The sequence below is a fragment of the Hirundo rustica genome, chromosome 4 (genome assembly GCF_015227805.2).
Source record: "Hirundo rustica isolate bHirRus1 chromosome 4, bHirRus1.pri.v3, whole genome shotgun sequence".
NCBI lineage: Eukaryota > Metazoa > Chordata > Aves > Passeriformes > Hirundinidae > Hirundo > Hirundo rustica.
Genome location: NC_053453.1, coordinates 14,739,204 through 14,883,382, shown reverse-complemented (window position 1 = coordinate 14,883,382; position 144,179 = coordinate 14,739,204). Strand labels below are relative to the sequence as shown.

The window sequence follows — 144,179 nt, the reverse complement described above, 5'->3', positions numbered from 1 at the left end:
CCCACTTCTTTAGTGTGCTTTAGAAGCAGCTAGAGATTTAGAAACACTTCCTCCCTGCTGTCTTTTTCTATATTCTTTACATCCAAAAAAACCCAAACAAACCAAGTCACAAAAAAAACCCAGAAAATAAATTACCAAAAAGTGAGATAAGGTATTAAGTTTATTCAGGAACTCAGAATTATTTCGGAGAGCTGCTTTTCACTCCTATCAAATGCATATGTATAAGTTTTAAGTCAATATGTTTTGCTAGCACTGTTGAACTAGAAATCTGCCTGCTATCCCTAGTAGCTAAATGCCAGGTAAATAAACAACCAACTGGCTTAAGCAAATTAAGTAAATAGTGTTTGTGGGCAGGTAGTTTTGTTCAGCATGTGGCATATAAATGTTTATTAATGCTGTTAACCTGGAGAAATGCTGAGGTAAAGGAAGAGATTACAGCAAATGTTCAGATTAAAACAGAAACATTTGTCAAAAACAATGTTCGTAGAAGCAAACAGTAAACAACCACATGAGTTCGCTGAAGCCAAATGCTCCCATTTAATAAATGAAATGCTTCATTAATCCTCCCTGACAGAAGTCATGCTTGGAATGGAAAATAAATCCAAGAGAAAATATTTTTTGAAGTCACATCCCACGAGCCCCTGGCAGCCCAGGCAGGAACCACAGCTGCTCCCAGGCAAGGAGGAGTGTAATGAAGGCAGCTCCTCACAGCTCTCGCTCTTGCAACTCCTGCCAAAATGTTCGGGGCTGATAACAGCGCAACTGGAGGAGCTATCAGTTGTGTGGGTTGCTGTGATCAATAGCTGCCTTAGAGATGCTCCTGGTCCCTGGGTGCTGTGTACCAGCTGTGATCCAGATGCCAAAAACATGTTGTGACAGAGTTGTCCACATGCTGTGTGTGGACTAAGACTCCCACTTACCACTGTGGCACTTGCTTTGAGGATTGCCCAGAAGGAAAGCACATGGTGGTGGCAAATCCCCATACTTCAAGTGAGCTCTCCAGCATTGGGTGCCTTTCTGCAGGAGCACTCAGAGCTCTGTGATCAGCTGCATGTCTCATCTTGACCCTAAAAAACATCTTTCCATTTGTTAGGATAAGGTCTTGAGACTCCAATGGCCTATGCAGCTGGATTAATCTCTAACATCCAAGCATGATGGAAGTGCCAGGTGAAGGACAATGTTTTGATATCCAGTTTTTGAATCCATCCATACACGGCACCATTGTCTGAAGGTCCATCTGATCACCTGAGCCTCAGATGCAGCTAGTGTTTGCTGACCACGTCCAGCTCTGCAGCAGGGCCTAGGAGCAACACCCTCCTTTTTCTTTACCAAACAGCTTTACACAGCATTGACTTGACCTCTATAACTTGGACCTCTCAGGTTGCCTAGAGCACCACAACATCCCTGGTATGAAGGCTAAGGCCCTCCCTGCACATCAGCTGACACAGAAGGCTAAGGCTTGGCTTGTCACCATCATCACTGTAATGTCTTCCCATGGAGCTGCTCATCAGCTTCCCAGTCGCTGTGCCTCAAGCTGCTTCATGTCCCCTCATATGAACTAGAGGACCAGGACAAAGAGTAGACAGTGACTGCTCAACTGGGGCAGTCCATGGCACCTATGAAAGAACTCATGGTGTGGCAAACTCTCTCTCCTCTCTTTTGCCTCGCCTTTGTCAGGGCATCTTGTCTTCAGGGCTTTGTCCCTTTGTGAAGTTAGATCGAAAGAGAGCAGATGGTCTGCTAGTGACTGGAGTGGGGAAATGACATACATAAACCCTGCATTAGAAAAATCAAGCTTAAAATAGATGGGCTCAAAGCCAAGATACTCCTTTGCACACACTTCTTCCCTAGGGCAGAGGAGGAAAGTACTGAGATGTGACAGGTGCCAGTCACTTTGCTTCATGTATTTCTGGAAGCAGATTAGATACTGCAATGAGAACAACAAAGTAAGATCTTGAACTAAATATTTAAGTCCTCTGCCTTCCTGGGAGATGGGCCAGGAGAGCACCAAAAGGAGAGATCTGGGATGAGAACAGGCCACACACCTTCCCTTCTATCAGCATGGAAAGCATGGGGTGTTTCTGTACTGAAGATGCAAGATCAGCAATGAGTCGTTCTCCTAGCACAGGAAGCTTTAGGTGAAAAAATGGCTAAAAATGTGCAGACGAAGGTGTGCCAGACTGTTGGCTGAAAAACGGATCAGAGTAAGGTGTTTCAAGGAGACAGCTCAACTGAGGATCCCAGGAAAAAGAAATTTTAAAAGTGAAGTGGGGAAAGAGTGTGTGAAAGACAGCTGTGATCCAGATACTGTATCACTGGGAGAAGCTGGGGAGAGGAACTGTGGACCCCATCCTTACCCAGCAGCCAGCAGAGCTCCTGCCCACACTATGGTGTGTGTTATAGTATCCCAAAGCAAATATGGAAATGTCGGGGGAACACTCTTCTTTTTGGTTGAAGGGAGTTTTGGTAGATTCACTGACTTCTTGCATGTTTTGTACAGGGGAGTGAAAAGTAATACAGATCCCACCAGAAACCTTCATGCCAGCGCTGAATTTGCAGCACATGAGAGCTAATGCCATAAGGCAGCTGAGGTTCAGCTTGAGCTTGCAGTATTTTTGTGGTGAAGAGAACATTGAGATGGTCAGTGCTGCAGAAACTGAGCTGCACTGAGTCCCTCTGAGTCTGGCAGCTACATCTTTTACTTTGTGCTGCAACATGAAAAGAGAATTTGCTTTGCCTTCTGATGTTTATTTTATTTTTACATGTGTTCACAACTCACAGGAGAAAATGACATATTGAGAAAATATTTGTTTTCACAAAAGCCAAGAGACTGTTGCAGCAGACAGCCAGACAAACACTGTTTAAGTGCCAAAGTCTGAGCTTTTCTATCCCGTGTGCTGTGCACATGATCAGTTTTACCTGCCTAAAGGGCAATAGTAAAGTCAGTCTATATGCTGCCATAATCACTGCAGTGTCTGCACAAGAATTACTTGTTGCATCCCACTGCAGGTTTTTGGAACACCACCCAAAAGGGAGGCTGAAATAATCAGCCGTGTTTCATTTGGCCACGCCAACTGAATCTAAACAAATTGAAAAATGACCTGCCTGCAACACTTTGAGGCATACAGCAGAAAATAACTCTGAAATAGCTGGTTATGTTCACTGCAGAAAGATTTATTTCTGATCTCTGAGCTTGAGTAGCAGAGGTAAATAGAACCACCTGTAAACCATTACCTGTCATGCCCCACTGCCCTCATGGGAAAAAAAAAAGAACAGGCATTGCTTGGAGTGGAGTTGGTCTAGTAAATGATGAGGAAAATGGAATGTTTTCTCTCAAAAAGCAGCAAATGAAGAGGAGCTGCTACATCTGAAATGATGTTTGCCTGAAAGGTCCCAGCTTTTGACAAAAGGCCCATGAGTCTAGCATTTGCTTTCTCTCCTGTGGTGCAACATGAGCCACTTTGCCCTTTACTTCATACTTCAAGAGGAATTTTGGTGGTGAAACAAACTGACCTATTTTACAAATGGCTTAAAAGGCTCTGCATTGATGTATAGCCAAAATGGAGAAGAGCTCTGTAGAGTAGTGTGGCTATCTGTCTTTTTACTTAATTGCTATCTATTTATTTAAGTTTGGGGGGGGTGATGTTTGTTTTGTATTTAATATTTTGGTGACATATTAATACAGTCCATGTAAATCCCTGAAAAAGCAGACCTTAAAAATATTTGCTTGTAATACCAATTCATTTAGGTCCATGGTTTGCTACCAGGAACCAGCAGCATGATTTCCAAACATGGACAATGCCAAGGTTCCCTGGTCCATGGCATCCTAGCTCTCCTAGACAAACACAGCACAGTACATCTCTCCTGAAGCATTTCTCTAGTTCCTCTGTGACTTTAGCCCAGTTTCCTAAGGAAAGAAAACCTGACCTCTATCTTTCCCTCTCCTCTTTTCTCAAAACTCCTGAACCCACTGGTTTGGCCTCCATGAGACAGAGGGCTGGAAGCCTCAAAGGTAAATTTTCCCTGTGGATTCTGTGAAAACTTGTGGGAAGGTGTTTACAGAGCCTTTTAAAAAGACAGCTTTTAGTACTTCCACCAAGGAAGGAGCTCAGAAAACTTTGGTATTTCCCAATGCTTGTCAGCCCCTAGATAATCAAGCAGTAAGTGCAAGGCCCCAGATTTAGTCTGGACTAAGCACAGCCCATGTTCTGTCCTGCCAAGTGGGAATGCCATAGGTGACAAGAGGAATGGCTGTTACTTAAGAGAAGAGGATGTTCAGGGATAAAGGAACTGTATTAGTAGGACAATACGTCCTACTGGCTTGGCTGCCCACAAATCTGCTTTTCAGGATATTTTTTAATTTTCTGTTCCTTCGTTCTCTAAGTCCCTGCAGGCAGCAGTTGGTCCTTGGAAGATGTAATGACAAGGAGAAAGATCTTCAGTGCCCATAGAGAATGCAGAAGTGAAAATACACCTCTCAGGATCTCACTCCAAGCTGAAAGGAATTGTAAGAGTCCTGTTCCTACATCCACAGTGGTTACTGGAAATAGAGTACAAGTATAGGATCCTGCCCTGGCAGTCTATAAAAGTAGAAGGAAAAGAATAAACCCTGAGAGGGAAAGACAGGAGCGTCCATTGCCTGAGAGCTCTGTGGTTATCCACGAGGGAATGGTCTGCACAGTCAGAGATCTCCTCCTGAGGTATTGCTAGGATGCTGGCTAGGAAAGACAAGGAGTTGTTGTTGGCATATTGGTGTACCTTGGTGCTGTCTCCAGTAGCTCTCCATCACTCAATAGCTCTTCTGCTCCCCGCCAGGCCACTCGAGTCCATTAGCAGAGTGTCTGGCATTTGCTGCCACATGCCTTCCCTTTTCTCCTGGCTTATATATAAGCTCTCTTGACCTCAACACTGGTGTGACACAACAAGTTATATAAAAACTCACCAAGTGCATTTTTGCAGATCACAGGTTCCCTATATTTAATAGTCCAATATTTGAAGAGAGTGGCTGGGTTCAATATAGGGTCAGTTCTCCTCTGAGGAGATTACATTTATGCCCTTCTGCTGCCTTCCTAAACAAGAATTCACATATTTCTTGTTTGAACACTTTGGTTTTGTTAAGAGATGTAGAAAAAAGCAAGATCCAAAGTGGTCTCAGCACATAAAAACTGGGTATGTGATGCTTCCATCATGTTGTGCCACCAGATCATAGAGGGGAAATTCAGGCACTGCAGTTGTGTGACTCTGTTAACTGCTAATTTCACTGCCAACTTTAAATTTGGTTCTTGAATGTGGTATACAGTGACATAGTCTTTGTACTGTGTGCATTATTTGAAATATCTTTAGATATTTTAGATGTATTCCACAATAAACTTGTATTTAGGTGGGACAGTCTGAGTATGCTGAAGACGAGGCTGATCTTGTCCCTTTTCAGTGCTGTTCAGACTGCGTGACTGAGCACAGGGGAAAAAAAATCAAGAAGACTACCAAAATGGGGTTGGGAACTGTTGGTACTTTTTAGCATCTCAGATGGACCCTCAGACTCCCTAAAACTGCCTCTGAGGTCCCAAGGCTGTTTTTGGACCACAGCCCAAAAGAACCACCAAAAAAAGGCTCGTTATCAAGATGTCTTTATTTACTCAGGTATCTCTATGAAACATTGGAACAAAAAGCATGTATATAATTCATTCCCAGGTGCATTTGGGATGTCTAGTCCCGTCAAAACAATATCACGAACACGTGGACTAAACCACCTCCCTGTCTGCTCCTGCAGGAGCAGATTTGATCCCTGGCACTGGCAAGCCAGTATGTGAATTTTACAGATCCCTGAGAATAAATTGATCTTAGTCACTTCTCACCAGTTTTCCACCAAACCAAAAGTATTTTAATTATTTGAGTGTCAAGCAGTCAAATGTTATATCTCAGACACAGCTATTCCAGGAGAAAATTAGAAGCTCAGAGGAGCAAACAGTATGCCAGAGAAACTATGGTCGCAGTGTGATCCAAAGGATAACTTTAGTAATGCAAGTGTTTTTTGCTGGATGACTCATGGAAGGAAGCAGGGGCTGGAGCTGCTGAAAAAAGAGCCTGCTCCTTGGGAACATCAGCGAAGGTCAAGGATCAACTGTGTAAAACCAACTTTTTGTTTGACATTAATAATCTTTAGGAAATGGATGAAGTGAGAGCAAATGTCAGCTCCAGTAATGACTATGTAACTTTGGGACTGTATAGAAAAGTGATAGCCCAGCTCACACATTGCTGGTGGAACTAATGGGGAGAGGTGAGCTGAGGACTCAGGCCTTGCTTTAATGTTTTCTTTTGAGTTTCTCAGAGAAATCCAATTTATCAAAGGGACAGGCAGCAATCTTCAATATTTAACTTTCTGTATATATAGCATATAGGCATTTATATACATATATACTGTATAAATGCAATATATATATACCATACATATACTATAGGCATTTTTTACCATTGTGTTTTGTCCGTGAAACAGCTTTCCAAAGCTTCACAAGGATCATCATCTCACTGACTGTCACATTGAGTTTTAAAAAGTATAAATATCTAATAGTTTTTTATGTTATGATCCAACTAGCATGTTATAAAACAAATATAATAATATACATATTATATAAGAATATGTGTTCAATTGTTGAATTTTACACATACCACTCAGACCCACCTTACACATATTTTTTTCAGTGGTTATTTTCAGAGTACCTTCTTACAATAACAGCTTGTTGAAGCCTCATTCCTTCTGTCTCTTGCCAATATACCAGCAAGTTTAATTTTGTTTCTCTCCCAAATTGTGGCACAACTGGCTGTGTGTAAACCCAACAGACTGCTCTACATTTGTGACTGTGCTCCTTCCTTCCAGATGAGGGGTGCCAGCTCTGTTAATTCAGAGGCCAGATCACGTTCTGGCAGAAGGTCAGAGTATTAGGGGAGAAGAATGTAACATGTAATTCTGCTATCTGATAATTTGAATTTGGTGCCATTTGTTTAAAATGGAGACTTGTTGGCTTTTTTTTTGCAGGGCCACCAGCTATGGTTTGCATTGATGAAAGGAATATTGGTTCCACAGCCAGCCCGCTCATGGTTTGCTCTCCTGTGTTAGAAAGATCTCCTTATATGAGCCTCAAATGCCTTTTCCTCTGGCAGGTCTGTGGCCATTTGTCCCACTAATGGCAAATGTGAATGTCTCAATTGGGAAGTCTCCAAGCTGAAACAGCTGGGAGCTGGAATGCTTGGGGAAAGTATTTTTCATATACTTGCCCTATTTTCTTACTTCCCCAGACATTCACTTTGGCACTGTCAGAGATATGAGCCTGGCAGGCAAAATTTTAGTCTGATGCAGTACAGATATTTTTAGGACACAAAATCCAGTTTATTGCATTCTTCACAACAGCCCTTTCTGTCCTCGAGGAGTGTTACTGATTCTCCTCTCCTCGTGGCTATACAATTCCAGTTTTTTCAATTTTCCTTCAAAGGTCAGAACCTCAGACCTCTCATCTTCATCCTCTTAACTCCTCCTTGCCTGCACCACATCTTCCACGTTACTCACAGCTGAGCAGTGCCGGCAGCCATGGAAGGGTTAATCCTTTTGTCTTTCAGGGCAAGTTGTCTGTTCACCCCAGGGTGTGTGCCCTTCTCCACAGCGGGTCAGCACCACTGACTCATGCTGCTCTCTGATTCCCCCTGGACCCTCCTCTGCAGAGCTGCCACCCAGACACTTGTTCCCTGTGCAGCTGGCTGTCCCCACCCCAGTGAAGGGAAATGTCTGTACCAGGGTGTACAGGGGTGCAGCTGGTGTGACTGCCTGAACTCTCAATCTCCTGTACAGCCCAGGGGGACTCACAGAAGAAGGGGTGAGGGACGGGAGGCACAAAGATAATGTGAACGTGTTTGATGCCTAAGAAGGCTGACCTGAAACAGAGACTGGACAGAGCTAGAGAATAAAGTAGGTGTTTATTGAAAGGCCTCCAGGATCCACCTTGGGCAGGACCGGAGCCAGACCAAGGCTACACCCAGGGTGGACCAAGAATGGTCACAGAATGGCTGACTGGTTTTGAGATCTTACATTTTTGTAAGTTTTGGTCCATTTGCATATTGGGGTTTAATTGTCCAATTACCGCTCCAGGCTGTGAGGTCTCATCTTCTTGTTTTCTCTCTTCAATCCACCATTGTTTATGCTGTTGGGCTGAAAGTTGTCCTTGGTCTTCAGCAGGAAAAGAATTTGTTTTGTCTATCTACTCTGTGAAGAGAGCTTACTGGCACTTAATATGAGGCTCAGAACTATGCCTCTAGGCAGCACAGAATCTGAAAAACATGAAAGCTAAAACTTAAGGTATCATTTTCCTCAAATTCAAAATTTCTTTGCAGGTCTCCCAGCATGCAATAAAGGCTTTGTTTATAGTTTTGGAATTTGTTCATTCTTTTGTTTTTACACTTTGTTATTCTGCATTTTTTAATTTGACCCCACCTTGTAAATCCAGTTACTCTCACACCAGTTGTGAATGCCGCAAATCAAGCTCTGAATTAATATAACTCCTGGATTCAAATAGAGAAGCCATAGTACTGGCTTCTAAGACAAGTACAAAAAAAAGGGGGGACATCAGCTTTGATTTCAGCTGGAATACTTTTAAATGAAAGGGCAGAAAAACACACATCCTTTCTATCAAAAACTGTAAAACAGGTCTACTTTTTGTCAGTGGTCAAGGATATAGAAGCAAAGTGTTCTTGTGACTCTAGGGAGGACACTTTTATGCTAGTAGTAACGCATGTAATTAAAGTGACAGGTTTGGGTGTTGGGAGAAAAGGAGTCTCAAAATGCTCAAATAGTTTGGCTTGAGCCAGCCTTGGAAAGACTGGAACAGTGGTCCTGTGTCTGGCTTGAACTGTGTGCATTATTTGAGTTGCCTGATTCTGTGTGAGTATTTTTGTGCTTTGTACCACACAACATTGTCTCTCGATATCTTTACAACATGATCCGCTTGACTCTTGCCAAACAGATTAGTGGAGGGATAGGACTGGATTAAAAAAAAAAAAAAAAAAAAAAAAAAAAAAAAAAAAAAAAATAGATTAAGTAGACTCTGAGCTGCTGGGGTAGAAGTGATTTTTATCATCCAAAAGACGTTTTACAGTTGTGGTCTTTCCATTGAATTGAATTGATTTTTTTATTTAATTACATGGTATCAATTTTCTCCTAAAATCTGCCTTCTTGCCTTCTTGAAAGTTTTATAATTTTTTCAATAACTATTGGACTAATATGAACTGTAGAACTGCTCCCTTTGGCTCCCTTATTCTAAGGTACATGGAACACTATAAATTCCAGGGATAAACACAATTCTGCCTAGGACAATAATGTCCCAGACTAAAGAAGCTGATCTCCTAGAGATGGCTCCTAGACTGTGGAGATGGCAGTCTTGTGTTCCAGACATGTGGGACAATGCTAGGCTGGGTTCTGGTCATTTGAATTTTGGATCTGTGAGATAAAAACTTTGCCTTAGTAGGAGGCAATAGCCTAAAAACTAGTGCAAGGAAGAAGGGGATACATGCCAATTTAATATGTGAATGCAGAGAAACTTGACCACCAGATGGTTTATACCCAACTGGCAATGGGGCCAGAGGAATCCGTTTGATCTGTTGATTTGACAGAAAATATGTATATTATGTATTAGATGATATATTTCCCATAATTTTTTCAACAGTTTTAGAGAGTTTCAAAGATGTTTACAAAGATGCCGTTTGGTTTCTACTATGTATTCTGTAAGCTTTGAAGCAAACTTCCTTACAAGTCTTTTCTCTTGCCATATAGTCTCTGAGTTGTATTACCTCCATCATGATTCTTGAAATAAATATGGCATGAAAATGAATTTAAATTTTAACCTTCATTCTTGTTCCTACACTTCTGAGAGGTTCTAAAAAGATTTGAAGATAATTTTAAATGTTCTTCAAAAAAGCAGAGCATTTATTATCTCTATCTACTGCTAGATGCCGTGGAAAATCCTTAGAAATATAATGAAACATCACACATAAAACCCACTGAGCCACCATCTAATCAAATGAGTAGATTCATAAGGACAGAATACCATTAAAATGCAGGCAGAAAACTTCTCAGTACTCTTATTCTGCATTTCTTTTTGTTACTTTAAGTCTTCACTTAGGGAGTAATGGAAGCGAGCTGAATAATAAATACAGTTAATACAGTCTCAAGGAGTCTCAATTTCTTTTTCTTGAGCTTAGCTGAAGGTCAAATAACTTCAGCATAGTAAAAGCACCAAGATGGTCCTTTTTAGACTCTTTTAATGACTACAATTTAATGGTGACAAAGAATAATAATGGATAAGGAGATGAGATATTTTAAAGCTTTAGTTTGCTTACAGCAAAATAGGAGAATAATGCATTTCAGTTCCTTGGGCAAATGACAATAAAATAATCACTTTGCTAGTTTTAGGTGGTGTAGTGAATAGCTCAAATCAGAAGTATAGACAACTGCTTTTTCCTTAATGAGTTTATCCCACTGATGAATGAAGACAAGTCAAATGATGCAGTTATTTCTCCATTAACTGAGTAATCCTGGCTTGTTACTGAATTTAATCAATGGATATTTCCATATATATAGATGCTGCTGTGGAACCCTGTCCTGGGCCGAGCACCTTGTTGCCCTGCACAGTACCTGGGGAATGATTTTGCAGAGTATGAGAGCAAGGCAGCAAGAAGACTGCCCAAAGAGATCTGCAATGGCAATGTGCACCCAGAAAATAGAGGCACTTCTCTATTTTTTAATGTATGTACTCATAAATGTTTTGTTGTGTATGCATATAACAGTTACAACTAATGACTATAACTAGCAGCTAGATCTACGGGGAAAGAGCTAAAGAAAATTACTTTGTTCACAGAATCACAGAATGGGTAGGATTGGAAGGAACCACAGTGGATCATCTGGTCCAAACTCCCTGCTCAAGCAGGGTCATTCTAGAGCATGTTGCACAGGATTGCATCCAGAAAGGTCTTGAATATCTCCAGTGAGGGAGACTCCACAACTTCTCTGGGCAGCCTGTTCCAGTGCACAGTCACCTGCACAGTAAAGTCCTTCCTCACATTCAGTTGCAACTTCCTGTGCATCAGCTTGTGCCTGTTGCCTCTTGTTACTTCACACCACCAAGAAGAGCCTGGCTTCACCCTCTTGGCACCTTCCCTTCCAATTTCCTTACATATATTGATTATTCCTTCTTCATATTTTCCTCTGTGCCTTCAGCTGGACAGAGAGATGTTCTGCTGTGAGTGTGAACAAGCATGGCCAAGGAAGGATTCATAAACTGGGACACATGGGCTTGGTTGTGCTAAGTTCATGAAAGGAGGGAGCAGGAGGGGGCTTGTTGCTGGCAACCACTGAGGTAGGACTGTGAGGAATGTACAGGAAGCATGGAAGGCAGCTTAATTTGCAGCCAGGATGAACAGAAATCTGAAGGGAGATAATTCAATATGATGGATGTGAAGCTGTTTCTGTATCTCCAAATCTTACTGCAATACGAGTAGCCTTCTATGTGATCAAGAACCAAGGGAATACCATGTAGCATCACTCACCTGGATATCATTATGTCAAAAAAAAAGTGGTTTAATGGTTAATACAAATTTGTGAAGTTTTTCACTTCCTTTTTACATGTTGACTAAAGCAAGTAATGTGTTCGATTTCTCTCTCAAATTGTCTTGTCCTTCGTGCCTGATTTGCCCTCATATGGATATGTTCACATTCCACCCTTATCGTATGAGCACTGTGCAAGCCTTGGAAAGCTTTTCTCCATTACTCACTCCTTCAGCAGATGCTCATGTTTACCACCCTGTTGACCTTGTTAGCATATTTACCACTGTGTAAACAGTTTGTGCTCTGCTCAGACTGTGAAGTCTATTTTGGCCAATATTTTAACAGAGGCTTAGTGTGAGTATGTGCTTACTAATCAGTATGCCAGAGAAATCTGCATATTAAAAAAAAAAAAGGATGAGAAATTGAAAGCATCATAAAGACAATGAGATTAAATAGTGCACTTTTCAGTGATCTCATATAGATGGCATATTGAAAGTATACAGGGCAAGACACCAGACCACATGTCTAGGGAGCTGCATATGAGAATAGTGCAGGCATATAATGAGAAAATTAGAAAGTCCAGGCATAAAATGTCATACACGAAAGGTAACAAGAAAATACAGTAAGTTTAGATTATTAGTGAGAGGATTATGAAAGGAACAGCTGGTCTTCTATTCAGAGGGAGACAAAGTTATTTATAAATGATATTGAGAAGACTGAAGTGTTCTGTTTCTTTTTTGCCTCAGCATTCCCTGGAAGAACAGTGAAAAAGGGTATGAATTCAGGTAGAAATAGAAAATCTGCTGAGAGCACAAATCGGTAAATTGATTTTTCCCAAAAAATTTCTCTGGAGCTAATGAAATTTCACAGGTAATTTTGAAAACCAGGTGAAACACATCTGACAGCAATTAGAGGCTAATCACTGGAAACCAGAGGATGGGTACAGCTGGGAGCCTACTTATCTTTATGATGGGGAATAGGATGAACTGGGGAATTGCAGTCTTGCCACTTTATCTTCTCCTCCTAAAATGGGAAGAAATAATCCAGCCGTCAGTAAACATCCAGAAGATAATGAAGAATAAGTAACAGCTATCAGGGATTTGTCAGGAGCATAAGATCTTTAACAAAGGTCATTTCCATTTACAGCAGCATGAGAGGCCTGACGGGCTGTGGGAAGGAGGGCAGCACCACATTTCAGAAAGGCTGTGACACAGAGCTCCTGTTTCTGTGCTGGGATGAGCCGCCTGCAGGGCTGTGATCCACGCTCCATGGCCAGCATGGACACACCAGCCATGGTTTCCATGGGCACCTCTCCTGGGCCCCCTGAAACCCAGTAGTTTTGCCAATGACTTGGTGATAAACTAAGAACAACGTTTCTTCAATTTTTAAATAGCAGAATTCTAGAAAGGCTTGTGAGTGTACTGAGGGATGGGGTGAGGTGTGAGAAGGCTTCTGCCCGATCCTGCCAAAATCAGATGTGTTTTCTGTAATGCTTTGCAGCTGACTGGGGTGGCCTTTCTGAAAGCTCAAGTTCCGAGCTGGCAAAGGTCTCCTTGCTGGGTCCTGCCAAACCCCTTGTGGCCTCAGCACAGGGCTCATGGACAAGGTGGTCTCAGCACCTTGTCTTCCCCACTCCTGTCTCAGGGGTACCTCCACCTCCAGCCTGGCTGACCTGGGGGCATGGAGATTTTCACCTCCTGCAGCACAGCAGGCATGGAACGAGGAATGAGCACAGCCAAGACCGAACATGATCTTCGTGATCCACTGCTCAAAGCTCAGGAGGTCCTGTGGATGGAGTACTTCCAGGAAGTCTCAGGAGGGGCTATTAGCCCCACATGTTCCCCAGCCAGCCTGCTGCCATGGGGACAGCCTCAGCATTGGGACTCAGAGCCTAAAAATCATCTTAACACGCAGATTTAAATAGCTTTAATAATGATTTTCGGTTGGGCTTGGAGTTGCATGTGATCTGTCTGTTTTACAGGCACATTTAGTGCTGTCTCCTCTGCTGAGAGGCAGCTTTGTGTGTGGACAAGCAAGTGCCCTGGCTCATAAAGGGAGGGTGTACTCCCACAGCTCATAATCCTGCTGCAAACTGCTGCTGTCAAGACCTAGAGGGAGGCAATCTGGGCTCTGGTCCACCTGCCAGGCTGCTTCCTGCTCTCACAAAGCCCTTACAATAATGAAATCAGTCAAAACTTTGCAAGCTGCCCTAAAATAAACTTTCTAAATGTGATTCAAACTTTGAAAGATTTCAATCTTGAGTTGTCTTGAAGTAATTTTTTTTAAATGTTAATTTTCTACTATTGACCTAAAAAAATCAGTCATTTAGACAACCCTCCTCTGTGCAAAAAGGATAAAGCTTATCACAGAACCAAACACAATTTTTCAGGACCTGTTGGGAAGAGCAAAATACCATACTGCTTTCCATTACAGATTCAGAGCACATTTCTTTGACCTGTCCTCCTCTCAAGATAAACATAGCTCATATGCAAATAACGGTAATAAATGCCATCAACAGGCAAGTGGAAAATAAGCAACTCAACCAACTAAACTAACAACTTAAACTGAAGCATCCCTTTCTTCCTGGGAAAAGATAAAAAAAACAAGTGCCTGACAGCATGTTGGGCACCTCACCTTGCCTTTTGAAGGGTAAGTCATGGTTAAAGCCTGGGATTAATGGCACTTTTGTTGTCCCCCATTAGCCGTGGTGCTCCCCGAGGTGGCATCTCATAGCATCCCTGGTCACAAAGCACAGCATTGCCAGCACATCCACATCCTCTTTGGGGCCATGGATGAGGAGAAGACCAGTTCTTCTCTGCTTAGCTGTGAACCCAGAGAGCCCAGCACCATGGAGTGCCAGGAAGGGGCTCCAGCATCATCACGTATGCAGTGCCCAGCTCTGGAAATGTCTGTAAGGGTGAACAAACCCCTTGTCCAGAAGACATTCTCCAATAATTTGTCAATATTTCTGTCCAGATTAAGATTTATTCCCTTCTTCCTTCTGTCGACAAAACACAGTTAAAGGTAATTTTGAGCACTCAATTAAAAATCCATGCCTGTGCTTAGTCTGTGTTCGGAGGTGGCTGCTGGTGGTAGCCATCCTTACTGAAAACACAGCCCAGTAGCGTCCAGCCAGGGCTGCAGGCCTCAAGGGCCTCTTGTACCTCATCCTGTAAAACACTCAGATTTCCCTTGTGTAAAAATGCTATTAAGAGGTTATCTAAAATCTCAGAGTTACATTGTAATCTCCCCATCTTTTTCATCCCAAATTCCCTAGGCTGGAATTTGCTACCAAGGGACCATTGCCTATTCCTGCTATTCCCAAAAATAAATCAGTGGGCTAAATATATCCCACAATCTGAAGGAAACTTGTCAAGATACATTTAAAATGAAAATCTGATATTGAAAAACTAAGGGAATGGCCTGCAGTATCTGACCCACAACTAGACACGGTAGTAAACACTTGATATATGTTAAAATGAGAATGTACAGTTTGCTATTAGCTTTTACTGAGCCAGGAGGGACTATTGCTTATGGGTATTTCTGCATGGGGGACTCCAGTTCTGTCAGAAATTTGCCTCTGTCACCATCTGATCTCTTGAAAAAAATTTTTTTTTTCTTCCAGTCATTTAAAAATGTAATTACAAAAATGAAAATGCTAACAGATTTCAAATCACTTCAGGACATTTTGCCAGCTAGAAACAGTTCATTTTTTAAACAAATGGCTTGCTTTCCCTATAATTAATTTTAAAACATTCTTTTTTGCACTGACAGACATCAAGCAACTATTCTGCAGCTGTCTCAGGATTTCTGAGCTTGACCTTAATAAATAATACAAGGTTTACCTAATTTGAAGAGTAACATATGCTTTTCTTCTTCCCTGCTGAAGTGGATCCATATATGTTTCCTGCAGCCAATGTGTTTGCTGGGGCAGCATATGCCTTTTGCACAGTGTGATTACGTTTATATGGGCAAGTAGGCCACACCATTAACAATTGAATATTTCCAGAACTTTACATTTAACAAGAAAGAATTATTGTCTGTGACCTTTGCCCTTCTGTAGTGGGGGATGCGGACTGTGGCTTGGAGTCCACGTTTCTCTTTGGCCATGGAGGTTCTGCCATTAGCTGCTGATGGCTTTCCCCCAGCACGGGCACATCCTCATGGGCAGTGCTGGGAGATGCAGCTGGGACACCAACCCAGCTGTGTCCTCAGGAGCACAGGGTCACTGAGAGGTGCTGCCTGCTCCTGGGCTGCTTTTGGTGGATCCCCTCGGGGATCCTTTTCCTCACCAGGGGTATATGCTGTGGGTTATGTCCACGTTAAGCTCCTGCCAGCCTCCTGCAGGCCAAGGAACACAGACCACTGGTGAGGCCAGCATGTGCTGGTGACTTTGTGTGGATGCTGAGAGTCCTGAATTAACTGGGTCTGTGAATTCATCAGGTTTGCTAAGTCTCCAGAGCCCAGCAGTTTTTGGGAGCACTCCACATGGAGAGTGCTCCATATGAGGTAGACTCGCTGATCTGAAGATGCAGTATGGGATGCATCACAGTCTACAAGGGTCCTGTTGTGAAAAGGTTTTTAATAACATGGCAAAAAAAAAAGGCCTCCCTCAGGGTCAACAAACAGCAGCTCAGGATGCCAGATGCGTGAGATTTGCCTCGTGCACTGGGGCTGAGTTAGAGGTTTCTCAGCGGGACATACTTGCTGCCACAATTGGCAGTCAAACATCAGTTCATTGGCCATACAGGTGTGGAATACTTTGAAGACCTCTCAGCACTGGGTTTTTTATGTTTCTACTCTCAAGGAGTGTTTGCTTCGCTCTCAGGAACTCTGCACTTTAAAACATTTTCAAAAGTCTCTGTGACAACATCCTCCAATATTCCAAAGAGCCACACCACATTTAATGGTCCATCCCTCCTTGTGATGGCAAAGATAAGGGACACCAGGAGGAGCACAGTAACCCACACCAACATTTCATCACACAAAACTGCATTCAGATGGCTCCTCACTTCCCTTTCCAGGAAAAAGGTTATGACACCAATGGAAGACATTAACTGGTTGGTGAAATGAAAGATCTGCTTTCATTTCTGTCCCCAGTCACCTGTACTGGGCACATTGTGCTATCTGGTGCCTTCTCTGGGAAACACCCACTTAAGGTATGTAGAGAAAGAGCTATAATTTTTCACGATTAACTTTATATTCTATTTTTCATTCAAAGCAGGATCAGACCCTCCAGAGTTTATTGATCTTCCGCTGACAAATTTTCTTGGAAAATATTGCTAGGGAAGACTCTGGATTTATTGTAAGCAAAATATTAATCAGCAACAAATACGGAGTAAATAGCTTGCTGAAAAAATCCTATATATCTTTACAGATAATAAAATTGCCGGTAAAATGTCAACTACATAAAAATGTACAAAGGACCTAATGGAAAAGAGTGAACACTTTAATAAAGCAAAGGTTTACTGTGTTGAGGAAGTATTTCTATTATTAAATATTAGTAAAGATGGGCTGCATTGCTTGGTTTAATTCTTCTTCAGTCACCTAAGAGAAGTTAGCGTTTGCAATCTAGTGCTTTGGCCAGCTAACCTGCAACATAAACCAAATATTTCGCATGGGGTAATTATTCTGTGCCTACAGGTACCTCCTGGGGTTGGCAGCAGCACAGTCCCTCCAGGAAGGCAGGCTGGGAACAGGCAGTCACTACTGCTTGCACTTATCTGTACTTTTCTTGCAACTGAGCTCTTGCCAGCAATTAAGGACTGGTCAATGCAAACCAGTGAGTTAGTACATTTTCTCCTACACTGTCACTACTTCTTTTCTCCCTGACCTGCAATATAACTCTGGGATCCTCCCTTGGCTCTCTCCGGGACTCCTCTCCACTCCCCTCAGGAAGTGGAACCCACAGCTGTGGGACAGAGATGCCTGTACATAGGTAGTGCCCACTCAAAAGGGTATTCCATGGGATACAGAGGGCCTGTGGTACCTGTGAAAACCTGAAGCCAAACTGAAGGTTACTAGGGAGGACATAGCTCCAACCTTCCCTCTGCCTTCTTTCAGCATCAGAAATCTTATTCTCCTTCCCAGCCCTGCAGCTCCTACAGTGGGTAAATTCCACATGATGCTGAGGGATCTTGACCACTAATAGTAATGGTGAGGAAAACAACAATCTGTATAATAATAATAACATGCTAGAGAGTCATTGGAGATAAATTCAGGACCTGAGCCAGAAAAGGACGATCATGTCTTAGCTGTCAGATACTTTTTCCTTTATGTTATGCACCAATGTTCTCAATATTAAAAAATCCTATTACAATAAATAAACCCATAAGCATTCTAGGCCTTCAAAAGTCTGTTTATAAATCTTTTCTGTGTCTGCAATAACACCAGACTCCAAAGAGTTGTACCAGGTAAAGCAATTTCCAATGTGTGAGAACAGCCACCAGCATATAAGGTGTGATTCCAGCACCAGATAAATATTTTCTCATGCTCATTATACCCATCAGGCTTGCAAGAAAGTTAGCCATAAGGAAAAATAAGCTGATGTTGTTGTTATTACAAACTAGGAACAGGAGGAACTGAAAGCAAGAGAGCAAAAGGACTGGGGAATCAGATCCAAACTGGTTTTGTGTGCCATGTGAGCAGGGTAGGTGCTGCCCCACATAGCTCTCAGGCTGCTTCCAAATTCCTATTTCTTCTGTTCTCACATTTCCCCTCCCAACCCAGCTGTGTGACTGTGACCAGAGCCTGACCTCCTCACCAGCTCCTCATTTGTGTATTTGTCAAAGGGTTTGCAAACAGCCCTGCTAGCCGTTCCTCACTCATCTCCTGTGGTAAGAGAGATCTCATGGCCATCATAGACTCTCATTCAAGTGGGTTAAAAATCAGCAGATGACCATGGGATTTGCAGGACAAAGAAGTATTTTGGCAGCACTGGGAGTGTTGCCCAGGGAACAGCTGACTGCTGTGAGGTGGGGGAGGCAGTATTGTCACCTGAATGTCAACTTTCACATCTCAGGCGGTTTGGTACTTCCCTTAAACCAGCATGCTCTGGGCTTGAAGGAAGGATCAGGAAGCATCACTTTTGATTAAAACAGCAAACTATTTTTGAAAAAGATCTTCTGTAAAGAGTAAATGCCGCAAATGACCTCAGTGGGAGCCAGGAAATATTGACAGGCATAGCTCCGGCGATGAGGATGGAAATATTCAAACAGCAAATAATTTCCTAGAAAGCTCTTGTATCCCATTTAGTGCTTTAGCAACAGTTATGCACATCTGATTCATGATCTGACTTTAAACCCAGTGATGGCTTAGAGGCCATATGGATTTCTTTGTTACTGGTGGCTGCTATCACAGGAGATGTAATTGTGACGCTGTTCATTATCTATACAATGGTGATGGTGTAACGCTGCATCTCGGTTGCAGAATTTTGGCAGGGACCACCTTGATCATGGTTTATATGAGCTCTGTGGAGACTTGAAGAGCCACTGTGGATGCTCTTCTCCCATTTTCTCACTTCCACCGAGCTGGAGCATTCATGTTTCTGTCTCATTACCTGCTCTGTTTAATGAATTTCGGTTGCCACTGATAGAAGTGCTTTGGAGGGAAATTGCAGGATGTTGTGGCTACTCAAGCTTTCCTTTCTTTTCTGTCACTCATGCCCCTCAATTTCCCTCTTCTTATACTGTTCTCTGGATAAGGTGGAGATGACAGTGCTAAGAAAAAGGTATTTGTGGTAATGGAGAGGGTTAGAGATTACATTTTATCCCTTGTAGGTGTACCTATATCCAGATTTAAGAAACAATGGAGGAATGAAATCCTGAAGTGCATTCATAAGGAATTTCCAGTAGAATGAAAATCTAGAAAATTTATTCGTGCTTTAAATTAAATTTGGACATTTTGTCCACCCCTGCTTTTACTTAATCCCAAGATAAGCATTATGCAGTACAACTGAGCTATTGCTGGAATCCAGTTTTTAGTCACCATTGACAAGATAATAATTTTCCCAATTTTTAGGCTCATGCACAGTGTGCCTCCCTTTCACGGCAGCCTCCTCTCCAAGCCTCTGCTGCTGTGTCTCTGTTGGGAGGAGGCACTGCTGCCCGTGAGTCAGCGCACAGCACACACTCCTCCTTTCTCAGGGAGCTGCTCGCCCCCAGTCTTCCTCTTCTCAGTGAAATAAAATGTCTTTGGTGGCAGACTGAAATAAGACATTTTCTTATCCTAATGAAAAAGCAGGTGCTGGAGTCCCTGGGTGTGCGTCCCTGAGGTGGCACCACTGCTGGAAAGCAGACAGGAGGGGAGCTCTGGACACAGCTGGTGAAGAACTGGAAAAGCAGAGGCAGGAGGAAAGAGTCTCAGCCACAGAGGGAGGATGAGGAGCCAAGAGACAGACCTTGCCAAGGGTTCTGCATGAGCCACCTAAATGCGAACCAGGGCCAAGAAATCACAGCAGATATTTTCTCCTGCGTGTCGTGGTTTAACTCCAGCCAGCAACCAAGCGCTATGCGGGCACTCCTTTACACCCCAAACACAGGTTTTATCAATGTGCACCTTGGGGAGCCGAGGTGTGAGTTGTTTACCACGAATGATGGAAATGACCATTTGGCAATCTAAAACCTCCAAAGGAAATCAAAGAAAATCAATCCTCATGGATTATTAACCACAAGGAGTCTGCCCACAACTTAAAGGAATCCTCCAGGCCTCCAAGGTATGAGTATGCTCAAGGAAACAAATGAGAGCATCTCACCAGCCCCAGCCAAATGCAGCAGGTGAAGAGGTGGCTAGAGCCTTGTAAAAAAGGGCACTGAGCAGCGAGTTCGGCACGGCTCCCTTTCTGCTCACGCTTTTGGGGAACTTTTAAGATTGTGGAGGAAAATTACTGAGAGAACTGACTTCAGAGAGTTTTGCAGCACTATCATTTTAGGTCAAGAAAAAACAGGAAACTAACATTGTCTCTTAAATCTTTAAGATGTCAGTAAATAAATGATGTGGTTTTCAGAACTGTAAAGCATCTCATTTCTTCTGCTGACTTCAGCTGGTGCCATTGGGTGCTCAGCACTTCTGGAAATAAAATCATTTGTTTGCCAAGCCTCGGAAGGAAAAGCTGAGCACGCTGACTTAAAGTTCTTGTTCTTGCAAATATGAATATGAAGCAGGAAGTAAAAATATGAACAGAATATGAATTGAACCAGAATATGAAACTTATATCAGTAGTGTTCCCTCAGGAAAATCATTATTTGGAAGAAGAGAAAAAGTGCATGAAAATACAAATTGGTAAACACCATAGGAAAGGAGGAAGGATGGGACTTGTTTGGCATTATTGTGATTATTGTTTGCTGTTTTGGAGCTGGTCTGCCTCTGCCTTTACTTTGCAGTATTTGTTGTAGTTCTGCATTGAAATAATTGCTTCCAGCCCTGGGGGCTCTCATGAAAATGTAGGCAGTGCTAATGCCTTGACTGTTAATTAACATGATGGCAAAGCAATTGAGGAAGGGACTAAAATGAACATGAAAAATGAATATGAAAAATGCCAGATTCCTGTGCAATGAGAGAGGCAGGGGCAGGCTGGCACTGCTGCCAGTGGGGATGGGCTCCTCCATGGAGTTCTCCCTGTCCTGGCCCACTGCAGCCATGTGGGAGCCTCCACCAGCCTGCTCTGCACGGGAGGGGTTACAAAAGTATTTCACAGAAAATCAACATTTCCCACCTTTTTTTTTTTTTTTTTTTTTTTCCTTCTGTAATATTCCACTGGGAAACAAAATCCCTTGGTTAGTTAATCTGAAATATTCTTGCTCAAGTTCCCTTTCACTGTAGTGTTCCAGCAATGAGGAAAATCTTGAAATGGGACATGAGAGAGGTAACCCCACTGTATGCTGGTGCCAAAAGGAAGCAAAAAGAGTATGAGATGCCAAAATATGATATATCTATTATGATGCCCACTGGGAAAGCCAAATATTAGTGTCTGATGAAGTGGAAACGTTTTGTCCTGGCCAACATAAAATTAAGTTTAGGAATGTTTGATGCATTGATTACTCAGTTATAGTTTGAATAGAATGAAAAAAAGGGTCAAAATGACAGACAATACAAAAATATAATTTTTTGTCATTTTTTCAAAAGATCAGTGTTTAATTTCTTTTCTGAGCAGTAACTCACATATTTTAATTCAAATATCCTCACAGCAAAATGTTTATATAGATATTAATTTTAGTAAGGGACTTCAGAATACTAATCTACTACTACAAGCACTACACAGAATCCCTTTATTATATAGTTTGCTTAGCAAAACATTTCATCACACAGGAGGGAGAAATGCCTTAATACACTGTTGTGATGAAAAGAGAGAAAAATAAGATTCAGAGGCTGGACAAGTTGTCAAGACTATAGGGGAAAAAAGGGTTCTGAAGAAGAATCACAGACAATGCAGTTGAGATTATCTTTGATTGTATGTAGTTTCCTCATTAATGCATTGAAAAAACCTTCACGAAGGGAGGCTGATAGCAGTGCTACAGGCAGGAGAGGTGAAGTGGAGGATGATGAGTGACTGTGTCCAGCTCACCCTGCGAGCCGAGTGCAGAGCCCAGGTTTGTCAGACACAGCTGAATGTACCTTTTACAAGACTGGGTCCTTTTCTTCTGTGACATGATATGAAGCCCAGAATGGCTTTTCTCTCTGGATCCTGACACAAGACATGAGTCAGAATAATGAAATACAATGAACCGTCACATGGACTTCTCTAAATCAAGCTATGCATTGTGTTAATATTTCTGCAATATGTCTGTTTGGCAGTGCCTTGTGAAGCCTTGACGTGTGCCTAAGAGATAAGTGACACAGGCCGTGGGCTCTGTGTTCCTTGTCCTGGAGCACTGTCTGCACTGTTGTATTGTGTGCTGCTGAGTTACCTGTGGGATCACCGGGCTCTAAATTCCAAAACGCCGACATATCCTGCCTCTTCTAGCCATTGTCAAGGGAAGAGGGATTTAATGAATTTGAGAATTGGGTGCGATAAAACTGCATTTAGGGACAGGAGGGACCACTGTGATGTTAGTTGATGTAATTTTTAATAGACACAATTCCACTCAGTATAAGCGATGCATAAAAATATTCCTCTTGCTCTAACTGATCACCATCACACCACTGACTTGCAGCTGAATCAAAGGGCGTCTTTGGGGGTAGGGTTGCCCAAAAATGCCATACTAATCTATTTCCAGCACTCATTGAACTTTCAGTTTTTTGAAAACTTAATATTCTGTCTTATTCAAACTGTGATTTCTTCTTACCAAACTCCAGATGAAGATGAGCCTATGAAATACACTTTGATTTCCATTCTCTGTAATACAGCATAAGGTGCCAGCCCAGAATTACATTATGTGAAACACCACAATAATTTCTAAAAAAATTATATTTGTGTGTATCTGTTTATTTTCTCTTTGGGTTATATATGCAAAATTATGCTTCTAGGCTGAAAGTGCTTTCCTGCAATGTGCCAATGTTTCTCCAGTATGTATATCAGCAGATCAGCTCCTGACTCACACTTTTCCTCTAGGACTTCTTAGATGGCAGCTGTGGCAGCCAGGCTGACTGCTGGGGCAGTTCCAGACACCTGCCTTGTAAGCAGGGATTTGAAGATGCTCCACTTTGCATAACCTTTGCCTTAGGGTCAGAGTTACTCTTTTTTTTTTTTTTTTTTTTTTTTTTTTTTTTTTTTTTTTTTTTTTTTTAATGCTAGCCATGATTGTCCTTCTGGGACACTGCTCATACCTCCCACTTAGGAATGTATTCGGTTTTATTTTGGTGAGCATAGAGTTTGGCAAAAGTTGCTCATTAACAACTAACTTTCCCATACACCTGTGCTTCCTTTTGTTCTCAATGCTATTCGATTTCCCATTATGTGTTTTTTCATGGGATTAATATCAATATGATGTTCTATATCCCTAGTGTATCTGAGCTCATTAGGTACTTTTGTACTTCATTTTGTAAGAATGTCTTTTGTCCTCTATTCAGAAGATGTACCTATTTGTATCACAATTTGTAGGCTGTTCTTGACCCCCGAGCATGGAAGAATTCTCTTGCTATTTAAAAACTCACACAAAAGTAACACATACCTCCATGCTAATATCTTTCTGTTAGATCAGCTTGTGGTGTGCCCAATGTAAAAAGCAAGCTGAATTCTCTGCCATTAATTGTTTTTATATGTGTTTGCCATGATTGCATTGCCCTTATTTCCAGTATCTGTTTTGAAACACAATATTAGTTCATTTATTTCCTGTGTCACAAACCAATCTCATGGTGAACATTGCTTTGCTTTGTATTGACATAATGCTTCTCTTGAGAGCTTTGTCCTGCTGTTTTCTTTGTGCTATTTTTTTAATGTTAGAAGTGTCACCCTCTCATAAAGTAAACTGCTTTGGTTGCAAATAGAAGAATTTTCCCCTTGTGCCGAATACATTTGGATCTTATTCTGACTGTTGTTACCTTGTTTATGGCTTCTGAACCAAGCTGTATGTTCACCCTTGACTCTGTTTCTCCTTAGATGCACATCAGCACTGCTGCTGTCTGCTGTCCTTTGTGTTTGGGAATCACATCACAATTTTTCTCCTACAATGATTCAAGAAAAGTACCTTTCTGATAGTACCTTGCTGATTTGTACTACCCACAGTTCTCTCAATTCTGATCAGTCCATATGGTAACATTGCTCCAACTTTGTGCACCCTTTAGTATCAAGCTCAGCCAAAGTACTTTTCTTGCTTTGGCTCTCCAAGATCATGTGTACTGGGGAAACTATGGGAATGTAGGGACATAAATGGGGTTGTTAAAAATTAACATGAAGAACCTCACTGCATCTTCAGATGCTTAAATAACTTTTGAAATCTGTCCTCTGATATTAGTTCTTCTCGTTGGATGGTTTTGAGAACGTAGTTACTGTACACACAAGGATTTTAATCTGCAGTTTCTCTCTCGTCTCTCTCAGAAGTTTTGAAAGCTCACGGTCACCTCATCTGCTCTGCCTGTGGCTTTGGACTGAGCAGTTCAGAGCACTCCATTGCTCTTTTTCATCTGAAGACCAATCTGACTCCAGAGTACAGAGGGGAAGTGACTCACAACAAGCTTGGACACTGAACTTCATTCCTTCCCTCTAGTACTATCCGTGTTGCTCTGCTCAATTTTTTTGCACTTGGTCTCAGGAAAATCTCATCCTCCAAGGCCACAAGGGACCTTCTTTACCACATGTAATGCTCTTCACACACAGCTATGGGGTTTCAATAAGGAGTTCCTGCACCTGCTCTGTGTCCTTCACTGCACTAAAAATATCTAGACAGATACTCACCTTTGATTTAATGCTCTCTGCTGCCAAGGATATTCCTGTGTTTCTAGGTCCACACTTCCAATGGCTAATTATTTTCACCTGAAGATTTACACAAGGCACCTTGCCTGAGGACATGGCAATGTTTTAAGAGGAAAGTTTTGGGGCTGAGGCCAAGAACAAGGCACTGAGAGAGGTGACTGATCACATCGCTATAGGGGTGTCATGGGTCCTCGGCCCTTTTACTCTGATAATTGTTGAGCTTGGGAAAGTTCCTCTAGTGTCCCAACACCCTCTGTTGGAAGGTCCTCCCTGGGAGCAGGTGACTGTGTCATCCCCTCAGAGGGTGCCGTGTCTCCTCCAGGGATTTGACCAAAGCCAATCGTCCCTCTCTCTGCAGACTACAACTATAGGCATAAGATTTTTCCTTCCATCACTTTCAGCAGCTGCTCCTGTAGATTTTGCTCAAGGGAAATATAAAGCAGCCAAGGAAAATAGACTCCAAGCCTCTGTAGACAAAGAGCATGTTCTTCTTTAACCTTACAGCACAAAATTTTAAAACTGAACTTCTTTAATCTCTCATTAATATAGTTCGGAGGTTTGGGGTTTTTTTAGGTTTTTAGGGGGTTTTGTTTTTGTTGTTGTTGTTGTTTTTTAGTTATCCTCAGAAACATATTTGTGATTTTCCAGTAGCTTTAAAAAACTCTGAACCTGAGATTTGACTAAACATATGTGATGGTAATCGACCAAGCGAATTTGCGCTGTCAGAAGGTGCAATGAGCTCTGAATGGCTCCCCTGTGTCTCACCCACCTGGGGCTAACTACACACTTTCCCAGGAGCACATATTGTGCATATTTTTCCATTTTCCAAGTTTTTGATGTAGATATCGAATCACACTGGCCTAGGCAGTATTCACCTGGGAGCCGTGAACAGTGTGTGATTCAAGCTGCAGAGAGGAACTGGTGGCTTTGGGGGGTCTGTACGGTCAGGGTTATATTTCAGATACCGAGTGAGAATCAGTGACAGAGCAGGTGCTGTATCTGCATGTGCTCATCTCCCTCTGTGCTGGGGAAGTTGCTGTGCCTGTCTCAGGGTAGAGAGCAGAAACAGATGCAGAACATGCATGCTCCAAAGCTGCCAAGTCCATGGAAGAAATATGGGCAGAGTGTGGCCCTCCTTCTTCAAATTGTAGAGCACTTGGGCAGGTGAAAATGAAAGTGCCCCATGGCAGAGTCTGACCTGTGTGGTCCCTGCTATAAAACTCAGTGTGGGATTGTCCTGACAGGTGGCTCAGCTGAGCATCCACGTAGACCTGGTAGCTGCTGGCTCCAACACTGCCTGTACCTCTCTGCTTCTGCCTGGGCTTTCTGACACCAGTGGTCACCTGGCCCGTCCCTCCAGACCTCAGCAAGAGGTGGTGAAATCACCACATGACGTATCCCCAGGCATGGATTTGGGATGGAGGCAGTTTCAGCGTCACGCGAATGAGTCAGCCTCTAATGTCAGAGAGTGTTTCTTAATTTAAATGTACCAGGCCACCATTCCTCCAGACATTCATCCCTGAGCTCCTGTGCTCACATTTGCTTTATTGTTGGCTCTTTGATGGTCCCCTGTGATTTCTGAGGGTGACTGACAGCACGGCAGAGGCACCAGCAGGGAAGGAGGAGCTGTGCCACAAAGGGAAATACTTTCACAACTTGGCCAGGCAAACAACATCAATTGCTTTAGAAACATCATTGCCGGTACTAAGCTCCAGAACTTGGTTCCTGTGTCATGCTTGTATTACAGAGGTATTGCCTTAATGATTGTGAAATCAAGGTCTTTGAATGTGTCCCACCTCAATTAGTGCACATGAAAGACTAAGAATTCACTCATATTATTATTAAATTTTGTTAATCTAAGTAACCTCTTGTATTGAGGTACCTTTTAGTCATTGAGGCAAGAGGTGATGATTTTTCTTTTCAAAGTGAAATATTAATAGTGTCCCACAAAGGGTGTGGTGGAACTCCTAAAATAAACTTCCTTGATCGCTCCTTGCAGTGGGAGCATGACAGTGGTCAGATGTCCACCCTGTTTGGTTCACCTTGTCTCCGGCTGTTGTTATCTTGCTCAGTTTCAGACAGGTTAATAGTGAACCCACAGAGCAAATAATGGAGACAAAGAAATGACATTTTATTATTGTTATTAATTATAGTTGTTATAATTTCACTACGCTGGCTTCTGGCAATGGAGGCACAGAGCATGTCTCTGCTGGGGAAAGCACTCTGCAGATGCAATGGAAAGGCAATCCCTGCCCCAAGCAGCACAAACATTAAAGAAAAAGATTATGAGAGAGGAGACTAGGTCTCAGGGTCATAATGCTCTAATTTCCTTCTGCAACCATCAAAACATGAAAATCAAAGATTATTGCCTGACAGATGTTTCCATAAAGCAATAAAACAAGCAGGGAGAAGAGCAGTCTTCCATTAAGACAATAATTTCTCTTTGGATGCTTGACTGCTGCTTCACTGGGAAGTTTTCCATGTCCTGCTCCATCCCCCTGACTGGCAGCCGTTCTCCTATGTGAGCAATTCCTTGAAGCCAATGAGGGAAAGCCTTGGGACAAGAAAACCTCTGGAGCGGGAAACCTCCACAACACACCTCTTCAATGCTGTGCATTCTCTGCAACCTCCTGCAGGGAAACTTCTCCCAGGGGCTGTTTCAATACTCAACAAAAATAACTTTCCTGTGTTCTCTGCAAAGTCAGGTGTCAGAATTACTCCAAATATTTTATTAATGGGACAATGCACACATGCAGTGTAATGAATCCAGCTCTTAGCCTCTCCATACCTGCAGAAATACCTTTACCACCTATAAAAGGGTGAGTAGGTAATGCCCTAAGCAGTTAAAGCTCTCGGGTGCTATTTTCTGCTCAATACCAGTATATATGAGCTAGGGTCTAGTTTTGGAGCTGAAACTGCTTATTGCATCCCCAGCATTTCTGTGGCCAGTGGGGAAAAGGCAGTAATGCAAATTTCTGTTTTGTGGTATAATCTGAAGAAAGCTTCATTTGGTAATACTCATGTATTATTTAAACATTTATCACTTTGCTCCTTCTCAGAACTACTTCTCATCAATTTATCATGTGCCTTACATTTTGCTACTGACATTTTCTTACTTTTGGTAAATCTTTTAAAGGCAACCTGAAAAGTTACAGCACTAACCATGAGCCACTTTGCATGTTGATGGCTGGGTATCTGAATTACTCTGCTGTTTAAGGTTCAGAAAATTGTTTCTGAAAACCCCAATCCCTCTTTCTGATGGTAACATCCCACTGCTAGCACTTTACCTCTCCACCAAGACACCCAGCCACAGACAAGGCACCAAAATAAGACCATAGGGATGTGGAGGAAAACAGCTTTTGGTATCTCTCTCTGCCTCCTCTGCCCACCTTGGCAGCCAGGCGCAGGGCAATGCTGGCTGGAGCACAGAACTGTGCCCCTAAAGGTTGGGGCCAGCCAGTGTCTGGCTGCAGGGCTGTGGTGAACAACTGCAGCAGTGGTACCTCCTGCCTCAACAGGGGATCTTTGGTAAGTGCTGTGAGCTGTTCCTCTGGGTCTGGGCTCAGAGTCTGGGAGGGTCTGAAAAACCTGACTGAAACCTGGCCAGAAGAAGCTCCTCAGCCACCCTACTTCACCCATTAAGGTCAAACATCTTCCAGATACCGTGGGGGCATTGACCACCCAGAAAGCCGATGAGGAAAGGTGGAATCTGCCCCTGATGGAACAGCGGTATGGGGCAGCGGAGCCCTCTCCCCCCCTGGCATGGGGCGGCCTGGGATGTGGCTCGCTGCTTGTGCTCATCACCTCAAAATATTTCACAGCACACCAAATTCCAGCTTTGAGCATTTAAGAGCAGGCTGGCTGCTACCCCCCATCACGAAGGAGTTGTTTCTTTACAATGCATGTTTTATTTATAGAGGAACATTAGCATTTGCAAGAGGAATGGCTTGGGCTCTGAGTTATCACTTCCTATTAACCTGAAATTATTGAGTGTCTGAAATTTGTGAGGAAACCCAGTGAGCAGAAAGTAAGAGGAAAATGTTCCTCTCCTTTCTTTGAAGCACAGAGAATAAACAGCCTCCTCTCTTTGGAGGGCTGCACACAGAAATGTCAAACAAAAGTGACAGCAATTGCCTTTTTAAAGAATTACAAACACTATCCATTTTCCATCTCATATGTGTACAGCTCTTAATATATATTGCATAAGATGTACATTATCAGATTCCTATTTGCCATTAATAATTTATTTTAGATTGCACAGAAGGGCAGGTCCTGCAGCCTTCTGTTGTGCTTTACAACCCTTGCTTCTATGAAAATGTTTTTCTCTAGCAGCCTTGGAGGTTTTTTTGAACAGGGTCTGAGGGGCCTGGGGAAAAAAAAGTGCCCTTTCAGCTACACAGGGCTGGGCATGGGGACGGAGAAGGGCTGAATGGCTCCTTTTGCCCCACTGCTGTGGGGCCAGACCCATTTCCATACCCAACAGTGGATTTCTGTGTTAGCTTGCGGGTAGCTTGGGATATAGGGCAAGGCTCATCTTGGCAAGTTTAGATATCTACAGTTTGGGCATCTTCTTAATACGATTGCCTAGATGCCTCCTTCATCCTGCCTGGGGGCCAGCTGCCCCACACAGAGGTGGCTGAACGGGCAATGACAGATGGCTGAGCTGCTCTCCCATCTTCCCCAGTGACAGCAGGGAGAACTTCACCAATAGCGCGGGAGAGATGTTCGACTTCTTTTTAGGTTTATAAATGATCCAGCACGAAGCTTAGGCTGTGAGGAGGGGGACATTCCTCATACCCCTAGAGTAGACCCTGCAATTTTACAGAAGGTAAAATTGGTGTCCCTGAGCCCAGATACCAGGTCAAGGCTAAGAAATGAAGCTTACTCTCATCTTTCAACCTCCACATCTGAAAGGCAATATTTTTAGTGCCTCATTTTCAAGCATTCTTCCTCTTCATTCAGCCAAATCACGAATAATCACTTGCATTTATGTAGCAACTTTTAGGCAGAACTCTAAAATGCTTTACAGATCCAAGATGGCTCTTTAAATTACTTTTTTTTTTTTTTTTTTTTTTTAATCCTCCTTATGCTCTGGATAGGGACAAGCTGGTATCAATCAATTTTTTCCGTGCTTATGAACTTCCATGATCTGTGACTGACAACTTTAATAATCATCTTTATGAAGCCTAGGCAGCATCCAGAGTAGCACCTAAATGGTCCCCAGGAGCTGTAATTAAAATTAAGCCGCCCATGGGTTGCTTTGATTACAACGGGGCAGGCCAGCTTAACCTTCAATTTATGCTGACTTAAAAGATGGCTCATACAGAGAACCTGTTTGCCAGACACAGATTTGAATTAATTATGCTGATTCTCTGGTTTTATTTCGCTATCTGATTAGGCTTACAAATGAAATCACAGTCCCATCTTTTGCAGAGGCTTTGGTGCGAATCCCACATCCCAGCAGCCTGCTGTGGGGTACCTGTGGGCTTTCTATCCATTCCCCAGCACAAGGGATGTGTTTGGGCATCTGTAGGAGGTGGTGGCGTGTCACGCACCCACTGCTGAACTATTCCTGGCCGCAGACACAAAGCTTCTAATTTGATCTCGGAACTGATGGGCTGGAAATGTGTACTGAGCATAAGCAACCCTGGCAAACCCCAGCTCAGCCAGATGCACTTCTTCCTCCTGCTTCTCAAAAATGGAACAGGTTTTCAAGCATTCTTTGTCTTCCAGCTGCAAGGAATAGACTTTTAATTAGCAGCAACAGATTCTGAAAAGCTAATCAGAAAATACGATTTCTTTGGTAAGGTTATTTTCTAACTTCTGTGTACCAAAATACAGCTTCACATAGGGCATTTTGCATAAATTAAGCTAGGTGTCTCTCATGTGTAGTTTGGAAAGCCAGAACTGAAAGGTGGTGGATGCATTGCAACAAGGGTGTAATTTTGTTAGTCACTTTTTGAAAATGGCAAAATACAGATATGAAACCTCCCCCTCAGCAAATTTACCAAGCCCATTGCTAACAGTTGAGCAGCATGTAGCATTCCTTCTTATCAAATGTTTTGTGTTAACTTAATAATTATATCTTTTTTTCCTTTTCTTTTCTAAAAGCCTGTATCATATCACCAGCTGAGCTACAGTCTCCCTCTGACAGTATTGCTTTCCCATAACTTGACAAAGTACATGGAGTTAGGGAATTTCTTTAAATGCCTGTTTTCCTCTGTGTCATGGTTTAACACCAGCCAATACCTCAGCCCCACAAAGCCACTCACTCACTCATCCATGGTGGGTTAGAAGAGAAAATCAGAAGGGTAAAAGCAAGAAAATTTTTGTGTTGAGATAAAGACTGTTTAATAGGTAAAGGAAAAGCTGTACACACAAGCAGAGCAAACCAAAAAATTGATTCATCCCTTCCCATGGGCAGGCAGGTGTTTGGCCATGCCCAGGAAGGCAGGGCTCCATCATATATAACAGTGACTTGGGAAGATTAACACTCTCATTCTGCTGCCTCGGTCTCTTCATTCTTCTTCCCCAAGATCTATATGCTGAGCACAATGCCACATGGACTGGAAAATCCCCAGGGTCAGTTGGGGTGACCTGTCCTGGCTGTGTCCCCTCAACCCCGTGTGCACCCCCAGCCTGCTGCTGGTGGGGTGGAGTGATGGGCAGAAAAGGCTTTGACTCTGTGTAAGCTCAGCAGTGACTAAAACATCCCTGAATTGTCAGCACTGTTTCCAGCACAAACGCACAACACAGCCCCATACCGGCTACTATGAAGAAAATTAGCTCTACCCTAGCCAAAACCAGCACACTGACAAAATGTTATTCTTTTCCAGCAGCAAAGACATTCCATGTACTTTCCCTGCACCTGTGGTAGGTCCAGACTGCATTTTTCATTGGTATCTTTTAATGCAGTACAGATAAAATAAAGCTACTCCATGCCTTTATTGGTAAGTATGGCACAAAACAGGCTTGAACTCCCGTGCTGCCTCTTACTAGTCCATGAACATATGAGTAGGTTGAGATAAGAAAATACTAGAATGGAGTGACTGCCAGTGCCTAAGAACAGGATTATGCCATTCCTATCACTGGTGATCTCACGGATGCCACTGCCCAACCCCAGAGACCAGCTGTCCAGGGCAAAGCTGGCACCCACACCTCTTGTGAGGCAGCATCAGGTGTCCTGAGTTGGCTAAATGAGGGAGAAATCTCTCTCCCTTCCTCCTCGTATCTGCAGGTGGAGATGGATCCCACCTGAGGATAAGGGCACCCCATGAGCAGACCACAGCACCAGCCTGGGCTCTGTGGCGCACAGGACTCCTGTATAGGACAGGAAATATTGGCCAGACACAGCTTATTTCTCACATGTGATTTTTGAAGTTTCTCCTCAAACTAAAGGCTTTTCAAGATACCGCTTTTGCAAGTTTGGGTGGTTGATGTGATAATTTCTGCTGCTCATATGTTGAGGATGTCCTTATAGAGAATTACTTCCCATCTTCTGTAAGGTGATTGGCTCAGCACACAAGCAGCTTCTTCCAACACTGTCCTAAAATGTCCACTGCAAAGACAGCAGAATATTGAGTGCTTTGGTAGAAAGGCTTTGGAGAGTTTAAGCCTAAAATTCTTTTGGAGAGTTTAAGCCTAAAAATTAGCTTCAGGCACTCAACTCTTGCAATGAGAGCCACAGTGCTGCAGTTGGAGTAGGTCTCACTCTGAAAAGAGGATCAGGAATTCATTAGTGAATTTGCAGATGACACTAAGCTGGGAGCGTGTGTCAACCTGTTGGAAGGATGAAGGGCTTTGCAGAAAGACCTGGAACAGTTGGACAGATGGGCAGAGTCTAACAAGATGAAGTTTAGTAAGTCCAAGTGCCCAGTCCTGCACTTTGGCAGCAATAACCCCCTGCAGTGTTATAGGCTGGGGAAGATGTGGCTGGACAGTGCCCAGGCAGAAAGGGACCTGGGGGTACTGGTGACAGCAGCTGAACAGGATCCAGCAGTGTGCCCAGGTGGCCAAGAGGGCCAATGGCATCCTGGCCTGTATCAGGAATGGTGTGGCCAGCAGGAGCAGGGAGGTCATTCTTCCCCTGTACTCGGCACTGGTGAGGCCACACCTCGAGTGCTGTGTCCAGTTCTGGGCCCCTCAGTTTAGGAGGGGTGTTGAGATGCTTGAGCGTGTCCAGAGGAGGCAACAAGGCTGGTGAGGGGCTTGGAACACAAACCCTGTGAGGAATGACTGAGGGAGCTGGGGTTGTTTAGCCTGGAGAAAAGCAGACTCAGAGGTGACCTTATCACTCTCTACAGCTTCCTGAAGGGTGGCTGTGATCAGCTGGGGGTTGGTCTCTTTCTCCAGGCAGCAACTGACAGAACGAGAGGACACAGTCTCAAGCTGTGACAAGGGAGATATAGGCTGGATATTAGGAACAAGTTTTTCACTGAAAGAGTGATAAAGTACTGGAATGGCTTGCCTGGGGAGGTGGTAGAGTCACCATCCCTAGAAGTGTTTAAAAAAAGACTGGATGTGGCACTTGGTGTCATGGTCTAGTTGAGGTATTAGAGATGGGTTGGACTGGATGATCTTGAAGGTCTCTTCCAACCTAAAAAATTCTGTGATTCTGTGAATTTGCCAGATATTTGGCTTATCCTGCACTGTGTTCTGGTTGTTTTAGGAAGGCTTTAAATACGGGGCCTGAGATTACTTCTTAATTTTCACAAATTATTAAACTGCCAATCTTCATAATGCTGGTGAAACCCTATTAAAATTTTTCAAATTACCATTACAAATTGAATCTTCCCCCGTGTGTCTCATGTACTATGAATCCTATTTTCTTAGCACAGCGATATTTCAAGTCTAGAATTAAAGCCAGAAGGACTGGTATAGTAATCAGCCTTTGAAATAACTTTATCTTCAGTACTTTGATGTCTTTTAATGTTAATGGCAGAGCTCTTTCCCAGCAGCATTTCTGTCTCAGCATTTTTGTAATGCCATTTGACATGGGAATCAGTTTAACTGGGAAAGGGCTGGGTCCAATCATCTGCAGTAGCTGAGAAATATCTTTGGATGGTGACTATAAAGACAAGGAAAGGAGAAGGACCAGGCTTTGCCTTGCTTTCAGAGACTCTGGGGGACACAGCCTGGCAGGGATGTATCTCCCGTGCCCTGCACCAGCAAGGGGGGAGCCCAGAGCCTGCCTTTGCCTTACCTGCATGTGACCTCCCAAAGATGAGTCTCAGTGAATGGGTACAGTCCTGCACCTTCTGGGACCACCTTACCTGCATATGTCACCTTCTGCTAAATCCTGGTCTATGGCAGCCTGGACAATGTCCCATTTCCAAGGCAGCTTCTCAAAAATGTGCTGCTGACTTGACCTATGTAAACCTCAGCCACAAAATCACATGTAACTGGCAAACAATAAATTTCAAAGAAAGTTTTAAACAAGGAGGACAGTGCAGGGAGGAGAAAGAAGAACCACAGCCACACACAAATTTTGCCCCGTGGCAAACCCATCACTAGCAGTTAGCTGCTGGTGTTTCAGGACTTTGCAGATTCTAGCCCATCTCTCTGCTTTAATCCCAGCCTTGTGATGGCTCAGGGGGATGGGAAACTGGTTTACAAGCTTCACAGGCATGGTGGTTGGAAAGCCCTTGTAGAGGCATCCAGCCCATCCTTGAGAAAAAGTGGGGCAAAACACAGTCAGGCCTGGCAACTCTTACATCTACCTGAATCTTGAGGTTCACAGTATCAGTGCACCCCCACACCCTAGCAGGTGTTCCCATATTAGGAAAGGATTTGGGTTTTGTCCTAGGTTACAATGTAAGATTCTATCTATCTATTCTATCTATTCTATCACCATCCACATGAGCTGTTGAAACTAGGTTGGGCAGTGTTTCCCTTGCCCCTCCCTCCAGACTATCTTCTGTTAATGGCCCATCAATGCCCTGCTGCATGACTCACAGGTAACTCCCTCCAGGAGCTATCTCTGTTTAATGGGCAATCAAGGACCCATTGCAAGGCTCTTAGAATGGTATCAGCCCATTGTGAGATGCTCTGCCCAGGGGGAGGAGCCAAGCATTCCCACCTGGATATAATCTGGGATTTGGGACAGCACAGGCAGCCTTACCCACTGGATTCCCTGAGGACAAGAGCTACCAGACCTTTTCTGCGGGAACACTGCTTCAACAAGAGCACTTCATCTGGACTGCTACCACCACGACAGGGTATCAGGTTATATTCTGACTCTGTCAGTGATCTTTTGTACTATTGCATTTGTTTTATTTTACCTTTTTTCCTCCTATTAAATTGTTTTTTCTGACTTGGAGGGTCTCACTAGTTTTGCTTTCAAACCATCACAGTTTCATTCTTTGTTTCACTTATAAGACAAAGAACCAGAAACTTCAATGCTCTTCGCACCATAATTGGTCTTGTGCCAGCACAAAGGTACCCATTGAATCCTTCAAATGTAATTCAAGACCTGTAGCTATTTCTGTTGGGCAGCATGCCAGAAACCCCTCCTAGATCATTAAATACTTAAAGGAGAGCACAGAGACTCTGGGTGCATTTTTGTGGTATGATAGCAGGTGTGAGGATTCTCCCTGCACCGTGCACAGTTAATTTCACTTTTGTATAGTTTGTTATCTTCGTCTTTAATAAAATCTTTTGCTTTTCAGATACCTCCCATCATGCCATCTTGCTATTTTTATAAGCAATTTCTGGGGCTGCAGGCAGCCCTCAGGTGGTGATGTGCCTTTGTGGAGCTAACAACATTCTGGCTCCATGCAGATGCCATCAGATCTCCAAGCAGAGCAGGCTTCCAGAACCTCTCTGGGCAGCCTCTCTCACTGCTCTGATGAAGGGAGCGAAGCCTTACCATGGCTGATGTGCCAGGCAGCAAGGTTTGGCATGTCCCCTCCCAGCAGCCAGGAGTTTGTGCCACTGCCAGGGTAGAGGCAGGGGTTACTCCATGGAGGGATCTTGCTCCTCTGCTTTGAATACAAACAGTTTGGTTGGGCTGGTAAAGCTGCTCTGTATCACTACAGGGAGGCAACACTCTTGGAGACACTACTCTTTGAGGTTATGAAAAGATAACTGCTTTTTTTCCCTCTGGGTGTCTGTGGAAAGTAAAGCTGCAGTTGTGACCAACAAGGACATGAATATATCTCTAGCACAGGTCGGTGAAGTTTTAATTTGCCTCCTGCTGTGTCAGTCAAATGTCAAGAAGAGAACACGCGTCATAAAGTACCACAAACAGCCAAGGCAGATATGGGAGGTCAGTTAATAGTTCAGGTCCTTTTGAAATCTTTTAGGTTTCCTTTTCACAAATCAAATTAATATTGCCATTTTCATGGCTGCTTTGATTATGCTTTGATTATGTTGTTGTTTCCTTCCTAGAGCTCTTTAAGCATCATTAGTGTGCAGCTGATAGGCCAATATTAACTGCTAAGGGATAGATTATTAAGTGTAACAGCTCTTAGACAAAGAATGTGGGAGAACCAAACCAAACAGAATTAAGTCAATTGGGTTCAAGAAAGAGATTTCAGCAACCAAATAATTTGTAGAAAAAGCAATATAAAAGTAAATAGTTCAGGAGAACTATCAGTTTCTTGTACAAAATGATTTTAAGATACAATTCTACGAGCATGTAGTCACACTGGAAATTGCAGCAGGAGACCAGTTTGGACAACTTCAGCTCTTCTGTAAACTCATACAAGAAAGAAGTACAGAAAAATGGGCATGAGGTCAAGTGAGCAAGGATGGTTATCAAAGAACTGCATGTGCTGGAAGGGAGAAAATCAAATTCAAGAGAAAAAGAAATTAAAAACAACAAACCCCACTATAAGTGGAGGCATTGGAAAGCTAATGACAAGAAATACCAACGAGACAGAATGCATCTTTTGAGTCAGTTGTTACAAGATGCTTTGGTAGTGATTAAACAGCTACTCTAACAGAGGGGAAATGGTTCAAACTCAGATTAAAAGAACAGAAACATGAAAGATGTCAGAAAGCCCAGCAATACATAAAATATTTTCAAATTGTTGGAGCCTCATGGAATTTGAAAGCTGGATGCTCCCCAAGTCAGAGCTCAGAGTCCAAGCTCTGAGAAGTCCATGTAAAATTTCAGACTAGAAGTGAAAAACCAAGAAATTCCATAAAAGAAAACTGTATCTCTTGCTAAGAAGAGGCAAAAGAAGGCTCTGATAAATGCACATAATCCAGTTTATTTCTGAATCTCAGAAGAGGTACTGAAACAAAAGCCATCCTTCTTTTAAGTGCTTCAAATATATCACATATACAAGAAAAAGCCACTGTAGATTTGCCATACACTAATACTGTGATCTTCTTGGCATCTCACAGATGTCGTGGGATAGCTCCTGAGGCTGGACTCTTGGAATGGAAGGATACAGGCTCTTCAGGAAAACAGGCAGGAGAGATGAGAAGGGAGTGTTACCCTCTAGGTCAGTAGGCTGTGGGGATGTGCAGCCATCGCCTGGGAAAGGATCGGCAGCTCTTTGATTTCTTCAGCAGTTGATGCGAGAGTGGCTTTGGGGGGCCAGGGCCATTCCCCTGCCTCAGCATGTGCATCCATGGGTACTGCAGGGCGGTTCCCCTGCCCCAATCCCAGCTGTGGCAGGCACGGGAGGAGCTGCTTCCCCTCTCTGGTGTGGGGACGAGCAGGATCACGGTTGCAGGTGACCTGACCAGTGTTGCTCCTGGTGACACTAAAGAATTGAAATATAAATTGTTCAGTGTGGATGTAGGTGACACTGAGACAAAAGGTGTTGCAGGACATATAGGAATTAATTCAGGGGATTGTCAAACACCATCGATAAAATTATGGAGGAAAAATGCATCCTGCTCTAACAGGTCTTAACACTCTGGCCTTTCCTTTTTAGTTGATTGTTAAGAGACACACGAGGAATTTTAATCCTATCTAGAGAGTACTGAACAGTGTCCTTCAACTGATTTTAATTACTATAAACACCGTCAGTGTATTTCAAGTTTCAGTATACAGATGCAGTGAGCAAAGCCTGCTCCACTAAAAGAAATCAGACTGCACAATGTGTAGATTAATTCATGGTCGCTGTCAAGGAACTTGGATATAATAAAGGAGAAATAAAATGTTTCTGGTAAACCTAATATTAAAACATTGTTCCTTTCTGTTCTTCTGCAAAGAACATTTTAATGGGACTCTGTAGGTGAAAACTGCATTAAAAACAATTATCTCTGTAATTGCTATCTTGCTGCTCTTGACCTCAGAACACACAATCCTGCACTCACTGTAAGGGAATTATTCCTGGGATAGATGCCTATGTAAATGGGGTCAAATATGTGAGACATTTCAGATCGATGGGTAACAGAAAAGTAGATTGATCAGAGGCTACAGGTGAGTCTTTACTTCTAGAGGAACTGTGTAGAGGCTGAGCTCCCAGCATTTCTCACCCCTGCTGCTCCAAGCACTTACAGTCTCTGGTGCTGAACAGCCAATATTAAGGGTATCTGATCACAGCTGTACTCTGAACTGCTTTCAAACACTGCACTATTTACAACTGCAAATGAGTGCCCACAGCAACTGAGGCTCACATTCCCGCCCACAACAGTGCCTGGCACTTAGTCAAAAAAAATCCTGGCAATTGCCTCTGTGTCAGATGATGAACCTCACCCCAGATTTGCTGCGCAAGCTGCAGATTTCCAATGGGAGATGCATTAAAACAACAACAACAACAGTTTCATCCCAACTTTTTACATCTAACTAGATTAATATCTATGGCACTTGGCTGCTGAGTTAGGGTTCAGGATTCTGAAATCTGGATTATGTAACCTGTCTTGTGCTGTTGGGGAGGGGCTCCCCAGTACCCCTGATGGAAATCATCCAGTTGAGTTAAAATAAAAGAAGGTAACAGGACTTCCTAGAAACCTATCTCCTTTCTGCTTTTGTGCTAGAAAGCAGGGAAGCATCATCACATTTATTTTATTTCAATCCCTCTGTCAGAATGGCTCTTGATGACGCTCAGACAGTGTACCCCCAGTGCTGGTGGCTGCATCCCTGCCGCCTGCCAACTTGCAGCAAACTGAGGGAGAGCCAGTGCTTGTGCAACTGCTCCATGCACGCTGTTTGTGTAAGAGCAGATACAGCTGTCAGCTGGAGCTGCTGCTGACACACCTGACAAGCAGTATCGAGGGGCTGGAGGTAGCTCAGGACAGTCCAGCTCCACACGGCTGTTGGAAAGATGCAGCTGCTCAGGTGCTCTGACCTGGAGGTTGTTAAGAGCTGTCCCCATCACAGTTGCTACTTTTAATCACTTTAACCTTTGCAACTAATTCAACAAGAGGGCCTAAAATAGCTGTGCCTGGCCTATGTTGCTCAACTGGGGAATTTGAGGATTAAAAGCCTTTTTGCCCATTATAAAAGCAGGTGTCAGGCACCCTGCTGCCATAAGTGGCATGAGGAATTTCTTCCCCACCTTTTGCATAAGACAAATGATGCCTTTTGTCTGCAAGGCAAACATGGAATACTCTGAAAAATGTCCCCTGAATCTGCAGAGACCCAGAAGCACCAGCCTGGGACAGGGACCACATTTACCTGAATGGAACACTGAGGGTCAGGTCTGGCCATGCCAAAAAGAGCTGAGCTGAGAGGACTGCCAAGAGTGTCCTGGTTTTTTTTTCAGGGGTCAGAGTATTACACTGTCCCTAATGTGCTGGAGCAGACAAGACTGAAGGCCCTGGGGAGAATTACAGCCTATCACACACGAGGAATCGGGAGCATAACGGGAAAGAGGAGTTCTTGGCCTGTACATTTGACTTGAACTGGGTGCAGATGACTGAAAACCGCAGTGAGTCAGGGTTTATCTATAGGTATGACAGCTACCTGCAAGTAGCTCTATACTGGCATGTGTGTCAGCTTGACACAACACAGTTACAGCAATCTCCTCTGCATGTACCAAGAGAAACTGTGAAGGAAATGATCTGCCTCTAAACATAACCTTGTTATAAGCATCTCTTTACCAGAATTGAGTCCAGACTCTTCAGAGGAAAATGCCTGCTGGCTCCTCCTCAGGAGAAGAAATGACCTCCCTGCAATGCCTGCACTGCCTCCAGCTGAATCTCCAGCTCCCAGGCAGAGGCAATTAGGCACCCAAAGTTACAACTCCTGGGTCACATCAGCAGTGAAGCTGCTCCTGGATGGTGTCAAGTGAGTTTTTTCAGTGATACAAAATGCAGATATGAAATCAGTGGGAATTATCTGTTTTACTGGGTTGGTGTCACTCTTAAAAAGCTCAAAAGGAACTTTCATTTTATTTCTGGTTACACTTTCAATGCTTCTTACATTCAGAAATGGTTGTTCCTTCTCCCTGCCTGGCAACGTATTAGTCAGAATCCTTTTCACAGGCTCCTTTATATATTGAAACTGGTTTCAGAAGAGGGCACCTTGCCAGTTATTTTTCTTCCATTTTCTTGGAAAAGGATCAGACATATTTATTGTCCTTGTATTTGTAACCATGGCAAAGTATCTTATCTTCTCTGATGCTTATGTGGTAGTGCTGCTGTTTTCTCCTGGAAGTGTGTCAAATTGCCTCCCAGAGCTTTTAAGTCCATTAACATTTTCATAGGTACCTTTCTTACAGATGTATTGGAGTTGAACTATACAATCTTCTCAGCAGATTTTGGGCTTTGTGCTTTGTAATGAAATGAGTTCTGTGCTTACATGATCAAGGTTGGAGATCAGTGGTTTTGTTTGGTGGATATGGAAGAAAAAGGAGTAACATTCTCCTGCCCCAGAAATGTGAATATCCCCAGACCATGCCAAATCCCTGGGGCCCATCTGCTGCAGAGTAAGACACTGTATTTTCTCTAGAAATGTACTAATCAAAAAGCAGAGCTTTTGGGTGCTGAAAAACGGCACCAAAGTGTAATAAAATAGGGAAGTACAGATGTGCAGAAATTGTGTGAGAGAAAAAAGTTGCACGAGGACAACAAAGATAGTAAGATAAAGTGTAAATGTTCCAGATGCATTGAGGCAGTGAGGACTAAAAGGAAATATATTGGAGGAATATTGCAAATTGCTGCATCCTGTATTAAACAATTATCTTCTATTAAGATCTTCAACAGGGCAAATTTTCTTGCTTAGATTTTTGCCCACTCTCAATTTGAATTGATTAAGCACAACTAAATCAGTTTAGGACATCTTTAAAGATGACCTGAAAGGGAAAGAAGTACTTCTTTTTCACTACCAAGTAAGCATCTATTTCTTAATGTCACACACCAAGGGTATAGCACTTCTTATTGTCTTCAATGGTTTTAGTTTTTCATTGTGCTTTGGGAATTTCTAACTGATTTTCACAAGGCATTTGTGTACCTTTTGTTGTGTGCATATACAATCAGATCATACAATTAATTATTCTGCAAGACTGGAGACCAAATATGTTGGTAATACAAAGATAATGACATTTGAACAACTGAGAGAGGCAGAAGTTTTTAGTCAAACTATTTAAAACGGTTTGACTTTGTTTTCAGGGTTTACTGCCTCCAGCTTTCCACAGTGCTGTTTGTATCAGCAAAAGTGTGGCCAGCAGGACTAGGACTCCTGAGATCAGTTTTGAGCCCATCACTACAAGACAGACACTGAGCTGCTGGGGCATGTCCAGAAAAGGGCAGTGGAGCTGGTGGAGGGTCTGGAGCACAAGTCCTGTGCAGAGCAGCTGAGGGAGCTGGGGCTGTTCAGCCTGGAGAAAAGGAGGCTCAGGGGAGACCTTGTTCTCTACAGCTACCAGAAAGGAGGTGTAGCCAGATGGGTGTTGGTGTCTTCTCCCAGGTAATAAGTGACAGGATCAGAGAAAATGGTCTCATCTTGTGCCCAGGGAGGTTCAGATTGGATATTAGGAAAAATTTCTTCACTGGAAGATTATCACACACTGGAAAAGGCTGCTCAGGGAAGTAGTGAGTCACAATACATGGAGGCATTTAAAAGACCTGTAGATGTGGCACTTAGTGGTTTAGCAGTGGATTTGGCAGGACTGAGTTAACAGTTAGACTAAACAATCTAAAAGGTCTTTTCCTATCAACAGTTCTTTGATTCTGTAATATTGCTGCCTGCAGGCAGAGGTAGAGCCCAGTGAGCTGCGCAACGGAAAGATCCAGCATTTTAAGGAAACACAGCACCTCACTTTGCCTTGGGCCTTTCATCCTGCAGCTTAGCTCACATCTTCATGCACCTGCAGAAAAGGTTCAACCCTTTTACATTATTGGAATGGTCAGTTTAAGAGTCACTCTTTTTAAACTAGATTTGGAGATGAAAGAGAATGACAGTCTGTTTCAACAGGGATGAAAGACCCAGAGGTGTCAGAGGGCAACCACAGTCTGCGTGTGCAAATGGCCATGTCTGAGCTGGCCTTCCTTTATAGTCACCAGAGAGAAACAGGCACAACCTCCGTGAAAACTCACTTCATTCTAATGAAGCTGCTGGAAATAGTCCAGCTTAGTCACACCCTGTAAGAGCCCATTTCTCACTCCACAAGAAAGGGAGCTCAGGGTGATGGGCTCATCTATAGATATTTGCACCACAGACTTCTAACATTAAGGCAGATGAATCATTTGATTCTTTCATGGCTGGCTTCAGTTCCAACACCTCCTGCCTCTATGTGTATTTTTTCCTGTCTTCAGAAGTATTATGTGACTTATAAGACAAGCTTCTTTGGGAAAGAACAAACAAAACTGATCAAAAATGAACTATGCCCTCTCGATACAGCAAATAGACTTGGATGAAATGAGACAAGATGAAAACCTGTCAATATTTGAAGGCCTTGTAAATTATAATTTTGGCACAGTTGTGCTAATTTGCAGCCTGTCTGCTGCTGTAGAGTTCAGAAGTGGCCCCTTGATGCTGTTATTAGCAGTCATTGATTTCTATCATGCTACAGACATGCAAATTTCTTTGCCGAAGAAATTGATCTTTGGAGGTGTGCAGGGTTCAGAAAACCTGTTGACTGCCCTGAGAACTGAGGCCACTCATGTAAGAGGTAAGGCAGGCCCCATTCTGTCCACAGTCTGTCCCAGCCCCAAAGCTCAGAGCTTTCCCAGCAGCTCCCTTTCCCTGGACGTTTGAGACAAATGAATACTCAGGCTGATGTTAATGATCTTGTGAAAGTGTTCATGCTCCAAATCTCCCAGCCAACAATTTCTCTATAAAACGGTAGGCAGTAACCCAATACAGCAGAATATCCTATCATACAAGCACTCTCTTATATCTGATTTTCTTCCACTGTTTGTTGGCTTTCTTCTTTGCCCAGAAGGACATGAGTTTTGGTGGCTCTCCATTAGCCCTGAGCTCCTTTATCCCTGGATGTTGGACTGCTGGTGAGACCAGTTTGACATGATGGGTCTGAAAGCTGAGAGAGCAAAATCTGTAGTGTGTGATCTAAGGTCATTAGTTAACACCTTCACACTAACGATAATTAGTTGTTTTACTGACAAGTGGTCTCTGCTCCCTGGTCCATTACACTCAAAAGGACAACTTACAGGGCTTTGGGATCCCAGACAGAGATAAAAGCAGATTCAATCAGCAATTTAAAGCCAGGCTTGAGAGGTGAAGGAAAAGTTGTGCTGTCCATGGCTAACCACAAACATGAAAGCTGGGTTCATGGTTGACTGGTGGCACAAAGGTAGGACAGGAATAGATCATTTTGTGCAACACCTGGCAAGATCCAGAACCAAAAATTTTGGCCTGAACAAAAAAGATCAAAGATTAATGGAGTCCTCACCAAAAAAAACCCATGCTTGTCAGTCAGTGGGACCATGTTACAGCAGTTTTAGGTTGCTCAAAGATTCGTCAGCAAAGGTATTGGCAAAAGTAGGTGCTGTTCATTAGGACCGAGGCTTAATGAGCATTTCTGAGGTGATAGCGCAGCTCAAGGGTAGGAGTGGTTCGACCACCACAGGCCTGAAGGACCATTCCCTCCTCCTGCATGGATGTGTTTTGGTGAGGGGACAAAGCAGGCATCACCCTGCTGGTGACAGTGGGGCTCAGGCTGCAGGCAAAGCCTTGATAGCACTTTGGGAGCAGTGAGCTGCAAAGATTTATCAACTAGCCTGTAAGGCCTATTTTATGTTATCAGTTTTAATTAGGATAGGGCTTGCATTATGCTCTTTCACTGTATCACCCTGTTCTTGGGGGATAAGGCTCACAGAGGTACAGATTTATCTTCCTTCCAGCACTTACTGCTTTGTGCTTACTGCTTTATCCTCTTCTGTGTCTTAGCTAAAGCCTAATACATCCAACTTTCTTGGTCCCTTCACACAGCGGTCCCAAGACGCTGCTAATGAGAACAAATTATATTTTGGCAGTAAAGTTTTTGAGATCCAGGGGGAGGTCTAAGGTACAAGAATCTAGAAGATAAGCGCCATCAATTTGTGCAATGACATTCAAATGGGACTCTAATGACTGGAAGCTGATCTTGGATAAATTTAAGTTAGCAGGAAAACAAGGATTTTCAGCAGAGTAATTCATCAGTAAAATAGCTGGGCTGGGATGATGGAATACTTAGTGTAATTGAAGATGAGGTGTCCCCTTCTGGAGAGGTGAATTGCTTGGATTTCTTTTCTGGTCTTTAAATCTATGTGGGAATTCTCCCTTACTGGCTTTTTTTTTTTTTTCATGCTCAGGTTTGCATACTTCGGAAATTATTTTGTCTAGCTGAAAAGTCAATTATCATGGGGAAGTCCACAGGAAGGTACTGTCATGTTTGCCATGCTAAAGGGAAGACCAGATAGTTGGTATCTCCCTTGGATATGGTCTTGCAGGGCTGGTTTTCAGTTTACGCTCTTGTCCACAGCCACCCTACCGCTCTGTTTGCGTTTTAACCTCTGAGTGTCCCAAGTAAGTTCACTGCTTCACAGTCAGGGCAATCTAGAGCTGGTGTGTTGGGTTCCAGCAGCAGCAAGGGCTGTTGTAGATGCAAATGGATCAGGCAGCTGCTGTTGAAGGTCTGTCCTGGTTTGGAGACAAATTTGGGGGAAAACTCCTGTATAGGATCCCTCTGGGAAGCAAACCCAAGTGGCCCCTCTCTCCAACCGGTCTGAAAAAAAAACCTCTTTGGGGAAAAGTGGAAAAAACTATTTTACTAAACAAATAAAGTGCATACAAGTATAAAGAATGAATAATACGAAACAATAAAACCTCTCGTTCTGAAGTGAGATGGCAAATTGAGAAAGTCCTTGCCGTGGGTGTAGCTCGGCTCTCTCTCAGTGTCTCTCCTCAGTCCCAGTCTCTCTGGCGCTGCTGGAAAATGCCGAGGTCCAGGCCCCGGTGGGCCGCAGGTGCAGCCCCCAGTGCTCCCCTGGGTTTTCAGTCCAGAGCAGGTTTAAACAGTTCCAAGAAAAAGGAAAAAAACAGTCCAGGGAAATTCTCTGCCCTAGCTAGCTGAAACTACCTAAAAGCAAAAAAGATCTCTGTCCTGCAGTCTCTCCAAGCCTCCGCCGAACACGCTGTCCGCAGCAGAATGTGGAGGAGTCGGGCAGTTTTCTCAAAACAAACTCCGCACTTCTCCTTGCTCTTAGAACCAGTCTTAAAGGCACAGGACTCAATATACAGCACAAACAGAACAGACGATTGGGGATACAGGCATCATAAAGTTACCCTAGGACAAGGTCCATCTTCATGTCCAGATGCTAGAAGAAATGCAACTCTGCTTCCCTGTGTGCTACCAAGCTTTGGCTGGTGCTCACCCAACTCCTTGGGCAGAGGGGCAGACAAAAGCCCTGAACTGCAATGGGTTTGTGGCTCATCTGCTCAGAGGATATGTGCTTGTTGACATCACCCGGGGAGCTTGACGTGCTTGTGTTGGAGAAGCAGGGAGGTGGAGCAGGGGGATCTGTGGGTACCACATTCTGCCACATCCCCCCATGTGGTAGAGTACTGCCCTCTTCCAGACTGTGGAAAGGATCTGCTCCTAAACACTCTTCCATTCTCTGTTTCTTGGCAGTCTCTGGCAGAGAAGGAGGAGAAGTCACATGAACTTACATCAGGTCCAGCTGATGGATATTTCTCATGTGCTCCAGTAAAGGACTTCTTAAGACAAAGGATCTGCCTTGTGTAAGGCATCAGAAAGCATAACAGCAAACACCTGCACTCACTGTCAGCATTCAGGAAGCTCTGGACCTGAGCTGAAACCAGTATCGGGTGTTAGGATTTCGGGAGGCCATGGCTGTACCTGGGAAAATAGAGCACTTCTCTGTGTAAGGATTTTTAGTCTGTCTTCTGAAAACTACAGGACATGTCAGCCTTCACCTGTTGAGGTTGTCTTAGGCACTGCTATGAGAATTTCTCTGACCTATGTTAAATATAGATTGTTAAGTCTTTTTACTACAAGAGTAATCTCTCTTATAGGAACTCCTGACAGACACTTATACAGGTGGAAAGCAGACAAGAAAAGGTCCCCTGCTCCAGCTGAAGCTTTCACAAATATCTTCCAGGAGCCACTGTTGGTAGCGTCATGATCATCTCTGCAGCCAGGAGCTGGGAAGAGTTCCTACTGCCACACAGACACTGATCTTCAAGGCAGCCAATACAGCAATGTATTCTTTCAGTGTCTAACATCACTGGTGAAGAAAATTCCTAAGTCCTTAGCTGACAGTGTGATTAAACCTGGCCCAGCCCACGAGGCTCAGCAAATGAGCTAAGAACCAGGTGTCAATCTGAAATACATAGTGATGGCCAAACCCAGCACAGCAGTGTCTCACCTGAAGCCTCTCTGCTCCTGGGTGACACCTGATTCTGCAGACAGAGCTCTGGCTCGTGCACCACCAGCAAGACATTGGAAATTTGACATGGTTTATTACCATCTGCCTGTTGTCTATTACGGCATTTATAACAAAAGGAAGGCAAATTTTTCTCTGACAGTAAATCTACACCATAGAACACAAGAAAAAGCTTTGTTTTGACTTGTAATCTGAGCAAACCTGACAAGGAAGGAACAAAAAAGCAAAAGAACAAAAGGCCATTTTTAGTAGCTTTAAAAAAAAAAAAAAATCAGGAATCATGAAGCTGAAGTAAAGCAGCTGAAATGCTCAAAGTGGCTGAAATGGCGAGAGCCATTTTTCCTCAGTATTTTTCTAAAGTCACCTTCTAAATAATTAATGCAACTATTACCTCTGTAACTATGTCAAAAACATTTGGCCACTTGTTTGCAAGTATTAAGGATTTACACAAAAAGAGGAGTTGTGTACCTGAAACTCATTCTCAAAACAGTTAAAAATAATCTGTCTCTCTCTAGAGATTGAGGATTCCTGTGAAACCAAATGAGCAAGACAGTAAAGTGCAACTGGCTCTGATATATCTGCTGTATCTCATCTCCTTCTCCTCAGTGTACAAGGAATTATACTTTTCAACATCTGTGCACCCCAGACTTGCTGTCTTGACATACTCTTGATCCCCATTAAAACTTCAAATCATACATGAGAATACATGTGAGTTCTCCCATACAAGACGCAAAAGTAATACTGAATTTCTTCCTTTGGCATTCACTGGATGAAATGCACAGTTTTAGTACAGTAGAGAAGACAGGCATGACATCTGAATGTGGTCTATGAAGATGGAAAGCTTTTCCTACTCCAGTGCTCAAGTTACTCAGTGCTTAGTGCATGGCCTGTGACAAGGCCTGCAGAACCCAGGAGTCACCAGAGGTCCATGATCCCCAGGTGTGACATAACTAAACAGCTACACCTTGAAACCACTTGGCTTTCCCAGCTGCAGCAAAAGGGACAGTCATCATTGAAGATTGCTCCAGAGAGTTGTGAGACTTATTTCAAACCATCCCCATCCCAGGCCTCGTGCATATCATGGTGGTGTCAGAGCCACATTTAGCAACGTTCACAAGGCTCAATTGCTTTGTGAAGAGCTTCCAGGGGAGGGAATTTGGAGAATGTACACTGTTGGGGTTTCTTATATTTGGCTGATATGCAAAGAGCAATCTCCATGTATTATTCTGTTCAGTGTTTCTCCTGGCCACTTAGATGCTGTCAAGCAGATTTCTCAAATGCACAGAAGAGAGTCTGGGAGCAGATCCTTTCCCCAGCCTGGAAAATGGGCATGCTGCTGCTATGGTACATGAAAGGTATGCGCTCCTGTTGTACCAGACATGACTGCTCAGCCCTAAATCTGCCTCCTTCAGCAGGAGAACAAGGCATCAAAATGTTATGGCACAGATGGAACCTCAGCAGCTCCGGCTGTCATGCAGCCCACACAGGTGAGAAACTGTGTGAGCAGCCATGGTACCCAGAGAGGTGTCCATCTCCACAAGCATCAATGACTGCCGGGATGAAACTATGAAATATCCCAGTTATTTACTGGGAGTCAATCCAGAGGCCAATCTCAGTGGGACCCCATCATTGTGCTGAAGCAAATGCTCTCCTATTATCCTTGCTCTGTTTTTTCTCAAGCAGCATAGTCCTGTGTGCTCTGCAAGGAACACAGAGTTGAATGCACCAGGAGATTGCTTCTGAGAATATACATCAAGCCACTCCCTTGCTGGCACTCACTTCCATGGGCTCCATTTCCTCAAGATCATGTTTTTACAGCGGGCTTTGTGATGGAAGGGGTCCCTGGATGACAGCCGCTCCAATGTCCTGCTCAGGTTACATCAGATTTCTCAAGGAAATACCCAGCTGAGAATGTTGCCAAGAGAGAGGCTGACTGTCCAGAGGAAACCTACTCTCCTGTCTGCAAAATATGTAGGGTTTGAGTTGGCCTGGAGGATGGTCCGTGGTCTGGATGGCTGTGGTCAGGGCAGTGCTGATCTAGAGCTGAGCTCTGAGTCATGCCAGCAATACCTGAACTGCTCTGCATTGCCAACTCGCTTCACTTCCCCACGCAGTCTGTGAGCCTCTGAAACCATTCAGATTGTTTCCTCTGGTTGAAATATTTTTAACCCACCCGAACAACCCTAAAAAGTGAGATTCTGCCTCAGAATTGTTTTTTTTTTCCTGTGGTTGAACCAATAAAGGAGAGAGGAATAAAGAGATGGAAGAGCTGTGAGCTGAAAATAGGACATAACTGTAAGATGAAGCACAAGAGGGACGCATACAAGAAGTGAAGGCAACATGAATAGTGAAGGAAGACAACATGCACAGGACAGTTTCTTTTAACAACTCTCTTACTAGGAATGCAAGTTCTACGTAAAAGACAAACTCCTCTCATACAGAAAGCTCTTACAGCATCACCTGAGTTTTGTCCTTGTACCTCCAAATGGAAAGGACACTGCCACCCCCACCAGGGAGGATGTGCCACAAAGCCACAGACCCAAATTGAAATGGCAGCAGTGCTTCCCCCACTGCTTCACTGAGGGCAAAGTAGAAACTTCAAAGCACAGAGTAACCAAGATATGTAAGGAATGCAGTCATTTTAAGTTATGTATTTAGAGCCAAGTCCCATGTCTGAGCCCTGCTCTGCCTTAGCATCTACCTGCCCTCAGTGGGGATTGCCCCATCACCCTTTTCTCCTGACAGGGAAGTAAGCAGGAATCAGGCAGTGAGTTACAGTGCACTCCTTGACGTTCCCAGCTTCTACAAAGAAGAGTCTGTGCGTGCAGGGGCCTCACTGCTACCCAGGGAAGGTAACTGCAAGTTCAAGAGCAGAAGCTTCACAGCCTCTGTGGGTGAAAAATCAAGCAGAGCAGACTAAATAGATTACACTAATTAGGAGATGCAATATCCAGAGAAAAACAAGACAGCCCTTTCTTTGGGGGCATTAGCTGTTGCCCAGATGAAAAATAAAGCCTTCCCAGCTGATCTGCCCTGGCTAATGTCCTTGCAGATAGGCTTTGGAATAAATTATGCAAAGTCATTTGTTTGGGTTTGTATCTGATCAGTTATCCCACATCCTCTAAGACTTTTGCTATTGAAGTTCATTCATCAAAAGAATAAATAAAAAATATGTTTAGTAATTGAAAGGAAAACTAATACTGTTTTCTCAGCACTTGAAAACATGCATCACTGTCTTGCATTCAGCTACATGATAGCTAAGTCTTGTTATGTAAGCATAGTTGTAGGAGGTTTTGTTCTGCACCCCTCTGGCCAGGAGGCTGCCAAGACTGCCCTCAAATTCACCACTGTCCAATGTGATTCATGGCATCACCGATGCAGACCAGGATTCAGCCCCTCACTCACAAGCCTCTCAGTGCTGCAGCTGCTGACAGCTGTATCAGGACAGCAGCTGCTGGTGCCAGTGACATCTGCCACACTCCTGCTTAAAAATGGAACAGCAGGACCTGAAACAGTGCAGGGTTGGGTATTGGAGCTTGGGAAGTGTAGAAATAGCTTCCTCCTGCTGCTGAAGACTCCAGGACGGTGTAGATAAATGTAGACGAGAGATCTCTGAAGTTAGGTTTTAGAAGATGAGGTTTATTGTAAGGGATGTAGAGGCCTTGCTCTGAGCCGCTAGGCTGCAGCTCGTGGCAAGGCCTAGGAAGGTGGGGGAAGGGAGAAGTAGGGAGAGGAAATTCCAAGAGAGGAAAGTCCTCGGGGAAGGGTGCAAGCAGAAAGAGAGCAAAGAGCAAAGAGCAAAGAGAGCAAAGAGACCGTCCAGCCCCCTTGGGACCCCTTATCAGGGGTCTTCAAGGTGGGCTGGAACAAGCCTTGGGCCAATGGGGTTACAGATACCTGATACTTCAGGGGAGGGGTACAGGTGTGGGATGAACCATACATTGAGGGGTGAGACAGAACATTCCATTTGACCTCTGGGTCCGGCTGCAGGTAACTTTCAGATGGTCACATAACTGTTTTCCCAGAGATCCAGTATCTAATACATCTCAAACATCAAAACTTACTTTCAATTCTATCTCAGTTACAGGTTTCACATTCTCAGAATAGAGGCAATCATATTTATAGGGCTTTCTGGCTTCATCCTCCCCAACATCTCCCCCGTTCTTATTAACAACTAAAACGCTAGATACTGTCTTACTCATTACTTTTTGCACACTGAAGTATGCAGGGAACTGCTACTAAAACTACAACTACTACTATTAGAATGATCAAACCTATCTTACAAAGTTCCTTTAGCCAAGGTGCAAAGCTCAAACCATCAAACAAATTGTCTAACCAGGATGGGTCATCTATTGTAATTTGGCTAGCTAAATCTCTCAATTCTTGTAATTGTTTATGAATGGAAACAGAGTGATCAGATAAATTCATGCAGCACAAACCTTCAAAATCTTTTGGAAAAGTTACTCTAACTAAACAGGTTTTTCAGGGCTTCTGTCGGATAGACAGATGGTATCAGAGCCTGCAGACTTAGCTAAAACAACTCAGACATTCATCTTTGGTTAACTTAGGTAAAGCTTCACTACAAAAACTAAAACAAAAGAACAAAAGTAACATGCAAACAATAAAACTCCAGTCTTTTCTTGGGCTGCTTTTGGCGGATCATCTTCTCCTGATGATTCTGCGCAGCTCAGGTCTGAGTGCTTGCTTCTTGGTTTGCAGCAGTACTGGCTGATGTGGGTGTGTCAGCAGGCTTCGATGCGTGGTACTGCTTCACGTTCTTCACTGGAACACACTTGAGTCCTCTTTCTGTGGAGGCAAATGCAAACCTCTTCCCCCATGTTACAGGATTATATGGTCTTTCTAACTGTCTTGATTTTAAATTTTTAATTGAAACTGGGGGGTGTTCTTTCAGTTTTACCTTTTTAGTGTTCAAGAAATGTCTGTAAATGTGAGGGTGAGGCTCTTTTGCAGAGCTGTTCAGAAAATGATAAACATACTGAGCTTTCTTCAATCTCTTTTTTGGAGGTGTCACTTGGGCTTTCCCCCTTTTCACTTGACTTAAAATGTGTTTTATGGTTTGGTGTGTTCTTTCTAGGGTATTTTTCAGCAGTTCTTTAAAATATGAAGAGCAGATGCCACTGTCCTTTATCACTATTTGCAATTCTTTCATGTCCTGAGATGGGATAGGTGTCCCTGTTCTGGGACCTCCAGCTTGCTGGCTGAATATCACAGGCATAGCTAGAGGATTTAGATTTTCCTCTTTGCAAATTTCTCGTGTGACTTCATGCCAGTCTGTCAGTTGAAGGTCATCAGAACATTTCTGGGGACCTTCTAAAATCGGGATTGGTGGTGGTGGATCCTCAGATTTGAGAGAGTTGGCAGCTGCAAGGGCAAAACAGTTCTCTGTCTGTCCTGTATTTGTTAAAGTGGCTGCCACATTCCATCCTCCCCCTTCTCGTTGCAAGGCTTGTGTGCCAAGCTGTGGTTCTGTCATGCTTGGGCACGATGCAGGAGGCACAGGCAGGGATGCAGGAGGCACAGGCAGGAATGCAGGAGGCAGAGAGCTTGTCAGTGAAGTCATCTGAGAGGAATTTGAAGCCGCGGGAGGAGTCGTCAGGCATGAAGCTGTTACAGTAGCACATAGGTGTGGCGGTGGAAGAGGCGCGGAAGGATACATATAAGTTGCTGTAGAATCGTGTTGCTGTTGTGCTGTGTGCAGGGTCGTGGACGGGGGAAGGGCTGCTGAAGGCTGTGGTTGTGCAGAAACTGCTGAAGTCTGTGGCGTCGGGGGCTGTGCAGCATGCGCGGCAGTGTGGACTATTTGCGATGTAACAAGTTCCGGCTGAGCGTAGGTTTCTGCATGGGGCTGTATCACAGGCGGTGACGCGGCCGGGCGCGTTGGCGCGAATTGCGAATGCGCTGCGTGCACAGGGTCGGTGTAGGAAGTTATCACGGCGGCGGGCTGCATGGGGCGCGCGGGACGCGGCGGAGGCGCAGGGATCGCAGCAGGAACCGTGGGAGGGATTTCTAAGAAGCCTGTGGGCACAGGACACGCCGGAGCCGCGGCTGGGGGCTCCGGAGAGTCACCGTGCGATGGGGGCACGTCGGCAGGGGGTCGTGCTGCGAACTCGGCCACAGCCCCGGCCTCCGGTGCAGCCGTCGCTCTGGCAGGGACGGGGGGGCGGGGCGGAACACGCCGCGGAGCAGGGACGGGGCGCGCACGGCCATCCGCCGTTTGTGCCGCGGCACTCAGCCGCTGGTAGCTCGCAGGCTGGGCCGGGGCACGCCGCGGAGGGGGGACAGGGCGTGCACGATCAGCCGCAGTCTGTGCTGCGGGAGTGAGCTGCTCATAGCTTGCGGGCAGGGCAAGGGCACGCCGCGGAGCCGGGACTGGAACGGGCTGTAGCATCCGCCGCGGCGTGGGGCTGGGGCAGTCTGCACGCGGCCGAACACGCGGGGGGGTGGTGGACATCTCCGCGTTAGTGTGCGCGAGGGGAACTGCAGGGACAGCCGGTACCGGCATCGCGGGCGCCGACACCGCTGCAGCCGGCACCGCCGGCTGATAGAAGGGCGGCGGCGGCGAGGCAGCGACGGGCACGGGCGAAAGCGGTGGCACCGCCATCGCCGCGTCGGCTGCAGAGAGGGGACCCTGCGCCGCCTGCAAAAGCGTCGCAGCCTGCCTGTGCAGTAGGCCTGCGACAGCAGCAGCTACAGCAGCAAACGCTGAGGCTGGCGGGCCGGCGGGACCCGCGGCGGGGAGGGGGGGTAGAGCCGGGGCCGCGTGGTATGGAGGGGGCAGGGCTGCCGCCGTGCCGGCAGCGAGAAGCACCGCAGGGATGCTGTCAGTGGGCGGGCTCGCAGGGGCAGAGACGGGGACGGGGCCCGGCACAACGGAGCGGGGGGAGGGAGCCCCGGTAACAGGAATTCCAGCCGTGAACGGGACCGAGGGCGCGGTGGGAGGGGCCGCAGGGTCCGGTGGGGGCGTAGGGGCCGAGGGGACGGGTGCCGCGGCCACGAGGGTGGGGAATGGGGCCGCGGCGGTCGGCGGGGCCGCGGAAACCGAAACTACGTGGCGCGGCGAGGGGGGGGAGGGGGGCGGGCTCCGCTGCAGATCGGCGGCCACGCGGAGGGGACCTCCGGGAGCGGCGTGACTAGATGTCGTGGCTGCAGAGGCATTTTTTGTAGCAAAGATCTCAGCGAGAGCCGTAGAAGCTGGAAGGAGCTCAACAACAGCGAAATTCCTTCGTGAAATATCATTAAAGAGTCTATTTCCAACTGAGTCCCAAAAGTCTCTGGTAAAGACGGCTGAACGGTCAGCATTGGGAAAGTTAACTAGAGTCCATTCTAAAAGGTCTTTCAGCTCTTGCTTATGTAAAGTACTGTGATTGCAGCGTAAAAGATACTTAAGTTTCTTATAGAGATCTCTATCAAGGGTAGAATGGCAGTGCCCCATTTTTACACCAGTGTAGCTCACCTCGATGTCGCAGAAGCAGGTCCTCACTCGAGATCCGACGTGGGGGTTGGCCAGACACTCCAGTCGGCTCTCAGGACGCTGCGCGGGGTCCCGTTCAAAGCCACGGCTCCAGGCGCTGCTCAGGAACAGCTCCTCCGTGCTCAGGGACTCCAACCTCCCCTCGGCGCTTCAGTGCGGGCAGTGCAAAGCAGTGCCCACACGCGCTCAACGCACGTGGCAACGTACCACGGCAAAACTCCCTCCGTGAGCCCCAGTGGCCGCCGCTCAGCAGCAGCCGTCTGTGCTCGAGGGACGCCAGGCAAAACCTCCTCAGAGCTCCGAGTGTTCGCTACTTAGTAACGATCCTCGTGCTCAAGGTTTTGTCTTCGGCAACTTTAAAGAGCTCCAGCCTCACGCTGCCCTGCAGCGATATACTGTGCTCACGACACCGATTAGCATACAACTGGTAATTTACCGTCCATGGGGAAGTCTCTCACAGCTTGAAAGGCTGGGTCCGGCGTTTTCCACGTTGGGCGCCAATTGTAGAAATAGCTTCCTCCTGCTGCTGAAGACTCCAGGACGGTGTAGATAAATGTAGACGAGAGATCTCTGAAGTTAGGTTTTAGAAGATGAGGTTTATTGTAAGGGATGTAGAGGCCTTGCTCTGAGCCGCTAGGCTGCAGCTCGTGGCAAGGCCTAGGAAGGTGGGGGAAGGGAGAAGTAGGGAGAGGAAATTCCAAGAGAGGAAAGTCCTCGGGGAAGGGTGCAAGCAGAAAGAGAGCAAAGAGCAAAGAGCAAAGAGAGCAAAGAGACCGTCCAGCCCCCTTGGGACCCCTTATCAGGGGTCTTCAAGGTGGGCTGGAACAAGCCTTGGGCCAATGGGGTTACAGATACCTGATACTTCAGGGGAGGGGTACAGGTGTGGGATGAACCATACATTGAGGGGTGAGACAGAACATTCCATTTGACCTCTGGGTCCGGCTGCAGGTAACTTTCAGATGGTCACATAACTGTTTTCCCAGAGATCCAGTATCTAATACATCTCAAACATCAAAACTTACTTTCAATTCTATCTCAGTTACAGGTTTCACATTCTCAGAATAGAGGCAATCATATTTATAGGGCTTTCTGGCTTCATCCTCCCCAACAGGGAAGGAAACAGAAGTATCAGGAATAGGGCAAAGACCTTGCTGGTGCATCCAAGCCTATTTAATACTTTGGGGCATGTGGCAATGCAGTGTGCTGCAAGCAGATAAACACTGCTGAGATCTTTGGTTTGTAAGGTTTAGTCACATCACATTTACCACAAATAAATGCTACCCCAAGGGACAAATTAGTGAAGGAGGTCTCTTTTCGGACTGAAATTCAAATGATTGTTATGCTGCTACCTGAGCTTCTCCAAATATTACAAAACCAATCTTGGCCCTAGCAAGTCATCCCTGTGGGTGAAGAGTAGAAGGATGCTGCTGGCAGTCCCACTGCTGGGCAGTGAAAATGCCAGGCTCTCCTTTTCCCTCTCCCGCTGCCCAAACCGCTGGACTGCAGGCCTGGTACAGCTCCCAGACCCCTGCCCACACCAGCTGCCCTGGCAGTGCAAGGCTCCTCCAGGCTTGCTCCTGGTGTCTGGGTGCCTCCCCACCACAACATTGGAGACACTTTCTTAGCCCAAACCACCTGCCCCCAGCCACATGGCCCCGTTGCAAATTGCTGTTTACAGAAATGATGTCTTTTCCCCTTTGGTCTCTCCTTTCCCTTGTGCAGAATCTTCCCAATTAGGGATAGCTTCTTGGCCGTTTAGTAGCTCAGTCCCACGTTTATGTATTAAAATTTTCTTCAGCCTGTTTATTCCACATCCAAGGGTTTAATCAGCAATTCTGCTTAAGGGTAGCCTGTGTTTTTATTATCTACTTAATCAGATGAAAGAAGGCTCTTTTGTCTTTTTTTTAATTTATTCTTAATTAAGATAATGAGACTTGTTCTGTAAGAGGAGTGCAGTCTTGTACCTCCTAGGCAGAAGCAAGCGATGCTGCCAGGGGAAATATTTTGTACACAATCTTCCTTTCAGATCTCCTTAAAAAAAGTAGTGGCACTGACATGATCAATTTGATAAAAAACAACTGCTGACTTACTGAACCTTCCACCAGCTTGAAGTTGGACAACTTAAAATGCACTTACTAGAACAGCTTATCCCTATTTATTTTTATAGATAAATATATAAAGTTTAAAAGTATAAACTAACATGTAATCAATACAAGAACACTTCTTTTCTTTGAGGTTAGTATCGATTCCAGCAAAGCACGATTATGCTGAAAGACAGAAAAGATATAATAAAATATATGAAATTTTAATCCCCTAGAACAGCTCTCTGCTCTTCCCAAGCCATCTGCTTCTCAGCCGGATGTCTCCTGCCCTTGCAGGAGGAACCCATTCCTGGCTGGAAACCAGGCTGCAAGAGAAGGACCCAATGTTACAGCAGCTTCCCTGCTACTGGTTTTAGATCAATGACAACTCATCAGTTTTATCCCTTTAATATTCTCTTCACAGCTTTGCTCTCCCTTTTGGGAATCAGTGCTGTGTTCAATTCCTTTCCTTGCCACTGCAAAGAATTTATTATATTTTCATTAGATCTCCTTCAGTGAGCTCCTTGTGGCCACTTGCTCTTCCACAGGCTGGGGTTACTGGGCAATGGCATCTCCAGAGTTGTCCAGTGGTGTCACCAGCGTTGTTGTGCCCAATGGTGACAGTGGTAGCAGAGCTGCACACCCATCCTGTGCTGTGCTTGTTCCTCTACCCATTTCCCACATCCCTGCCACGGTGCCCACTGCCACCACTCTCTGACCACATACACACCCAGTCACTGGCCCAGTGCTTCTCCAGCAGCCAATGCACTGATTCTGGGGCTGCCTTCTGATCTGGGAAAGACGTGAGAGGAGTGATTGGGTCCCTTTGGCAGTGTGACTGTATTTGCAAATCCCCTCATCCTCCTCCAAGCCCAAAATGAATGCTCATGCACATAGAGGTGCCAGCACCTCTGCTCCATCTTTCTTCTTCCACTAGAGCCTATGACAATAGATGAAACCCTCCAAAATAACCTTTTCTTGCATCACAGCCAACACTTGACTTGAAAGAGATTTTCCTCAGCTTCACAGACCACTATCACAGCATTACTTTAAGTGCCAAGTGCTTGAATTTAAACCTGGGGGCATCCTTGGAGAGGCTCGTTGCAGACCAAGGTACTCTGTGCAATCACTCCTGGATCCTCCAGTTATAATTGGCCATCAGTTGAGGCTGCCAGCTCTGCAGAGAGCTGTATCCTAGGACAGCCTGTACAAGGACAGACTTCCAGCAGAGAACCCAAGGAAGGAGGCTCACCACAAGACAGTTTCTCATGGTTATCATCACTCTACAGTCTCTTAATTGAAAGCACCTATTTGGCAAATGAAAGATGTCAGTTTTGTTGGTTTTTTCCTCAGTTCCTTGTGAGGGCAAATGCCAGCCTGGTGATTTCTGAGAGCAGGTAAGATCTACGTTGTTGAATTTTACCCATTTCATATCTTTGATCTTTGTGAAATTTGCCTCCCACTCTTTGATGCAACAGGACAGGGGGTTATTATTGCTTTTCCTGTCAACTCCTACCAGCAGCTGGGAAAATGGTGATTTCCTTGCAAGAAAAGTGCTTTCCAAAAACCATCAAAGCTGTGATTCTGCCTACATTTTACTCAGGTTTTGCTTAAGTTTAACTGAAGGTTTGTCAGCAGCTACATGGGTATAAATGAGAAATAGCTCCATGCCTGACTCATCCAGTACTCCACCACATATCCTACCTGGCAAGAGCTCCTGTTCAGCTGCTGCAGCACAGATTTCTTGCTCTCAGGAGGGGGGCTGAGAGATCAGAGACCCCTCTCAGGATTGTGTTTAAAACAAAAATCTGTGAGATGACAGCTTATGCCCCCTTATCTCCTGGGCTGCCCATGCCCACTGCCAGGGTAAGACCTGCCCTGTCTCCCTAGCTAGGGGGCTCTGCTGGCACCTGGAACACAGGTCTTCAGACATCCACTCTTCTGCTTCTGCCAGATGGAAATACTAGACGAAACAAATGTTTTCCCAAAAATAGTGCCTTCCTTTGTGGCTTTGAACAGCCATGTGTCACCCACACTCCTGCTGAGTTCGACTTTAGGTACAGCTGGCTGCTCTGGGTAAAAAGGTCTATTACTTCTTCCCAGAACAGATTGTCCAGATGATGGACATACACAATGATTCAATCTTTTAAAAAGGCCTGTCCTGGTTTAGGGCAAATTTGGGAGGAAACCTCCTAAACAGGGTCCCTCTGAGAAGCAAACCCAAACAGCCCCACTCCCAGTTGGTGGGGGGAAAAGATCTCCTTAGAGAAAAGTGGAAAAACTATTTATTTAACAAAGTGCCCACAAGAATAAAGAATGGATAATACGAAACAATAAAACCTCTTGTTGCTCTGAAGAGAGATGGCAAACTGAGAGGAGTCCTTGCCGTGGGTGTAGCTCAGCTCGCTCCGTCTCCCATCAGTCCCTCCAGCCCTGGAAAATGCCATCCTGGGCCCCGGTGAGCCACAGGGGTGAGCTCCCAGTGCTCTTCTGGGTTTTCAGTCCCAGGTTTAAACAGTCCCAAGAAAAAGGAAAAAACCCCTAGTCCAGGGAACTTCTCTGCCTCAGCTAGCTGAACTAACTAAAAGCACAGGAGATCTCTGTCCCGCTGTCTGTCCGTGCTGCCGATGACACAGTCCAGGAGCAGAATGTGTAGGAGTGAGAGCAGTTTCTGAAAACAAACCCCATGCTTCTCCTTTCCTCCCTCCGCTCTCAGAACCAGTCTTAAAGGTACAGAACACAATATCCAACACAAACAGAACAGACAACTGGGGATACAAACATCATAAAGTCAACCTCAACCTAGGACAAGCCCTTAACCCCAGGAGAAGGGCTGTTGAACCAACCCTAAGGGCCAGGACAGAGACAGCACAAGGCACCAGATGGCAGTCCTAGAGGAGGTCACTGCCAGCCCTGTCCCCCTCACCCAGGGCCCACCAAGCTCCCACTGGGGCTTGCTCCTCAGGCACCTGCCTGTGGGGCTCAGGTGGGTGGTCATGATGAAACAGGGGTGGCTGTGACTGCAATGTTCTCACACTCCAGCCCTGTGTGCAGCAGATGGTTCTGGACAAGCCATAAGGGTGAAAGGATGGAAAGCATGGCAGTGGGAAGAAAGGGAACAGAGGAAGGGGCTCCTGCTCTGAGTCTCTGCTGAAGCTCAGATTTGAGGTTAAACACAGCACACAGACTTAAAACAAACAGGTGGAAGAGTTTTCAAATCATGCAGGCACTTCTCCCTCCTTCTCAACTCTCGTGACATCTGCCTGGGCACAGACACAAGCCAGCAGGGAAGGTAAAGCTGTGCATGGCCAAACCCCTGCACTCCAACTCCTAATGAGATCCATGCAAATTTTAGAAAGCGATTGAGATGTCTGGAGTTTCCTCCACCTGTCACTGGCTTATTTCTAACAGATGTCATAATGAGGCACCTGGAGGACAAGATCATTTAGCTTTCTTTACAGTAATCACAATTTAGATGGTCCATAATTTAATAAGAGTGAGAAGGGAACACAACAGGAAGAGCTCGCTGGCTTCTCAGGCCTGACGAGCTGCAGCCCAGCGTCCTGCCATGTTAGCAATACAGCTTTGCAGTCTTAGCTTGCAATAAAATCTGCCTGCTGCTGTTCTTGGGGGTCGAGCATGCTGGCCTGAGGCACAACCACCCAGCAGCCAGGCACCCTGGCTGCCCTGCTGCACCTCTTACAGCACGCAGCAGGCCAGCACACAGCAAAAGCCAGCAGCTTCTGGAGAGAAAAGCACGTATTTCAGCTTCTACCACCTCAGGTGGGCCTTTGGTCACCCACCAACGTGCCCAGCGCAGGCAGAGCACCCTGCAATGCTGGAGCACAGAGGCCCATCTGCCCTTGGAGAGTCCGGCCGGAATGGCAGAGGACTGCCTTCAGCTGGGAAACCTATCCCAGAGAGCATCCACAGAGCTTGGTGCACACTGCTTTTGTATTTTAAACACAGACTCGCCTGCAGCTATTTCTGCAAAACAAACAAAGCCCGTGCTGCCCTGGGCTGGACGCTGAGCACTCGGTGGGCTCCCTTTGCATCCAGGCAGGGCTGTGCTCCTCAGCTGGGCAGGAACTGCAGCAGCAGCTGTCGAATATGCAGTGCCAAGCTGCATCCTCACCGATTCCTGTTCTGAAAAGAAATAAATCCCTTCTACTGATAAAAAGTCTCCCTGGTGCCAGTAGGTGTTTTTCCCCCTCTTTCCCAAGGCCCTCTGGATTCACCAATAACCCTGCTTCTCCAGGCGGGCCCTCCAGGGAATTTTCCCTGAGAAAACTCATGGAAACAAAGGGTTGGCTCGTACGGTTTGCTGCGATGCTCCTGGGAGTGGTCTCAGAGCTGGGCACTGTCCTGCCCTCCCTGAGCAGAGCCGGGCCAGCGGCTGCAGAGCCTGGCAGGCAAAGGCCGCTCCCGAGCTGCCATCCAGCTCCTGGGACACGCCGGCTCTGCCGCAAGCAGCGCTGCCCTGCCCGGGCGCCGAGCTCGCCTGGCACCTCGCGATCTGTCCCTGCCTGTGTCGTGACAGGTAGAAGAATTATAAATGAAAGGCCTCATAAAATCAGGCCTGCTCTATTTAATTAACAGCTGGCCTGTCGTCTCTTCTAAGTGTGGTTAAGCCATTTGCAAGTTCCCATGCGAAAACAATCCTGGTATGAAAGGTTCGTTAACACGACAACCTATTCTTGGGTCGAAAAATAAGTGCATCTGTGTAAAAAATAAGATCTCTTCCATGGGAACCCATATAGGAAAAATGTAAACAACCTGAATCTTCGCACATACACACAAATCACCTTCTGACCAATAAATGAAGTAGTAAGAAAACTACCAGCCAATAGGTGTTGCACACGAGGTCTGTGAAAACTGTATAAAATAAGTTATGTGAATACAGAATTAGCTTTTCCCTGCAGAAAAATAATGGAGTCTCGGCCTACTCATTCAGCATGCCTGGGCTACATCTGGCTCTGCAAATGCTGCCATCGCTGCGGGGAGACCATGGGCAAAGTGAGTCCTGCCCTGTGCTCTGGGACTTCTGCGGCACCAAGAACTCAACATTCATTTCATGTGGTCCCTTTCCATCACTCCCAGAGAGCTGGTGTGAGGGGTGCCTGCGGGGCTCTCTCCACCCAGCCTGGGGTGAGGGGAAACACCCACAACGGAGCTGGGGGGAAGGAGCTCCCCTCTATGGCACCGGCTTGAGGATGGGAGAGAAGGGAGGAAAAGGAGGGAGAGGAGGGGATCACCTACCCACAAAATACAGTGATACTTCAAACATCCTCTTTTTCCTATTTCAGTCTAACAGGTTTTAAATAAAGCAACATTTCAGTTGGCTTTGCCATTGTGAAAAAGAGTTTTTGGAAGCCTGGTACTTCTTTGCAATGACAGGTAATTGACAGATCTGTTGATAATGACACAGCGCACGCATGAACGAGCATTTAGAGTCCTTCTGTACCATGAAATACCAAATAGCGCCAGAAAAAACCCTCGCTACTACTGTGGGTGTGTGCTCAAACACATTTCTTTTCTTGCTAATTCTTCCAGGACAGTGGGAAATGTTGCAGTGCAGCTGACAGCATGTCTCCAATAATGAAATGCTGCAGTTCAGTGGTTTTTCACACTCACAGTGGCATCACCTTCTTCCTGCCTATACTCTTCTGAGAGGCTTAGCAAGATGAGAAATACTACTTCAGAAGCAACTATGGTGTGTCTGCAACTAAGGAGTGGGTTTGGGCTTTATACGCTGTAAAACCTCTTCCTATGCTGGAGGGCACTTACCAACAGGTAAGTAGCCAATTACATTAGCAGATGTGATTTCTCCATAGTGTTGGTTCTACTGATTGAGTCATTGAGTAAAATGCTAAAAAGCAGTTTAATTTTAGGCTTTTTGTAGGGCTACCACAGTGGCATTTGCTGAGATTTGTACAGGTCTGAGTTATAGAAAGGAGACAAGTTTTGAGGAGGTCTAGATAGGAGAAAAGGAGGATGACTCATGTTTAAAACCAGAGGGGTTCTTGTTATCAAGTACTTATCATGGTTACAAAAAAAAAAAAAAAAAGAGTGAATACCTGCAGCTCCAGCTGGAGGAGCAAACCATGAGCTCAACAGAAGGTCAGTGGGGGAGAGCAATTACAGCCTCCATCGTAAAGTGATTTCCCTTCCACACCAAGGGGGCATTTATTTCAGAATTTTAACATGATAAACATGCAAAGCACAGATTTAAGGGCATTTGATAATGTTAATCTAACAACAGCTTTATTCCAACATCCCTTGAAGATTCTTCAATTCGTGTATCCAGAGATTTGCCTGTTATCAGTGAGTGAATTGGAGATATGAGGCACATACCAGTTCTTGTTACTGAAGGAAGTGCATGTTTCAGTACAGCCTGGTGCTATGAATCTCTATGAGCAGGCAGCATACTGTGCATTGATCCTTTTAAAGGAATTATAGGGAATACTTCTGGGTTTTGCTGGGTTTTGGTTGGTAACAACAGTTGACTGAGTACCTCAAGCCAAGGTGTTGCTTAATTATTGATGGGACAGTTTTGTTGCCATTCCAACCTCTTGTTGCAAAACCTCAGGCGTACAGATGGGGACTCCCATCTTGCTGTCCACTTACACCAATTTGCTTGGCATATCCTGCTCCTCACCTGACCTTCACCACAGGACTTTTCCCTCCTCATAGCCTTTGGTCACACACAGGGGCTGGTAATCTTGCCTGCCCACTGGATGCAAGGCTCCTAAGAGTCTGTCTTCACGAGCCCTGTGAAGAACCTGTTTTACTTTGGAAACAGTGACTGGAATCATCCATGTATTTCAGACAAGATCTCACTAGGGCTTTCTTCAGCCCTCCTGGTGCCTTCCTAATCACCCATACACTCCAGTCCTCTCCCTCTGCATTATCCCTTCTTCTTTCTTAAATAGGCTGCCTATCTTTGCACGACTGACAAAGGGGGCTTCAGGAGGATATTGAACTATTTAATGTATTATTTCCCTGTTCAGAAGGACATTGCACAATTAAGGAATCCCTAGCAACTCTCCAGAGTGTTCTAAACAAATTTCTAAGACAAAGATGATGTAATTTCCCTGAGATGCTCTAGGAGGGGCCTCCAGACAGTTTGGGAGGTTGGTCTGTCTGCCCATGTAAGCCACCCTTGCTGCCAAAGACAGCCTCATCACCCATCACTCTGGCCTTTGAGAACAGCACCCCGTGCACAGACACAGTTACCACACTCCTTCTGGTAATCTGCATACGAAACACAATCAAGTGCTTGAATATTTTCCTCACAGGTTAAGAACCATCTGCTGTTTTTCTCTCCTGAACTCTTTCAAAATTGGCTGTGTCATCCCTAAAGTGTGGCCCCGTGGACCAGACACAGTGCCAAGCTCAGGCACAGCTTAGCCTGGAGAAATGACTCTCTTTCTCGCCATATGAATACAACTGCTGTCAGCATCTTCCAGGGTGATCTTTGCTTTTCATACAACAGTATCACAATTTGATTCATATTCTATTTGCAGCCCAGCTGTAATTCACAGATTATTATGTCCCCAACTGCTGCTTATAAAGGTATCTTTTATTTTCATTCCATTTGTGCTTATTTATTTCCCTCCTGAAGCAGTATTTTCCACCTTTTTTTTTCCCCCTGACCTTCCCTCCAATTCATCCAGACCATTTTTTATTTATTCTGGCCTCCCTGCCTGCAATCCTGGTGAGCGAATACCTTTATTCACTTTATAAATGCAGCCTCTAACTCCTTTGCTTACTGCATTAATAACAACACTTGCCAGAAACAGCCATGAGAGACTCCTGCTGGTCCTCCTTTCCCCCAGGTCTGTCTAGCTATTGGTATTTTCCATTCCCTCCTGCTCACAGGAAGCCATCCACCAAGGCCGCCTGGTCACTCCTGTACTTTCAGGGCCTTTCTGCCTGTACCAGTGGAAACATTTAATCTTCTCCACAGTCTGCAGTAGCCCTTTGCTCATGGAAGGCAGACAATTTTCTTCTCCTTGAATTCCCTCTGGCTGGTGATTGTGCCCTGATGGCCCACTCAATTTAAAACCCAGCATTCAGTGCTAATCACTCTGAACATCCAGTCAATTGCTTTGATTTCACAATCAGCCTGAAGCAAAGCAAACTACAGAGCAGCCTGTGGCACAGGGACAACACAGGCCCTCAGTCATTACAGCAATCTTGTTCCTCTCAAGGCTGGGCAGAATTTTTGCTCCCTGGGAAAAAAGCAGTGCAGAAGTGCTGGAATTGCTCAGTGCACAGGCAGAGCCCACTGTGGCTTAGGAAGGTTCTCCCAGCACCTGTGGCATGCACTGCCCCAGGATCCACACTGCATGACGACTAGACAGGTGCCTCACAGCACTTGTACTCCTGCAGGATAGGACATCTGTAAGAACACTCAGTCACTTCAATGCCTTTGATAGTTTGCAAAATAAAATCATCAAATAAAAATTCCAATGATGAAATTTAGTATTGTCAAATGTTTGGCCGCAGGCATATGTTCCAAACTGAAGTATTCTACACCCTTTCTTTAGATGGCCAACTTGAAAATACCAGTCATCTACAGTCACTTGCACATTCATGGCAATGTATAAGGCCAGCTGGAAAGAACACCTGAAATTACACCCTACCAACTCAATGGCAAACAAGCAAAAATCCACCATGGAGCTCTGCAAAAAAATGTGTACAAGTGCTATAAGCCAGTTTAAAAGCAGAGGACATTTTCCATGAAAGAGCAGTATGAAACAGCAACCCCACAATGGGAACGGACACGGTCTGTCCTTCTGAAAATATTTCTGCTGCGACAACATCCACCCGCTTCCCCACACACATTCATTCAGTAGGGCTGGTCCTGGTCTCGCACATGGCCCTTGCTCTGGTAGTTCAGAGAGTTATAGATGACCTCAGGTAGGGAGAGCAACCCCACAGAAATCCTCCCTGATCATTTGCCCAAATTGTTCTGAAAGTCCTCAGTGCCCCAACAGTCCTCTGAGAGTCTTTCCAGTTGGTCCCCATGATAGATGAAGTCTCAAAACTGGATCTAGTACATGAGTCCAGGTCTTATTATTTTGAGCACAAGTGGATGGATTACCTCAGGTGGCCATTATTCAACGGTTTTACTTACGACAACTTCCCCTCAGTATCTGTTTTGTGATCCACTACAGCCTCAGACACTTTTAAAAGAATTGCTGCACAGCCAAAAAGTGCTGTAACTGTGCAGTAAGTTTTTGTTACACCAGTACTCTTACCTATTCGTCCTGATTGAATTTACTCCTCTTTCAGGTATTTTTTCTAATTCATAAAAATGATTTCAACTTTTAGTTCCATTTTGGGAAGTGATTAAACTATCTCCAATTGATATAGTCAAATAATTTAATAACCAAATTTTATATATTGCTTCATCAGTGGAAATCACTGAATAATATCAAAAGCAAGACAGGTCCCTAGAGAACAGCAATTGTTCTATTTCTTGAGTTTGATGATGGAAGACTGATAGCATTTTCCTGAACAACCTAACCAGCCTTATAGTACTTCACAACCCTTCAAACAAGGACAGCATCTATGGCTTTGCTTTTAAAATGTCTTATTAAAGCAGCTATTTCTCTTTTTTATCCTCAAGCTCATTATATTGCTTTTAAAGAAAATTGTTTCAAAACTGTGTAGTAGTAGCAAATTTTTATTGGTAAACCATAGTCTAGATTTATTTATTTTTAACTGGCTATTTAATTCAGCGATTATCCCTGTTCTATGAAGCTTGAAGGGGAAAAAAAAAAACCAAAAAACCACAAAACCAAAAACCCACTAAGTAGTTAGGTTTTCCCTAATGGACCTAATGCTCATCCTTTTGTTAAATTATTGATTTGACTTTCCTTCCCTTTCTAGTAGAGGTCTCATTAGGCTTTAGCAAAAATTTTTTTTTAGTTTCTCTGTTCTTTTTTACACATATCTTGCTTTTACATTTATACATAGCTACATATTCCATCTACTCTTGTTGACTTTTCTTTTTAAAGAACTTCTGGCACAATTATAATGGTCTCTTAGTACACAACCAGGTTTCCCATTGCATTGGTATAACTTCTCATTATGTGTCCTTTGATTAGTTCTTAAAAATGATAAATAATTTATCATTCTGTTTGTTTCAGCCATTTTATGGCTGAATTTCAGTATCCTTGAGTGTATTTCATCTGCTCCTACTTAGGTGAGAATTTCCAGCTTTCTAAAATGCAGCTTCTCAGAAAATACTACCCCCTGAATTCTCTTCGTCTCCCACAGACACCTCCCTGTGGCATCACAAAATAAACTCTTTTTGTAGATCACTGAGCTGATTCGAAATCCATGTAAATTCTACTGTATAGCTTTCCATCTTAGCTTAGAATTACAAAATTCTATTTTGTAACCAAGCTCAAACCACTTTCTTCTTCCAGACTAGCAAACAATTCCTCACTAGTCAGAATCAAACATAGGAGCCACTCTTGAATGAGTCTCCATCGGCCAGTGTCCCCCCTCATTCAGAGGAACATTTATGAAGTTTGCCCACCAGAAAATTTTCTGCACACATTACGAAGAAAATAATCCACTCCAAGATAGATACCAGTAGAAGAGAGCTTTTGTCAAGGCCAACAGTTTCTCTTGGGAAAACTCATTTGTCACGTAACATGTCACATTTTAGCTTTGATAAACATAAATACTCTCTCCTACTCTTCAGGCATGGCAAGTTAGCAAGTTTTGACAGCAGCTAGTATTTCTTGGAAAGGAGTAAGAATTTTGTGTTCCATTATTCTTGAGAATAAAGCCAAGAGTAAAAATGGCTGTAGGTGATCTTTTGGACAAATTCCAGATCTGAGCACTAACTCTCATCCCAAAACTGGAATGAGATTTAATATGTGAGTCTACGTAGGATTCTCACACGTTACAGATTCAAGATACCAAGCATATAGACGGGAAATCTCACAGGTCTGGAAAGAGCCCTTTTCCACTAGAATTCTCAGTCCCCTTATCACAACTATTTCTTTACATTAAATATGCTTTATTTAGCACCCAATACCAAACAGAATGAAAAAACCCCCAAGAGTGTGGAATAGAATAGGCTGGTAGTTAGGCTGTATAGACAAAAGAACTTTGATGAAGTAAGACCTTTCTTCAAAAGTTCTTTCACTTGTTAAATGAACTGCTAGATTAGTTTTAAGACTAATCATTGAACTAATAGAAGTTACTGGCTAAATGAGAGCTAATAAATTACTCTCCACTGAGTAAGTTTGTTTTCTGGCCTTCTAGTGATAGGTGCCAACACGGTCCGTGCAAAAAAATAAGTGTAGAAGATGAAAGAAGAAAACCACCACCATATAGTAGATTTAAACTTACTCTTTATGATGCACTTTCATCAAAATTTGTAGTTGCCAAGTATCAAATTTCACTCATGCAACATCTATCCACTAAGAAATACATATTTTGGTGAGAAAATTAAAGTCCATATTTATGTAAAAACTGTTTCAAAATAAAAATAAAACAAGATCTTTTATACCAAAAAAAGATTTTTTTTTTGTTTTGTTTTTGTTTACAGAATAATTATTTGGAAAATGTAATTTCCCACACAAAATAGATAAAGGAAGTTAAAGATATTTAAAAATGGAAGATTCTGCATTTACATAGTTATATGCCTTTAATATTGAAGATATGCTTTCTGGCAAAAAAACTTCTCATGCTTAAAAAATGCACTTTAGTTTTATACTGTACATTACAACATACAGTAGTAAGAAACAGAATTAGTAAACAGGTTATATGCAAAGAAAAATGTTACATATACAAGACAATTACAACTGTGACACAAAAAATTAAAATGTTCAGTTTAAACAGTATTTGAAGGCAATTCACAATCATTTCAGGAGTTTTGTGAAATTTAAGGCCATTAGTTCTAAATAAAATGTATCTGACACAAACTCACAAAACTGTGTGTTTTGTACAAAATATACATGCAAAACCATTTTATAATTATATAGGAACAGGCATATAATAAATTGTTTTGGGTAGTTCCATACACAAAATTTTGCACAAAGAAACATAGTTGTGCAATTTTTAAACCAGTTAATAAACTTCATTATTCATGCACCCTGAATGGAAATGTGATTAAATGACAATATTAAACCCATATATTAAGAGTCAGCATCCCTTTGAATGGGCAATCTAGACAAAAAAAAGGGTAAGATTTTAATTTTTTAAAATTTAAAATGGTCCATTATAAAACATCTGCTGTAATCACTTCAAAAGACATTTCTGATGCAAAATTTCCAGTGCTTTAAGGAATGCATGCTATGATTTAATGATCTCAGTGAGTCAACTATAATACTCTGATAGTTCTGGATTGAGGTAATTTTCTTTAATTGATTATAGCAAGTAACTATTCTAATTTGTTTCAGTAGTTAGTTTAAAAAACTGTAAAATTAGATAAACTTAGAAATTGGAGAACCTCCGAAAAAATACACATACCTCCCCCTCAGAGCCTGGAGTTGGTTATAAGTCATATGCAATTGTATTATTCACATTTCGGAGTTCAAATTTTCAATACATGAGATGAATGGATTACTGGGCACTGATTGAAGCACTTCAGTTACTTTAAAACACACAGATATATCTGTCCTTTTCTTAGCTTTCATTTGTATTTGCCTGGACAAACATTCAAAGAGATATTGCTTCTCCTGTTATCTTGTGACAAACTATTGCAAGCTAGAAGACATGTGAGTCAATATTCCAAACTTTTATTCTTAAGAATAGTTATAAAAGTACTGAAATTTAAAAATAGTAACATGTAAACATTGATACAGAGTAATAGCATTCCTATACATTTATATACACACAGTATTCAGAGAGGACCCAATCTTCTAAGTTGAAAACCTGACTTGTGCTTTCCCCCCTTTAAATAAATACATCAAAAAAGTAGGGTGTTTGGATTAAAAAAAAAAGTCTCAGAACATAAACATCTTATCCTAGCATTTAAAAGCTTTCCAGTTGCTTATGCAACTATAGGAGAATTTTGGTATGTGAAGAGAACTTTTCCAGCTCCAGAAAGTTATCAGAAGCTACTGCTGCATCCAGAGATTTGTGATGAATGCTAAACACTTCAGAGCAGTCATATCTGAGTCTGCAACACGTGAATTGGGGGTGTGTAGGGTGGTGGTGCAGGTGATGGCTTTATTCCTCTGACTCTCATGTAGGACAGAAACTGTTCTGGGATTTCAGCTAATACATCTTTAGCAAGCCTTGCCATGCTTAACACGTGGTTTCCGCTTCTGTCAATGTAATCTCGGAATGGCACAAACTACAAAACAAAAGAGATCTTCACTCAGGCCATTATGCAGACCCAGAATATATCTTACAACATAAAAATAAGAAAGCTTAACCTAGGGAATTAAGAATACCTATATATGTTACCTTACACAGTTTTAATGTACATATACATACTTTGCATTTTATATAAATACACAATCAAATTGTATCTCAATTTTTATAGATCTGCCTTCTAACAGAAATAGTGTAATGCTTTCACTTGGTGACCCCTTCACAGGAGCCATGGCTAACTCAGATCTCTGATGACATTCTTCACTGATATATTTGGGTTATCTCTCAATCGTTTCCATGCAAGAATGTAATTTTGTCTCGGAAAGCCATTCGTATCTTCATTCCCTGCTCCTGGGGCCGCCCACCAGACTACCTCCACTCTACTGGTGAACAGATTTTTTATGACCGTTGAAGTGAACAAAACAGAAAGGATGACTTTAAATTTTTGACCATTTTGCATTATACCTAGTAGAACTATGAATCACCTGAACTCTTTAAATATGATACTAACAAACGCATAAGGAAGCTAAGCAAAAATGATTGGATCATAAAATAACTTGTTATGTGATATCCAGATGTTCAACACCTAAACCAACTACCTGCCCAGTCCTGGCTTGGATTTTGTAATACCTAATGAGAATCTTGTGCTACTGAAATACAAAAAATAAACAATCCAGGCTCCTCGATTTTTTTTCCCTGTGTAAACAGTACAGGCAGTCTGAATTAAAGAACATGTACCATCCTAAGAGATCACCTCATCCATTAGTCTGCAGACATGAAATCTCAGACCACTGTTCTGTAGCAAAGTGGGGCTATTTCAACACTGTCACTGTTGAAATGCAATTATACAACACAGATGGCCTTTTTTAGCTCTTTTTCACCTCTCCTCACACTGCAGAGATGTCAGAGGAGCTGGAGGAACTATGGACAGGTAAGCAAACCTAGAGATGTACAAGGACAGCTAACATGGAGATGGCAGAGGAATAGAATGAAAGCTATAAGAGAAACCAAAGGGAACCTGATGGAACATCAAGTGCTTTTTCTATAATTGAAGAGTTTCATTAAAAAGGCTAATATGCAAAATTCTCAGGAGAAACAAGTGCACCACTACATGTAAATATTCTCCTAAAATGTCTTAAACAATAAAAGGATAAGAAAAGAGCAGAAATTAAACAAAACTGAGGAAGAATTTGTACACATGTAATACAGAGTATGCAATATGTATACCTACTAGTGAGGAGGAAATAGTGAAGAATATGCCTTTACATGAGTTGCAGTCAGTAGTAAATATAATATATATGGTGACTCACTGTTAACAGACAACTTTTCGTGTAGTAATTTAATCAAAATATTTCACAATACTGTTAGAATGAATAGGTAATTTCACTAGTTAATTTTAACAAAAAAAAAAAAAAACCACACCTTTTTATATTTGAGTAGTTAGTTTTATAAAGGCAAATCAGTTTTAGCCTGCTAGATACAAAATAAAGGTCAAACCAAACTTAGAGGGTTTGACAGAATCCCTTTTTATTTAGTTAGTTAGTCTATAAAGTCAATATTTGATACTATTTAGACAGAAAAAGAGCACAAAATAATACTGTCTTCAGGTAATTCAGTATGGCATGGGACAACATTCTGATTAAAATATATTAATAATAAGTAAATGGTTTAATACAGTTCTGATATGCAGTGAATTCCAAAGAAAGCATTTTCACAAATCTTGTTTATAATTCTGTTAGAACTCTACCCATTTATGCTCTTTGAAGTTTTTTGGGCTGCTGTTATTAGAGACATTATGTTGCTTATATTCAAATGCATTGAAACATAAGTGTAATGCATGCCAGAGATACCTGAATTAGTTTTTAAAAATCTGACATTGCACACAGTACACATCTGTACGTTGCAGAAGTACAAGCTTGGGGTCCACTCCACACACTGCTCTGACATTTACAGAACAACAGATTACAGACAGCCCCTCTCCAGCCCAATATGGACACCAAGGAACGCTAAAAAGGCTTTGACAAAATGAAAAACAATTTCTGATCTCCTGTTCAGGTGTCTTAAATCATCCGTACCTTTAAAACTTTCTGACAACAATAAGCAAAGAAGCCAGCATGTTTTACTCTTCTTAAGAGTTTCTGTATCTCACTTTCACATCAGTTGTTACCTCTGTATGTTGCAAAAATGAAAAAAGTATCTTTCTCAACCATCAGATTTTAGAAATCCATGGCTTTCTTTAATGTATATCCATAAAGAGTATAAGGGTAATTTAACTTGTGTCATCTTAGGCTAATTTCTGATCCCAATTTAAAAAAAAAAAAAAAAAGGGAGGGAATTTTAATGTAGTGGGCAAGAAGACTGAAGAAGACTGAAAAAAAATCTGTTCATTTTCATTTCCATATATTTATGTAGCTTTATTTGCATTCTAATAAAACTAAACTATAAAATCAGGCGTCAAATACACATTTTGAATACATCCTTGGATTGAAATATTACATCCACCAGGAGCTATCAATCAATCCTTAAACATTCACATATCAATATTTCTAACATTAAACATTTTGAAAAGTTTCAGTTCCTGCAGACATAAGTGGAAACAAATAAGCACATCCCAAAGTTCACCAGCTGCTATCTGACCTTAATTATCATGCAGTATGAGCTACTGACATGGCTCAGTTATTCTCCCTCTCCACATATTCTACTAAAAACAATATATATAAAAATTCAACCTGTGTGGAAGAGAAATAAGTGAAAATAAGTGAGAGGAAAAATAAGTGAACACTATGAAGTTTGACAAATAGGAGGAATAAGGGAAGAAGAAGAAATGGCAGATCTAAGGTGAGGTTTGAATCTAAGGATGCCTGTCAGTGTTTTAGAGGGATTTGGACAATGCCCTTATTAATAGGCTCTAACTTTTAGTCAACCCTGTACTAAACTGGCCAAGCAGTTGCACTAGATGTGTGTTGTAGGTCCCCTGCAACTTAAATACTGTATTTTATAAACATATTCAGCCACTACCAGAAAAATATGGCCTCCATTTCAGATTTACTTTTAGACAGATACCATTTTTTCTAGAAACATCATATTTCTCCTAATTTGCAATAGCTAATCTTTCTCCAGTGTCCTGTCAGTTACGGGTCATTTCCTAACAAATGCAGATCTGTTGCTGTGTGTTATTCGGTTTCATATTGTATTTCATTTTTATATTGGGTTTTATAATGGTTTGTTCTGTACTCCCCTGTTCTCCTGGAAAAAGTAAAATCCCGAAGTTTGTCCCTGCCCTTCCCCCAGCCCATTCTCCCACATTCCTCCCAGTCCCCTTCCTTGAATGTCCCTCCAACCCTGTTCCACTCCCACCTTATCCCTCACTGGGTTTTGGCTTGTCCCCTCCCAGAGCTCCTTCCCTGGATATCAGCCGAAGCCACACGAGGTCAGGTCTCTTGATTCGGGGTTTGGATTCGGGGCTCCTGACCCGGGCTGGGGCAGCACCACAGAACAAAGACTGAATAAAGCCCTGGTTTCTCCCTGGATCAAGTGAAGACCTCCTTCCTTTGCCATCGATGGGCTCTCGCTCTCTCGTGCTAAGGGAAAGGTTCTCAGCTGCTCCTGGCTTTTGGAACCCTGAGCAAACTCCTTCCAACTGCGGTTTGTCTCTCGAGCTAGCCGGGGCGAGAACGGAGCAGGGACCTCCGTGAGAGAGACAAGCCACACAGATCCACTGCTGTGCGTTATAAAAAGAGCTATTAGAGCTATCACAGTCAATATCTGAGCTTGTTATAAACACCTCAAGATAAAGTATGTCAGTGCTAAGGTAAAATGAAAGGTAGGAAGATAGAAATGAGAATGAAAAAAAAAAAAAGAGGAACAATAAAATCTATAAGAATATTTTTTTCTCCCACCTGCACAATGTCTCTTTCTGCAAACCTTCCTCTTGAAGAAATTCTCACTACATCCCCATCCAGTTCTTCCATAGCTTAAAAAAAAAACAAACAAAAAAACAAACTATGAGTTCAGGTACACAACAAAATCATCTTCCTGAGAAAAAGTTCAGACAACTTACACTTTCGAACAATAAAACCAACAATTCTTCTTTAGGTAACTCTGTTAAGATCATTTCCATCAGAAAATACATCATCTTTTGTAACTGTTTTGCACTTTTTCACGGTGACAATATATATTTTTATCTTTACTGTCACCTTCAGAAAAGAACAGACTATGACAAAGTTTTTATCCTTTCATCTCTCAAAACAGCAAGTATATCTGGTTTTGTAAGGCAATATATATATATATATACTTTCAGAGACGGAGAAGAATTCATATTCAGCAGCTATTGTTACCAAAGATATCAGAGGATAGAGCACAAAGAGGCAGTAACTCACATTCACTGTGAAAAAGCAGTATCTTCTAATGCTAAGGAATGAGGAGCGCTTAAAAAAAAATATTAAATTTATAGGGCAATTCTTCTTGTATCTTCTGAGCAGGATACCTGGAAGCTATTCTAGGCAGAAAGATGTACCCGCTCTCTTGTCACTGTTGAAATGGATTTGGGATCTCAGATTATTGCTCAGATGTTGGATCTGCAATTCTAAAAACCTTCTTTCAGTGTACACTGCAAACCAAAGCCCTGCGCCTCAGCTTCTCAGGGGTTTAAGAACCGGGCTGAATTCACTGAAGCCAGCACTTCAAAACCTAGTTCTTCTGAAGCAAGAACTAGAAAGTATAAATGACACTATCAGGAGCCAAGCTAAACAGAGTATATTTGTTCCAAGAAACAAATCAGTAGGTCTGCAGAGTATGTTGCTTGATGATGCTGTTGCAAAAATGTACATGCGTTCAAACTAGGAGACTGAACAAGTATTTTAAGGAGTTTCACAAAAAAAAATTTCAAAATAGACATAAAGCACATCCTGCCTAGGAAACTTCAGCCTAAAACCAGTATTTAGGGAAGCATCATATTTGCTTAGTCTGTTCTTAGCATTCTCTAGAAAACTACCCATGGCCGTCTCAGATACAGAATACTGGGCAAAAATGCTCCTGTTGTGACCTGTTATAGTCATCCTCATCCTCTGAGTATAGCTCTGCCAAATGTGTCATCTACCCAAGCTTCAGGCTCTTAACAACGCCCAGTATCCCCCAGGGGCTGGGAGATCTGAAGAGGAGCAGCTTGGTCTCTCTAGCAGAACTGAAGCTTCAGGGGCACCTGAACGTCCAGACAGTGCCTAAACATCACCCTCCTGCAGATACACTTCTCCAGGACCCAACAGACACGGGGTCTCTGTTTAGTCCAGAAGGAATTCCTACAGATGGAAGTAATTTCTCTGTCCTCTTGGGCACTGAGGGACTACAGACTTGGCATACACCTAATGGGTGAATCTCACTGAGGCAGTACACGCCAGGATTGAGGGATGGCACCCCAAGAACGTGCCCTGACTGAGAAAGGGAGCCCGGGCAAATCCAAGGACTAGACAAACAGGGAGAAAGGGAAAATGCAATGGAGGGGTAAGAGAATATAACACAGGACCATGTTGGAATACTCAGGAGTAAAAATGAAGTTTACAAATTTCCATCATATGCATTTATGAATACAAACAGTCTTTTCTTACTGATTGTGGCATACAATCATCTGAAGTGTAAGGGTTCACCTGGACAATTTCTTCATGGAATAAAATACTTAAAATTATTACTAATATACCACTTGCCAAACAACATAAGAATAATGCTTGCAATAAAATAAAACAATTTTTAAATAAAATATTTTTGTCTTTTTTCCCCTCTTTTTTTCCTACATTTAGAGTATTTGTACAAAAATTAACATGCAGTCATTAGTCAACACTAAACATCTGGTAGCAGTACTAAGTATATTTCATGAGCAACAGAAGGCATACTTGTCTAACCAGATGTACTAGAATTAAAAAAGGATTTAGAACTTTTGAGACACACACACACAATGTCTACACTTCATAGTGCAGTGATACATACTTAAAAAATTAATACAAATAATGGAAGCAGCTTACTTATTCCAACAGAGAATGGTGTTCCAGAATATCATAGAAAGAATATGTAAATAACCTGGTAATTTCTCTCCTGCTGTAATATTCTGTCAATGCTGCTGCACAGTAGGGCTCACTCCTGTTACCAAGTGAAACTCTGCTTAATCCAGATCACCTCAAATGTATTTATTTTTCTCAAGATTTTTTTTACTGCAGTGAGATCAATATTTCCAGTAAACTGACACTTCACAAGGCATCTAAATATTTGTGTTGAAGAAATTTAACATTTCCTGAGTATACTTACTTTACTGTAAATGCTGAGCCCCCATATGGTTCTGACTTGAACAGAGAGCCTGAGGGGCTACACAACTCCACATGTAGCTTGTAATCACAGTGAGCTACCAATCAATCAATCCAGCTGGAAATGGCAACAGCACTCACTCCTTGCTTCATATAACGTTCTTTTATAAACCAGTATTTGTTCGAAAAGCCATACATTACTAAAATGTAAGCAAATATTAAAAAAAATTAGAAAAAACACTAGAACACTTACCATCAAACTCTGCTGGTCCTACACCCACTATAATTATGGACATTGGAAGTTTTGAAGCCTTCAAAAGAAGAACAAAAAGAGGCTTAACGCATTACATAATCTCTGCCAATATGAGATCTGAGAACAAAGTGAACAAAAACCATAGAAATTATGTTTTAAAGAACAATTCTTTCCCCCTAAAAATTGAGTGGTGTAAACTGTCTGCCTAAGTGGAACAAAACAATTTGAATGAAGATAGAAATGATTATTTTACTTTTTCATTGCCAAGTTTTTGAATAATGTAGGATGCTAATTAAAGACAACAAAGTATGTTAGCACTTAATACTAATATGACAACTAAGAGGACAAATTTCTCTTATAAACTTTTGTAAACTGACAGTAATTGCAAATATGTACCTAATAACAGTCTGACATTTATTTAAATGTGCTTTGCTGTTTCTTGATATTACACAGCTGCTTGAAACTATGGGACACTATTTTGTGCGTTGATCTTATGCCAATCTTTAAAAGAAAATAAATAATCTATTTGAGCAATATGTATATTACATTTATCCCATTAATGACATTTTACTTTAGTCAATCATTCATGCCACAGACAAGCAAGATACAGAATTGGCCTTTGGTAAGATTTTTAATTTTACTTTATCTTTTTCTTTTAAAGATAGTATCTGGCTTTCCCTGAATAAACTCCGTAAAATCTTTAAAATTACAAAGACACTGTCGTAAATATTGGACTCTTCTGCCCCGACAGCAGCATCAGTTTAGAGAAATAATGTGAATCTGCCTCTGGTGAAGAAAGTATCAACTAAAACCAAAGAATATTCAGCAAATGTCAGGGTTGACAACTTACTGAGATAATTCTGATAATCCTGTTGCTTCACGAGATATTCTGATAAACTGTAGAATGTGTACAGTCATTTAAAACATTAACAGGAATATACACTGGCCAAAAAAATCAGATGTACACCTTCTGATCTTTTAGAACAGAACCTTATGTTTTTCAGATGTTTTCTAGAATGTTATTTTTTGGTTGTAAAGAAAGTATCCTTTAAAGAAATTCCTACTCACACAGACACAGAATTCTGTGATACAATGAAATATGAAACAGCAAGTGGCAAGGACAGCAAAAGACAAAGAGTTAAACTTTTGCATATAAACTTAAGTGCTGGCATTTCCTGAATGACAGCATAACCTTTAAACAGTTTGGTAAAACAAAATGTGTCTGACATATATGCTATAATGAGAAAGATGCCAAAAAGCACAATTAATGTTTAAAAATTGAAATATACTCTGCGTTTTGTACACATCAAGTTGCTTGGACATCATTGCCCTTTTTAGTATTATGGATATTATTAAGACTGAAAAAACTGCTATTGAATATTGAAATGCTAATATAGCATTTAATTAGTTCTGTCATGTTATACTGTGCTCACACTTCCAGAATTATGCAGAAAAATGAAGGCGTTTTCATAAAAAACCAAGACAGCAAATATTCCCAAATATTCCACTTATTCCAAGATAACAACACATCTGCTATGTTTCCAGACAGTTGCAGACTAACAGTCATTATTCCTTGAAATGATCTCTCACTGAAAACAAGCTTTTTCTGTATGTCTTAGTGGCAAATGAATTATTCTTACAAGATATCAGCCGACTGCACTTGCTGGTCTCTCATGCACAAACTTCACATGGAAGGGTGAGTCAGAATCAAGAGCTGCTCTTTTTTTTTTTCTCCACTGAGCCTTTTTGTCACCTAAAAGCAGCTCACCTAAAAGAAATTATGTTTCAAACTTCTAGGCTGGGCTAGAGAACGAATTTCCAAGCTTATTATTACACCGAGATTCTGTGTACGTGCTGCAGGCTGGGACTCGAGGGCATCTTGCTCCCCAGTGGAAGGCAGAACACTGGGGCAGTATTTTCATGAGCACCCCATAAACTGCAATAGTATCAGATCTCTACAGGAGGTACTGAAAGTGGGTCTTCAAAATGATGCCACCTAATTCTACACTATTCACTTGGACACGATGCTAAATTACGTCAGTGTAGGCTTTCAACTCACCATTTTGCTGTTAACTAGATCCACTGTGGTGTGTTAAAAACTATTGGTAGAAATCTGTTCCAACCAGGTCTAGGAGTGTTTCTGTGTGTACTTTCATCTGATATTTCCCACAGGCAAAAGCACAATAGAACCTGCTCATAATGTAGAATATTACCTATACATATGGCAGTTTTGAAGAGAAAAATATTGAAAATAATGCAGGAACGAAGAAATAAGGAACTTACAGAGCTTTAGGGGACTGTTTTGAGGGAAATCAGATGATTGGTATGCTTGCTATTCAGGATCAGAAAGCTGGGGACAGTTTTTAAAAAGCGTGGGGATCAAAGCTGTCTGCATTTACGAGAAAGAAGAGTTCACTATGCAAAACTGCATGGTGGGATTTGCACGAGGAAGGAGGAGGAGGCAAGAAGTAGATGAGGAAAATCATACAAATATACAGTCTTAGAGAGAAGAGTATAATTTACCACAAAACACCATCTAATTAGCTCAAGTTCAACTTTTTCTTTCTTTTCATCTTTATGCGTAAAAAACCTTTCCTGTTTGGCAGAAATGGGTACTTATGGAACAACTCTAGTGCCTGAAGTATTAATCTATTCACTTTATTGCCTAAAATGAGAATTTCTAGAAACATAATTTCAATGCTTTCAGTAAAACTTACATTCACTATGGATTCTTTTGTCTGGGCCATATCAGATATAACTCCATCTGTAATAATGAGAAGAACAAAATACGGGGAGCCATCTTTTACTGAAGCAGCATATCTAAGGGAAGAAAAACCAGCATTATAATAGTAAAAACAAAACCTTTATAAAAGGAATTAATATGGAAACAAGCTGTATTTGTAAAAATTTACTACCAAGGACTAATAACCATAATACAGTGAATTTCAAAAGTAAAAATATTCATGATTAAACTGAATATTCTACTTCTAAATTACAACAATGAAAAAACATAACTAATAGAATATTAAAAATCTGCATGTGTTGCATCAGTGAAAAATGGGAACTGCACCACTACCAAAAGGAGCATGGACAGAATGTGCTTTACAGAACCATGACACATTAGAAAGCCTCAGCTGTTTAATAGGTATTACCTACGGGGTACATAGCTTGGTACAAGGGTTTGCATGAATGGTTGGGTTTATAGCACAAATAAAACTTAACAGGAATCAACATGTTACATATTTTTCTCTCTCTCTCTCTTTTTTTCTTTTTGTCTTACAAATCCAGGTTACGTACTGTTGACCATGATTGCAGATTTATAATTCACATTTATGTGAATGTTTGTAAAATGGCTGAACATGCAGCCCGCAACCCTGCCTTAGATATTAATTTCTTTGCACCACCCATAGATGTCCTTTCCTTGAAGACTCAATCTCCTCCTTGTGCTGTGTAGGAATGTAAAATAAAATACACCCAGTGCCATTCTCACCTCAGTCAAAGGACCCAAGAAGCAACTACTCTTTGAAAACAAGCAGCTTTTGAAGGTTTGCAAAGTCCTGAAAGAGAGTGAGTCCAAGCAGCCTAAGTCCTACAGCCTGAACAGAACTTTTTTTTGTGGGAAAAAAAAGCAGCTGTTTGCTGCTTCACAGCCACTACATTTCCTACTTTTATGAAGGCTCTTGGTGCTGTGAAGAAGTCAAAAAGTAGAACCCTATGCAGTGAGTTATATAGAGAGCAGTAAAAGAAAAAAAATTAGCTGCCACAGGAATACTTTTGAATACATGCCCAAATACATAATACGACTGTCAAAGAACTCACTATTTTTTTGGTCACTGAATGTGAAAGGCCTGGTTCACTGAACAGGGTATGTTCAGTCATGGCCACAAATGCTTGCTTATGCTTACAAAATTCTCTGATGATAACACAGTGCATTGGCAGGCAAATTCTGATAAATACAATGCTGCAGTCACAACATTTCTAAGCGTTTGGAGAAAGCTACAACTAATTTACAGAATGTCACCATCTTCCACCCTCTTCTCAGGATACAGATGGGTAAAGAAGCCATACAAGCAGTTGTTGGATATCCCCTATTTGCAGGCTGGCAGTAAGGACTGATAGTTCAATACTGGAATTAGCAAGACCTACTATGGAGGCATTTTGACTGCCATGCAGCGTTTTTTTATCTCACTTTTCCACAATGCTTACAAACTTTTCAATGATGATTGCATTGACGAGGTATGATGAGAGAGTAAAATAAACATTATTCTGTCTCAGCACTTAACACTGTCTACCTACCTACACTGAAGAAATGGAGCAGAAATATGGTTATTTCAAAATTTTCACAGACTAAAATGCTCCAAAGCCTTTTGCAAGAAAGATCTTGTATGAGGAGGGGAGATATGACACTAAGTTGAATCTGGTGTAGTTTAAATAGCTCTCTAACTGGGGAAAGAATAAAAAAATCATTATCTGCCTGAAGAGTTTCCAAAGAATACCAAGATCACAAAAGGATAGTAATATCTGACATTGTTTAAAGAGATTTCAGCAGAGGCATTCTTTTAAGTAGGAGGGATATGGAAAGAAGAAATTTCTTTGAGGCTGAAGGTAGGTTCAAAGAGTAACTGCAGGGCAGTACCATGTCTATGAGTCATGAAAATCATCAAGAAATTGAACCTTGAAGGAAAATGGTGTTACTGAGAACTGGACTGATCCATAGATTGCTCTAGGGATGATCATGCAGTAGAAATCCTTCTGAAGACACTTAGCTTTCCCATTATAATGCCGTATGATTTGCTACCAGGAGGAGCTCCCAAAGTTTGCAATAAAATCATATTTAGGCAAAAGTTCAGTGGAAGAACTAGTAGTACTAGTGGACAGTCTTCTGTTATGCTGCAAAAGTTGGCAAATATTCCTGAAAAACAACGGGTGACGCCAATGCTTTGATAACACTGGATAAAAATTTCAGGTTTTGCAATGAACAACAGGCTTAAGATAAACTGCCAAGTTCTCAGCATCTAATTCTCAGCTGACCAATTTTGAAGAAAAAGAAAGAGCCAGAAAAATGGTTGGGTTAGTTTTCACAGATAATGTGGCTAATGCAGACACTGAGTGCCATGTATATGGAAAACTGCTACTGAAGATATGATGTCAAAGGAAAGATTAAAGGAGACAGCTATTCTCAGATGACAAGCAATGTAATATACATAATTTTAATGGTATGATCTGAAGACAAAACAACTAACCCTAATGATAAATAGCTGAAATCAGCTATCTAGCCATGGTAGGGGGCACAGAAAATTCTTTGCACCACAGAATTCGCAAATTATTTCTGCTGGTCTATAGAACTAACAACAGCAAACCAGATAGTATATAAATATCTCTTGCTATAAAAATTAGCTATTTTGCAAGCTCATAAATAAAACATTACCAGTATAATGATTTACACATCCCTACTTATTTATTTTGTAACCAGCAGTTCTTTGTGTCTATAAATAAAATAAAATCTGTTCAGCAAATCACCTAAGCCATATCACTTTCCTACATAAATTCATGGAGGTATTATACTGCCAAGGTCCTGAGCTCAAGATTATAAGTCAAGATCTTGTCTGCCAAAATAAGGCAACATTATCCTTCTTAAGAAACTTTTATAAACACAGGAAGGTTTTTACTTTGAGGAGTTAGATGAGGTGTTGCATAACAGCACCACGGCTCCCCAATGGTGACAGCTGTTATCACTGCCCTAAAAGTAGCACCAGCTGGGAATTGTTGGCACAGAGAGACCTGAAGATTTTGTTGACGTCTGGGACATTTAGAGACTAGAGAAACTACATATACCTAAAAAAACCTCAGAGTTTATTAAAATTTTTGATAGATGCATGTATTTTCTGTGAAGCAATAATTCTGTGCTCTAAAGGACAAAAAAGGAACATTACATGACAAAATTTTTCTTTCCTTATGATTTCTGCTAAAATTTCGACACAGGCTGGTCAACTGGCTCACCTGTATTTCTTTTTAATGAGCAATTAAATTCTGCATAATACCAGCACATGGTCTTCAAACCTACTCAAGGTCACAAGGTAATCATGGGACCGAATAAACAAAACAACTGTCAATAAATACCCTTCTCTGTAACTGTCAGCCTTTTATACGTAGTAGTTGTTCTGACAGGAAGAAGTTTCTGCACAGCACCTTTTGTGATGCTTACCTGGCTACGTGATTAATTACAGGAGCAAAGTTTGTTGGTCCATAAAGCTGTACAGATTTTAGACTCCTGTAATATGCCTCCATTACACCATCAATTCCATGGCAGTATGGATTTTGAGGGTTTCCATTCTGATGAAAACAAGAAATGATTAATCACTATAAAAATGAAGTAAAAATTATGTAGATTAATGAGCACTACCCAGTGTACATTTTTAAAAGGCAAGGACCTAAGCATTCTAAGATCTATTCAGAGACTTTACTACAAATGCCCAGTGTACGTCCATGTCTGCTTGTGAGTGTTAACTGCTGAGGTAAGGAGGCTCTACCAGCCTCAGCAGTCTGAGTCTTTAGGACTGGCTCCTAGACAAATTAGACAAATACCACCTTTAGTGTAATTAAACACTCCTTCAACCATGCAACAGTAACAGGCATTTCCCTGTGTGGATTTGAAGTATGAATTAGAGGTCAGATGTAAAACTGGAGGCATGTTTAGGAGCACAGTTCAGGCTCAAAGATTTATTCTTTTAAAAATGGGAAAAAAAGACATGGTCGTCAGATCCTCAGGTTCACACACTTATGTATGTAAGGTAAACAAACATTTCATTTCTCCATTGAACAAATTATTTTTGACCTGATACAAACAAATGAAGAAAGGAATTTACTCTTTGGGGCCCACAAAATGGCTGGTACTGTAAATTCTCAGGGTAGGCATTTTACTACCTATCTCCATAATGATTCTTTAATGAGGATATCTACTGACAGATGGCAATACAAACATAAAAGCTGAATTCCAGACCAATGTCAGGCCAGGCAAATGATCTATGAAAGCTTCAAAACCTTTCAAATCATCCTACTCTCCTTCATATGCCAACACATCATTAGCTTAGTGTGCCAGTACCTCATTCCGAGGTAAGTATACTTCCTTGAGAATCTAGAAAATCAAAGGGGATTTTTGGCAGAATATGTCTAAAACATTAAAAAAGAGAGCTGAAAACACTGCTTAGCATTATGTGGGAGACACCTGTATATGTTTACGTAAGTTTATATATGTTTATATGTGGGGGAAGGAAATATACATGCATCCATGTATGTATGTATGCATGTTATGTGGTGCTTTTTCTTCTGTAATTTATGAGCCATTGTGATTCTTTTAACTGAATTTATTCTAGAAACATCCTTAAAACTGAAAGATGTATCAATATATTTGAACTTGCTATACGAAGTCCAAAGTCTGCAATTTAAATGAGTATTTGCAATTGCACCTGTTTTAAATCACTATCTATGTGGAAAACCTTTCCTGAGGTAAGGTATGTTGCACTCTTTTCTAGCATGGGCTGACAGAAGAAATACACATCTACAGTCCCCAATCTTCTGCCATGTCTTTGATGCTATCTGATTAGAACTCCCCTGATACACCTACATTTGTTGTAATTCTGACAACTTTATCCTAATCTGAGTAGAACAAACCCCTCAAAATAAGCAAGTGGATAAAATATCAACACTAATCACAAGCATCAGTTACACCAGATCCACCTTTCTGGCAAATCCTGGTAGACTTTGGGTTTGCAATTTAACTGACCCATGGGCCAATCTCAGATTTGTTTTTATCAATTCATATTTTAGTCCACTTAGATATCCCTATGCCTCTGAACTAGCAGCCTGTAAAGACAGAGATCCCAGAAAACGAGACAAAATAAGAATAATGAAATATTATCTTGGAACATGATTAATTTGATTCTTTAGAGAGACTAGCTTCACTCTGAAGTCTATAAAGCATCTGTTTCTCTAACTGCTACAGCTAAGGTTAAAGATTATTACTTTTATTTGTTACAATTTTTGGCCTACAGGGACTTCTTGACTCCAGATTTTTCTCCGCAACTTCAAGTGAAGTAACTTCACTATGATGAAAAGTTGTCAAACAACTATTTAGAGTTAGCACAGAAGACTTAGCACATTCCCTGTTCTTTACTTGTCCAGTAACTGCTTAAGACTACAACCTTAACTCCCAAAATTCTGTTGTAGGAAAGAAATTTTAAAAAAGTATTTATTTACTTACCAGTGCAAATTCATGTGATACTCTTCCATCTGGAGGAAGTCTAGCTCCAAAACCTAGAGCTGGGAACATTTTATCACTATCATAGTCCTGAATTATTTCACCAACAGCTCTCAGTGCCATGCCATAAGCATTCAGCTGATAGGGATTCATGTAGTGCAGTGAAGTTGGCTGTGAAGGGTTACCTGTTGAAGCAGGGATCAGATTTACTTTAAAACTGAAGCACTCTGAAGAATAAGAAGTTGTATCAGGTAAAAATGCAGTGTTCTGAATAAATTTTAAAAGCAGTAGTATTTTAGTAGTTCTAAATAGATTTTAGCAGAAGTAGCCATATTTCTGCATTAAAAGGGCATTAAGAAACTTGTAGATTTGTGCAATTTTTACACTTTTAAGATGAAATTTACAGAAGTATTACGACATTCTGAAAGCAGCTTTGGAGGAGGATCACAACTTATATCTGCTTCACCCCACTTCAGCCTCACTCTACCTGCAACTATTTGGCCCTTCTCAGTGGGTTCTTCTAAGTTTTCTCCCAGCAGTTATTAAAAAAACCAAACAATAACAACAACAACAACAACAATAATACTAATAATAAAACTACACAGATATTTGCAAGCTGCTTCTAGTTATTAAATTTTATATGTAGCTTTTCCAGCTTTTATCTCTTCTGTTTGTCCTGCTTTCCTAGACAGGAACTGGCCTCTCATCTGTTGCTCAGCAAAATGGAATCCAGAGTCCAGGTGGTGCCAGGTGAATGCTGTTACACACACTTACGTACACTTAAAACTGAACAAACACACGCAAGATGTTTATTTTTATTCTTACCATTGGAGGCTGTGAAATCAATAGCAACTGTGAAATTGATTTGGGTTCTGCAGAAAGAGCAAACACAAATTTTATTAATAGTTGTACTGCTGTGTAGAAAAATAAACAAGAGATGGTAACATCAAACTGTAGGCCACTGACTTTCTAATAGAGGAAATAAACCCTAAAAATATTCTTATATAAGGTTCAAGATAAGAGCTACACAACACTAACTTATTAACATGGTGAAAACAGTTACTTGAGTCCATCACTCTTTTTGTTTATTAAAAAACCCTAAATCAATCATTAATAAGAACTTAACTTTAAGAACTTAACTTCCATAAATATTATTAATTCCTTTTAACAGTAATACTGATTTTTGCTAGGATATATTTTAACTCTGGCCATGCAAGATGTCCTCTCCCAGCTGAGGTGGAATACCCAAACAGAGCAACATGCATTATTGGCTTCAGTGCTGCATACATCACTACTACTTTGCCAGAATTTAGTTGGAATAGAAATACATGATCTACTTGAAAGTGGACAGGTGATTTTACCCTATATTCTTACACAACACAAGAAATGAAGAAAGTATCTTAAAAGGAACAGGAATCCTCACCTCACAGCCACAGAGAACGCAAATTGAAACCTGTCATCTTTTTAATATGAGTTCCATCAGTACTGATACACATAAGGGAACAAATTAAGCCTGAGTGTAGTTTTTGACTAGGCTTGATTAGGGTTTTTTAAACAGTACATTGGAAGGAATCACGGATTTCCCCCTGTGGCTTCAGAATGACAACCAGCTGGTCTATCAGCAGGGGGGAGCAGTTGAAGGTTTGAGGACCACTTACTGCACAGAACTCCGCAACAGAGCTGTCAGAGTAACTAATTCTACCAAGAGGCTGCATCCTCTCCATGGCATCTAAACCCTCAGTGTCACCTATAATTCCCCCTTGGCAGATGCTTGTTGAGCCAAGTGTTCTAACAACATAGAAAAGATTTTGCAGATGAAGTTTTATTACTTCTTGATAGTCTCCAAGGATGCAAGAAGCACATGGCAAAGCTTCCAGAATACTGGCAATGGCAGCCCTTGCTTTGTAACTTTCTCATGCCAGGTCTCCTGTGAAGAGCAAATATGCTTCCCATTACAGTGGATAGTGTACTGCCTGGATGAAAACAGCTGTCATGAAAGGAGATCTGAATTTCCCTTTAGACCATCACTGATTCAATACAGTTCAGTTAAAAATACAGGTCCAAATAATTTTGAATAAAAAAAAAAAAAAAAAATAAATAAAAAAAAAAAAAGTATGGGTGTTAATTTCTAAAGACCTGGATGAAATGAAGGTAAGGCTTTTAACACGATGGAGGAAAACATTTCCTCTTATCTTCCACTGATCTGGGACCAAAGAGATGACAAGATATTTCAGTTACAGAAGAATTCAGCTCCTGAATTTCACTGATTTATAAGTAACTAGTTCACTATTTTTTCCAGTAAGTCAAACCAGCTAGAAACTTCTGCACAGAAATATCTTTTCTGTCCACTAAGTCCTGGAGCTTTGTAGCTTCTGGTCTTTCTTCCTGACCAAAAGAGTAGACACTGAAGTAAGTTTGACAGTCATTCCTGTAAATTCAATTGCACTCCTTTCCAAGACTGTATCCCTTACACTGCTGAACTTATTCATGTATTTTGAGGTGTTTTCATAAAAATATATTACTAACTGGGGCTGCATTATACAGCAGGAGAAATGCGATTTTCAAATATACCTTATTTTTAGCACAACATACTTACTTTAAATGAGGGAAGGTCAGTGTGGCAAAATAAGTGTCAAGGAGTAAGGAAAAGTCAGCTATTAGGATGGCACTATTTGATGTAATAGATGCAAAAGAGACATCCTCCTCTTTTCTGCCATACTGCTATAATATCCAGTCTTACAGAGTAAAACGAAATCTGAGTTTATGGACAAACCTCTATTTCATTCTCCAAAGTTCTTTAAGAAAACAACAGTCATAGATGATATGGTAATGGGATACCCCAATTAAACGGATGCAAAGCATAAACAAAATCAATACTGTAATCATAATTTGTTAAAGATGTCAAGATTTTCATGACATCTGCATTAATTCTGACCACCTCAAATGAATTACAATGAAAGATTTCAACATGAAGTATTTTATAAGCACCCCTTTATGGAAGAGCAAATCTGCAATTGTGCCTATTGGAGAATCAGTGCTTTCTACCTCTTGCTTATCTAAATGGAAATAAAACAGGGAACTTTAAAAAACCCAATTTTGGAGGACATGATGGGAAAACAGACTGATTAATGACAAAATCTTCTCCTTCCCCTTCCTTCCAATATTTGTCAACTGATGCGTAGTAATATTAAATGAGACAAACAAAAGAAGGGAGAAGCCTAGAAAATAACTCTGACTCTGCGCTTCCTTGTCATGTTTACGTAACTCCATATGTTGCGAAAAGAAAGGTAAGATTTTATACAAGTACTTCTACAGTTTTCACTGGCATGGATATAAAAATAGTTGTATGAATCACTAAAAAAGATTCTATATAAAATAATTAAATAAGTATTATTGCTCGTACTTTTAAACATGGAACATTCTACTGAATTATATTACTTTTTTGTAAAAAGAGCAGAAAAAAATTTAAGTGGAATTTATTAATATCACAGGTCTTCTTTGACTTACAGTTAATGAGATATATATAAAATATCAATAAGAAAAACACAACATCATTGTATTTAAAATTTATGTGACTTTTCTAAAGTATGTAGATAATCAAGTTTATTAACTTGTAGTGTAACATCTCAGTGAGGAAGTGATAGACCACCCTGAAAAGATTATATAAGCAGCCCGTACACACCTTTCTTTTCAAATTTAGACATAAACCTCAGTTCCTCAGTTCCTTATACCTGCCCTTTCTGTAGAGATGAATTTGGAATGAATGGGGAATAGGAGGGTCATGGTATATTTGTACAACACACTTCCAAGGAAACAGCTGCACTAGAGGCAAGACTGTTTCTTCATGCATTTGTGCATACACTGGCTTCACTCAATAGAAAGTTCTGGTAAACATGGATGGATGGCCATTTCCAACTTCTGTCAAAGTCCACAACAGGAATGCAGGACTGCCAATGCTGGGACCAGAGGCAAAGTAAATAGCTACTGTAAAAACACAGCACAGACTTCTGTTTCATTTCCACTGAACTCTGGTCGAAGATTAAAAAAACAAAAAAACCCAAAAAAACAAAAAAACAAACAAACAAACAAACAAAACAAAACAAAACAAAAAAAAAAAAAAAAACACCAAAAAAACAAACCAAAAAAACCCCACAAACCAACTTGTTTCTTCACAGGTAATCAATGCTCTAAAAAACATATGGAATGTATACTCAGACTACGCCCCAAAAATCCAAAAATAAGTGGCAAGGAATGCATAATAAATTTCCATTTATTTTAGAGAAGTATAGTGTTCTGGCAGGGATGTTAAGAGCCAGGAATTTTTCAGATTTGATCACGTTTCCAGGCATGTTCTAGGGTAAGAAATTTGACACTTCTGTCTCTACTGCTCTTTAGAAAAAATGTCAATAAATGAGAAATTGAACATGTTGAAACTTTTAGTTAGTACTGAAAAAATGCCTGTTGCAGGGGAAAAGCTCTAAATAAATGCCAGTATTAAATACACCAAAGCTCCATATAATCAGAAGAAAGAGACAGCATTTTAATAATTTAATAATATATACATAATTCCCTTTTGTTTAATCAAATTTTCTCTGGCTGATCAGAGGTCACTCTTTCTCAGTGGTTCAGGATCAACTCCAATTCCAACAGTATAAGCAAAGTTCCATAATTTAGTAACTATTTGCATGCTTTATATAGGAAAGTACAGCCCCTAAAATGAGGAAATAATACAGCTCCTGACAGATGCTACTGAGAGCCATAAACAAATTGTGAAAACACAAAGAAAGGTTTGTTGCTAATCACATACCCGCCTTTAATATAGTCAAGGAATGAAACTTCTGTTTCAATTAGGAAGGAAAGCAATGTTACCTGAAAGCAAATAAAAGAGAGTCAGACATGAATTGTGTGTTTCCCAGTTGAACAAGCAGAGACATAAGCACAATGTTTTTCGAGCTCTGTCCTTAGGACGTAATTTCCTACAGTATTAAGGGAAAAAAGAAGATTAAAAAAGATATTAAATAATTTCAGTAGGCAGCTCTTGAAAGGGAAGAGACAGGTTGAGAAGTCTATAATTGCCTTTTTTTTTTTTTTTTTTAGGAGAAGTTAAGGGGCAAAAGATTGTATTCCAGAGCAGGTTACCACATACATGCGGTCTGATTTCTGTGTACTACACCTACAACTGAATTTTGCAGGGCATATGATAACGCATCTCTTCTATGAGCACTTCAACACTGTCTGAAGAACTCAATTACGATTCTTTATGTAATTACTCATCTCACATTAAAGGCGGTATTAAGTATTAATGCAAGCCTAGAACGCAAAAATCTAGTAAAGTATATACATATAGGAAATACAGAAAAAAAATTAAGTAGTATGTGTGTGTGTATATATATGTAAACACATATATATCTATATGTAAAAATGCAAAGGTAAGAAATTTCAGCAGCCCCAGATTTTACCATTCAGAAATGACAAAGATCCAAAACACAAAGTAATATAAAGGTGTTACTGGCATTTTTAGCAATCAGGTTACAGAGGTATAAACTCAAGTGGAAAAGATACAGCATTTAAGATCTTCATATACTGTGCAATATTTAAGAAGCAAAGAATGAAAATTATTTTATTTACACAGATTCTCTCAAATCATATAAATGCAGCAGGCAGTCAGTGAAAAGTGCTTAAGTAACTACTCAAAGCTCGAATACAGATACAAGGAATAAAAAGGAAATGGATGTCTACCACAAAATTCTGTGTCCACTTGCAGCAAAATATAAAAATTGAAAATACTCCTATGCTGTAAACTTAGACTCAGATTGAGGTTACAGGTAGTAAATCTGTTTTCTATCCAACTTCCTTTGTCACAGTTCTGTGTGATTGAGTGATTAGCTAAGATTAAAATCACCAAATCACCCTTCTAGCTGAGAACAAACAATCATAACAATGTTCTACCAGGCTATCAGTAGCATAGCCTTGCAAAAAAACACCAAAATTTCTATGCCTTTTCCCACTAGACACAGTAATATAATATAACAGGTTGATCTGTTCTTACAGCTGGTTATCTTGTTCCTAATTAATTTAAGCAAATAGTTTCACCGCATCTGATTTTAAAAGTCCAGAAATGGAAATAAAAAACTCCCAAAGTAGCCAAAGTATTTACTTACATATAGGCAAAGACTACCAAATCTTCCAGTTTTATGCAATGAATTTTTTTACTTCACTACTAGTCTTTGTTTAATACCATATATTCCGAAACACTTCTGCCTAGTATGTAATTTGACTGCCTGAATTTAAGTTATAATAAATTGAGATGTGCACTCTATGCACATAGTCCTTAAATGTTGTAGTGAGATAGCAGTCAATGGTTTATATCCACTATAAGTTCTCCAGAATTCTACCTCCTATTAATGAAAATTATGGTGTTGGTGCCTAGCTTGAAAATTTAAAAATTTGCAGAGTAAAGAATATCTTGAGTAAATGATGAGGACAAGAAAAACAAAACTGCAGGCAAGCACATAAGAAAGTGACCATGTGGAGAAGCAGAAGGGAAGCCTGAAGGACTACTAGAAGTAAGGGCAAATGGGGACAGAGATGACTTGATATCAAAAAGAATTTACAAAACCAACAGAAAAGAAGGAAAAAGAAAATTGCTAACAACTGTTTATTAGAAATTTTGATGTAATTGAAAGTAAAGAACAAGACAATTGATTTTGTCTGTTCAAACATGAGTAGAATATGTTTTTTCAAATGGAGACTGATACTTGTGAAGATGTTAAACTATTTTAACCCAAAATCAACTAAAACTGAAGGTGAAAATACATTTTTTGCCCTTCTGTACACAAAGGCAGGTTTCATACCTAAAATTTCAAGTACACTTTTAGCACTGGTTGAAAACAACCGCTTTACACAAGTTTCTCACTCACTAATTTAATGCAATAGAACTTGATTTTAACATGATAGATTTTAGTAAAAGGAATATGTTAGCAAAGAATAAATTACCTAATGAATTAGATATTGTATGGTAAATTTTAACAGGCAGTCTGCTTCTGCCAATTTTTCATAACTTAAAGCAAAGGTAGAAAAATAAGGTTTTATTTTCTCACTTATAAACAGACAAGAATGTGAGAATGTCAAAACATTCCTTCAAGGCTACTTTTCAGCATGAAAGCAGCCCTACTGACTTCAGTGGAACTTCATGTGGAAAAACCCCACATGGTGGATGTGTTTGCAAAAAAACCTCTCTTACAACTGATTACATTTTCCAATATAACAATCCTCAACATTTATCTCCACTTTTTTTGTAAATGATGTTCTGAAAATCATGGATGCTGAAGGGAATTTCTTGCATTGCTATCAAATGGTTCATAAACATGAGAACAGAATATGGAACGCAAACCAAAAAAAGAGAAATTATTATCCCAAACAGTAATAATAGATCTTTCAAAGTAAATTTACAAAAAACCTGTTGGTATTAAAATTGTTGACTTTTTTCAATTTAGCCATGATAAGCATATTAGCTCTTAACAACGCTAGCTCAGCAGATAAATTTCAAAAGAAAATTTATTTCTAAAAGTACAGGTATGTTTCAGATAAAAATTTGAAAGTGTACCATCCAATAGCTTCAATTATTTGACTGAAATTTTGGTAGAGCTTATTTTGGAAACCACTGGTGACTTGACAGCACAGTTGGACAGATTTTATGTCACACTCTTCAAATAAAAAAAATATCTGAAAATAAATGCTGTGTAAAAGTAAATAGTTTATTGTGGTCTTGACAGAAAGTTCTATTCTAATCCTTAAAATTACAAGTCAACTACACTATGTTTGAAGCAAGAAGTAAAACATCCAGTAACATAAAATATATTTACTTACTGTTCCAGAATTAACATACTTTTTCTTTTTTCCTTTTTTCTTTGGATTTATTACCTAGAAACAGAGATACAAACATTAAAGCAGGATGATCCAATACAAAGATAAGTGTAAGGTATTTTCAGTGCAGAAAGCATTCTATTTTCAGTGCACCCTGTTTACTGATGCATCTTGACGCTGGGATACGTGCATGTTGAAAACCAGTGAATTGATCTTCACGGTATTTGCCAGACGAGCCAGAGCTGGTACTCATATTTGACAAATAACGGGTGGGGGCAACAGAGGTGAGAATGTTCATTACATCTGAGAGCTCAGTGAAACACTCTTTGAATTTTCACAAGATTCTGCATTTTTCTGCACTCCTGATTGCAGCGTTTCAATGTATGGTGCCACTACTTTGTCACCCCACAATGCGTCTCTTCACAATCCAGTTAATCTGTTTCCATCTGCTCCTCACAGAACCTGAGAAACACGAGAGTTGTTCTACTCCCAATTTCTATACTTGGTGCAATAACAGGCTGACAGGAAGACTGAATTTCATGAAAGAGGTAATTTCATGAAAATGTTGAAGATCACCACCTGACTGGCATACAGGAGTTGGGGGGTGCCTCAGTGCACTCCCCATAACCAACAATCTACATGGAGCTGGACTACAGAGCATTCAACAGCTTTCTTGAATGTCTGGAACCCACGCCTATAAAATTTCTCACCGTAGCCACCAATATTTTTTTTTTCCCTTCTGGATACCTACAAAAGGCAAGTCTCAGTTAATTTTGTTACATGTACACAGAAATGTACTCCAGCTTTTCCAGAAATGCACATGGAATTCGAAGCAAAACATTATTTTGTTAATTAGGTCATTCAACGATCTCCTATATATCTAGGAAATTCAATGCCTTATGGTTTACTGCCAAGTTTTACTGTAAACTCCTCACAGATGTTCTGCAAAGTATAAGGAATGAAAACATTCCCAATTGAAATCTTAGCCACTTATCTGGTCTAAAATATTTGAAGAATTTTGCCTGAAAATGGGCAAGCTAGTACTACTTGTCTTCCAAAGATTTTCCTCCCCAACCAAAATGAAATTACATTTAAGGATCCTATTCCTTTTACAACACAGAACAGCTGTGAAATGTAAGGCAGGAAGAGACAACTATGATTTGAGGTCTTCTCAAACTGGTTAAACATATGACTCACTCTTTTCCCCCAGTATGCCACACTGATGCTATACAGTAAATATTCTGCAAAGCTTTTACTCCTTCACACACATATAAGCCCGTTAACACTTAAAAAATACCAAGTAACTCCTGCTCCTCCATTTAACAGTGTCTGATGAGCAATAGATTAAGCCTGTGTAATGGTGGTAATTAAACAATGCAGTAATTCTTGTTGAACCAAAATCTTAGCCAGAAAGTGACTCCTGCTGACATTTGCCCAGAAGAGGAAGATGAAAGTAACAGGCTGCCTGTCTGCCCTGTGGCAGTTCATTCACTGCTCCCCAGAATTCAATGGTCAGGCCTGAATTTGCAGCATATTGCTTGCCAGCAGTCATTAAATGCCAAAGAGAAGATTCATTTGAACTTTCTGCTTCAGGTAACTTGACAATTGGCTTCTTCGGAATTGCACGGAACTGCACTAGAGCTTGGAGTGAAATATCATGGGAAACAAGGCATCTACTTGGGAGCAAAGATGAATTAAATGACAGCTTGTTTCTCTCCTATAATTCATAGTACTATAATTATTATAAAATTTATGTGGATTTTTTCTAATTTCAGGTAGCTTTAGAAATTAAACAACATTTTTTAGCCTCTGAAAGTTTTACATCCCTGCAGGAACCTAGAAATCTACATGAATTACAATGAACCTATTAAAAAAGCTCAATTGCAAAGAGGTGGCTCTAGCAAGGTTCCTAATATTTAAATATCAGACACTCACTCAAGCTTCTCTACCTGCCTTGGGTTAGTTTGTAAAAGCAAAACATTTTAAAAATAATTTGTCCAGTACCTTTTGTTCTAATACCATACAGACTAATCAAGTAGAAGCAGTACCCAAGTATGGAGGGCTGCTGAGTGGGGAGGCAAACATGAGCTGCTCAGGAAATGTACTCTGTTGCTGGGAGTATGATACTGACACAATATTTAAGAAACCGAAAAATTACTTAAGATGTTATGACAGAATATTCCTGGCAGGGTAGGATTCATGTCAGTGATACAACAGGAGAGGACATTTTCACTGCACACAGTAATCTGTGTTACGACACTATTCACAGGAAACTACTGTAACTCTGGGGTTGATCTTGGATATAAATAAGAAAAAAAACATGGCTTTCAGTTATCTTTGTCCTGCTCTGCACAGCGCAGCACCTTTGCTCATCTTCAAAATAAAAGTGCAGCACATAATTGGAGCACCCTCCTTCCCTGCCTTCTTACCTGAACCACTATATTTGTTACCACCTATATCAGGACTGTGAAAATATTGAAGCTTGATGGCAGTAGCCTGAAACCTATTAAAGGATACCTTAAGGAATAACAAAGATCTACACACTATACAGAAGCAAAAAACCCCAAAGGGTTATATAGCAACACAGGCTTAACCACCACATTAGTGGCCATAACAGCTTTCCATCGTTTCCACTGCTTTCCATCGTTGTTTTCTCATGTATTTCCTCAGAGTGAGTAAATACTCATAATACTTACCTCATAAACATTGAACTGAGATTGCCCTCTCGACAACTCTCTGTAACTTGTTGTGAATTCTCCAATGAAATCATGGCTGTTTGAAAAATAAGATTTTAAATCAAATGCACAACATTTAGGAATTTAAACATGTATTTTACCTATTAATGCAAAAGAGACACACAGCCGGTATGAACTGACAGCTAAGAAACAAGTAATGGCAACAGATACAATTTGCTTAAAAATCTTTATTACTCCCTCTGTTTCGTGTTCATCCTATTAGTAATGCAAATTTAGAGTTGTAAAGTATTAGCTTAAATCTTTTTGATGGCTTTTGTTTAACTTAGATGCACAATGAAGACTATGTTGTAAATCAGTGACTGACCCCAATGTAAGTTTAGAGAATCTGAAAAAACCAGAGCAGGCTACCAAAGACTGTCACCATTTCCCCAGAGGATGACCACTGGCACTACAGCCTCTGAACTGTGTATCAGAGAAAGGGAGTTACTGAAAGCATGAAAGGAGTATAAACCAGAAAAGACCAGCCCTCCCAATCTGTATAATGTGACATTGTTCTAAGGGAAAGACCCAAAGCTTATTTCAGCTCCTCTGTCTTCCCATCTGGGAAGAGAAAAGCAATCCACTGAGGCTACTCAGGTTATGGCATTACGGGAAAGCAGATCTTAACCTAACAGTAAAGGAGTGGTTATCAAACTTCTTCTTTCTAAATTCTATTCCTTCTCCAAGAGTACATTTAGCACTCCTGTGCTGCCATTCACGTTTTAAAAACTGCTTTGTCAGTGCAGAACAGGGCTGGCACAATGCCCAGAGGGAGCTGCTGCGGGGGAAGCACCACTGGGGAAGATGCCCGGGCTCAGGGAACGGGGGCACAGAAACCACAGGGCTGCCAGATGTGACTGAGCTGCAGATCCCTATCTCAGACAGGTACCTGGGATGGGAGGACTGCAGGGCTCAGTGCCCCAACCAGCAGCCACACAACTCCCAGCAGTCACAAGTTCTGCTCCTGTTCTCTGCTCTGCCCAGCTGAACTTCCCCCACTGCTGCTCCAAATTCTCCCTGCTGTGCCCTAAGAAGGCGTTGTATTTCTTCTACACTCCGCCTCCGCACCTGGTGAGCTATGAAACTAACTGTTTAACCTTCCCCTCAATGGTACACTACAATAGAAATTCACTTTTAAGACTTTGTGACTTGCAAAAACTGTTTTTAAGAAATTCGGCACAGTTCTAATTAAGCTATATATATTAAAAGCAAATTTAAATAAATCTGAATGTTGTAGGATGAAAAATGGAAACAAACCATAGCAACATGAAATTTCTCTCTTGCTTCATAATGAAATTAAACAAAAAAACCCTCAAATATAAATCTCATTTTCCAAAATCAGCACGAATTCACAAAATATGTAAATCAAACAAGTAAGAGGTTCAGTCATCACGCTAATACAAAACAAGCAAACCATACTGTAAGAAAACTTGAGAAATACTGTATGTTAAAGATATTCCTCATTACCCAGATTCAGAAGGGGCCACCTCACATGAAGCACTCCCGTTTCAGCTGGAAAATCATCAAATTGCTTCCAAAAGAATGACTTTTCTTAAGAAATGTATTTTAGAGGTATATCTCTGCTTAAATGCTCTCCAGACTGCAAGAACTATTTTAGCAGGGAACAAAGGAAGCCATCCACAAGGTGTATTTAACCTTGGGTAACCATGGCACTGGAGAAAAATATATATTGCTTAAAATGGAACTTTTCCCTTTTGTAACAGTTCTAACCTTTTATTTTCAAATCAGGTTGTATATTTTGAAGGCAGAAATTCAAACAATAGTTCAATGACTACCTACAAACGTGCTGCAGCACACAGGAAACATGAGCCATTCCAGACAGGACTGTCTCTGGGGAGCAAAAGAATCCGTACTGCTTAGAAGTAATTGCTCCTTTAATTCTAAGAGACACTGGAAAGCCTCCTTTCCCTATGGCTATATACAGACACTGACAAAACCTGAGCTAGAAAGATATGATTGCTCTGATGAATCATGTTAAAAGGCATCAACTTGGATCTTTACACTCGGTATTCAGGTGGATGTACACACCACCACTAGGCTGGCTCTAAAGGCTGAGCACCTGTTGGACAAAATATGTCTTTGCCAGATGTATAAGTCATTAAGAAAATATTCTATCTAATATTAATCATCACTCCTTATTAGTCTCTGGGTTGAGAATCCAAAGTACTTTTTCTCTTTGTCTGCCCAACACCGAATTTTCCTAGACTTACAGACTTTCATCCGTGAGTGGCATATCAGAACACTGAGCCAGAGACTCTTAGCACACTGAATTATCACTTAAAGCCCATCTCCCTAAGTTTTCCACTTTCAGCCCTGTGTTTTGAAGTGCTGAAAATCACTTTTGAAATTGTATTAACTTTGAATTTTTTATTATCTAAAGGAAAAAACTAATGGAGGAAAGGACAATCATAATCAGAAACATGCCAATGAGTAAGGAGAAAATGCAAGAACTTAAAAAACAACTATCCAGCTGGAGAAGGAAGATGAAGGACAAAAAATAAGGTGGAAGAGCTTAGAATCTGAAATTTAAAATATCTCCTGCAGTATTCATATTCTCAGATGAATGCTTCTGTGGCCCCAGGTTAGCATGACAATATTTACAGCTTTATAACTCAACACCCTTCCCCTTTTTCTATGTAACAGATCAGAAATGTCAGGACTGTGAAACAACTTTTGCAACAAGTATGCTAAGTGATTTTTTTTTTCTGAAATTAAATGAAAAAGCTTTCATTTAGAGAACTAAAAAACATCATAGTATTGCTGATGTGAAGCTGGGCACTATCTTATTTTTTTCCTTCTGTTAGACCTGTCTGCAATACATAAGGACACTCAATAAAAAACCCTAAAAATGTGACTCTGTCAAACAAACGGGCTCGTCACAAGTAACAAAGACAACTTTTGTGACTTCTTATAGTATCAAACATTTTGGGGTTCATCACAGCTCTTGAAGCAATAAAAGGTACCAGAACAAGTTGTTCACATTTTGATAATTTTCTGTGCAAAAATTGGTTTGACACAAAGAGATGTTTAATAATTAATAATGTTAATGTTACCACAGGCATGTATTACTTTTTGTCAGGAAGTTTTATGTGATGTTTGAAAATAAATAAGAGCTCTCTAATGATGATAATATGATCATGATATTACATTACAATTACTCTAACAACATAATTTAGGAACATGAAGGAAGAAGCTCAACCCAAAGCACCATGATGCTATTTTTCAAAGCACAGGTAACACAGAGTGGGGAAAAGGGGGAAAAAAAACTTCTTAGTCAAGACTCAGGAAGTCAAAATCAAGTCAAGTCATGATTGAGAAATCAAGTATATGCACCTTAACTTTGTCTTCCTGATTGCAGAGTAACTTCCTTTGCTATCTAGAGAGCAGGCAATCTTTCAAAGATTTGTCCTGCCCAGCCTGCACATCTCTGGAGTGAACAGATTCAGTATGGTGAAGTGTCCAGCTGGTGTAACACACAACAGCTCATAAAACTGTCCATCACAAATAGAAATTACTACAAACTGAGGAACAGCAGAGTTGTGCAAAAAATTGTTAGAGTAACTGTTGAATGGGATTCATTTCAGATGTACTTGGCAATGTCAAAGTTAAATCAGGCACTTAGGTTTTGCTATGATCGCTATGTAAGTTTATAGGCATCCCCAACTGGAAATTTATTCCAGGTTAGGATGGATTCAATCAGACCATTTTCCCCTGTAAGTCACTGAAGTAGCTTAAATGATGAGTCCAATCTATTTGTCTGATTTTTGCATTGTCTAAAGTCACATGAGATGAGTGCTGTCTCATCTTTCAGGGGAATTTTACACGTAAGATGTCAGTGCTCAGTGTGCTTCTAAATTCAAAATAGACAGAAAGCAAAAAACCCCCCAAACATTGGAATAAAAGGAAAACATGTAAATGGTATCCTTCACTTTTTGTTTTTTAGGGATTAATTTTATAGGTGTTCAGATTGTGATGTGAGCAAATGCAGATAATATCTGAAACTATTTGAGGATGGAGAGGCTAATGATTGCCTAAAATCTACAGTATGTTCAAGATTTCACAGACTCGCAGTTACTTAGTTTATTTTTCATATTCCTTCCTTTTCTTTTTAATCTTACAGATTTTGGATAAAGTGAGACAGCACATGAGACCATGATAAAATATAATCCTTATTTTTTATTAACTTAGCAATGCAATTTAACTTCTCATTGCTAGCTTGTTTTCAAAAAAATGTGGTTTATACACAAATATATAAATTTTTTAAGGATTTGTCAAATCTCACTGGGAAAAGAATGTTAATAGAAATTCTAACAGGGGTACAATGATTTTTTGCTAGTGTGGCTTTTTAAATTTAAATACATTTATTTTAATTGCTAGAATATGTTATTTTGTCTCTCCAGGGAATATCTGATCAAGAAGGATGAATTTACACTGGCAGGTATTCATAGAGGGTAAACATGAGGTAAGAATGCTTATACATCAGCAGGCTTCATGATGGAAAACCAAAATGACAAAATTACAACCCAAGAAAGCTGAATAGGCTTTTGGATCTTGTCAGCAAGGAAATGAACAGCAGCACAGGACAAATTTGCCTATTATGATTCTGAGACATGTTGCCACAGAAGCACAATATCATTATCTATAACTAGAAGCAAATTGCATTCATAGTATTAAAGACATTACTGTAGAATAAATAATATGCTTTTTAAAATCAAAATGTAAGGGCATATCCATATATTTTAAAATATAAATTAATAGGAAATAATTAAGACAGACCAACCAAAAGAAAAATGGAAATAAACATATTCAGTTCTAGTACCAAGATTTATGAATACAACTTCTAATCAAAGTATTAAAATATAAGATCAAACATTTTTAGAAGAACAAGAGGTCTCAATACACTGTGTTAAAAAATAATTCTACTTTGTTTTTCAAAATAAAGGTGATTTGAAAGGCTCATTTCTTCAGAGAAAAATGTACAGGCAGTACACTGGGGCTCACAGTGTACTGTGAACAGTGAACTGTGCTCACAGATATCCCTCCTGAATTTAGCAACAGAAATTCCACATACAGTTCACTGTCCTCTTTCAAGGGGAGTTACACAAAACTTAGGTTTTCCAACTCCTGAGTTTACAGTTAAATTTTGATGAAGAGAGACATGGAAATGAACATTCAAACCCAATCTGAAATAAGCATAATCAATAGGTGGCTTCTACATTGCAATATTGAGGCCCCCGTGAGTGGCCACTGCAGGCACGTGCATCTTCTCCTGTTCCATGGATGAAGATGCACACAGCAAGTCTGAAATAGGCTAATGCATCAGTATTTACCACAACTGCAGAACACAGAGCTGTATCACAGCAGAATCTTTCCAGTACCTGTACTTCTAAATACTGACAAATAACTAACTTTCTCTAATATTATGCAGGACACTAAATATTTCTGTTTTAAAATGTGCATAAACATGCAGGGATAATGCTTAAGTTTAACAAAAATAATATCTTACCTTCCATCTCTATCCCAGTCATATACTTCTACTTTAATTGTCCTAAAATAAAATAAAATAAAAACCACAAAACACAAACACAACCTATTAAAATGTTAAATATGTACCCGGATTGCTTTTAAGATTAATAGCATAGCGGTGCATCAATTGTGCCAAATCCAAAAAGCAGGATTTTTCAGTCATTTCTCATGGGGCAGCAAATAGCCTGTCAGGTAACATAACACATCTTCATAAATCAATAGCTAAATACAGTGGAAGCTAAAGAAACAATTAAACAAGTTGGAAGTTTAACCAATATATTTTTACTTGCTGATGCTCTGAATTTTCTGTGTTTTTTTAAATAAATGATTCTTTAAACCCTAAAGTATTATCAAAGTTTTTAAGAACTGTTTCCTTATGAGTAAAGTGAACCTTTGAGGGCAGCTCTAACCTTGCTGTCATCAGGGATGACTGATAAAAAAGGAAAAAGCAGACATTTCCTGAGTAAAGATCAATCATATTTCACATACATACTTCAAGAGTGGATTTCTTAAAATGCAAATACAACAGAGCATGTTACCATCAACAACCTTGATGAAACAGGAAAGATATATGAGGCTAGAGACAGTATATAGCTTTATTCATCGCATTTTACTACGGAAAGTGTATCTATCTCAGCAAATTCAACTACTGCTAACAGTGAATCCTATTTGGCCTAAAATGAACTGAACATGGGACAGAAAAATAACACCTCCAGACCTCCTGTATTTTAAGCAACAACTTAACTTACTTTTATTCTTCAGAACAGTTTCACATGAAGTGATGAGGGTTGTTTTATGAATAGAGGGGACAAGAATCTAAGCAATTACTTTATAAGATGCTTCCATGGAAACTGCTCCTCATTCTTCCAATTACATACAGTCAAATATGTATTGATTAGTTTTCTTTACTAGGAAGGGACTCACTCATTGGGGATAACGCTGAGCAATAGCTGATATTATACACAATAAAATTTCAAGTAATTCACACCTGGATGTTTTCCCACATTTTTTTATATTCCAAAATAGGTAAAGGAATTGCTTTGTCTGAATGTACCTGTTTTCAACTCAAATTTTAAGGTTCCTAACTACACAATTTGTTATATTTTATAGCTCTTGTATAATTTGGGTTGGATTTAAGTCACTTCACAATGAAAACTGAATAAAGTGAAAGCTGTTCTGCAGAACAAAGTGAAAAACAACTCCAAACCTCTTTTATCTCAAGTATTTCAACCTTCAAAGGAAACTACTTTCACCTTCAGAGAAATTCAGAAAAAAAAGGCAGTATCAATTTTTTTTTTCCCCTAGAAAACCATTATTTTACTCATGTTTCCAAACCTGTTATGACAGGCAGAACATACCACTAACACTAACACATATTTATGTAAGGTTTAGAGAGATTTAAGTTTTGAATTGTTTTACAAATCTGTGTTCAAGTAGCAAAATCATCTCAGCTACAAAACATGGATAATTAAAATAAATTATTAGGAATATCAAGATAAATTCCTGAGAAGGATCTTCAGACAGGTAACTGAAGTAAGAGCAATTTATCCTTGAATAAAGCTCCTCTCTACTGAAATTTATTTCATATTGAAGGATTGATTACTGATCTTGACTTTTATCTATTTTGCATGATATGCAAGATATTAAAAGACCTTTCCAGTCTTCACATACTGAAATTTAACCTTTACCCTAAAGGACCTTTAGAGGATGGGTTTCCTGTTTTAATATTAAAAAAACACTTTCATTTAAAAATAATCAAGGTTAGAGATGGGTAGCTCTGTTTTAAAAGCTTTACGCAGAAAATAACTAAGTGCTTTTTGAGAACTCATACTAAGAAAAAGAAAGAACAATTTCAGTACTACTGCAGTACTGAAATGCCATTCCTGTGACCATTCAGAGTCTGAAAACACTGTAGAATTGCACAGTTTGAGAAAAATGAAGCAAATCCTGGTCATTCCATTATGAAAATGTGGACAGAGTTCACTCAGAAGAATGTACTAGCTGAAGATTTAGTCTTCCCAACACCAGAATAAACATTTACTGTGACCTGTTTTTACTAATGACATTACTCCCACCTTTCACATCTATCACAGAACCCAGACACCAAAATTTTATCTGTGAAGCTATCACTATCTGAAAGAGTCCTTTGGGGTTTGTGGTTTTTATGCATTACCATGTGGATGTTAGGAAGGGAATCCTCACCTTCAGAAAGAAGGGTTTTCTAATTAAAAAACTCCAAACATTCGAAGTTTTTTCTGGACTATCATCAGGTTAATTTGAATTAACCTGACAGCTAATGACTACTTCTTAATTTGAAACATGATTGTTGTATGCAGGACAATGAAGTTTCATGGAGCCTTTATTCACTGAGCACATTATGTTGAAAGCAGGTGAACAGTAGATGCACAATAATGATTTGAGCAGTGCTACTACACTTTTAAGTTCCCTTAATTTGGAATGCGGGAGTTATTTCAATATGCCTGCACAACATCTTTTCTAATTATTATGAAAACTTTTTTCTTTATTATGATAAACAGTGCAGTGTCCAGAGACTAGCTTAATGAATACTATTTTGCCTATGCATTATGCACATCAACCCAAATACAAGAAAAAAATTCTATTAGAATATGCTCATTACAAAATTGCTCCATTTTTATTTCATCTAAGTGAAAGAGTAACCAACATGGCCATTTTTAAGGAGTCTAAAACTACCCATTTCCACTGAACTAATTGGTTTGTTATTAGTAGTAAAATGTTGATTAAAAACATGGTATTAGTACCACATAAAGATAGATCCTTTTGCATGGCACCACTGAAAACTCTGACTAACTTCTGTGTTTCTCATCTACTGATCCATGTATTTTAAAAGCTTTCATTTATCAGCATCCTCTGACATTGCATTGTCACCCAAGGAAAACAGATCATCATTGTTTTTCAGCACACTTGTCACAGAGACCATGCTTTAAATTAGTCTTTCCTTTCTGTTTCTAATTCACACCATAGAGAGCAAAGATTTTTTTTTCCAGAAAACATCACTAGCATTTCCTATCGAGTTAGCATATTCTTTTTCTAAATTCTTTAATGTGATGAATGGTTTTGAACACCTATTATCCTTTCAAAATGTTGATTATATAACACTGAGCTGGACTGCATAGAAGAAGTTACACACAAAAGAACACACAGGTTAGGGATAAAAAAACTGTATATGCTAAAAAACCTTAAGGTACAGCTTACCGGTCATAGTCTCCATTACACAGTGCCCTGACAGAAATCTTGAATGCCTGCCACACCGGATTTAAGGTATTTTTTACAACTTCTGTTTTGTGGCAGATTGTAAAACTGTAATTAAAACAAAAAACCAAAAGATATATGTTGTATTTATTAACTTTTACTTTTTTTGTCATGGAAGATGGAATTAAAAGAGTTGTAATCATTCCTACATACAACGTCCATATAAAATATAGGGTAAGAAAAAAAGAAATATGAAATCAGAAGGAAGGGAAGACTGAAGAGACCCACTGGAGAGAGATTACAGCCTAGAGTGCTAATAACTCTAAATCTAAAACGTTTTTACCCAAAACTTCAACAGAAACTATAACCATTCAGTGAATATTTAAGGGAAGAGTAGTTTTCATCCGACTTGTTTAAACAGACCTTGTACATGCAGGAATTAGTCACAGAACCAGAAAGAAAGCGATCTTGTGAGGATCTGACTCTTGCTTAGAGATTAAGAAACTGAGCCAAAGGAATGATGGCTTTTAGATTCTTATTCCCCATTTTACGTCCATGATTTTTTAACCAGGGCTGTCTCAGGTAAAACATATCTAAATCTGTGTGAGATCCATAATCACCTTCTGTCATGAACTGTATTAGCACATTCTGCTTTCTCTAAATGATGCAAAATTAAAATATCTCTTTTGAACCCCCATCGTGGGGACTGAATTTTTCAAAAGAAAACAAGAGACAAGGTCACTGGTGAAATCATTACTGAAATTCCTCATCCAGTTGCAACTAAAGTTATCTTTTGAGGAAATGTCCTCCTTGTGCCCCAAACATCTACACTTTCATCCTGGCTATGATTCAGAAGACACGCCTGAAGCAAAAAAAAAAAAAAAAAAACCAAAAAAACAAAGAAAGGAAGCATCCTTCTGCCCCAGGTGCAGAAGTACTGTCCCCACATCCTGCTGGATTCAGGAGAGCCATAAAGCATCACTTTATGATCAACATTCACCCTTAGAAGGAAATGGTAAAGAACTGCACCCAAGGCCAAGAGAGGCTGCGTGCACCAGCACCTCCAGCAACACCCAGAGAAGGCTCACAAGTGACCTTAATGCCACTCACAAAAGAGCCATAACTCCTCCAAGCATGAATGCAGCAAATAGACGTTTGTAAAAAATATAAATTCTATTTCATGGATTTTTAAATTCAGTTTCCTGGAACTCTATCAAAAAGATAAAATACAGTTCGTAATTTAAATTTGCAGTATAAAATGTTTTTATCTAACACAATTTCTGAGCAATAACGTATTTTGCAGCTACAATTTTCTTTGGGAATTCTCTTTAATTTAAATGCATACTATATCTTAGCAAAAGTAACACTATTTAGCTATTTTATTACAATAAATTGTCATAGTGCTCTATATTTATGCAATACTTACCTCTTAAACCCTAAATTGCAGTATTTGATCAATTTGTTGTAATAGTTTTACTCCTATACTGCATAACATGACAAACTGAAATCCAACAAACATTATAAAAGAAACACAGCTTAATCTGAAAAATGTAAAAAAACCCCATGAAAACTCTATTATCAGCACATAATTAGGTTGCCTAATGATTAGCAGAAAAAATACTCAACAGGCACCTACCTGCCATCTTCATTGCTTCGATAAAACACAAGGAAAGGATCAGATTTCCCAAAGAAGTCCTTCTTGTCGAGCTTGTTTGCACAAAATTGCATTAAAACTGAATCCTGAAATGTGTAATAAAGAAAAATTACAGACAGCATGCAGCCTACTACACTAAAAAAAAATATACTAAACTATGCAAATAGTAAACAAAATAAATGGGATATCTGTCTTCTAAATGCCCTCTACATATTCACATTTGTGCAAAGTCTTCATAGTGCAGTTTGAATGGCTGGAACCAAGAATTCCTCTGTAGGGACACCAGGAAAAGAACAATTTTCTATGCTAAAACGGCTCAGGATTTTTTAAGGATTTCCTGACATCTCAAACTGCATTCTGAAAGAAGGAGATGCACAAGCAAGGAAAGTGTATTAGAATTAATTTTAAAAACTCCAGTGAGGCACAACTCAGCCTCATTCCTTCAGTGACTTAGACCTGTTGTCTGCCCCTACTGCCTGTCAAGCAAATGGCTGCTGCCCCTTGAAAGTCTGGAGCCTTCAAGAAAATGAACCTGAAAGGTACCAAGTACATCCAACCTGACAACAAATAAGGAGCAAAGTTTCTCTGCTGTGGTCAGGCAAACTGAAAGTCACACAAGTCATCTCTGGGCAAAGTCAAGAACGAGAAAAGGATTATAAATGCAAAGATAAACCTGCAGACTCACCAGCTAACTGGGGCAGGGCCTGCTGGAAGACTGCTCCATAAACAGGTCTGGAGGTGCAACAGCAACGAGAGGGAGATGCAGAAAATGTGGGCTCACCACTGAGTGGGGCAGGGGACCAGGTGACAAAGGACATTGCAAGGTCCATGTTCCTCACAGCTTTCTATGTCTTGGTCTTCCTGCTAAGATTTGGTTTGAAGACTCCTGAGACCCAGACTTGAGAAAGTCTGGAACAAGGATAACTTGCACTTGGTAAAGGAGGACCAGAAAAGGGAACATTTGTAACAAACCAGACCTACAGATGGGACTTGGCAGGATGCACCTGAGAGTGCTGATGGAGTTGGCTAATATCACTGTGGGGCCACCTTCAGTTATCTCTACAAAGTTATGATGCTCAGGGGAGGTTCCCTGTCTTTGAGAAAGGGCAAGAGGATCCAAGCCAGTTTTATCCCAAACCCTGAGATGGTGATAGAGCAAATAATCCAGGAAAACATATACAAACACACAAAAAAGAAGGTGGCTAAGAGACATCAGGAGGGATTTACAAAGGGGAAATTCATGCCTGATCCACTGGAAGAATTTCCTCACAAAATGAGTGGCTGAGTGGATGAGAGGAGCCTAGTGGACGTTGTTTATTCTTCACCTAAGCATGGCCTTATATTCTGTGTCCCATAAATCCTTGTTCACAAAATAATGAATTATAGACTAGGTAACTGGACAGTGAGGGACACTGAAAAATGGCTGAACTGCTGGGCTTCAAAGGATCATACTGAATGGCACAAAGTCCACCTGGGACCAGTCACTAGCACTGTAGCTGAGGCATCAAAAATGGGCCAAGGATGTTGAATGTCTTCATTAACAACCTGGATGATGGACAGAGTAGACCTTCTGCAAGTTTGCAAACAATAAAAAACTAGAACTAGCAGTTAATACAACAGATGGTTGTGCTGTCATTCAGAGACATCTGCACAGGCTGGAAAAACGAAGCAATATGAACCTCATGAGGGTCAACAGAGCAAAATGCCAGGTATTGCACTTGGAGGGGAATTACCCTATGCACCACTACAGGCTGGAAAACAGCTTGGCAGAAGAGGACTGAAGGAGCTTGGTGGACACCACGTTGATCAAAGAGCCCTTGGCAGCAAAGGCCCAGAGCCAGCTGGGCTACATTAGGAAGAGTGCTGACAGAAAGTTGAAGGAAGTGACTCAGCTCTGGTGAGGCCACTCCTGAAGTACTGCTCATTCCTGGAGCACTGTTCTAGGTTCCTCAGTACAAGGAAGACACAAACATGCTGAAGCAATTCCACAAAAAGCGTCACTAAAATGATTAAGGGATTGGACCATCGCTCAACTGAGGAAGGGCAGAGAGCTGAAATGATTTAGCCTGGAAAACAGGTTTATCAATTTGTATAAGTACATGATACTAGGGAATAAACAGCTTACAGTTAGTGGCATCCAGTGGAAGAAAAGGTGGCAATATGTACATAGTTGAAATGTGAGAAATTCCACTTCAACATAAGGAAAAACCTTTTTACTCTGAGTGTGCTGCAAAGCAGTAATAGAGATTGTGGAGATTGCTTGGACTCAAATCCCAGCTGCACAGAGCCCTGAGTAACCTGCCCTAAGAACTGCAGGAGTATTGGACTAGACAATCTTCCAAGGCCTTTTCCAGCCTCAGCAATTCGGTGATTCCAAAACTCAATGACATTCTGAATATGAGCTGTAAAAATTTGGATAAAGTACAAAAATCCAGAAGATCAAGTATGTGACAGCTGCTGACACACTGCAAGAGTGTGAGAGAGTGAGGACATGAAGGAGCATTAGAGAGAATGCAAGAGGTATTGAACATTAGCTTCTGTTTCCTTCTGCTTCTTCTCTCTAAAACTAAAACCAGCTTGAAAGGAAACAGTATTCTAACTTCTTACATAAATCACTAAATGCAAATTTATAAGTTCTACCATTAACAATCCAGTGCAGTGTAACTCACAAAATCATTTTCATTTTATTATTGAAAAGCAATGAGCACACTTACTCTGCAACACCCTAGTTCCTCAGCTGTTACTATGACCGTTCCACACTTCTTCCCAGGAATTCCTCTGCAAGAAAACACAACCACATCAGCTTAGTTCCTTAATAAACAGTTACAACTGACCCAGAGAGCACAAGGTAAGTTTTCAAGTCACGATTTCAATTCATGATGGCATGCAATTCAGTTTCCATTTTTCCACCACTAGTCCTGTGTAAAAAAGTTGGTTTATCTTAAGTATTGGTATTTATTCTAACTACCAAGAAACAAATCAGTTTTGATATTAGAGGAAACAGCGTTAAAAGTTTAAATAGGTTGAAATAGTACCAGAATTCTACTGTCTACCCTCCCACTGATGTTTCCTTTAGAGATGACTCTACAACTGATTTGTGACAAACATACTATTGCAAATTTTACTTAAACAAAATACCTAAAATATAGTTAAATGTAAACACCAGCACTATTTTACATTTATTCTGAAATGTCTATGAAAACACACAATAATCTCACCATCATATACTCCTGATACAGGAGTTGCAAAATAAATTATTATTCACCCAGATAGCAATTAAAAACATATTCTGCAACACCAAAAAGCCCAAAACAGCTCCTCAGCATAAAAAGCAGCAGAGAAACAGAAAACCCACACATAATCTGATAATATTCAGTGCCAGCAGCCTTTTGGAGGGTGACACACTCAACACAGAATATTATAAAAGAAGGGCAATATTAACATGATGGCTGATAAAGAAGTGAAATACTACATCAAGATAAGCACAGGATTTCTCTACAGAACAAAAAGTTCTCATTATTCAGGAACTAAGAACTTTACCAAATGACTTGTAGAGTTTTTGATGCTATTAAGCACAAACTTGGTATGCTTAAGTCTACATTCATGAAAGTAGTACTGGACCATTTGCAGACATTAAAGAGTTTGTTCTCTTACAAATAATTCATTAAGGAAAAAGTCCTTAAATGTAAAGTAAGCACCCTGACAAAAACATCAGTGGTCACAGATTGGGCAAATGGAACAAACTTTAACTAGCAATAATGCCCTGTAAGAAAATAATAAAATAATTTCAAACTGGCCAAAATTTCAAGAAAAAAAAAATTACTTAGAGATTCATCATTACAGACCAGTCCTTCCAGTTGCCAGAGAAATACTAACACTATGCTGAAGACAAGCGTGTTAAGAGTTCAACCTGTTTAAATGCAGAATGCAGTGCCATTGCTCATTTTCCTTAGCTCTAAGGGATGGCTGGGAGTGAGCTACTCTGGAACTGGTTCTATCACATTGAAATTACAACAGAAAATTTATGTTCAGGCAACTAGTTTCTCAGGGTTTCTATGGGAAGAATTATAGATAAGATTTGTGGGGTAATAATCAGTAATAGATAGATAGACAGGTAGAGAGACAGACAGAGAGACAGATAGACAAATGTTATCTGTAATCTCTACTGCGTAACCGCAGTCAACTCCATCATTCAGGGCTAGTTATCTGAAACTCAGATATAGAAAATGTGCCAGTCTAAGTGTGAACAGAGAGCAAACTGAATAAAGCAAAATAAAATGGGAAAATCTACATTTCTGTTGGCCCTACTGCCTTGAGAGTCCAGAATCTGTAGATTTCTCTACATTGATCACCTCTTTTTGGACAGTGTTTGAAGGAGCAGGTAATTTCACTGTTAGAGGAACAGAACAGACAACCATTATCAACTGAAAGGTTTTCCACAACACCTGCAATAATATACAGTCTTGAGAAGTAATTATTGTCTCCTTAGGTTCAAAAGGACATTCTGAAGAGTATTTAGGCTTTAACAAGGACTGAAAAAAGGACCTTTACAGCGTCTGTGTAAAAGATGACAAGTTATGTGGAAATTCAAACCTGAGGGGTGAAAAAGAGCCTCCAATTTTGCAAGCTGGAATTGCAATGAAGCAGAGGATGGAACATTTTTCAGGTCATTCAAAATGTTACAGTCTTATCCCTGAATTTGCAGAGCCTAGCTCTCTGACAGTCCCACCCACAGATAAAAAGACAGGAAAAACATATATAGGAAGTCAGTTCAGGTGTTTTTCTATCAGTTATGTTCACAGCAAGATGACAGGAGAAAGAACTTCACATAACAGGCCAGCTGGCTCCAGTACAGCCTCATTAGCTGGCAATGGCACTCAGATGTGAATAACTAGCACAGAACGCTCATTAAGCTTTGCAATGGCCTTATCTCCTCATCAAAGGGAATCCCCACAGGAATGCACTTAGCAGATCCTGAAAAAAAACCCATTGCTTGGAGTTATAATTGTGGCTAGCACCTTCTCTCTAGGAAGACAGAACATGCAAAGATCTAATTCTGGATAATGCCTGAGCAGGTGACACCTTTTTGAGAGAAAAATGAAACCATGCCATTTCTGGAAGTAGATGTATCTGCACATTATCCTTCCATGCCAATACAGCTGGAACATGCACGGCAGGTCACAGTAAATCTTACACATGGAGCTTGTCTTGAGAAGGTATTTAATGTAACCCAACACGTAAAGAGAGCAAACATTACTGCTAAAATGTCACATTATCCATTTCACCCTCTTTGAATTACTAGAATTATTTTCCAACAGAAATTATCCAAAGCAAATGTTCACATCTGTACCTGGACAGTCTGTAAAATAAAGTGCAACGCTAAAGTATGGTCCTGGACACAAAATGCTCGCTGTCACAAGGATAAGAGGCTACCACACTACAATACTGGGAGCAAGACTCTCCTGTGACAGACTGCATAAAATTCCAAGTCCTTAATGGGATCAGAAACAGAGAGGGAGGTTCCAGGGACAATCTCACAACTGCCAAGAAGAAATACTGTCAGGTTCATGCCTCACAGGTGTAATCTGCTGATGCTTGTAATACCAATGAAACTGCAAGGCATGCATGCCATGCAGACAAAGAAAAATGTGAATTGTGTACCCTCACTTTTGTACTTGCCATGAAAATTAGTGCAAGGTGTGTTTCAGGCTTCCTGCATGACCACAGTAATGGTGACCCTCTAGGCAAGAGATGTTTAACTTTGAGGAAGGACAAGACTACCCTTACATTGCAGACTTCCTCAGGGAACTTTCACTGATGACACACAATCTGACTTGAAGCTGGACAGCTCACAGCAGCCATGGAGTCCTGAGTTGTGTAAGACTTTTGTAAATGCCTAAAGCAGATAGAGCTGAAGAACAGGCTTCAAGCCTTTCTAATTTTCGTTTTGAAAGGACATCTGAGCTTATTTGAATGCCAATCAGAGAACAGAATTCAAGCTTCTCAAACTGCTTAAGCAGAAAAAGTGCTAGTTCTGTAGGGTAGCTGATTGGGACTAAAACAGCACCAAGCATTCTCTTTTTTGTACATCCATCGGCACAGAACTGAAGAGGGAAAATGTTAATGAACTTCAGAAATATGGTCAAAAGCTCTCTTAACTCATAGATCATAAACAGCATTCATGCTATGAGAACACAGACTTGACTGCATAAAGAGAACAATATATTCAAAGCAGTAAATATCCCTAAGAAGGGAAGACATGCAATGTTGTCAATTCAATTCTCATTGTTTGAATATTAAGAGACATTAAACATACATCTATAAGCAAACAATCCTGAAATGCAATGCAATAGTTTCACGAATAACAGAAATGTCTCCTAGACACCCAGATATCCAGACTTCAGAGAGTACAGAATGGACAATCATTCAGGCACAGTTGTCAAGTCACAGCACTGTCAAAAGCACCAATGACAAAATAAAATAAGGATACTACAAAGAACTGATAAAAAATGAAACACTCGCTCATTAACATGTGTCTACCCACATGTTGGGTCCATTTAGTAACTACCATACAAGAAAGTATCAGAACCCAAACCTGAGAAATGCTGGCTTACCCAAGAGAAAATGTATTACACAGGCCAACACAACAGTGAAGTTTAGACTTTTTTTCCACAGAATCTTCACTAATATTTTTTCTTTTCTCATAGATAATTTCAAACTTTAAACTCCATCTGTTACTCATTTCAGACTTCATTTAACCTGTACCAAGTGCTAAACTGCTGAACTAATGCCTTTTAATCTACATGTTCAAAATAAATTTCAGGCATTTTCTCAAAAAAACCCCATGTATTACGCAGAATAATCTACTAATTGAGGACAGAAACAAATTTGAAGATCTTCAAAAAGTCAGGTAAGATTCATCTTACTAAATCTAAGTGTCTCCAAAGTCAGCACCTTCTCTGACCAAGTGACCACAGGCTTCCAGCAGAACCAACTGACAACCAGTCAGCTTAATCCATGGAGTTGTGACAGTGCAATTCGCTGCAGCAGCTAGCATGAGCTAGGCCTAGACAGTGAAAAGTCTGGGAGCTGTTGTTTTAGTAGAGGTAAACAAAATAGGGCCAAACCTCCTGTCCCAATTGACAAGACAGTATTTCTGTGCTCAAACTGTGCAGCAGCCGTCAAGAACTGAAAACGTGTCCAGAACAAGCCGTGACTGGGAGTTACCATCCCACGGTGCTGGGGCTCTGGTTCTCCTGGGGCAGCCCCGGAGCTGGGCAGGGATTGTTCCCTTAACTGCGTTACTGGAGCTTCCCTGCCTGTGCCTTGTACCGCTGTGATTCTTTGACTGTGTGGACATGGGTTTCCACATGCTGATGACTCTCCTGGGATGGGTCTGAAAGTCACTAGGGCAAGGTCTTTGGGCTCCCCCCCCCTACCATTGGGACACTCTTCTCATTTGTTTGCAGACAACCTTTTTAATCACATAACCTAACACAACCTTGCTATTATGACACTTACTGTACTGGTCCTCAAGGTTATTTCCTAGATATGTTTTTGAAAGTTTAATATCCAGAATGGGATTAAGGGGAGAATCACAAAATGCTGTTGTCTAATAACCACAATATTTGCTGATGTTAGTAATTTTATGCGATTGTATTAGAAATCTGAAAATCTGGTCAGCTGATTCTTCAGCTGTTTCTTTGTGAAGGTTTTTTTCAGGAACTCAAATGCTTGAACAAAAAGTAATAAAAGTTTTATGATGTGCTAATTTGCAAACTAAAACAAAAGCATCTTTTAAATTAGTACACTCAAGCTGTTTCTAATGCAAGATATAACAAAAATTTTCAATTTGCTAATTGTCCAAAATGAAACCTAAAATATCACAGCCCATATAAAGATTTCTATTGCGTGTAACTGTTAACTCCTCTCTTAAAAGCCATACATGTCAATTCTGTATATCAAGAGATCTCACAGCAAAATTGCCTCATGCAGCAGTGTGCATTCATCCAACATTTCAGAATACTTACACAATTGATTTTTCCAGTCTGCTCCCCTGTGACCCCACTATTTCTCCCAGTGTACAAAACATCTGTCCCAAAAAATCCTAAAAAGCAATAATATAAAACCTCAGAATTCATATTTCATACAATGAAATTTGGTTTCCTATTTATCTGAGCTGTTCTCTACTGAAGAACAGATTCTGCTGAACACATCTTAGTAATAACTATGCAATAATGAATCATAAACAGACTCACCACCACCTATTTGACATAACAGTAGGTTACATTTACAGATGTAATTCTAAGGCACTACACAATCACAACAGGGAGGATGTAGGAAATCAATGGCTAAAAGTCTCATCTTTTCACTGTGAAGCACACACACAGCATTCCTTCTACTGTCCTCTTTTCCTTTGCTCCAGGTTCCCAAAGGTTCTCTTACGAAAGCCTTCCTGTATTTATTTTTAAAGAAATTCACTGAGAAACCTCTGAATTCTACTCTTACATCTCTAAATTTTAGTGTTACTATTTCATCACTCCCAATTCAAGACAACATGACTATAAAAAGGTTTCTTCTAACACTGAGACACAATCAAAACATGCTTCAATTTTAGGACCCATAAAAGTATCAACAAATTGCAGCATAATACATATCTGAAAAGGTATTTATGCAGGTCAAGTATGCCCTTTGCAAGAGAAATGTCCATTAAAACTATCCTCATTAGCATTATGTGTTTTCACTCATAGCACAATCACTGTATTTGTCTCTATGTATATGATATTACTTACAGTCTAAAGCAAATTGACATACTCAAGAATTGTAAGCATTTTAGCATAAGAAATTATAATAGTGAGGAAGAACTTACATGCTTTGACAGGTTAGGGCTCTTTGAGTCAACATCATAGCTTAGGGAAAGAAAAAAAGAAAATTTACATCAGAGATGCCAGATGACATATCTGAGGACAATAATGTAAGGAAACAAAAATCAAACAATTCTTTCACCTATTATCATGTGTGAAATTTACACGAACAGATTCACGAATGAATGTCTCCCAGTAAGGAAGACAAATTGAGTCATCACATGCTATAGGACTATGGTTCACTAGTTATTTGAAATTACGTAACTTTCAACAAAGTGCAAGCTTTAAAGAGAAATTCTTCTGATATTCCTGTCTGAACAATGAAAAATGACAAAAAGCAGACAAAAAGTTAAAAATTAACCCTAGAAAACAAACTAACTTGCAAATTATTTTCTTAGGAAATTTTTCAGTCATTTGAATATGCAAATAGAAATAACTGACAATAAACTAAACTGCTTATAGCAAGAGTTTGACTTGTTCTTTTGAGTTTATCATAATGTTGGTCTTCCTCCAGCTAGCAAATGTCAGTTTCCCTCCCATAATCAAGCCAATAATTCAAAATAATTACTCTCTAAATTTAAGAGAGATTGAAAAAAATAATGTAAGAAATTCATACAGGATTACTAATCTTTATACTTTAATAGTTTTCCATCTTCATCAGATAATCCAAGTAATATTTTTATCAAATAATCCGTTCAGCTTCAATACCCGTAACTAAACTGAAAACATTTTTTATCTGTTTGTTACTGCCCATCTCATGCTCCTTGCATGTTTCTGTTCCCACTGCATGGAATGCTATCCCTTTGGCTGTGCTGCCACAGCTGGCTGCTGGGATACATCATGAGCCAGATCACAAGTCAGGATGACAGGAATACCATAACATAGCTGGATGTGGCACAGTACAGTCAAAGCTTAAGAAATATATTTATAAAGAAAAGAAATTCCTATAAATACAATTAACATGAGTTAAAACCTCCAATTAAAAGCAAACTGTTGGGTGAAGTTGAAGCAAACTGCACTGCCCCCTCCCCATAACCAACATGCATCCTATGAGAAGCAGGAGGAAAACAGGTACAGATTTCCACACAGCCCCCAGAGTGTGGCTATTTCAGCAGTGCTTTATATTTGGAGAAGAATCCTTTCTTTCACAAATTGCTTAGTTTTGACTTAAAACTTACTTTAAATAACCCACAATAGCTATACTCCACAGATTAAATGACAATAAACCCAACTTTTAAAACTACAAATAAAGTCTGCATCAGGCTTCCATTGTGAAAGTTGAAGAATTTGTACCTAGCCACCTCAAAGCACCCTGTAATCATCCTGGTTTTAAGTATTTCCTTCCATTACTTGAACTAGGTGGTCTGGTACATCTTACAAAGGAAGTGAAAAGAAACAGGAAAAGGGTTCTTCAACTAAAAAAGGACATACAAAGAAAATTTGTGGTCACAATGCCTAGTGGGATGCAAAACTGCAGCAAAAACTTGATTACCTATGAGGGTTATTCATACTTTCTCCTAGGGCAAGGTTAAGAAAGAACTGCTAATAAAAAAAATAAAGGATGAAAATAAAATTTAAAAAAAAAATAAAAAAAAAATTTTAAAAAAAAAAATAAAAAAAAAAGGGGGGGGGGGGAACCAAACAAACAAACAAAAAACCCCCAACAACAAAAACCACCACACCCCGAGACAACCTTGATTATCAAAAAGACTGAAATAATCAGATAGGACTGCAATGTAAGAAACTACAAGCAACAGTGACATCAGTGACATGACCTGGTGACTGGACTCTCAGTTCTATTTCCCAAAGAATAAAGTGAAAGTCAAAGCAATTCCACCTATGGAATGAAATGAACACATCTGGAATAATGTAAAAAGCCATCTACTTCTAGAATGACTACTGTTGTTTTAAAATCTTAAAATTTAGTGTAATTAGATGCATAGTAGAGAAAAATTTAGCTCTGTACTACTTGCACAGTATTTTATTTCTGGACAGTGTATCTGTACCTGCTTTGCTGGCAATGCTGCAAGAATATTTTAACACTTAGACATCTTTCCCTTACTACATTCTGAAAGTAAGAATTTTAAGCATAATTGTACTTTTGACTCATTAACATCTGCCAATTTCTTAAAACTCGGTCATTATTGTGTTATACATTTATTTCTGAGAAAGCAATGCTAAATCAATCATGTTTATTATATTAATTTAGCCTATGTCAATAAATACTATCTCACGTCAAGTTAATTTTATGCAGGACAAAACTCTACATGCTTACAGAGGCTGCAATCTAAGAGTCAAAGTTAACTTACAAATCAAATCGCAGATTCTCTCTTTCTTCAAAGAAGTAGTCCATTATAAATTTTCTTACAAAATCTGGATTTAAAGTATTATCAATGACTTCTGTTCTTCCAAACTGTAAAAGAAAAGCGTAAGTTTAAGCTACTCATGCTATAAGGAAGTATAATTAGACTGCCAATACCAGGAAGATGTGAGATATATGACAGCCTGTAAAAACTTCTCCTAAACAGGTGCCATGAAAGCAAATGACTGCATTCACATGAATAGATCAGATACCTGTGGGTGAAGACAGAGTGGCAACAGATCTCACATTTCAATAGAGCGGTACATACCTTGCACTGCATGATCTCAACTTCATCAGCACCAGCTCCCAAAGCCAATAAAAACCCACAAAAACTTGAATCGGTAAAAAAAAATCCACTGTTCCCTGAAAAGAAGTGCACCAAAAAGAACCCCAACCAAACACAAGAGCAAGCAAAAGCTTGCATATGTTGTTTATTTCAGATGGCTTTAAATATTAGGGAACACAGTCTTTCCATTGCAAATGTATTTTGCACTGCCCATTTCCTATTTTACCTCAGTTCGGCTCTCTCTTCATCACTCCTCTCTCTGAGCTTTTGGCAAAATGTCTTTTCCTTCTTGATGTTTATAGAGGCCTCAGCCCCTGTTACGCTGAAAATACTTTAATTTTTTAAAAATTCAAACCTTAGCTGGGGGAAGGCCCAGAGCAACCCGGCCTGACTTTGGAGATGGCTTTTCACAGATCAGGAGGATGATCCAGAGACAGAAGATGAACAGGAGAATAGGTAACACACAGGTTCCTTTCTCTTAAATTATTCCATGATTGTCATATTTCATACATCATGGGCTTAAATTTTATAGCTCCACTAGAAATAGAATTACGTATGAATCCAAAGGAAAAGTTACTTCAAAAGAAAAAGAAGTTATAAAATGACAGCTAAGCATCAGTTTTAATTTTTTAAAATAGTAAAACATCATAAATTTTTAAGTACTTTTCATCTCTTCAGTTCTGCATTTTTTTCAATAAACAGTATTTCATTTTACATTACAACCATGCTACCCTTGGGAAATCTGTCAGACTTGATTTACAATGCATTACACACAGAAGTGTATCAGTAACCAAAGATAAATATGCAATGTGCTGACGATCAAATCACACTGAGGCCAGAAATGGCCTAACCGAATGCCCCTTACACTCTCACCTTTATCTCTCACCAATCTTATACTTAGATTGTTACAAAACTCAAGAGACTGAATTCAGTGGCACTACTAACTTTTCTTGATATTATTTTAAATTACTGTTTTGGGTTTTAGCTAAGGCTTCGGTTTTTTGTCTATTTACTTTTCTTATATGGGCTACACAAATGATTCGTTCACATATGTTTGGACTCAATGACCTTAAAGGGCCTTTTGCAACTTAATGGTTCTATGATTAAACTACTGTAACTAATTACTTAACTGATGAATTACTAATAGAATTTACCTCACTTGTGACATTAAAATGCTGTTCTCTAAAAATCACTACTCTACACTTTTCAGCTAAATAAAGCACCTTTTGAAATCTGTTTTCCCAATTACCTACAGCCATTTTAAGCAGAAGAGACTACTTCTATAATCCAGTCACTTATTACTAATAACATAGCTACTGATTAATTACTTCTCCATATAGCCTACTTTCCCCACAAACAATTGAGTAAGGCTAAAATTTCAACATTGGCAAGAAGCCAAATCCTTCAGAAACACTATTTGGGAGAGAAAAAGGATCAATGTAACCATTTAAAGGTACTAATCTTCTACCTAGCACCTTAATTTATTTACTGTTGGTGTAAATATAATACGTCAGAACATACAAAACACAATCCTGATTAAGCCCCTCCACAATGCCAACCTCTAAATTTTGACTGTTGTAACAGATACTAGGAATGGATTCTACTCACTGAACTCTACATCTGACATAGTCAAAAGTTTAGGCTTTTGGTCATCTCTTGGAGGCATTTATATATAATGATTCATCTATCTAAGGCAGTCTTCTGAATTAGGGCTGGTGAACTGCCCTCAGGATGTTATTTTTTTCCACCAACTGTAAACATAAAACTGATTTGCAAATATTTATACCTGAACCTCCTGACAGACAAGATGGAGATAATTATGATTTAAAACAAAAAACTCAGATTTTTTTTTAGCAACTGCAATATCGAAAGTCTGTTTTAATGTCTGTAGTTCCTAAACTTCCTCTTTATTTATATGTACTTCTAGGTAAGATTATATTATAATCCTACCATCAGGGCAATTATAATATTAATAATGATAAGTAATTGCTTTAACAGCTAGACAAGATAGGTATGAAAGTTACACCAAGTTGCATATGAACCTTAGACACTAATAAAAGCCAGAATTTTGACAAAATCTTCTTAACCCTGGGCCAGAGGAGGACCCAAATGCTTGAGTCATGATCTAAGCTTGATAATGAACTGGTACCAAGCACCTAGGCACCAGTATGACAAGAATCCACTGTTTTCACAGCTTGCTATCCAGACATTTAGAACCCTGCATATGTCCACTACATCTCCTAATTTACCTATGACTAGGAAATTCCCATTATGACCTCCTAAACTAACATTTCTTCAAATCATCCAAGGATCATCCAAGGAACGTGATCCAGCAGGTATACTGAGAGGATGTCTAGTACCCTCTCAAGAATAACACAGAGCAGCAATTTAGCTAAAAACTACAAATTAAATAGGCACACTGTTTCATGCATTACAGAGTTATATGAGCTTTTCCCCAAGCATGAGACAAATCCAATTTTCTCTTCTTCACAAGACTGAATCTCACATTCACCATGCTCCAGCAAAGCAGAAAATACCAATCTCTGGCCATCCAGCAAGGACACCAAATACAAGAGAAGAGATCTGTTTTCTGTGTCCCTGGTCACCTCCCACTGGAAACTTTACACAGTATAATCACACAAAATATCAGTTCTGAAAACAACAGTATCAGACCTCCTCTCTTTTACAGGGAAAAACAGTAAGATACTACATTCCACTCTTGGCTCTACTCTTAAAGTCCATGGCCACAAAGTGATGCACCTGTAGTGAAAAAGTTCCACCAATCCTCCTTGAAGGCAGGTGAATACTGTATTTTATCAGCAGAAAGATGACCATCCCTCCCCCAACACCAACAGTTCTTTCAAAGAGTAATATTAGAGGAGAAAATTTAAATGACTAAGTACTGGGACAGAGTTCCAATCTAAAAATGTTCATCTGCTGCAGGTATCCAATTCTGAGGGACTTGATTTAGTTTAAGAGATACCTCTCCACAGTGTTTACACTCACAAATAAGAAGATAAAGTTCAACCTATGCATAATATCCTCCCTCCCTTGTTGCCTGCAATAGTGTACACTCTATTCACAAGCATCTAACTTCTCTGAAACACTGCTCAGCAAAGGTAGATCTTTACCAAAACTTTTAGTTTTGCTGACACTGACCGTCACCACAGCTCAGTCCTGTCTGAATGTCTTCCTCTCCTGAGAGCCAAAAACCTTATCCAAATTAACAGCTATGTCTGGTTTAATTTATCTGAGGGATACTGTAAAATGGGAAACTCCTACATTTTCTCTATTTTGTTTTCTCTTTTTTTGATGGAAATGTGTGATACAGATATGGAAATTGAGATCAATGTGACTATATTTTAAGTGTTTGCTCCATTTTAAGTGTTTCCTAGTACATAGGACTCCCATAAGCCTAGTATGGCATTCAAGAGGTTATGACATGCCCTCTTCTGCTAGGGCAAATGACCAGCCTTAAATATACCCAAAAGGTTTATACATTGATGAATATGCATCTTACCTCTCTCCATTCTTTGTTTCCAATTGCTTGTGTGTACAAAACACAGACTGTGAAAAGAAAAAAAAGTTTGGTTATTGTCAAACTTTAATACATCCTTAATTTAAGTGAACTGATTTTGTAGTCTCTTGTGCTGTGGAAATCAGTAACTAGGACAATCAAATGGTAAAGGTTTTCCCTCAACTGTCAGCAAGCCTAACCAGGCTGGAGACCATGTGGTGTACTTGTTGCAGAAATCAGCTAACAAATGGAGTGCTCCTAAAATGGGAGGCAGCACTGACACCTGACCTCCAGGTGTCAATGACTTGACAATCTTTAAAGGCAAAATTGGATAAAAGCAGGTCTTCTTTAAATGTGGGTGGTCAGACTGTTCTAGATAATCTAATGCACAATTACCCTAAAATATACCTCCTTCAAGAGGGAAGAAAATTAAAGTAAAAAAAAAAAAAGACTTCTCAGGTTTTGTTCCTTAATTTTACTTCAAATTATTTATACATATTTAAGCACCTCACATATGCATACTTTAATTTTTAAACCAAAGCCTGATAAAAAATGGAATCAATTAAATTTGTTGACCTGACCTGATTTTGAAAGACCAAGCAGAGCAATCCCACAGGTGTCACTCAGATCTCTATTTCCAGTACAGCACTCACTACACATTAAGCTGCAGCTTTCATCACAAGGATTGGTGACAGGGGTGCAGTGATTATAATCAGATCTTTTAAACACTATTAAAGTACAGATCATTTGCACTGAAGGAGCACTATAAACCTTATTTTCTACAATCCTGTAGAATAACTAGTTGCAGCTAACTACAACAAAGCAATTTTTATCTGAAACTCCTCTTCAATTCCTTTCTAAACAGAAATACACATACTTCAACATTTTTCCCTCAACAAATTGTTTTCCTGTACCCATCATTATTTTTCAAAAGAAGGTAAAAATATTATTATTTTAGGTTGCAGCCTTGAACAACAAAGGTTTGATTTTGTTCTCAGTGAAGCCAGAATCATCAACAGACGAAAGCAGAAATGAAGTCAACCTTCTAACTACATTTTCTTCTTACTTGAAATGCATTTGCTCCACACACACAAAAAAAAAAAAAAATCCCCTTAGGCAGTAGCAAGTAAGAGGAGACACAGAAAAAAGCAATTTCAATATTTTAGCTCACATAGAACCTAGAAGTTAACACTTTTATTTTTTAAGAGGTCTTGGAGATGAAAAAAAGCTTTTACCAAAAAAAATTAAATATATTTTTTAGGAGGGGTCTGTCTTTCTCCATTTACTCTAAATAAACCCTTGGCAATCATGTGCCTGCCTTTGGCTACTGTTTATAGTAGAGTGAATCCAAACCAAAAAGCCTGTTTTCACAACACACTCTGGAGTAGGCTGCTGGAGTGTATTATATGAAGAATTAAGTGAAAAGCGAAAATGTGAGAAAACAGAATGAAATGAAAACTATGAAATCAGCTAAAGAAAGTTCTGTAGGTTACTGAACTTCTGATTACCCATCCAGAACTGTAGAATCATAAAATATCCTAAGCTGGAAGGGACCCAGCTGGAAGAGATCCATCAGGATCATCAAAGCTCTACTCCTGGCCTGGCACAGGACATCCCAAGTCACCCCATGTGCCTGAGAGCATTGTCCAAACACTTCTAGAACTCTGTCAGGCTGCTGCTGTGACCATTGCCCTGTTCCAGTGCACAACCACCCTCTGGGGAAAAGCCTTTTTTCTAATACCCAACCTAAACCTCCCCTGACACGACTTCAGGTCACTCCCTTGGGTCCTGTCACTGGTCACCACAGAGAAGAGATCAGTGGAAGCTGTAGACTGCAATAAGGTCTCCCCCTCTAGGCTGCAGATGTGGCCAATATTTTAAATATAATAAAAATATGGACTAATAAGCAATCACCTCATACAACATTTTATTGTAAGTAAATGGTGCAAGTCTGACAGGGATACATACACTTGTGCATCTCAAAACTGATATTTCAAAAAAAAAAGTCAGCCCTAATGAAAGCAATAGAAAAGACATATATTCTGGTCTTTCTGATAAATACTTTGTAAATTTAGAACAATTATTAAAATTCTTCTATCTTTCCTCTAAAATGCACCCCATAAATTTTAGGAAACCAACCATGATCTTGGTCTCCATCAATGTTAAGATTCGCTATCTGGAATGGCTCTTGGAAAGAATTTTGTAAAGATCCTCATACACTAATTGCAATAATCACTCAAAAACTTCATCAAATTCATATCCAACTGGAGAAATGCAGATAAATATGGTAAAGTAGATCTAAAGGACTTGAAATATTTAAATCAACTATTAAAGGCTCTATAAAGTAATCCATTTTTTTAGCCCGAAACAGTTAACAGCATCGTCATGAGGGAGAAGGAATAAAGGGGGATAAATAGTATTTCAAAAGAGAAATAATATTTCAGAATTTCATCATATCATGCAACCATATCCTAAAACAGAGCTGAAAAAAAGAGTTTTTCTCTCAAAAACTGAGGGAGCAATGAGAAAGTTCACAGCAGCACCCTGATGAAGGGTAACTGAGAAACCCTTTTGGAAGAATTTGCGGTATGAGCTGTTCTAGGAGAAGATACAGCTACATCTATAGTCAGGAATATTAATATTTAGTAATTTTTAACTCTGGAAACTGATACCCCAATGTCATATTCAAGGTAAAATTAATTAAATCTTGCAATGAAGAAGAAGGTGGAAATGTCAACACTTACTGCTCTGTTGTAGGCACAGCTCCCAAAATATTATAGATTACTATAGCCTGCACCTTTCTATTTTCCCAGATATACTGGGCCCCCCTTACCTGCTCTGGTCCTTTCCCTTTTAATGCAGATATGCTTATCCTTTAACCTGGTAATTACTGTTACATCAACACTGCCCATCTCTGTTTTCCCAAACATAACACCACATCTATTCCATTTCAAAGAAGACTTCCCCACAATGAAATTCACTGCTTCCCCACGCTACCTAAATCTTTTCACCCGTTCTAGCAGGGTTCCCCAATACTCTTCATGAACTAACTTTTATATCTTCCAGGCAGAGGTGTGTTGCCCTGAGATTTTCAGCCTTCTGATTGTTTGCATTTTTGTAGCGGAGTTTCTCACGCATTGTAACATAAACAAAGTGATTGTTTTCGCATTCCTCTTTGGAGGAGGAACAACTGATGGACTTCTAGTTTGACCAGTGGGGTCAGAGAGGTGGCAACCTCATTCTTCAATCCCTGGTCATTGTCCAGAAACTATGTAATTCGAGATCCTGACTACAGACTGTGTGAGTATCATTCTTTCTGTGTCCTCTAGCGACAGAGGTGCCCTCAGATCCCTTTGTCCCAGCTGCCAAGAGATTCTTCTTATTGTTACTGTTCTCCAAGGGGAGATTCCCCGGGGAAGAGTTTTGATGTCTTCCATCGTTCATCCTGGACTCTTTCGATGATCAATGCTCAGGAGCTACAGGGTTCCACAGGAGGACATTTCATCCGACTGTGCTGCTGTCAGCACAGCTCTGCAGGGCTCAGCTTGAGTTGTCAGAGCAGGGGAAGAAAACAATTCTGTCCCGTCATTAAACAGAAGAAACATGTCAAAATCATTAATCTGTATCTCCTCAGCAGGTCTTATCCTTGCCTCATCAAGGAAAGCACTGCTTTAGCTTAGCCTTCTACAAGGAAAAAAAAACAACAAACCAACAACCATAGATTTAAAAAAAAATATTCCTAGAAAAAATGGTCTCCAAACTGGGAGAGCAGAATGATCCAAATGCTACAGTAAATCAGTATATATGACATGCTTTGACTCCACTGAACAGAAAGCACTGTCAGTAAGAGGCTTCAGAACTGTTTAAAATACTTCATGAACAATGGCTATCCAGGCCTGTCCCATCTATATCTACTATCTCTACTCTGGAGTTATTTCTGTCACTTGCCTTTGGGGAGGCAAAGTGACAGATTCCTCTTGGCATGAATATCCTAGATTGCAGGGAGGTGGGCAGAACTGGAATACAGAGTAGTGATTACGGTATCAAAAAAAGGCCAAGCATATCTCCTAAGAGAACCAGAAAAATCACAATTTCCTTCTTAATTTCAGGAGAAGGCTGTTTTTATTGACATGGAAGTCAGCTACATTCATGTGTGTCCCTCTGAGAAAAAGATCAAGAAGATAAAATTGGATTTTCACTACCAGTATGATGCTTAGATAAATGCATTGGAGTATGAAAAGAATTTTAGAACTGGCCTAGTCAAAATGAGACCTCAGCATACAGAATGACTCTACATGGTTCTATCTTGTAGGAGATCTATCTTGTAGGAGCTGCAAATTCAGTGGCTGTAAAAGTGGATCTTGTGACAGTGGCAGGATGCTGATTTTGGCACCTTTTTAACTACAGAATAAACTTCCTATATACAGAGCAGCCTAAGAATGGCTTTTGTCCAAGTGAATAGCCACGGAGGAAAGTTGTCCCGCTGTACTCCCAAATACAGAAGAACCCTTTATGCTACTCACCCCTTTTACAGTAGGGCCATACCTTGTGCCCAACTAAAGGACAGTACAAGCAAACAAACTAAACTGGCTATTAAAAAAGCCTGCAGAGTACTAAAACTGGATAAACACTGTTTGGAGAGGACCCAAAACCAAAGCTGCTCTGACAAGTAATTCCTAGAGTGCAAATGCAGTATGACTACTTTGTTTCCCCCTTCTCTCTTCACCAAGGACGTATTACTATAGTCCATGGTTTTATACTGCTAACCTGTGACAGACAGGCCTGATTGGCAGCATAACTGGGTACTCACAACTGGAGACCAGACCTCTAAAGCACACCACCAATTTGAGGGCTTTAAATAAGCTATTTATATTAACTCAAGAAGTAGTATGTCACAAACTGATAAGAGAATTTATGATACTTTTAAAATATTTCCATATACTCTGAATCTGTTAAAAAATACCACCAGTTTACTTCTCAGAAACATTTTAAAATGGATACTAAGATTTCTTTAGGTTTTCCTGGTTTTCCCAGAAGGGGTCACCCAGCAGCCAGGGTCACTTTGGTTCGCCCACATGTGCATTCTTGGGCTGGGCACAGGCTACAGAGCCCTTGGAGGCACAGCCCTTTGTGTGGAGCATCTCCTCTTAAGAAGGCATCTCCAGCAGTGTACCTGCACACATGTGGCTCTGGCAGCATCTTCAGCAGCTCTGCCCCTAGCTCACAGCTGCTGACACGTTTTTACTGTGTTCTGATGGAGCGGGGCACTGTGTGCTCCCCTGGCTGGCAGAAGCTCTGGCAGGCAAGTGCTGCTCACGTGGTTTTCAGAGCTGCTGGAACCAGCTGTGACTGTCACAGGGTGGTTCATGGCCTCTTCCCACACAGCTCACACCGCAGTCCCCTGCCACTCAAACCCCACAATTGATGCATAATACAGTGCCCTATCTGATAAAAACTTGAAGCTCTTGTCCCACAGTAATATTTGAGCTTAAGAACTACAGGCACCATATCACTTTTGCCAATGAGAGATCTCTGAATTCAATATGAATTCATTTAGTAGGTCACTTGAGCATTCTTCAAAACAGTTTAACTGAGGGTCTTTTTTAAACACAATCACAGAATTGTCAGATACCTTTGAAGATCACCCAATCCAACCCCCAACTAATTTTTACTATTTTTTTTAGCCAACTAAAATTTTTTGTTATTGTGCAAAACACTCCGTTTTGTTTCTGTGTGATCTCCCTACACCAGAGGCATGGTACTGCCTATGTCTCCTGGGGTTGTCTTTTGGTTTTTTGGTTTTTTTTTTTAAAAAGCTTTGCAGGTTAGAAACGTCAAAGGTACTGCTAACTTCTTGTAGCTTTTCCCCAGAAAGTAGAAGCTTTTCCCTTCAGAAGTGTATTGTGGAATCTCTCTCAAGGAGTTTTTGATGCAGAGTGGAAACACATACTCTAAGAAAACTACTCAAATGTTTTATACTGCTACATGACTCAGTATTCAAGTATCAGAACATGGTTGCTTGTCCAGAGACTTGATACAAGTCTTGGGTTATTTCCAGCGCCAGTAAGCACAATATGTAGTATCCCAAGGAAGAAAAGCCCAAGTTTAAAGAAAGAAATTGAACTTATGGATAAAAGCAAATGGAGAGTTGTAGGGGAGACAAGATGACACCACAACCTAAGGACCAGTCTATTAACAGTACAAAACTCCTTTGAGTAACATTATCAGAAAATAAAGACATTTTTTGTGATCGCTGTTCCTTGATTAAAGTTTTCATAAAGCATCCAATACAGGAAGATAGTAATGGATCTTAAATCAAAAGCCCCATCATAAATTCATAGATATGAGAGTTTGGGGGATCCAGTCATAATATAGCTAATGAGGAAAGTGAGTGTCACTAGCTTATAATTCTGAAAAAATTAGTTCAAAAGCCATCATACTGTTTGTCATCAAGAAAGATAGTGTTTCCCAGAGATTAATTAACTTCATTTTATTTTTCAGCATTCGACTCTAAAAATATTGGACATTATGTACTAGCAGCAACAAATGCTTCTAATTTATTCAGTTTTTTGCCTAATAGCTTTGAAAAAGAACTAAAACAAGAGATACTAAAAAAGAAACAACAACCCAACTTTCCAGAATTTATTAATTTTAGGGAACTTTAGGTTAAATACTAAATAAGGGTCTATTTAGCTAAGAAAAGCAGTATTAAAAACAGTCTTTAAAATTCCAGTTCTCATAACATTAATTATAAGTGTAACTTCTTCAAGTATAACTTAATTACTTGTAATTACTACGTGATCGTCAGAAAGATAACGTAAACCTGACACTGAAGAAAATCATCACCCTAATTTTATTCCAGTGTTTGCACATTTAGGATATGTAATAAGAAGAAACAACAAAATGCTATATACTCACTTGGATCAGATTTAGAAAATGTATCTCTGTCCAAAAGATTTCTATAAAAAAGAAGAAGAGATAAAAATAATCTTAGGTACTAAAAAAATTGTGAAAGATGCAAATCAGATACCAACGCACATAACGTTTTTAACATTTTTAATCAAGAGTCAGATTAGTCTCCTCCCCTCCTAATACACAAGACCTAGTCAGCACTAACACTGCAGTCAGCTTCCATTTATTTTTATTATCCATTTTGAATTTGAGCAAACTATGGCTCATATACTCCAATACCATGACTCAAAAACCAACCACACGTACATTATATATTCATGTAACAGGCACGAGGAAGAGAAATACCTTTAAATCACAAAGGTCTACCAGATATTAACTTGCAAGTTCAACTCAAAAACCTTAGACTTTATTTAAAATAATGGCTATGAGATTTCAGAGCTATCAGGAAGTATCTCTCAGAATCTGCCATGGACAAGTTAGGTAAAGAGGACTAATCCATACATAGAAAACACCTAGGAATAAATACTAATTTTGTTATGGAATGCAGTCCCCATATCATAACCACACTTCAGACAGCTGAGAATCATACACAGATGAACGGACTTAAATTAACAATTCTAAAGACTCAGGACTGACCAGAAACCATTCTCAGAATAGTTACCAACATTTCACCAGTCAAAAAAAAAAATTTTTTTTTTTTTTTTAAATTGCCTCGACAGACTAGAAAAATGTTCTGAAAACAGGATGCCATTGAAAAAGGACAAGGAAGAGTTAATAAAGTTTGCAAGGTATTAAACTTAACAGCAAAAAATGCAGCATAGCTATATGGAGCTGGATATACAGCAGATATGTCAAAAATAGTCCTAGACATCACAGCTGACCACAAATTGAATGCAAGTCAGGAGTCTTGTAGCTTTGGGAAAAGGGCATACTGGAATACACAAACAAAAATGCCACTGTAGACTAATTGTCTGGTCCTCATAACACTGATAAACACTCAATTCAAGCAATAATGGTTTGGACACTCCAACTTCTCACAATCTGAGACACACATGGAGCCACTGGAGTTCAGTGAAAACAGAAATAGTTGGAAGTATAGAGACTGTACCTATGAGGGAAATACTGCTACAAATTGCAGCTGACCTCAATGTAGACAGAGCAAACAAGAACCATAAATTGAATCTTCTGCACAGGCACAGAAGTTGAACTTTATTCCATTGTTTTACCATCTTTCACTGTTAAAGGCAGGAGACATGATGTGAAATCTCCACTGTCTTCAAGAACGTGTCAGACAGCTACAATTTCTAGTAAGGACTTTGATCCTACCCCAGAGCAAAAGGAAGGATTAAATAACCAGTTTACATCCCTTATAGCTGATTATTTTTAATAACTAGTAGAGCCTCTTCAAGGGTTACCATTAACTACTCTCATTCAGATCCAAATCACGTTATTTTTGTGCTACTGAACAGTGCTGAAAAGTATATTAATATTTTGTTCAATGCAGGTGTTCTAAGTGGTCCAACTAAGACTTCAGCAATGAAAAGATACCGTATTCCAAATTAGGTATTGGCGAGTTCACACTTCAGAACAAGAAATGTGAACAAAAAAAATACCTTGAAATGAACATTGGACAGATCTGTTTTATCTAACCAAAGTATGCACTAGCTTTAATATTAGCACTTGTGAATACACCTGAATCCTGCATACATTAACTCTTCTGAACTTCTCTAGTCCATTCAGAAATGTAATTTTTATGCATACAACTATACTCAGTGAAAATGTATCCTACCTTAATGAAAATCGTGCAAATATAAATTGGAAGTATTAAGAAATCCAGGAAGATCAGTGAAAGGTCAGTAGTTGACAACAATCACTACAAACTGTTTTAAAAGATAGCACAGCAAGTTCTGCAGTACTGGAATTGCCAAAATGAAAATTGCCTCCTATTCCTCCTTAATTATACATACATAGATACACCACTAATTCCTGGTAACTAGAATTGGATTATTCCAAAATGAATTGCAATAGAACCCCAAAATTAGACTTATATGAAAGAAACAGTACATTAGATTTTGGAACAGGCTTCCCATATTCACCATTAGAATTCCAAGCAATTTTAATTCCTCTGCATGATGACTACACAGTGACTTTATAACTGGTATGTTAGTGCTTGTCACTAGGATAGTAGTAGTAGATTAGGATGACGGAATTTTAGTCATGCTTATTCTGAGATAAGGAGCTTCAAGTTCTTTAGATATTTCCTACTCTTCTTGTGTTCCTTTTTAAATTTTGTTCCTATTTTCCTATATACATACTAACATAAAGCATGGTAAAGTTTAGTCCATCCTGATACTTCCAGCAGCTGCAAAAAGCAGCCACCATGGGAACAGCATAAAAAGAAGGTAAGAATCTGTACATGAGGATCTACAGGTTCTTAAAAAAGCTTAAAGAATCTTTATTGATTTAACATTTCTACAGAAGCAGTATCCCTGAAAGGATTCCAAGCGTAGAGCCACCCAAGTTTAACCTTGTAATTTAGGTCAATTTGAGCAATGAATTTTTGGTTTTGAACTAGTCCAACTTACAACACAATCGATCCAGCCCTTCGCACATTTTCCTACAAATACACAACGTCTTCACCAAAGTTTGCAGTGTGCCTGATGGTCCAAATCATAAAGAACCAACCAAAATAGTAACATAAGACCATCACAAGCTGTTCAAGCAATGCAGTCGATTTCAAAAGGAACTTTAAAGAAACAGTGACAACAGGGAAAAAAAAGAAAAAAAAAGTCTGATTTGGCCACTAAATCACCTAATACCTCAGTATGCCGCTCAATTTCATTTGTTTATTTTCACTTCAGGGGAATAACATCCAAAGTATTCCTTTAAATATAAGAAAAGTACACAGCACCTATGCATAGGACAATCCCCAACAAGAAATGGTAACGCAAAATAAAAAGTAGACTGAATGAATTTCTAGAACTTTATGTACTCTTAATTTTCAATGGCACTTTCTGCACATGCTGAGCAATACAGAGTGTATTTTTTCCCTTCTTCTTGAGAAAAACATTCTCTTTGGTAGTAAGCTGGTCAGTCTCAGGAAGGCTCACAAACTCAGAAAAAAGAAATATCTGAAACTTTTTTCTTTCTCCTAATCAAAGTATCAAGAGAAAGAGACTTATATTTTAACTGAACATGGTGAGTATATTTTTTTCTATGCCTATTAAGCCTTTTAGATCAAGAATGCAAAAAGAAAATGAATTGGGTTTTTTTATTTTGATTATGAGGGAGAAGAAAAAAAACCAAAACTTTTTTTTCTTGAGAAATATGCATATCAAACACCTATAGCAAGGAAGTCTAGGAACATCTGTGCAGAAAGCATTATTTTAGAAGCACAGATCTTGAAGGAATTCATTCTGCACCTGCCCATTCTTGTGTGGACCTACAAAAACAGTTGCAACAGCATAAATATCTAAGGGAAAAAAAATGAATAGGAGCCAAGGCAATAATGCTGGGATAATTTTTTTTCTGTATACTGACAGCAATTTCCCAAGGGTGGGAAAGAAAGTGATCAGTAAATAAGATAAAGTTAAAATGTATTTAGCTATGCCTCACTTTGTTCACACAGCTTCACAAACGCCATAAAAATTTATCAAAGTAACAGTCCAGTGCTCAAGAAGTTTTTTTAGAATAGAATGCTTCAGCTGGAAGGAGCCTACAGTTACCATCCAGTCAAACGGCCCAACCACTTCAGGGCTGAGCAAAAGTTAAAATATGTTATTAAGGACATTGGCCAAATGCCTCTTAGAAACTGCCAGGCTTGGGGCGTCGACCTCTCCAGAAAGCCTGTTCCAACATTTGACCACCCCCTCAGTAAAGAAATGCTTCCTAAGGCCAAGTGTTTTGTCCAGTTTAATCTAAACCAAGTCACATGTGTAAATCAGATGCTTCAAGATTCACTGATCTAGTTAGCAGCGGTAGCTAACCAGAAACCCTCACAGCCTATGCTGCTTCCCACCATCTCTCACCCACCATGCGCTACGTGGATGTTGTACGCTAAAAAGTAGCATTTACTCACCTTGTACACATGTACTTTGCTTCAAATTTTACTTTATTTAGTTACCCATATCTGAACTTCCTTCTCTGTAAGTTTTTTTTTTAAGCCTTTGCTACACCAAACGGCTAAGCGTAAGTAAATCCAATTTCCCCTGTCGGAAATGACAGAATTCTGGTCTTGAAGAACAGACCACAATAACTACAGAACTGAGCAGTTTAAAATCTGTTTCTCTAGTCTCAGAATTTAAAAAAAAATTAAAATCTGTATTGACTGGAAAAAGACTTCCTTATACATTGCTTTCAACAGCTCTGAGATCTTTAATGATAAATATGGGGTTCACTTCAGATTAATTTGTCAAAATCTTGCTGGGTGCTATTCCTTCATGTTTCTCTTCCTCTTTAGATTAAATTTAAATGCATGCAAAGATTTCTTGGTTGTGAAATAAAGCACTCAGCAGAGTCTGTTGGCAAATACAGAAGTTGGTTACTCGTGCAAAATAATTTTTAGAAAATTTACATTTTCAGTACATCATATTTGTATTATATATTACAAGCAAACGCTACTTCTCACACTTATCAATCCAAGGGAAAAAGAATTGTCCCTAGTTCATTAAATAAATACATTTCCGTTTTCATCACTTACAGATGGGCCCACATCACTTTTTCATGGAAGATCCTGATAAAAAAAGGAGCACCCTAATCCCTTTTTAATGTGCCGAAGAGTACCATAGCGCTACTGATTGCAACATAACTCGATTCACCCAGCAGGCATTGCCCCTCAGCCTTAATGGTCTCACTGAACTTGCAAGGATCAGTCCTAAGATGATGTATGATCCAAAGAGTCCACTTGAGTGAAGAGTCCACTTGACCTACCTTCCGAGTAATTTCACAAAGTGTAGTGGCAGCTCAAGCAGTCCCCCTTCCACAGCTATTTACTCTCTCCTTCTCTATTCTGACAGAGCACAACAAAGCCAGCTATTAGCCTCCAGATCCATAGATTCAAAATGCCCTGGACCTACCAGCAGATCAGACAATCTCTCAGAGTTTCACCTTCTTGTCAAAATAACCGGTTCTCTTAGAATAGGCTCACAGGTGAGACAACGGTGACTCTACTGACTAACTGGCAATTAGGGTGACCTGTTCCTTTGTGCTCAAACCATCTCCAATCTTCGGGGCTCTAGAAGAACTGGAAAGAAAGCAAACATATTTCTGATGTGCAAGCTCAAGAAAACATACATAGTACTTCCTCATAACCTTTGGAGAAGTAATTCACTCTTCCTGTCCAACAGAAAACAAATAATTTTCAGCCTCATGGTAACTTTCATTGTCAAGCTAAGAGTATATTGACAGAAGTCATAATGGAAAAAAGAAAAGGAGAAGCAATGAGAAGGGTAAGATCAGCAGTGCTTCCATGAGTTTCAAGACAATCCACAGAAAGCCATCTCTGGCTAGATGCATGCAAATAATTTTAATATGAAACCTCTATTAAAACTGCTGATTCCTCCTGAGGGTTAAAAAAACCCCAAAGGAATTGCTAAGTTTATTTACTCTACCACAGCAATAGCTTTACAGGAATTCTGTTGAAACAGACTGGAAGTACTGGGTTATAAAAATACTCCTGTGCAGATGAAACAGACCTGAACATAATCTTAGACTATTCCAGTTTAAATTAAAAAAAAAAAAAAAAAAAAAAAAAAAAAAAAAAAAAAGGACCAATTAGAACCATCACAAACTGATGGAACTCTGCTTCAGTACCAACCCAATTTCTATTTGAAACCAACAGAATAAACCATCCATGTTTATGTCGTTAAGGCTGGGCAGGTAAACAGGCTCTGGCTCTGGGAAATGGCACTAAGGACTGCTGGTAGTTGAAAGAGCTTTTCCATCTAGTGTCAACTCACCACTTCTTTGCAGTTACTTTCACCCAGACTATCCAAATACATGGATATGCTGCCCTACTTGAGATCTGATTTCTTTAGGAATGTATAATAGAGTGTTTCATTAACGTATAACATATAAAACCTACAGATTGGTTTTGCAGTTTTTCTGAAACAACTCTTTAAAAGGTATACCCCAAAGAAGCAATTTTAAAAGGAAATATATACCATCAGTATGATATTCATCCTTTCTCTGCCAGTGAAGGATTTTTGGTGGGTGAGCCGCTGCTCAGATGGGCAGAGAAAAAAAAATGAGGAAAATAATACTACCACAGAAAGTCTTCATAAAAATACACAGTCATTGCACATTTCCTAGTACCTAGATATTTTCCTGCTGTTGCCAGGCTTCCCTGTATGCCACCTTTCTGAGGCCCAGGACAGGAGGCTTCAGCTGAGGGAGGGTGAGAAGAACCATGACGTTTACAGTGGTGGCAGAGCTGGAAGAGGTGGTCTCAGAGGGAGTATGATGTTGATGACTTCTTCCTCCCTACTTCAAGGACCCCCAGCTGAGTAAATATGCTCTGACTTCATTCATCTGCAATTCCATTCTACATCCACATTTACTGTCACCATATACAGATTGTATTACACCTGCTCGAGACCTGCTCTTTCATCACTTTTGGTTCTGCCCAGCTCCCAAACTGCACTTTTTTACCAACCACTGGTGACCTCTTTACAGCACTGGGGTCCCCAGGAAGGGGGACATCTCGAGTACCCTCTTTTCACCCTCCGCTGCCACACTCCCATCCTGCGCCCCCACTAGCAAAGCCTCTGCTATCACACCGTGAAGATGCACCTCTGCACATTCTGTGTGGGTCACAAATACATCATGATATATATAATAACTACTTGCTACTACTATCTGCTGAAAGAAATATGGTTATACCACACAATTATATAAGGACAAGCCAAAGCGAAACTAAAGTAAACACCGGGTAACTGGAAAAAAAATACCGAGTTTGGGTTTGCAGCTGAGTAACACTGAACAAAGCTCCGTGTAGGCAAAGGCATGTTCAGACAAAACCAGACAAGTCCTGAGACTTGAAAGGTTGCGTGAAACCTGAAGCCTGCGTGAGAACTGAAATGTTAAAGGTTAATGACTCAAAAATCGGATTTGCAAAAGCAACAGGTGCTTTGCTGAGGCCAGATTTGCATCCCCTAAACAAACAGGAGGAGAAGAATTTTGGGGGGCGTGGTGAAACTGCTAATCTTCCTAAGAACAGCCCAGGTGCAGAGGAGCTGCATTCACCCACCAGACCATGTCCACAACAAACCCACCTTTGCTTATCAACAATCTTCTTTGCTGAGCCAGATAAGGGCAAAGGCCAGTAAGAAGAAGATCCTGCAAGGTGTAATAATGCCTTTTATGATGCCAGTGTCCTCTCCTGATGAGACTCAGGTGTAAAACCACCCCCTGGGGGAGGTATCATGATATTCATACATAAGCCTGAAGGTATTAGTTCTTTGGGTAAGTCCCAACTGGCTCAACCTGTGCAGTCATGAGAAACAGTGGTCACATCTTAGAAAGGGCCACAAATCTTCAAAGACCCCCAAAGGACCCTCAGACTGTGCATGATACACAATATTTCACAGGGTAAAAATCCACTCCCAGGGGAGGAGGCACCTGGGCCTTCCCACCTGAACATATATTCATTAACCCACTGAATCTTTTGGGGGGGACTTCTCCACCCCCGACAGATAAAGACTGTGACTACAACTTTGATCAAGAGACATCGAAATTGCAACAATTGAGTCTCAGTGTTGGATCTGCAGGGTAGTGATGTATTTCCTCTCCTTCTGTACTCTTACCCTTTCTTTCTTTTACTTGTATGTTTTCCTAAGTGATATTTTTATATTTTTATATAACTATATTTCTATAAATAATAACCAAAGCAGATACGTACCTCCTTTCCAAAGTAACCAAAGTGCTCTGAAATAAACCTGCCATGTATATACACACTGGTCATTCAGTCTTACTTCACTTTAATCCACCCCAAGGGAGGTAGTAAGAACTTTCAGTTACCCCATCTCAGGCGTGTGTTAAAACAGCCTGTCCCTAGAGTGTGGAAAATCACTCTGTGAAAAGCCACTGTCCACAAAGGAGACAGAGGAGTCCTACAGCTTTATTCAAATAAAGGGAGAGAGTCCACTTGGCCATATGCCCGTCGAGTTTCTCTCTCAAGGTTGCAGAGGACCAGCCCCCTTTTATCCTAAAGTCCCAGCCGCGTGTTGTCCTCTTCCTTTCCCCAGTGGCTGCGCCACTAGGAAGGTTCAGCCTTCCCAAACCACCCACCACATTCCTCCCCCAAACATGTCATTTTCCTCCAGAGTTTAGAAATATGGGCTGTAAGGGTTCTGCAACAGACTTTGTGCTGACCCATTTGTCTATTACCCTTAAGTTCACGAGTCAAATTTCTGGGTTCTGTAGTTTGAGGTTGGAAGGCACTTTGCCATTTCAAAGACATCACCGCACGTTTCTCCTTAAGACACTCACCCATGGAATTGTTTGTTAAGACATCGGCGCCCATCTTTCCATCACTAGCAATCGCACAACAGAACTTACAGTGCAAATCATCTGCTTTGAGTTCTATTAGTCACATGGCTGCATGTTTAAATTTCAAACAATAGAGACATGCAGGTGAAAACTAACCTGTGCACTCTATAGTGTGTATATCTCCAGGACTATGGATACTGTAAACCATTTATATTTTTTCTCATCTGAAATCAGCTGGTTGTCTAGGCAGTTTCATTTCAGAGAAAAAAACACATAAAGTCAACATTCTGTTGCCAGCCACACATAACCACTGCATGGACTTTTAATCCAACCTAGAAACCCATACATAAAGAAAGCAGGAAACTAGATTTACAATCAAAATTAATTTTATATTCTGTATTTTGTACTATAGGGAGTTACAAACTCGAATAATTTGTTACAAATATCTTTTATCATTGTATCTTTCTGTGCCAGAGACTTCTAACAAATTATTAATATTTTTAAAAAATGCAGAAAGTAAGTATGATTGCTGGAGAGATATGATCTTGCCAGAAATCAATACACAGGACAACCAAAGATATAATTAAACATACTTTCAAGTATTGCAAACACTCAGAAGGGTCTGGTTAGGACTTTCAAACTGCCAAACAAAAATTCTGAAGTGGCACGGTTTTTTCTCTGTGCAAGAAACTTGAAATTGAATTATCTAAATGACTGAGAATAGAGTTGCTTAATTCCATTCAGCTCATTCATTAATGTTAATTTTCTGCAGATATTGTGAAGTGGCATAGGACTGACCCAAAACAGGCATGGGCAACCAACTATACTTCTGTTGAATTAACCATGACAAGGCATTTATGGTGCCTCTATGCACATAAAGCCTGTTGTGGGAACACAGGCAGTATAGAGTTTACCCAACATAAACCCAGACTGATAAAGACACACTACCTGATAGAACATAAAGCCTTTCAAAGCAGTATTATCATAACAAACGTCCTGAAGTAGCAAAGTGACCCTGCACTGTGTCAATATTTTACAATTCTACCATCTTTTTAATGACCACATCATCTTTGATACACTACTAGAAATCGTAAAATTATAAAAATATGGCTTCACTTTCCTATAGATAGTAAAAAAACACTCTCAAGAAGATGATTCTGATTGACAAATCCATAAATAAACATTAACATGAGATATTATCATTTTATTACTTTTATTAACATAAAAATAATTAACGTAAGACTGCAGAATAGCTGCAAAATTATCAGGTACTACAGGAAAAAAACCCTAGGCCTGTCCACACAGTAACCATGATAAACAGAAATCATTACTATACAGATCACAACAAAAACCCCAAAAACTTGAACCCGTTGAACTACACCAAACTTTGTATGGTCACACAGAGCACAAACTTCAAGGTATGTAACAACCACAATCTTGCAGCTCTCAGCATTAGATAAACTACTTCAGTCAACGCACAGCAACAGCACTAAGAGAGGGAAGATGGGAACAGAATCTGAAGTTTTTCCAAGACTTAACTAGATTGGAATCAGTGGAGAACATCAATAGAGGGAAAACGGGATGACAGGTACATGGCCTGAAGCTCACCTAAGACCACAAGCTTACACACAGCTGCTAAGAGAAGAGTCGTGTCAGACACACACCTACAACCAGCGCGCACTGCAAGCCCCTGGAGAGGAAGAGGAACCTTTGGGCTGGGAAACGCTAGTGAATAAAAGGATGGAGTGCACCTATCTCCACTGTTTCACACAGCCTGCAGGGACGAAGTCTTGGTCCTTCACAGGACAATTGTGCAAAATTATGCCAGGCAGCAACAAATAAAGATTGCATGGCAGGTGACAGTAACATTTTCATCAGACCACGAATGCACTTCCCCACATGTGATGAAGATGAAGGGAGAGAAAGGGTGCAGAGGGAGATGGATACTAAACAATTGATCCAGACAACAGTGGACAATTACCAACACCAGAAGATCTGCTGGGATAGACATGTAAGCTCTTCTGCGGTATTAGAGCTGACTCTTGAGTCAAAGACTTCTGCTTCCTGATAAACTACATCTTACAGAGTCAGAAAAGAATTGTGAAGATTTTATTTGATAGGCACTGAGTAGTAATAACTAGAATTAAATTAATTTCTTGCCTTTCTAACATTTTTAAAGTTACAGCTAATGTTGGCATACAAAAGCCATGGGGATGATATAAGAAGCTTTTAATCATAAAGAAATCCCAGAAAGAGCATTTCTGGATTTTACAATTTCCACAGAATTTCTCATGCCATGAGATGCATTTCTCCTAAAGGCTACCTGATGTGACCCTGAAGCTAAACCAGGATGGCTTGGAGAACATCAAGTAGTGCAGTGCCATCTGCATATTGCTGAATCTGGATACTTTAGCAACACTGAGAGTATGAGCATGCACGCAAATTGGGAAATACTGACACAGATACCACATGGAATAGAAAGCTAAAGGAACAGAAATGGTATCCTTACTGAATAAGACGGAAAGACAGAATAAAGGAGAGTCACAAATTTACTTTATGGCACAAAGAGTTTGCACTGCTTCGCCGACCACCAAGTTACACCACCTGTACAAACTGAAAAACTTCCCTCATGTCCTACAAGGAAAACAAGCAAAAACCCACAAAAAACAAACACTGTTGTCCCCTCCTCCCCCCAAAAACCCCACAAAACATCACCACAACAACAAAAAACCCCAAAGCCAAACAAAAAGAAAAACCCAAGAAAAAAATATCTAGGAATAAATAATAGTTATCAACAACTGTTGATGTAATTTAGTGACCACACTGGTCCTACGACTCTTCAGGTATCAAGGAAAAAAAATCGTCATGATCCAAACTGTTGTAAAAAGCATTTCTCTCCAGGTATTAAGGAATACACAACTGCTAATTATTAAAGAATTTTCAGCATTCTCTCAATTTTGCAGTTTGCTCTTGCAGTCTTTCACAATTTCATTTAACACCACATTTCACAAGCTTTAGCCAATGAATGTGTTTACAGATGAATCACAAACGTGTTAACCATTAATCTCTGCCCTAGTGTCACTCATTTTACACTCTGCTTTGAAGCATGATTTTGTAATCAAAAATTTTCATCCAGCACATACAGAACAAAGGAATCTCCATGGAAATTCCCATCCTTCTACACTTGACATCAAGCCAAATGAAAGTTTTAACAAAACTGACATGGCTTTTCATGACATCCACAGATAAACTGCCACTGTAAACTATATACTGAAATATACTGAAATTAGTTACAAGTAAGGTAAGAACCGATTGACTATGTTCTATACCTGCATTTCTTTGTAACTATCTGATGGATTCTTAAACATGGCAGGTATATACAAATGATACCTGGAATTAAAGGAACTCCCATAAGTCATATTAAGAATTGGGTCAAATTCAGCATAAATGCTCTGACATCTGCAACAGGCTATTTGAAGAACTTTAATACTAAAGGTCCTGGATTGATTTTACACACTGCAAAACACCCTTCCCCGGACAAATAGCTGGTGTTTGTGAACTTTGCAGAGACAGCCAGCAAGTAAAACGGGGTGTTTATATGTCAGCCTGGTGACTGTTTCAGCATTACAGATTCAATCTTACCCTATTTCTCACTGCTTCAGCCTTCTTTTGAAATCTACACTTAATAAAACATCAAATCATACTTTATTTACTAAGGAAAGAGAGGGAATGATCGGACAATTTAAGTTTAGAGCACTGCCGCTCTGTCCTGGTAGTAGTACTGGCAAACAGCAACAGCTCTGTGGAGCTACATTATAAAATGAAGCAACGGTTTGTAGAAGAAACTCTGTCTCATTTCCCATCAGGAAACACACTCATAGTTCAAATTTTCCGCTAGAAGCTGCCAACTCTGCTGGTGAGAGGCGTCACTGCTTTGCAACTACTACGAAATACTTAAGGAAGTCGCAGAATGTGAACGAAGACATGGATAAAAAAGCGCACAAATGAAAGTATTTTTCAGACCTCTAATGAGAAAATCTCTGCATTACGGGATGAAACAGGATTTTTGAAATACCGATAAACAACCGTCGACGGAACAAAACCACGGACAATACATCTGGTGTCATGGGTCGGCATTCCCTCAATTTCTCGGCGGCAGCGTTACGACGAAACATGACGAGGCGACACAACAAGCCCCTACTCCTAAGTTTTAAAGAGAGCCTTGAAGAACCCACGATAGGATTACTCCGGACGGAAGGTCTCAGTCCCCACCACGGCACTTGGGACAGCTCCAGAAGTTAAACGCGCCCTGCGCGCTCACCGACGCGACTGGCGCTCCCCGGCAGCGGCGCGGGCAGGATGCGGGGCGGCGGCAGCCGCTGCCCGTCTCGGCACAACCCGCAGCCGCCGCGGGAGCCGGCGCTTCGCCCCCCGGGTCCGCCGGCAGCACCCTGCGGCGGACACGCCCGGTGCGCGGCCAGCGGGCTGCAGCGGGCTGGCAGCCGGCCCCGGGCTGCGCCCGGCTCTGCCCGAGGATGCACCGGCAGCTCCCCGCGCCGGGCGCGCTCCGAGGGCAGGAGCGAGCGAGCCTCGCACGGCGCCGGGCATGCGGAGGGCGTCCCCAGCTGCCCTTCTCCTCCCCGCTCCGCTGACAAGCCCGGGACGAGGAGCCCCCGCCCGTCCGCCCCCTCCGACGCCGCGGGGAGAGCGGGTGGCGCGGCCGCGGGCCGCCGCCGTACCTGCAGGACACGGAGAGCTCCACCTTGGTGGCCGGGATGCTGGAGCTGAGTACGTTAAAATCCCCCACGGACGCCATCTTCGGAAGCCCACCGCTCCTGCCCGGCTCCCGCCGCCCCGCCGGCTTCTCCAGCCCGAACATGGGACAGAGCGGCGCGGGCGGGAACGAGGAAGGGAGGGAGGAGGCGGCGCCTATTGGCCTCGCAGCGCGACGCCGCTGCCGCCCGCGGCGCGGAGCGCGGCGAGCGCGGAGCCCCGGTCCGCGCCCGCGGGATGCGCCCGCCGGCTGGAGCGGCGAGGGGCAGCGGGGCGTGACGTCACCGCCAGCGGGAGCCGCGCGTGCCCGCCCCGGGCGCGGGGAGCCCGGCGGCCCGAGCGAGGGGACGCGCGGAGCCCTCGGGGGAAATGCGGCACCGGAGCCGTCGTGACCCCACAGCGTTCGGGGCGGGGAAGTGCCCCGGTGGGGGCGTGCCCAGGGTGCGGTCCCGAGCGATTTCGCTCCCGCGCTTCCCCCGTCTCTTCCTCCCTGCCCCCTGCACGGAAACTCCCGCTCTGTCCCGTCCCGCAGGCTGTCCGGGGAATCTCCTCCTTACGCGTTAGCGAATGAGGAACTTCCCCGGCAGCTCCCCCTTTGCTCTTGCACGGAAACTCCCCTCCGTTCTGTCCCGTTCCGCAGGCTGTGCGGAGAATCCCCTCGTTCCGCGTTAGTGCGAGCGCGGATCCCCGCGCCCCGAGCAACCGCGGCGGCGGCTGGGGGCAGCGCGTGTGGGCCAAACTTCCAGGCCCGGCGCGGGGTAGTTCTCCCGGGGCGCCAGCACCAGAGCCCCGGGCGCCGAAGGCGGGGGGTTAGCGGGGCGCGGGGCCGGGCCGGGGCCGCCAGGGGGCGCGGCGGAGCGGGGCCGGAGGGGGCTCCCGGGGCGGGCGCCGGTAGGCGGGGAGGCCTGGGTGGTAAGTGCCCTCGGAAAGCCAACAGGCATTCCAATGGCCAGGGAGTCGCGGGAAAAGAGGTGAATTTACATTGGTTACTGCGGGCACTGACACACTGAAAAACGGGGCTTTTGCTCTCTCACGTGCGCAAACCCATTCCTTTCCCCCCCCCCAAGATCACCAATTCAGTTGCCGTGAATCTGTTCATAGTAATTCACAATAATGACAACAGCTCCATCATCTTCTATGTAATGTGTTTCATTTGTATCCATTATTATGGTATCTAAGTAGTATCCAATACTTATTTCTCATCACAGCAGTTTGAAGAGAGATGGAAGTGCTACCATTCCCATGTCACAGGGGGGAAGTTAAGGAACAGGCAAATTAAATGCCGTGTCTGTAGCTGCACAATATGTAGGGCAGGTCAAAGATATCAGCCTAAAATCCTGTACTAAATTTCTCTACTCCTCTGTCTGATAATAGTTTTACATATAGCAATAAGGTAAGTTTAATGTGTTTATTTGTTAAAAAACATAATTCCAAAGCCATGAACATTATCAATATACATTAATTTTTAATTTCATTTCTATATTCTTGTTGCTGTAATTCAAGTTCAATGCTTGATCTCAGGTAGTACATCACAATAATGGTGAGAGAACCTGAATGTCAACACCTGGTTAGCTCACAGCAAACAGAAAGAACAGCAGTGGGAATGCAGAAGTCAGTAACATGTTCTTATGTACAGGAGATTTACTCCCTTTGCACAGCACACATCTGAAGCATAACTCCAATGGCAGAAACTCAAGGAAGATATCACAGATATTTTATTCAGAAACTTCTGACCACATCCCAGTTCTAATCTTCTGGCTCTTTGTTTTCAGGAGGTTATCACCTGAAGTCTCATTTCTTTATTTTCATTCTCTTGTCCAGAACAATTTATTAAGCACGGAGCAATTTCTCATCAGATATCTCTAAAGTACTTCCTCTTAAACCAATCTATCTATAAAGTTCTCAGTAGAGCCAAGAAACCACGTACCTTCACAAGTATTCTAGGTGTGTCTGCAGGCAACCAAACCAGTAAGCCTGTAGCTGAAATTGCTTAAAAAAGCCAAACCACAAAACCCAAACAAAAAAACAAGAAGGAATTTAGTTCACTACTGTCTTTTTCTGTACAGTAGTGTGAAGGGATAGGTGAAGGACCAGTGCTGTCTTGAGAGGCTAATGCCCAGTACAAATAAGCTACTAGATGACTAAAAGCTAAAGAACAGTTTTTGAGAAAAAATCAAGCAGATTTTCAGCTTTATAATACAGTTCCTCCTTCTTTTATAATCTGATATAAGGATCTAAACATGATCAGTGTATCCCACAGGGCATGGCATGAATAATCAGAAAAGTATGAAGAGTTATTATAGTAAGGAGAGTACATCACTATAAATGATGTAACTGTTACAATACTATAGGTGTGAGTAACTTAAAAGTATATCATGTAAGTGTGACATGATCTTACATTATTCTCTACTAATACACTTTACTTTTGGTTATGTGGGGGTTTGTTTTGATCCTTTTTAATATTACCTGATCTTAATATTTTATTCTACTTAGAAAAATGAAAATTGTTGGAGATTGCTGATTCCATAAATAGAGCACCCTCTGAAAATAAGGGAGGAGTTAAGGAAATTCGAGTCTTCAGTGTTGCTGGGGAAATATCCATCTTCTCTCATCACATTTATAAAGGCACAACTATTTTATCTTTTAATGTTTCAGCTTAGAGTAAGTGCATAGTTCTCATGCATTGAGAGTGATTTATATGGGAAAGAGAAACTAAAAACTAAACCAAGGGGTAGTTGAAAGATCTGCACCAGTGGGACTAAATATACATTTTTATTATTCCAGAGAGGCACCTTGTATTTTTTAATTCTTAAATGGCACTAAGGTGTGGGGACTGGAACAGTGCCCAAATATTAGGACAGAGGCAGTTTTAGTATCTGAAATTCATGTACAGAATACCTACCAGATTACAGTGCAAAAAGAAACATAAGAGCTGTTTGTGGTATATGGTAAGCTGACATTTGAATGACATCAGTGATTCTCTGAAAATTTTGCAATGGAAAGCAGGACATATTTTCCTTGCTTTCTTTTGTGATTATGACTTTATTATTACTAGCTATCGCTAATTATCAGATACCTACATAATTTTTTTCTATACCTGCAACCTAATTTAAAGAATGAGGGATATATTTGCAGTAATTACAGCATAAACTATGAACAAACTAGAGATTCCAGAATAGATGTAATGCGTAACACTGGGTGATTGCTTCAAAACATCACAGCTTCCAGGTTTCAGCAGTATAATTGAAGCCGAATGCCACAGGATGCAAACATTGATTACTCCCTTCCACCCCCTCAGCTTTCTGCCTTGTAGATCATTATTAGACATCTCAGAAAAGAAGTTTCATTATTAAATCTTTGCACTGCTGAAAAAATAAACCACACACAAAACCAACACAGACTAATCTTTAGGAAGTTAAGGAACTGGAAATGTCATCTGTTCTAGCTGTGTGATAGAATAGGTGGATGATTATAAAAGTGAGCTTAGAAGTGAGCTTCAGGATTATTGGAACAGAACAATGTGACTACAATGCATTTTCA

At 40.8% G+C, this 144,179-nt stretch overlaps 1 protein-coding gene across 2 annotated transcripts; it reads right to left on the bottom strand.

Moving 5' to 3' along the window:
* Window positions 1-67,619: 67,619 nt before the first annotated feature.
* Window positions 67,620-140,784, bottom strand: CPNE8 (copine 8). 2 transcript variants are annotated; one of them, XM_040062979.2, is made up of 20 exons: window positions 140,606-140,784; window positions 127,386-127,426; window positions 120,471-120,517; window positions 116,612-116,715; window positions 114,308-114,347; window positions 113,469-113,545; window positions 108,153-108,216; window positions 105,421-105,524; window positions 103,788-103,892; window positions 100,534-100,575; window positions 94,968-95,043; window positions 92,275-92,328; window positions 89,213-89,274; window positions 85,231-85,277; window positions 84,409-84,590; window positions 82,354-82,481; window positions 78,866-78,968; window positions 76,149-76,206; window positions 73,505-73,578; window positions 67,620-69,585 (listed from the first exon to the last, which is right to left on the bottom strand). In XM_040062979.2, exons 1-20 carry the CDS (start codon window positions 140,743-140,745, stop codon window positions 69,397-69,399), a joined length of 1,737 nt encoding a protein of 578 aa, XP_039918913.1. In that variant the 5' UTR covers window positions 140,746-140,784; the 3' UTR covers window positions 67,620-69,396. The 2 variants fall into 2 exon arrangements, with proteins under 2 accessions (XP_039918913.1, XP_039918914.1); XM_040062980.2 differs by lacking the exons at window positions 127,386-127,426; window positions 140,606-140,784 and adding an exon at window positions 121,049-121,150 and having other exon boundaries at window positions 67,937-69,585.
* Between the last annotated feature and the right edge of the window lie 3,395 nt (window positions 140,785-144,179).

What these genes read in the sequence shown, in the direction of transcription:
- CPNE8 (XM_040062979.2), bottom strand. Translation starts at nt 140,745, where the DNA reads ATGTTCGGGCTGGAGAAGCCGGCGGGGCGGCGGGAGCCGGGCAGGAGC. An exon ending in GACTGGGATAGAGATGGAAG is followed by an intron (nt 95,044 to 100,533) that starts GTAAGATATTAT and finishes TTTTTCAAACAG; the next exon opens with CCATGATTTCATTGGAGAAT. An exon ending in AGGACCAGCAGAGTTTGATG is followed by an intron (nt 73,579 to 76,148) that starts GTAAGTGTTCTA and finishes TTTTTTTTTAAG; the next exon opens with CTATGGAAGAACTGGATGGG.